The sequence below is a fragment of the Podarcis raffonei genome, chromosome 6 (assembly GCF_027172205.1).
Source record: "Podarcis raffonei isolate rPodRaf1 chromosome 6, rPodRaf1.pri, whole genome shotgun sequence".
Taxonomy (NCBI): Eukaryota; Metazoa; Chordata; class Lepidosauria; order Squamata; family Lacertidae; genus Podarcis; species Podarcis raffonei.
The window spans coordinates 52,029,944-52,158,546 of NC_070607.1; the positions used below are offsets into that span (position 1 = coordinate 52,029,944).

Genomic DNA, 128,603 nt, shown 5'->3' on the forward strand with positions numbered 1-128,603 from the left:
ACGTTGGTTCAGATCTCCTCACTCAGCCTTGATGACCCTTGCCTTGTTTTACCTTCTCTCCCACCATTCTATGCCACCGAGTTATTGTTTATTCACCTCTCAGATGAAGTTCTGGTGGCTTTTGAAAATCTCTGGATCTGACTACTAAAATCATTCCAACATAGTTATCAGTGGAAAAAGAAATTGTGCTTTCAGCTGAGTACAGACAGTTATTTATCTAGAAGAACAGGACCTATTCTTCCTTACCACTACTGCAGTACTAGCCCTAGTCCAGCATTGAAAACTCATGGAAGAGCTGCAGGATGCACCAGTCAGGGAACTAGACAATGAATTTACTGTCCCCCTTGGAACAAGAACATTCCTAGGAAACTCTTTACTCCACACAGAAGCAACTAAGCCCAGTGCCACCTAGTGGCTACCCTTTATAATGACACTATCCACATAACAACCATACAAATCTAAAGGGTGCATGGGAAATGCCTCTCTGCAAGTCGAAAAGACACCTGAAGTGGTTAAACTAGACTGCTGCAATCAATTTCTAGTGTAGTCAGTTTCACATCTAAGAAAAATCTGTATTTTTTCTTCTTTCCAATGAGGATACTCAACTCCCATTCAAAAACAAACCCTTCAATCTTTAAATTTCCCAAATGCTCTGGACATGGAAAAAGAAAGGATGTGTTATTTATCATGGATTCTACTCACTAAGCATCCCTATCAGTCGCACATCTATCTACTGCATCTATCTAATACTAACATTTTTGCGGGTTGCTGACCTCTCTGTAAGCCAGCTTTGGAGTAAGCGCACTACTACTCAGCAACCTACTAAACTAGTTTGAGCAGGGACTATGATGGGACACAGATTAATGGGTGGCATCCAAATAAATTGTAAGTGTCACAGAACCTCCTCTCTCCTTCCACAGATTTGCTTGGTGGGTCCTCTAAACCAGGGGTCAGCAAACTTTTTCAGCAGGGGGCTGGTCTACTGTCCCTCAGACCTTGTGAAAGGCCGGACTATATTTGGAAGAAAAAAGAAAAAGAATGAATTCCTATGCCCCACAAATAACCCAGAGATGCATTTTTAAAAGAAGCACACATTCTATGCATGTAAAAACATGCTGATTCCCAGACCGCGGGCTGGATTTAGAAGGCCTTAGTTTGCTCACCCATGCTCTAAACCAGCGGGTCTCAACCCATGGGACCCCAGATGTTGTTGGACTACAACTCCCATCATCCCTGAGCTCTGGCCTTGCTAGCTAGGGGTGATGGGAGTTGTAGTTCAACAACATCTGGGGGCCCACAGGTTGAGAAAGGCTGCAAACCCTCTGGAGTAGATTAGGGGATGGTGTAGCAGGCATGTGGTGGAAGATGAGGGAGAGGGAGTTCTGTTCCACACACATAATGACTTAGCTGGATTCAACCAAATACCGTATTTTTTGCTCTATAAGACTCACTTTTTCCCTCTTAAAAAGTAAGGGGGAATGTGTGTGTGTCATATGGAGCAAATGCAGGCTGCACAGCTATCCCAGAAGCTAGAACAGCAAGAGGGATTGCTACTTTCACTGCGCAGCGATCCCTCTTGCTGTTTTGGCTTCTGAGATTCAGAATATTTTTTTTCTTGTTTTCCTCCTCCAAAAACTAGGTGCGTCTTGTGGTCTGGTGTGTCTTATAGAGCGAAAAATACGGTATATATAACAAACAATTGCATCCCTACAATATGAATTGCGGGTCTTTATTACCTATTGTCTGCACAGTCTTAGAAAGGCAGAAATCATCCATCAAAGAGATATGAAATGTTGGGATGTGCATATGTTCTCTTATGTTAATATCACAACCTTTCTTCTGTCATGGAACCCAAGGCAGTAAATGCATGGTGCCTTCCAGGCAATGCCCAGACCTACACCTTCAGACCATGTCATATGTTAGTGTAATGTACACAGTGCCACCTGCGGTTGGTGCAGAAGAAATGAGGGCTCCCAAAAACCTTTCATGCAGCTGATAGCCAGCATAGCAATAAATAATCAACGAGATAACAGTATTTTATGAACCGGGCTGCAAAAGAGATCAAAGTAGAAACAGAAGGCAAGGACAAAGAAAACCAGCCCAAAGTCAGCTCTCCCTCAGAGCAAACTCTCTCGACACTTTATTAGAACCATACTAACAATTGTCAGGAAAGGAGAAAAACATGCAACATACCGCCACTAGAAGAGGAAATGATTGAGAGAACTGGGAGACCATGCCCAGGGCTGTTGGTCTCTACTCCACATGGTGGCATTTTCAGGACAGGACAGAGTATATTTTTGGCATACCCCTCATGGAGCATCACTAACCACACCACTTTTCACACTGAGCTCTTGTACAGATTCCACACCTGCTCTTTTCTCACCCCTACTCAAAACAAATGTGTGGGGGAATCGTAGGCCACAAAATGCAAAGCTAGTACAAGCCGAGACTGACCCTTCCTCTTCTTCCAATTACAAGTTCTGCTGGTCCCCAGTCATCTGCTTGAAGTCTGTTTTGTGGGGGCTCCATCACAGAGGAGGGATGTGTCATGTCTAATATGCAGCTAGGAGTCTGAGAGAGTTAGTCATACAGGATAACTGTGGTTTCAATGCATCGGGTGTATCCAAAAAAAGTAGAAAACCCACAAGGGTGTGAAATATCCTGCACCTGCTGTCTGTTCAGCTGCTCCCAACAGCCCTCTCCTGTGCTGTGCCAAATGTAGTGCTACGAGGCTACCCTATATATTATCTCTCTTATACATAGATTTATAGATAAATACAGAGAGAAACAAACTCACAGGAACTTGGGCCATGTGGAAAGTGATTTGCATGATCAATGGTATACAATTACCATTTCTTTTCCTGGAACTATTACTGAGGCCTTTATTCCTGCTTCTAGTATCCATCTACATAGAATATTTCCCATGTCTGAAGCAGCATTCTTTAGGCTTTGCCCACGGCTTAGACACAAAGGTCAGGTCTTCAGCTGCACTGGCACCACACACTCAATTTATACTGGCTGAGGACCTTGGACAAATCTTTAAATAATTAGAAAATAGCCCTATAAGACACAAATGTGATACAAGATACACGTATCCCAGCTTGGGGAGATATGGAGGGTTGATCTGTTTGTACACTCAAGGGCTACAGTGACTGATTCTAGGACTTGCTGTAATGGTCAGTTATGGAAAACACTACCATGCCAGAAGCTGAATCCTAAGCCTACTATTATGGAGTAGTAGCTTGTGGCCAGAAACATGGTGTGAATGGTGATGTTCGGTGAGTGGTTTTTAAAAAAGAATCACTGGGAAAAGTCCTCCTAAAAGACAGTTGGACTGAAAACTGGAGAAAAACCGCCCTCCTACTAGCTAGTCAGCTTTCTTTTTGTATTGTACCAGCCCTTATGTTGCAAGAAAATCTGGACACTGCAACACAAGGGATGATTGTATGCTTCAGTCTTTGTGGCTTGACTGCAGACATGCCAGAGGATTCCATAAAGGCTGCTGTTCTGTAATGCTGGGGCAATGGCAATAATTAAACTAGGGAAGAAGAAAATTACAAAATGTACAAAGAGGGTCTTCTTAGCGTAGAGGTCCCACACCTCATGAAGCACCATTAATATTTTTCCTTCTGGAGGAGAGAATTCCTCTCTCTCAGCACAAGGAGGAGAAAGAGAATAAGGAAATAAGAGAAAGTCAAAGACCTAACAAGGTCTGATATGAAAGATTTAATCAGCATAGAAGAACTCACCCTGCAACCTGCTACACCCCAACCTCCCAAAAAACTAGTTTTCCCCATCTAATATTAGACACATGGAAGCACAGGGATTTAAAGATTCGGGGTGCTTCTTTTCTATTTACTCATATAAGTTTTAGAAAATAGGCAACTAGTAGAGTTTGGAGTAAATGGCAGGCCAGGCTCCAGTCCCTTGTTTATGTCAACAGCATGATCAAAAGAGGGAAGAAAATATGACAGCTCTCTTCACCTGAAAGTATCCGCTGCATATACACAATAACAAAGAGTTTCTATGATTTAAAAATGTCAGATTTAATACTGTCCTAAACTGGTGGTCCCATCATTTGCTAGAGGGACATCCAGGGATACTGGAACCTTCCTTAAAGATTCTCATCTTCACTTGGAGGCCTGGGATGCCTCAAGCCTCCATCAGAAATCTACAAGCAGCTGCCTACTGCCACACTGGAGTTAAAAGGGGCGTTGGCCCGAGATAGTGGCATACATGAATTCATTGACAAACAATCCACACCACAAACTTGACAGCTCATCTGTTCCTGTTACCAGTGTTCAGAGGCCAGAACTAAGGCCATTAACCACAAATATTCTCAACAAAACAACAAGTTGTACAGAATTCCACCCTTCCCCTGCATCTTTGTCAACCAGAAACGAATGCCCCAAGCCTCTTGGGCCCAAGTTTTCTATCAAACTATCCTAGAAGCTGAGAAAAATTCATTTAGGTTTTCATATTTAAAAGTTTGCATTTTAAAAATAGAACAGGACCTCAGAAGACACTGAAACAGGTGTCCAGTGTTTACATCCTCTGTTTGCCTCCACTATACACAAAAAACACAGGGAAATGGAGGCCAAAAGCTGCCAGTCAGCTCATGCTGGTGGGAGTCAGCACTTGTGGCTCAATATGGACATAGTATACATCTGTGCATGACCTGAGAGGAAAAAAATTAAGGCACCAAAACTTTGCTGCTCAAGAGTGAACAACCCATCTGTGGGCAAACGGCAGTTCCAGCTTTCATCCAAATGAATTTAAGAGAAGCAGAGAGATATTTAGCACATTCATACCCCATTTGCAACAGAGAGAAACGCAACACACTCCTTCCTTCAATTGTATGAAAGTAAAAATATTCCCTTTGTATTTCTCCTTTATTTTGCTGCTAAGCCAGGTGGCATATTGCCGCTTCTGCTTCTATTATGGCTGCAGAGTCGAAGGTGTACTTACTCTCAAAGGTGCTTAGATGTCCCAGGTTCTGTAGCACTAATGCCTTGGTTATCTCTATGCTGTTATCCAAATCTACCTGCATTTCTCATTACAAAGTGGTCAGAAGCAGATGGGAAGGAACAATGCCACACACCCTAGGACTGGTAGTAGCCAATGTTACAATGCACAATAATACATGTTTGTAAAAAAAAATATCTGAAGGCAGAAGAGTTTGGTTTTTTTTGTAACCATGTACAGTCTGTGTATCTAGGACCACAAGAGGACCCCCTGATTTCAGCCAGAGGAAGGCATTCCAGAATAGTCAGGAGACAGAGATGCCAGTATGACTATTGGACAGCAGCAACAATTGGCAGAGAAGGCGTATTTCCTGCCCTGCTGTGAAATGGGATGAGCATATACGTGGGACAAGGCACTGTTCCTGGTGGGGGAAGAGGAGGCTTCAGAAGTGAAGGAGGAGAGCTTCCTTATTGCTTATCAACAGCTCCTTGTTCAGCAGAGCTTTCCTTGTTGGTGGTCTGAGCATGCCAAGGGGTCTCTTTAAAAACAAACCAGCAGTTTCCAGCCCACAGTATAAAGTTGACAAAACCAAACAGCTGAGAAAGAAAGAGAGAAGTGCAGAGTTAATGTAGAAGCACTTGTGGCCGAGCTATCTGAGCAGACTGTATGTTGTAGAGGAGTGCAACCACTCTGGGCTGGAGCCAAATAATGAGGCAAATTGGGTTGATATGGAGCTCTTTTAACCCTTTCGGAATCAAACTGCGATAGCAATAAAATGCCCTAAGCTGGATCAGTGTGTTACAAAACCTCATGTTGCTCTGTTTTTCAGTGCCCTATATGCCTATGTTTGTCTATGTTTCTCTACTCTAGGTCCTTGGGCTTTGCAAGAAGTGAGTTTGTCTAAATGCTGACCTTGGAGCACTGAAGAGCTGTGGATGTTTTTGGTGGTTTTGTTGTTGTTAAAGCAGAACAGTGGATTTTTTAAAAGTAAGTTAGACTCCATTTCACACACACGTCTGCTGCTCTGTTTGTGGCGGGGGGGGGGGGAGTAATCTGGAGCTCCTCAGCACTCTGCAGGAAGTATTAAGGACAGCCTCACCTTCTACCTCCTATTGGAGGACATAACATCCTAACACAAACAAGCACTGGGAAAGCTAAGCTGGCCAGTGTGAAGATGCTAATATTTTCATCAATGTACAAGCAAGAATATACACCATTTGGCCACCTTTTCATTATTTTAAGGTATGAAAGAACAAGAGACAAAATCACCTCCCACCCCCAAAAGATAACTAGATTTTGGTGTTTTAGCCTTATAAAAGCATTGCCCTAGTATGGCTTATGCAGGAAAGTGAAACCCTTTTACTTTCCCTATAAAGGCTCCTGGGCCTGCAGTTTGGTAGACTTAATCCACTCTGGAGGGGGTCCTGTGCTTTCATCTGCTTCTGCCAAAAGGGGGGGGGGAGTTTATAGCCATTTTTAGATTTCCCATAAGAGTGAATGGGGAACACAGAGCTCCATTTTATACAGAGCAGCATAAAACCCGAATCACGCTTTGAAGTGGATAAAAGGTAAAGGTACCCCTGCCCATACGGGCCAGTCTTGACAGACTCTAGGGTTGTGCGCCCATCTCACTTAAGAGGCCGGGGGCCAGCGCTGTCCGGAGACACTTCCGGGTCACGTGGCCAGCGTGACGAAGCTGCTCTGGCGAGCCAGAGCCGCACACGGAAACGCCGTTTACCTTCCCTAGTAAGCACACGGAAACGCCGTTTACCTTCGCTAGTAAGCGGTTCCTATTTATCTACTTGCACCCGGGGGTGCTTTCGAACTGCTAGGTTGGCAGGCGCTGGGACCGAGCAATGGGAGCACACCCCGCCGCGGGGATTCGAACCGCCGACCTTTCGATCGGCAAGCCCTAGGCACTGAGGCTTTTACCCACAGCGCCACCCACGTCCCCTTTTGAAGTGGATAGAGAGAATCAAAAACAGAGCCTAATTGTTTTTATAAGCAGATACAAAGCAAATCTTAAGGCCCATGCAAAACCTTAGTATGCTCACGTGTTCTTCCTTAATGTCCTTTAATTTTCTTTTGTCTACTTCATCACTTTGATCAACAAAGATTAAAAAGTCAAATTTTCACTAGTTTTCAGTAAGTGTTTGTGAACAGTGGTGACTGGTGATTCTCATCCACATTTGTGAAGGCAAGGACCAAATGAGGTCAATAGTTATTTTAGAATCAATTAATCCATTAAAAAATGGCCTTGAACAGATGCCCTGTCTGTTTGTCTGCTCTTCAGGGGCTGAAATCTGTAGTTAGGTCATCACTAAGTTGCATATATTTTAGGCACTGCTGTACGCCATCACATATGCAATTTAAACCATCAACTGCTGTACTAGTACTTATTTAAGTACAGATTTGAAAAGACTGTTGCCAGTGCTGTAGAAAACTGTGAAATGCCCATAATTAAAAAAGAATCAGGAGCTTTATATTCAGTACATGCAGACAGGCTGTTCTTCATTGGTGTGCACATCAAGAAGAGCAAGACTTCTGAAAAATGTACTTGGGAAATAAATATACCAACTGCATTTTTTTTTAAAAAAAAGGTTAAGATCCATTAGTTAGTAGCTGTTTGTTGTGTCATTATACATTACGAACAGAATGGAAGCTGAAAACTGCACCTACATCACTATTTGTAGCTTTAAGTTACTCAAAGGGTATGAATGTATGAAGTTATGAATGTGTATGAAACTAACCGAGCTCTATTAAAATCAGTGGAGCTACACTCTATAGGTTCCAATGCAGCTGAAGCTCTGCCATTCCCAGCCCCCCACAACCACACAAATATGGCTCCCCAGACAACTCTTACCACAGAGATATTGGCCAGGCCCATAGAAGGTGTGGCCCCAGCATTGCATACAGCAGTTTTGAGTTGACACACTGACATGGCAGCAATAAGACTGGAAGGCCGCGTAGCTCCTTTCACATCTGACAGACCTTTGCCCCAAGCTGAAAATGCCACTAGCCAGAAAAAGGTAAATGAGACGGTCACACAGAAATCCTGGGGGAGGAAAAAACAGAGAAGACCACAATGGCTCCATCTCATAGAACAGACTGCCCTCCCTATTCCACCCAAAAGACGCAAGCATTGAGGGCCCTCGATGTTGGGCCATTGCCCCATTCCATCTCTCAGGCCCTTCACATGGTGGGTCTACATGTGCCAAAATAGCCACATCCAATTTTTCCACAGCCACCTAAGACACTCTGAAAGGATCTGCAAGCGATATGGGGTCATCACAATTCAAGTGGCTCCATGCAACCCCAAGGGGAAGGAGTTTAATGACAGCATTAGATAGTTTTTAACTAGTCTTTGTGCCACTTAGAGGGGCGGGAATGCTGTTCCAACTAAAGAAGGCCAAAGATTCCACCCTAAAATGAGGGGTGACCAAGGTAAAGGTTCCTGTACATTAAATAGTTGGGTAGAAGCAGGAATTCCAGAAGGCGCAGCTTGTCATGCTACAGTACTGCAGGAAAATACTTGTACAGTGGTACCTCGGGTTACATACGCTTCAGGTTACAGACTCCGCTAACCCAGAAATAGTACCTTGGGTTAAGAACTTTGCTTCAGGATGAGAACAGAAATCATGCTCTGGTGGTGCGGCAGCAGCAGCAGGAGGCCCCATTAGCTAAAGTGGTGCTTCAGGTTAAGCACAGTTTCAGGTTAAGAACAGACCTCCGGGACAAATTAACCCGAGGTACCACTGTATATCAGGCACTGTCCAGATCTACTCAATGCATAATATGGTTGTGTGAGCTGCTCCTCTGGATTGTCCCAAGGATAAACTGAATTAGAGAGTTTAGGGAAGCACATCCTATTTGGATAGAGAGAAGTGTCTCTTATCCAAGGAGCGTTTTAGACACTGGTTCTCCAGGGTTTAGGTCCTGCAGGTCAAAGAGCAGAGGACCAAAGTGAAATCTTACCGCAAAAGGAAGCTTCTTATTTTCTTTGTAGAGTGAGTGAAACCGTAGATAGACTGCCAGAGCTGCCATGGTATACAGGAAAGAAAAAACACCCAAGGTCACAAAGAACTCAGCAGGTGCTGAAAAGTCTCCCAAGAGATGCAGCGTCCTTTTAGCAGTAGATCCTTCAATACAGTCTGGCATATCAAATGGAACCTTGTACAACCTGGTCAGGATGAAAAGGAGAGAGAAAGAAACATGTTTGGTACAACTTAGCACATCTGGTACAGAGCTACCTCTGACAAACAGGGGTGAGGGTTGAGACAGATGATAGCTTTTAAGTGAGTTAAAAGTAGTTGAGATTTATTTTGCCCCACTCTCACTTCAGGTCAAATAGATTGTGCAAGGTTTTTGAAGCAGAGCAAAACCCTGCATCACCTGTTTATCAAAGTGAGATGAATGCACACACCAAACAGCAAACAAACCCCTTTCCAAAGTTCCTGTAGCTCTCTGGGGAAAAACACCTCAAACCAACAACCACAGCCTAGCTCCAGCCTTTCCAGGATAGAATCATGTTACTCTTCTCATTGGGGAATAAAACCATACCTGCATCTTTGCTTATCCTAATCAGAACACACTTGTCGTAAGGCCTGATGACAGGTGGTGCCTTCTCTATATGGCTTGCTGCGATAGTACATTTCACCCTTACTCTGAAGGAGCAAACCTCTTGGGTACTGATACAGCTTTCAAAAAGATACATGTGTGGTAGAGATGCTTTGACGTGACTTGAACAAGACATTTCCTTGAAAGAAAGAAAAGTAGCACCTCTCTGTTTTTAATTACATACTTGAGCTTTGGGGTACACTCTGTAGGTTTCCTCTAACAGTATTAAACCAACTTCCTACCAAAACAGATATAAGGTAGAAACATCTATGAAAGACACCTCCTGCCTTCAAACTTACTGGGACTGTTCTGGCAGCTACCACTTTGCAGGAACAGGGTTTTTTTCCCACTTTCTGCTTTCCAAAGACTCAGCTTTCCAAAGCAGTGACTTGGCTGATGCACAGAATTGCAATCTTCATTTCACGGAGAAAATTGGTTGGGCCAGGACTTAGTACAAGTGTAGTACAAATATACATACCCCATCTTCAAAGAGACCAAATATATCAAGCGCATGGAGCGCATATTGGTTGTTTGGATATAATTTTTGGTCACTAAGAAGAGCTATTACAGTTCTCCATCTAGCTGGAGAAGATAAATGACTCTTTAGAGGAACTAAAAAAGCAAGGTGCAGAAACTAAAGTACAAGTTGCTGAAACAAATAAGAAAATTGAAGAAATCTCTGGGAAGATTGATTCAAACACAAAAAGTATAACTGACCTTGGGAACAAAGTGAACTCAAATGCAGAAGCAATTGGGAAATTATTGGAAGAATCATCTACAACAAGAAAGATAGCTGAGGAAGCTAAAGAAATTGCAACTGCTGCTGAGGGAAAGTTTCCACCAGTGTTCAAGAAACTAGATGAGTATGAACTGGCACTTTCTATGCAGGATATGCAACGTAAGGAGAGGAACCTAAGGATCAGACTTGTGCCGGAAAAGGAAGGAGACAACCTGGTGGATTACCTGACAAAAGAATTCTCCGACTTTTGGAAGCAGGAGCTGGACAAAGAAGAATTTAAGATAGAAAGTGCATTTAGACTGGGAGCAAGGCAGAGGAAGAACAGACCCAGAGACTGTCTAATAACCCTAAGATCAAAGGAGGAACGGGACAAAATATTGAACCTGCATTACCAAACAACCCTTCGAATTGAAGATTTTCACATTGAGATCTTTAAAGACATCCCCAAAAGTATCCTGGACGCAAGAGGACACTACAAGGACCTGGTGATATTGCTGAAAAGGAACTACATACAATTCAGGTGGGAGTTTCCCCAAGGCTTGTCTTTTAAATACAAGGGGAAGAAAAGAAGAATAAAGACAGTGAGTGATAAAGACAAGTTCTTGGGAGAACACGAAGAAGACCTACAGAAAGAGACGTTTCCAGGGCAAGGGCATCCTTCATTAGATACGGATACGGAACCACCGACAAACGAGGAACAAAAATTGGGAGCTGTAGGAGGAAAGAGTGAATAACCCCATCATGGCTCTGCAACTTCTAACCTGGAATTGTAACGGTTTGAACATCCCCAGAAAAAGGAAAAATATATTTCATGCTTTAAAGAAAGACCAATTGGACTTGATTTGTTTACAAGAGACCCATGTGACAAGAGCACATAGAAAATTATTAATAAATAAAAGACTGGGACAAGAATTTATATCTTCAGACAGAGTAAAAAAGAGAGGAGTAGTGATTTATGCAAAGGAAAAGCTGCAACCGAAACAAATCTTTAAAGACGACCAAGGAAGATATTTGGCAATTGAAATCCAATTTCAAGGAGAAAAGTACCTGATAGTGGGAATCTATGCACCAAATGAAGGGAAAGCTGAATTTTTTAAGAAGTTGCATGAGACTTTGATGGACTATATGGACTATAATCTAATCATGATGGGAGACATGAATGGAGTAGTTTCAACAAATATGGACAAAGCACAAAGACAGGTAGTAACAAAAGATGGAAGACTACCAAAGACCTTTTTTGAAATGACTGACAATATGGGCTTGATTGACATTTGGAGAACAAAACACCCACTAGAAAGAGAGGGAACCTTCTTTTCTGAAGCCAAAATGACATGGACACGGATTGACCAAATTTGGGTCACTAGCAGTATGGCGCAGAACATAAAGAGAGTGGAAATCTGCCCAAAAACTTTCTCCGACCATAATGCAGTAAAGATGGTGATGAGACAAACAACAACTGGCTCCTTCAGATGGAGAATGAATGACATCTTACTTAGAGATGAGGAGATTTGCAAGAAGGCCCAAAAAACTTTGAAAGACTATTTTGAAATTAACCTAAGGACTAAAGTAGAAAAAAGAATAGTATGGGACGCAAGTAAAGCCGTGATGAGAGGGTTTCTGATACAACAAAATACATTAAAGAAAAGAAAACAAAATGAGAGGAAGGAAAAAATTCTGGAAAAGATAAAAGAAGGGGAAAAGAAACTAAGATCGAAGCCAAAATCACAAGAGATTTTAAGAGAAATCAAACTTTATCAAACACAATATATGGAACTGACGAATCAAGAATTAGAGTGGAAAATTAAGCAAATGAGACAAAAGACTTTTGAATCTGCTGATAAATGTGGCAAGTTATTGGCTTGGCAAATAAAGAAGAGACAAAAACTTAACACGGTAACAAATATAGAAGTGGAAGGAAAGAACATAAGTAACCCAGCGGAAATTAGGAACTGTTTTCAGAACTACTTTAGACAACTTTACACACAAGGGCCGCAGAAGGAAATGGATATACAACAATTCCTCGAGGAAAATGGGCTGAAAAAGGTCTCGCGGGAAAGTAAGACGATTTTGAACCAGGAGATATCAGCACAAGAAATAGAAGATGCCATTCAAGGTATGACATTGGGCAAATCCCCAGGACCGGATGGACTGACTTCCAAATACTACAAAGTTCTGAAGGAAGGGTTGATACAACCTTTGAAGGAAGTCTGTAATGAGATTATGGGGGGGAAAAGGGCACCCGACACGTGGAGAGAGGCCTATATTACACTTATACCAAAGACAGAGACTGAAAAGACCCAACTTAAAAACTACCGACCCATCTCGTTATTGAATGTGGACTATAAAATCTTTGCTGATATTTTAGCAAAGAGACTGAAAAGAGTTTTGATGGAGGAGATTCATGGGGACCAAGCAGGCTTTCTCCCGAAAAGGCATTTGTCGGATAACGTAAGGAATATAATTGACATTTTGGAAAAGTTGGAAGTGAATATAAACACTAAGGCTGTTTTGATATTTGTGGACGCCGAGAAAGCCTTTGACAACATTTCTTGGAGTTTTATGTTGAAGAACCTCCGGGGGATGGGGGTAGGCCAAGGGTTTGAGAATGGTATAGGTGCAATATATTCTGAACAGAAAGCAAAATTAATTGTAAATAATGTAGTTACAGAAGAGTTCAAGATTGAAAAAGGGACACGACAGGGGTGCCCTATCTCCCCATTACTTTTTATATCGGTCCTTGAGGTTTTGCTTAATATGATTAGGAGGGACCAGTTGGTTAAAGGGATTCAGGTCGGAGCTAAACAATACAAATTGAGAGCATTTGCAGATGACCTAGTACTTACATTGCAAGAGCCAGAAGCTAGTACGAAAAGAGTTTTGGAAATAATCCAAGAGTTTGGTCAATTGGCAGGATTTAAATTGAATAAGTTAAAGACAAAGGTATTGGAGAAAAACTTAACACAGGTTGAAAAAGAAAGGTTTCAGAATGAGACAGGGTTGACTGTGGTTAAAAAAGTGAAATATTTGGGTATAAATATGACAGCTAAGAATGTGAATCTATTTAAAGATAATTATGAAAAAACTTGGACAGAAGTGAAAAAAGATTTGGAGATTTGGTCAAACTTAAAGCTTTCCTTGTTAGGTCGAATTGCAGTTATAAAAATGAATGTATTGCCAAGAATGTTGTTTTTGTTCCAAGCATTGCAAATAATGGATAAAATGGACTGTTTCAAGAAGTGGCAAAAAGATATATCTAAATTTGTCTGGCAGGGCAAAAAGCCCAGAATTAAATTTAAGATATTAACGGACTCAAAGGAAAGAGGGGGGTTTGCCCTGCCAGACTTTAAACTGTATTATGAAGCGGCAGCTTTCTGCTGGCTGAAAGAATGGCTGCTTCTTGAAAACACAGACATTTTGGATTTAGAAGGTTTTAATAACATTTTTGGGTGGCATGCATATTTGTGGTATGACAAGGTTAAAGCACACAAAAGTTTCAAAAACCATATTGTCAGAAAAGCACTATTAAATGTCTGGGTCAGATATAAAGATTTGCTGGAAAACAAAACCCCAAGGTGGTTGTCGCCAATGGAAGCTAAGGCAGTTAAAAAGTTAAATATGGAGTCGAAGTGGCCAAGATATTGGGAAATTCTGGAAAAGGAAGGGGACAAACTGAGATTGCAGAGTTTTGAGAAATTAAAAGACAAGGTGAGAGACTGGTTGCACTATCACCAAATAAATGAAGTGTTTAAATTGGACAGTAAAATTGGCTTCCAGGTGGAAAAATCAAAATTGGAGACTGAATTGTTAGAATCCAGTACTAAGAATCTGTCAAAAATGTACAATTTGCTGCTGAAATGGAATACACAAGATGAAACGGTTAAATCAACTATGATTAAATGGGCTCAGGACATTGGTCATAATATTTTGTTTGCTGACTGGGAAAAGTTGTGGACCACCGGGATGAAATTCACGGCATGTAATGCCTTAAGAGAAAATATTATGAAAATGATTTATAGGTGGTACATAACCCCAGTCAAGCTTGCAAAGATTTACCATTTGCCTGATAATAAATGTTGGAAATGTAAAGAAAAGGAAGGTACATTTTTTCACCTTTGGTGGACGTGCCCGAAGATTAAGGCATTCTGGGAAATGATCTATAATGAACTTAAAAAGGTATTTAAATATACCTTCACTAAGAAACCAGAGGCCTTTCTCTTGGGCATTGTCGGCCAAGGGGTGTTAAAGACGGATATAACTTTCTTTATGTATGCTACAACAGCAGCTAGAATACTCATTGCAAAGTACTGGAAGACACAAGATCTACCCACACTGGAAGAATGGCAGATGAAGGTGATCAACTACATGGGCTTGGCAGAAATGACGAGCAGAATCCGAAACCAGGGAAGAGAAGCAGCGCAAGAAGAATGGAAAAAGTTCAAGGACTATTTAAAGAAATATTACAAAATTAACGAAAGTTAGAATGATGTTGGACTGGAAAGTAAATGGTTACTATTAGTAATGGTTAAGACAAGGAGAATAAGGAAGATTAGCTTAAATCTCAATTAAAATAAGGGAAGATTTGCTGAGTAACTGATAAGAACTTGGAATACAGAAAAGGGAGGCATGAGGAAGTCGGGGAAGAAAGGTATAAGAAACTAAGATACGAAATGGTACATGTTTTTTGTTTTGTTTTTGTTTTTTGTTTGTATATGTATTTGTTATATGTTTGTGTTGTTATAAAAATTTGCAATAAAAAATAAATTAAAAAACAACAACAAACTTACTGGGACTGTTCTGGCAGCTACCACTTTGCAGGAACAGGGTTTTTCCCCCACTTTCTGCTTTCCAAAGACTCAGCTTTCCAAAGCAGTGACTTGGCTGATGCACAGAATTGCAATCTTCATTTCACGGAGAAAATTGGTTGGGCCAGGACTTAGTACAAGTGTAGTACAAATATACATACCCCATCTTCAAAGAGACCAAATATATCAAGCGCATGGAGCGCATATTGGTTGTTTGGATATAATTTTTGGTCACTAAGAAGAGCTATTACAGTTCTCCATCTAGCTGCTATCGGGTGGTATAACACCAGCAGCTCTCTACATTATATAAATAGCCTCTAGCCTTTTCCCACATGTGCCATTTGAACCAGGCTGGCACTGAAGTCAGAAGTTCTGTAGCTTGAGCCCTCAGCAACAGCTTCCAACATAAAACTGTGTTTACCGACATTAAAATCAGGAGGTTTCCACATTGCAGACAAGAACTATAAAGCCAATCTGCTTATCTGCAGCAGATCAAATGGTTTGCAGGTTATGTGAAGCTATTCTGCTTATTTTAATAAGCAAGAGCCCACAGAAATCATCTGATAATTTAGAGGGTAGAAAAAGGCAGCTATGATTCCAATGAAAAATGCAAACTTACCGTGGGGCTTAAACAGAGAAAAATTAATGTTTCCAAGTCTGTCTAATCGCTAGCTTTTTATGTTTAACATACCTCTTAGAAAAGACATGTTTAAGCTCACAGGCTGCAGTTTAAGAAGGATCTAAGGACTTGTCCAGATAGTAATTTAACCATCAACACCTAAGTATATAGGGCTCCCTGCAATGGAGGCTTGGCCATGACAGAACAGGTGTGAATTCCACCCCCACCCCCAACCAAAAGGTAGCAGGGTTCTGTGGTATACTAAAACACAAATAGTAATCTAGAACTCAAGCAGCAAGAAGAGCTCAGAGAATGAGAGCAAAAGCCTCCTTCATCTAAAGGGCTTCTCAACTCATACACAACACAATTCATTATTCCAAGAGACTATTCACCAGATACTTTGTTCTGTGTTTTCTCTGTTAGAACCACTACCACTCCTCCCAATTTGTTCTTCTTGTCAAAGGCATCTCAATAGACTTCACAGACTTGCCTCTATTTATAGCTATCAGATGTTGGCAGGGAAGCAAAGTTGCAGAGATAGAACCATGCTCATATCCTACATACACTGAGTGTAAGATTGATTTCATTCTAACTTTGGCCATGTCTGTACTCATCTGACAAGTCTTGCGGTAGATCCCTAACATACAAATCATTTAATATTGCTATTACTTTCCAAGAAAGGTAATCTCCTGATTTGGCATGGCAAAAGGACCTATGAATGCCCCCCACAATCTGATCCAGTCTCTTGTTTTTTGCAGTGGCATTGAACCCCAACACCACCTCGACTAGGACTTAGCAGAACATAGATAGTGGAAGGAAAAGAGGAGAGCAAGCAGCGAAAAGGGAGGGAGGGGTTATTGGTTTGTGTGCATTACTGTCTTGTCGTTATTATGCCTTTTGTGCTTTTATCCTGTATTTTCATGCTGCGAACCGCCCTCAGATCTACAACTGAAGGGCAGTACACAAATTTAATAAATAAAATAATTTTAAAAACATATTTCACATGCTTATATGTCTCTCAACAGATGACAGATGCATCAAGCCAGTTGCAGCTTTTAAGTTTGCTATTAAGGGCATAACCCTCCTTCCCAAAACAAATCACAGAGCACTGAGAATTTACAAGTACAGTGCTGTCCAGACAGCTTTTCCTATGCACAATTAGGTCCTCCAGCAGTGATTTTGAAGGGCTGTGTGTGTAAATGACAGTCAGTGTGGGGTTTTTGCTTTGGATTAGTTCAGAAGACAAATTCCTGCTAGACTCTGATCTGCTATTCCTCTGTCTAGCAGTTATTAGCACAGAGATTTTATTGTGTCAGGTGCACCCATTCATTTAACATTTATTAAACTATCCAATGGTAATGCCCTTAGAAAGTGCCTTCCTTATCATTTCAGCCCTGAAATCAGTGGAAATACAATATAATGCATTAAACCCACACACACAAAAAAGGAAGAAGGGAGAACTCAAAACACAGTTGGAACAACACTGGCTAGAGCTCCTCCTGAAACAGAAGTCCAAGGCCAATGTAATCCTCCAAGAAGTGTTGGGATGTTGGGAGGAAAGCATCCTCATCTCCTCCTTGGTGGCATTGCAGCAACAAAATTGCCTGCAACCAGGGAGTCTCAGGAACCTGTCCATTTTAAATAGCTATGCTTGGACAAGCTGGAAAAGGTGATACTTGCCTTAAAGGGCACCTAATGAGGGAAAACAGGGGGGCTGGTTGCGCTGTGGTTTAAACCATCAAGCCTCTTGAGCTTGCCAATCATAAGGTTGGCAGTTTGAATCTGCACGATGGGGTGAGCTCCCATTGCTTTGAGCAAGCTCTTGCCAACCTAGCAGTTTGAAAGCATACCAGCACAAGCAGATGGAGAGGTACTACTGTGGCAGGAAGGTAAATGCCGTTTTTGTGTGCTCTGGCACTCATCAGTGTGTTCTGTGCACCAGAAGCGGTTTAGTCATGTTGGCCACATGACCTGGAAAAGCTGTCTGTGGACAAACGCCGGCTCCCTCAGGCTGAAAAGCGGAGATGAGTGCTGCACCCCATAGTTTAATTCAACTGGAGTTAACCGTCCAGGGATCCTTTACCTCTACCTTTTTACCTGAGGGAAAATGCCCGGGACAGATGGACTCCTCTGATATGTTCTGGTGTCCTGGGGAAATGGGGCTGCCCACATTCAAAACACAACAAGGAATTAGGGGAAATTAGGATATGCCCAACAGGGAATTATGGGAAATATTAAACTGATGACCCAATTCTACAAACTCACTGCTTAGAAGCAAAAACATCCCAATTAGCAGTGTTCACTCATGAGGTTCTCTGCAGATCACCAAAAATGGCACATTAACACATTTTCTAACTTATCTTGCAATGTGACAAGAATTTCTCTTCATTGCTAACATGGCTGACAACTGATTTTGTCAAAAGCCTATGTCCAAAAAGGGAACATAAAATAGGTAGGCGTATGGCAGTCTCTTACAAGTGGATAGAAGCTGAACCCTATGTACCTAAGGGTGCCTTCTCCCTTACATTCCCATTAACAGAACTATGTTCTACAGTATCTTCTTGATGGCAATGTCTGTTTACCTTATGATGCTCACATAGACAAACATGTCAGAAAAACTAACAGTGTCTTTCTCTGGTTCTCTTAAACAGTATATTTAAAAACAAAAAAGTCACATTTGAACTTGCAAGGAACGGGTCTGATGCATTCTGTAACTACTTTCTTTTGCTAGCTTCCAAACAATGGGTGAGTTATAGTCCATATTAAAGCAAATATATATTCTATTTCATTGCTGATGCTTTTACTGTATTTGTTATTTGCTGTTACTAAATGTGTTGCTTTAATTAATCTGCATTTTAGTATTTGTAAGAGTTGTGTGTAAATGCTTTGATTGGTAAAATAAATATGTTACTTCGTGTTAGCAGAACTATTCTTCTGTGAGCACATTCCTACAACATTGGGGGTTTCTTAATTTAGAAAAAAGGCCGGGGAGCAGGACACACAATAGAGATGTATAAAATTAAGCACGGTGTAGAAAAAGCAGAGAGAGAGAGAGATTTCTCTCCCTCTCTCAGAATACCAGAACCCAAGAGTGGCTTGCCTGGTGGGGCAGAGGCAGAGCAGTGCTGCTATGTAATGGCAGGGGTGAGAAGGCAGCAAGGTCATGGCTTGTGGACAAACCAGAAGAAGCAATTCAGGGCTCCTACTGGTATGTCCTCACAACCCCAACCTCACCACCTCATTCCTACCAGTAAGTGGCAGCGACACCACTGCCAGCAGGCTTCTGCAATAAAGAAGATCTAGAACAAACAAAGATCTAGTGGGAGATCTAGTACAAAGTAGCCCTTCCAACTCTGAGTCACCAACTTAGATAGCTTTGAAAGAGGGTTAGGCAAATGCACGGAGGATAAGGCTACCAGTTGCTTCTAGTAGCAATGTCTATATGCTACTTCCAATATCAGAGGCAATATGCCTCTAATTACCAGGTAATGGGGGTAATGAGTAAACAAGGGCAATTATGTGTGTGTCCTGCTTGGGGACTGAGTGAACAGAATTGCCTGATGAGATGGTCATTTGGTTTGATCTAGTAGAGTTCCCCTTACGTTGGAAGGACCCAAAGAACCATAAAACTAGTTGCATACACCCCAAGGGGGACTTTGTGTTTGTGTTTCCATATTGGTGCCCCTGTATGCTGCAGAGCAAACCAGTTCTGAAATCAAAACAATTTACAAAATTGGTTTGAGGTGTTGCGTTGGGGGCGGTTGTTCAAGGTAAATTAGGGGAAAATCCTATTAAGCCCTTGGCATGCCTAACCCCAATAAACCACACAATTCTCTCTACCCCCCCCCCCCAAATATGTTTTGAGTCATTTCCTAAAAACCCAGAATTTTAGAGTTGGGATACTCTGGAGGTTATCCAGTACAAGCTGAAATTTTGCAACTAAGTTTCATTTTTTCAGGATGCCTTTCCAAACACAGGCAATATGAGGTGCTAGAAACAGAATCATAAGGACCATGATGTATTTAGCTACAATGTCCAGCTCCACATAGTATCTCCCAAGTTAACACTCAGTAAGACTCCCATTTACCTGAAAGGATATCCAAACTGCACAGTGATAGCAGTTGTCTCTTTAGGACTCTCATTGCATTTCACAGTAGCCCCTGTTTCTGCACTGAAAGAACCACAGGCTCCAAAGGCAAATATGGCAAAGAGCTGGAGGAAAAAGCAAAGGAGTTTAGAACTAAATGTGTCCTAGTTGGTAGCAAACAGTGGCACAGGCTCTAGCATCATGCAGGACAACAGATCTGGCATCAACTACTATGAACTATCCAAGACCTAAAAAATCACAATCATCCGTGCTTGTCTTGCAAAACATTAAGATAGGCTCACATGCAAGCCACAATGATAAATGCCACAATCCATGTGCAATCCATGTGCAAAGCTAGCCAATTAATTGGGGGGGGGAGAGAGAAGCAGACAACATATTACTTTTCATTGCACTATTCATCTTTAATATAATACAACCCAAGATAGTTAAATATGGTTTTTTCTTTTAAAAAAATACGCTTCTCATCTGGGTGTGTTATCAGTAACCTCCACAGTACTAAGTACCTCTCCACTACAATGACAGTAACAAATAAATGTCAAGCTGGATTATGCAGAAAACCAGGTTGTGCTAAGGTTCTTAGGTAGAACTTACTGGTTTAAAGAAAATGAATCTTGGGAGTTTATTACCGGTAATTTCTACAATTATCTGGTTCAACAACTGAAAGAGGTCAATTTTTATAAAAATTAAAAAGTAATTTGGTCCAAGTTCACCACCAAGCTATATACCAAAGAACAGTTGTTCTCTACATGTTAATAGTTTTTTATTATCAGTACCATTAACCCAGAGTTAAATACAATCAGCTCAAAAGCAAATGCCAATGCATTACAAAGCAGAAGTCTGAAACTTAAAATCTCTCTAACTAAGGGTTATTCCAGTTTAGCATATCATGCCAACCAAGAATATACATGCACCGAAATCAGTATTTTGTTTTCCTATTAGGCCCAAGTATGTCTACATACTGACACAGGCCCATACAAAACTAGATTAGGCTTTTTAAGATGCTTCAGCATTACAACAACAGCAAAAAGAGTCAGCACTTGCCCCTGTTTTGGTGTATCAGTGCTGCATTATGACACCTAGGTTTTACCAGTGGACAACAGGCCCAGCAACAGCTCAGTTGATAGGATCAAAGCTGCTAAAATCATTGCATATAGCATTCTTGAGAATTAAATGCTCAAACATGAAAGGAACTTGCAGGCAAGGGATATAGCTTTAGCGCTAGTCACTCGTTGCACCACTACAGCTGAAGAACTTCAAAACTCGGCCGTCCAAATACAAGTGCAGGGAAAATGAAACCTATGTGAAATCTGCAAACAAATGAGGTGGGGGCCAGGGCTGCAGCTGTTCATATTTCGGACTATGATGGAAGCATAAATAAAAAACAATAATAAATTAATAATGCATTATTATTCCACAAGGGAGCAACTATTTTCCATGACCTCTGTTTCTACACTTGTTCCTGCCTTCTGAGAAGCCAAGAGGCCTGGTCTAGTGAGTTTGGGCCAGACACTCTTACAGGAAGTGAAGCGTCAAGCTAAAAACGTCATCGTACAGCAGGGGTAGGCAACTTAAGGCCCAGGGGCCGGATGCAGCCCAATTGCCTTCTCAATCTGGCCCATGGATGGTCCAGGAATCAGCGTGTTTTTACATGAATAGAATGTATCCTTTTATTTAAAATGCATCTTTGGGTTATTTGAGGGGCCTGCCTGGTGTTTTTACATTAGTAGAATGTGTGCTTTTATTTAAAATGCATCTCTGGGTTATTTGTGGAGCATAGGAATTTTTTCATTTTTTTTTAAAAAAGTAGTCCGGCCCACCACCTGGTTTGAGGGACGGCGGACCGGCCAATGGCTGAAAAAGGTTGCTGACCCCTGTCCTACAGTCTGTTCACTAGCCAGTCACATCAACTGACTCCTCCCTCCAGAACTATATAATCCTATCTAAGATCTACATTCATTCAGCAGTTCATGACAGCACCATAATACTCATCAAAGTACTGTATCCAATATTTCCAGGGGTGGAGGGAGAGCTAAGACCAAGCTGCAAGCATAATTGACTGAACTTAACAAAGTAAGCAGCAACAGTCCAAATGCTGAACTGGTGTAGATTTGAACTGCACCCAATTTGGGCCAAATATGTGGAAGAAGTGTAGAAGGAAATAGGGACTGAACTGAAAACAAAGGCATTGAGGGATATGGGCCCTGTTTCTACTGAGATCCTGCCCTTTGTTTTCCAGGTCTATAAATTGGCAGGACACATAAGGAAAAGATTTTATATAGGATGAATAATGCTGCAATAGAGCAAAACACCATCTTCATTGTACCATCACCACAACAGATGGCCTGATCAAGCCATGCACAAATGCTTCCACACTCCTTGGGGGTGGGGGGAGGACATGCACAAAGAGATCCTAACTCAGCACAGGAGAACTACTTATTTAATTATACCATGCTCCTTCAGGAACTATTTGTATTATTATCCAAGCCGCATAATTGGATGCTACTAAGGCTATTTATTCCATTCAAAGAATCCAAAACCCATTTTAAGATCTCAAGTCTAGTGCTTCCCTTACTCTTTTTTTTTTTTTTTTAGGGGGCGGGGAGCCATCAATGGATGCCTCTTTCTTTTTAAGTCACATACGTTTTTGGCCTATGCCCCAAAATGAAAACCTCTTAAGACTGATTTATACCACCATTTCCCCCCCACGAAGAGGTAGGTAGGCTATAGAGACTTAGTGAGCTATAGAGTTGGCCAGACAACATAATGGAATGTGAAATGTAATCTGTTGCTTATAGGGAGAAGAGCCATATTCACAAAAATTGAGGTGCACACAGAAAATAACCAAGTAGGCAAATACTGCACATCGGAGAAGGCATGAACACTAATACTGCTTCACAGAAAGCAAGTCATTGTGTTGTCATTAGTCTTTGATGCTGCATTGTTCCCATGATCCACTGCTTTAATCGGCCAATTTTTTCATGAGGTCCCCACTGATGCAGGTATGGGAAGCTACCAGGTATCACTGGACACCTGCTCCCACCAGTCCCAACCCACTCGGCCAGTTGTCAGAGATGATGGGAGTTGTAGTCCAATGACACCTGGGGACAGTCTGGAGAAACAGGAAATGTTGCCTTTGCCCTGCCTGCCCTTGGCACTGCCATACCTGCTGGAACTGGTGTTGCTTCTCTGCCTGCCCTCCTACTGGTGTGGAAGCGGCGCCAGCACTGGCACCAATTTTGGGTGAGATCTCGCCAAAATCGCACAAGATCTTGCGCACTCTGTAAGATCTCTTGCAATTTCAGCCAATACCGGGATCGCATCTGGTGCCTTGGTGGCTCCTGCCAGCTGAGGCAGGTGCCTCAGTCTGCCTAATAGCAGAGCCTGCTCTGTTTGGAGGGTAACATATCCCCCATCCCTGTCCTATAGCAACACCTGTAGAGTCAGAACTGTGCTGGTTGGAGCTGATGGGACTTGAAGTCCAAAGTAGATGGAGGACACCAGATTGGAAAAGGTTCTCTTATGCTCTTCAGTATTTGTGATGTGTCCACACTGACCTTCAACCTATCCAAGACTGCACTTTCTTACGAAATGGATGCCAGCTCAGTTGTTTTGTTACTATCAACCCTCTGCCTTTCATTTAAGTATTGTCACCAGGTAGCCATTGAGTGGGGACGTGGGTGGTGCTGTGGGTTAAACCACAGAGCCCAGGACTTGCTGATTAGAAGGTCGGCGGTTTGAATCCCCGCGACGGGGTGAGCTCCCGTTGCTCGGTCCCTGCTCCTGCCAACCTAGCAGTTCGAAAGCATGTCAAAGTGCAAGTAGATAAAGGTAAATGGTGTTTCCATGCGCTGCTCTGGTTTACCAGAAGCGGCTTCGTCATGCTGGCCACATGACCCGGAAGCTGTACAATGGCTCCCTCGGCCAATAAAGCGAGATGAGCGCCGCAACCTCAGAGTCAGTCATACCATCTCCTTTTGGCCAAAAGGGGGGGGGGGGATCCACTTGAAAGACCTGTCATGTTGTGCCAACATGTGCATTTAGTGAAAGTAAATCTAGGTTCCATGTGTTACAACTGTATTGTGGAGCTACTTAGGAAAAAGTACATATCTTAAAGTTTTTCTTTTCTTGTAGGTGAGAACAAGGGCTCTTCCCTTTTCAATAAGACATTTAGCTCTAAATAAGGCTCATTCATTTCTCATTCTTGCAGCGACAGAAATTTGGGCATTTTCCTGGCCACCCATTAATCCTAGGGAAATACCCCGAGCCCCTCCAACCCTTGGGCTCCAAACTGGGGACTAAATAAGACCAGGGCTTCTAAGCTCCCCTTGGGAAGCCTGAGAAGAGAGCGAATCCGTGAGCTCAGGGACAAGTTAAGGCGCGGTATGTGCAGGATCAGAACTCCAGAAAGGTTAAACCCGCCCGAGTGAAATGTGAGCGCTGCTAACGCCAGCTCCCATGCATACCCCAGTCCACGAATCCAGACTCCTTGCACATAGAAGGGCTGCCTTAGAGGGCAGGCACTCGGGCGTCTCCCTCCCGCCCGCCCTCCCTCCCAAGTCTGCCCCTGCACGCCGCCTCCGGCTCGCAGCCAAAAAGTCGGCTCGCAGGGTCCCACCGCCGGAGAAGGGACGCCCCCTTTCTTCAAGTCCCCCTGATCTCCAAGGGCCTGGTCTCTCAGTGCGTTTGCTGGACGGCAGCGTCCCCTTCCTCTCTCTCGCACCCCCACCCCCCAAAAAAAAAAGTTGCACGGGAGGCTGAACTTACCCACTCCAGCACCTTAATGAATCCCAGGGGCTCCTCCAAGCGCCCCCAACGCAGCCCCAAGAGCAGCTGGGCCTGGCGAGGGAAGCAAAAAAAGGGGGGAGGGAAGGAGGGAGAAACAAGGGCAGGGAGTTCAGGTCAGCCAGGAGGGAAAGCCCAAAGAAGAGGAGGAGGGGAAGGGGCGTCGGAAAGAGGAGAGAGAACAATGCGGGGAAGGGCGCGGGGGAGGGAGAGAACAGAAGAGCGACGGGGAGAGAAAGTAGCCAAGAAAGGGCGCCCTACCACCGGGCTCTGGGACTCCTTGTCCGCCGCCGCCGCCGCCCCCCTCTGGGCTCTGGGCTCCGACATTCTCGGCGAGGAGCTGCTGCTGCTGGTCGTCTGCACGGCAGTGGCTGCGGGGAGCGCGGCTTCCTTGCTTCTCCGCCGCGCGGACGGAGGAGTGGTCCAGGCGAGGGGAGCCGGGGCTGACGACGGCCGGAGCTGCAGAGGCGCCTGCTGCTGCTGCTGCTCCCTCCTCCGCGGAGCTGCGGGGAAAAAAGCCCCGTCGAAAGTCCTGTCAAACTCGCAAGTGGAGGCGCGGGTGGGGAGGGGGAGAGGGAGCGCGTCACGCGGCGGCGGGCGCACATGGAGCTTGGCGCCCCCCCCCCGCGGGCTGTGGGCGGAGCCTCTTGCCTGGCGGCTCCGCCTTCTCCCTCGAAGGGACGGGCGGCGAAGGCGATCCGGATCTGCTCTGGAGTCTTTCTTAAGCGGCGTCACTCGTCTCGAGAGTTGGGACATGCTGGTGGGGCTTCTTGACTGACAGCGCAATCCTAGCCATATTTGTTCAGGTGTAAGCCCTGCATTGTTATGGGGGTTGGACTAGATGGCCCTAAGGACCCTTCCAGCTCTAGTAAAATCAATCAGTGTGGAATCAGTGCTTTAGGTAATCAGTGCTTTAGGTAACGTGGGGTTAGGATCTCAGCCTCAGTGCGGGCACAGAAAGACCACCAAACCCTGATGAAGCTTTGAAAGCCTGGTTGTTTCAGTTGAGCTGTAGCACTTATATATATATATATAAAAGGTGGCTAATATCTACTAAACTAAACTAAACTAAAAGCATGTTAAACTCCAAGCAGCAGACCTTTAAACAAACGTGTTGTACTGCTGCTGTTTGCTTAACAAAATTCAGTAAGAAATTTTGTTTTCAAAACACACAACTGTTTGATGGGGAGGAAACCATGTAGGTGACTCGCTCCCACCCTTGGCTTCCTGTTGTCTGTCTTGTTCACTTTTATGCAAACCAAGAGTGCCAGCCAGCGCTCCTTGCTGCTTATCAGATATAAATATTTAGTTGGATTGTGTTCCTGTGCCCCCAGAGCAATAAGATTCAAATGGAAGAAGGCTGGACTTGGGGGTGTTTGATATTCTTGCACAGCTCTCTACCAGAATGTACATTCCTCATCCCCAGTGGATTCATTCTACTCCCTTCTTCCTTTATTGTTATTTATAAAGGCTGGTGGTGTGGGACTGACTACAGTCATCATAGCAACAAACGTGCCTAACTAGAGGAAGTATTTCATATTCACCAGGAACAAAAATGCTAGGAAAATGGGTTGCATCCAAGTAAGTGTTACTTGGAGTAGACCGACTAAAATTACTGTACCTAAGTTCATCATGTCCATTAATTACAGTGGTTCTGCTCATGAGTATGGCTAACATTCAATACAATCCTCTGCAATACAGAATTTCCAGTACAGTAGACATGTTTGTCTGTTGCAGGAAAAACAACACGCCTTACTCCAGCTTATGCAAGGGAAATTACTTTCCTTCTCCTCCCTCTTCATGCCCCTCATACCCCTCAAATCTGCTCTGGGTTTCCCCCAACCCTCTGGAGCAGATATGGGGAAGTGTGGGGACAGATGGGAGGAGGAGAGAGAGGGGAAGTTTTGTTGTAAGAGCCAGTCTTTCCACTTGTGCAATGACTTTGTTGGATTCAACCCCATCTTGTTTTTCCAGCAACCCTGGAGAAGTGACTGGTGCCCCATCTAGGAGGCTTCTCACTTGTAGGTAGTATCTTCCATGGCAAGCTTTTGTGTTGCCTTGAACTCCTCAACATGGAAGATGTTGCACAAAGCGGGTGGTTTTCTTTGTCCCACCACCTTGTGCTACATCTTCTGGAGAACTCAGAAGGATGCCATGTTTTTGTGCCTTTGGGGTTAGTCCTAATAAAAGGTATTAACCTAACTATGGACTTTGCAGTTTTAAAAAATCATGGTCACCTTTGCCTTTCATCTCCCAAGGGAGGCTCAAAGTGGCCCTGAATCCAGTGTCATTTCGGCATCAATCCTTTTATTTGCCCTGGTATTTTAGGTAATACGTTCTGCAATGTTTTACTTTGCTATTGTATCTCTGATGCTATTACTTTTTAATATTTTTTAAAATATTTTTAAAAAGGTCACTGTTGAAGTTTTTTTGCATTTATTGCAGTTGTGTTTTTAAGGTTATTCTTAGCCACTCTGGGCGGTTTTGCACCTGAAGCGTGAAGAAGAAGAGAATCTTTAACAGAAATAAAAATAAACATAATAACTTGAAGACAGATATTTGGGTCCTGCACAACAGATGGGAAACTAATACACATTTGTAGTTGTGATTAAGCTATGAGCACTGTGACATTAATAAGATGAATGGTAATGTGCTTCACTCACACCATACTGGAGAGTGCACATCTGGATGCACATCTGCATCCTCTCTGTGTGTTCAGCACTGCACATCTGGTTCCTTATCCAGCATCAGAAATCTGTTTACACAGATCCTGAGACAGCAGAGGGAACTGTGGGCCTGAAGCCTGCTTCCATGAATGGCTCTCCTTTACTTGTAGAAGGTGCCTGAGTTTTTCACAGCCACAACTTTAAACTAACCATCCCACACCCGGGATGATACTCCTAGCACAAATGAAAGGATAGTAATGCCAGCGAGAAGGTAAAGCTATTTAAATAAAAGTCCTAACACCTAGATCTTCACGTTTCTGATGTGTACAGAATTTGTACCTACTACCATTTGGCTGACATTATGTTATCTGCGTGCCTAAGGTTGCTATCTTTTTTCCTAGCAGCTCTCCTGAGCATTGACAGTGGTGCCTATATTGTGCAAATAAAATTAAATTCTGGAAATATTTGGGGAGTGAGATGTTGTATAATGTATGGCACCTAAAATGTCAACGTGTGTCTTCCAAGCATTTTGATGTTCTGATTCTGCACAGCAAGCTGCCAATTCACAACAGTGTTATGAATCTGTTCATTTAAAAATCAAATATGCCTATTTCCCAGCTCAAAGGTTTTCTGGGAGGCCTAAAAAAACATAAACTTAACATTCTAGTGTAGCAGATCCAAAGTTGAGCTTCTGAGCACCAACTCAGCTTATACAGCTTGGTATATTTTACAAAACCGTATATGACAGTTCAAAATATAGTATTTGAGAATAAAGCTACCAGAGGAGTCTTGCCATTTAGCAGGAGCCAACCAGCCTGCCAATCTGGTCTCTCTCCAAATGGAGTTAATTATTTTCTCCCTGGTATCAGCTCATGTCATTCTATTAATAAAACAGCAACTTCAGGCCAGGATTTGATTGGTCAGTTCATTTGGACTTTATTTTCAGAGGTACTAAGCTGGTGCTGGTAGGAGCTATGGTTTGTACTCCTGTAAAAATGAAACCTTAGTTTTCCAATTGCGCTCTGAAAAGATGGGGCATCCAGCCTGGCATTGCATAAAGCCACTATTTGGCATTCAGAATACCCAGGGTGCATTTGCTGATGGATACTTATTAGATTCAGAAAATTGTGACATTTAATCTTGTTAAGGCAAGTGAGAAACAGGCTGCTCACAGTTGCGGGCAAAGGACATCATAAAATATCATGGTTAGTGGAATCTAGTTCTTTCTATAGCTGGCTGTACATAAATGCATGAAACAGGAAGTTGCTCTTATTCTCATGGAATTTTGAAAATAGAGGACAGTTACCACTAATGAACGGGGCAGGCTTTTATACATAATTCTCATTTTGGCCTTGTTCCCACTGAAACCCCTCCATTCCCTATCATAACTGAAGGAGCAGCAGATGTGGTCAAGCTGAGACCATATTACTGTTTCAATCAAGCGCTCTCGAATCCACACATTCCCTGGTCTAAAGAGGGTCTATCTAGGGCAGTCACATTAGCAAGATCACTCCTGGTAAAAACACTGTTCCCTGACCAATGCACTCAGGTCTGTCTTGCTGCATGTGCTACTTACTATGGATTTCCCTGAGATACATCAATAGCATCCAACAGAAACTTAGATTGCATGTCACATTAAACCATGGCTAAAATAAACTAAAATTTAATGTGAATGTGCTAGTGCATGCTGCTATCACAGATGTTTCAGTCCTCGACTGCTCCTCTTGACTACTTATTTTCATTATCTTGTTTTTCCTACCATGGGCTCTCCATGCCATAGGGAAATTGCAAGACTGAGTCAGTGTGGTGTGAAGTGCATAAGACTTGGGTCAGAAAGACTTACCTTTAAATCCTTACTCATGAAACTCCCTAGGTGACCTTTGGATTGTCACCACTCCCAACTTAACCTAACTTCATAGGGTTGTTGTGAGGATGAAACCGGGGTCTGTGTGTGTGTGCCATGTGTGCTGCCCTGTGCTCCTTGGAGGGAGGACAATATAGAAATCTTATATAAAGAGAGGGACAATCAATCATCATTCCACTCCTGCCACCATTTCGCGCCAGGAGGACAATTGATTTCATGCCCTAGTAAAGAAGATTTGCACAGGTAATTTGCATATTGTACTGGTTAATATTTACCACAGTCAAGTGCAAATGCTACTGATGTCAGTCATGTAAAACACTAGCCTAGTATGCATACAGTTGGGCCATGGAAGAGAACAATGATAAAGTGATTGAGGCAGATTTGAGAATTACAGCACTTTCAGAATTCAGCTCAGTAGCCCAGCTAGCAGTTTAGTACAGTCACAGATATTATTCCCATTCCTACCCTAGCACCTGGACAGCGGACTCAGGTACACAAAAGCCACATGGTCAGTCTTACCCACTATGGTGAGTTGCACGGCATTTCTATTTAAATTATAGCAATCATTTCTAAACTTCCATCTACACATAATGTTATGAGTTTGGGAGTGCCAGACCACTATAATCCCCAGATCTAGCTAGTGTTAGAATTTAGTTAAGGCTTGGGGCTCTAAATTGTGTGCATTTTTAATCCCTGGCTACAGCAACTGTTAAAAGCTAGTTAAGCCACGCTAGTTTCCTGTGAAGTGATAGCCTGGGTGATGGGCCACTTAGAGAACAAAGCAGATAAAGGACTGTGTGCCAGACAGCCAAAGGATGAGGCCCCTCTCTCAAGAGATAAAGCCAGAGCTTAGAGTACAGAGGTAGAAGCAAAGTGAACTAGAAGCTCAAGAGTAGAGAGTTAGGCGTTGTATGACCAAGAAGCCAAGCAGCTGGCAGAGAACGATGTATTATTTCCATTTGAATCCAAAGCTGTTGTTATGGCAGAAACAAGACCCTCTTGGTGTGTTGATGCTGTGAACCCTTCCATCATAGGCTCACGTTGTATATATGTGTAAATAAACCATATATCACAGTCTCCACCGTGCCTCATTCCTATAAGGAAACACAGACCTGGGTGAACACCCTGGAATCTTGCACCGCTCGGAGACTGGCAGTGGTGTGCAAAAATCTAAATCGACGTTGTGCACATGTTATGCAAATTTGTGTCCTATTGTGCCCACCCTGCTTTATTCCCAGTTGTTGCACTTGCCAACAATTATGCACTCACATTTTGTCCTCTCTGTCTTAAGCTGCTCATTCTGAGAGGTTAAAGCAGCAGCCTCTGGTTCTGGCACTATCAAGGCACAACTGTCTCCTTGCGGGGATCCATGGGCTCTCACTGCTCTCCCGATTCCAGAAGGATACTCCATCTTCACAGCTAGGCAAGGACACACCACATCTAAGCAGGCTTTTCAGAGTTCAGCTCAATGTCATCTCTAGAAGCCAGGCCTACCCCCAGATTTTAGCCCAATGTCCTCATAAAGCCTGATTTAGGCCCAAAGCCTACACTATCATCTACTAGACACTGAACAGGCCTTCCTTAATGGGAGGAGTTTCTTTTGGGGTATTCCCCTTGCCATATATGGTGTGGTGTTTTCTACCACAATTCCTCCAGCATCAGAGGAGAATCAGTCAAATTATTATGACACTGATTATTAACAATAAGCAACCATGAGCATCCTTCTCAGCCCAGCCAGACACAGAGATGCCTGATCTTTCTACACCTGAACAGCAGCTTTATTCTCCCAAGAATGCGTGGCCAATTTGGATTGTCACTTTTTCTCCGGACGGGGCTCTGTTATCAAACTTCACTTTGTGCAGAAATCAACATGTTCTAGTTACTTTCATGTCCGTGCTGGGAAAGGCTGCTTGTGTTTAAATGGTGCCTGCCAATGTCAACAGATTTTCAGTAAGAAGAAACAGTTTTGTGTTAGGTCTTGCCTGTCTCCGTAGCAGAAGCTGGTGAAAAAATATTTTTCTCTGCTCCAGAACTGCTTTCCCCTCCAAAATACGACAATCAAAACCATATTTAACTGTGAAAGAGTTGCTAGTTTACAGTTCTTCTACATTACAATATCATCTACACACACTGGAAAATTTACCAATGCCTGTTTACCTGAAGGATCAGCAACATACATAGATAACTTGCTTTAAAAATTCTGTAGCTTTTTACCAGTAACCAGGAATAAAAAGCAAATACGTACACCATATTATTATTGTCAGTAATAATATTTTTTATGTCACAGCTGCCATCCTTGGCTCCTTCAGGAGGAAGGGCAGGATATAAATTGATTGATTGAATGTATGTATGTATGAATAAAAAGAATAAATAGCTGTTATGTGACCCTCATTGGTCAACTTTTATCCTTTCCTTTCAGAGAAGTTGAAGATGCCTGGAAGATGTGTCTTCAAAAACTCCTGACAGACGGGGCTCTAGCAAGTCTCCTTCAGACTGGTGTTTTATTGCTGGTATATTTGGCCTCATGGTCCTGATACAATCTTCTCTGGAGATCACTCATAGCCGAGTAAGATTGTCTTGCATGAAAACAGTCTTAACAGTGAGTCTATAAGTGACTGTGGAGGCCAGTTCTGGATTCACATGTCCTTCCACAGTAGGGACATAGGTTTCTGAGTGGGAGTTGATCACGGTGAGGGTTTGCCAAACGTGCCTTCCTCTTAGCTTGTTTCTCCTTTTCGCTCTGAGTTTGAGCATCTTCAAAGTCCATGACACCTTTGATAAAGGCTGTTCTCTAATTGGAGCGCTCGTAGGCCAGTGTTTCCCAGTTATCAGTGCTTATACTACATTTTTTTATATTTGCCTTGAGAGTGTCCACCGGTATTTCGCTTTCTATTCTTAAGTTGGGAATAGAGTAGCTGCTTTGGAAGACGATAATAATAGTGTATTAGTGGTGGATTTCGTCTCATTCAGTTTGTTCTGCAATGCTTTCTCAATGCTGAAGGGGCTACAGACAGACACTTTTGGCTACAAAAGTGTGGCCAAAAATAAAAATATTTGTGATATAAAAAGTTTGGGGATTTCAGCAAGAAGTTATAGGATACGCACTGAATGGAAATGAAGCAGCATGATCACTCTAAAACTGTTGCGAGAGCAAACTGTATTAAAAGCAGGATTGCATATGATTGGCCTGATAGCAGCATGAGCACAAATAATCATGAATGCAAAATAAAAAATGACATCTGGAAGGGAACTCAGTCCATGTGTACCCTCTAGCTAGTGTGGGGCTGAGACTAGTTTTCAGGTTTGTATATGTGAGGTAAAGAGAAAAGGTTACGGGGGCGATATAGCATAGTCATCGAAAGAAAAACAGATTTGGGCAATGCGGCTGAATGGAAGAAGGATCCTTAGAGAGGCACCAAGTGGATGTTATTTGATTCTGCTGGACTACAGTAGATGCTGGTCTACAGACTATATTTGATTTTGCTTCTTTGAAAGCCACTTAGGTCCATCTTTGATGGAGAATAGTGGGGTGTAAGTTGTTAAAATAAAAATAAAATTGTATGCTGAGCTGCCAGGCCAATACCTCCCTCACTGTTTGTATTGTTATGAATTTACAGCAGTGGTGATGGTGGGGACAAACTCCCCATAATCTCTTCATTGAGTGAAAGATCAGAATTTGAGCAAACTCATACATTCCTGAACTTAGCAAGGACTGAGAATAACAAGAGCTAACTTCCTCATGAGGCCAGCCTGGGATGGTGGGTTGAAACCACGGTGCTGATGGCCAGTCATTAGCTCCTCAATGGAAGTCATCAACCAGGCAGAAGCTCTACCAAGCACAGAGGCAGGTTGTCCAGATAACAAGGTTTGATGTCACTACTGGAAGAGTGGGTGTCCTTTTACAACAGAGGTTTGGAGAACAGGGGTTTCTGAGCAGCAGGAACTGAGCAGAACTCCATGCGGGGACTGAAGGGCAATAGACATATTGGTTGGCAGGAGCAGGCTGTTGCAGGGAAACACAGGGATGGTGCTTAGTATGCCTCTGAATCCAGTGCTGCACTGCTGGGAAGGACAAGCCTCTCTTGGGATGTACATGCTGTGAACTCTCCCTCTGTCAAACTCAGGTGTATTTCTAAGACACTGTAGACTCGATCAAGCCTTGATTTGCCAATGGAAATACAACCCTGGTTAAACCAGGGCCAAGACTGCTGGAATCTTGTTCAGCCACTCAGCCCTCAGTGGATTTTTCCCTTTTCCCTTGCCATGGTCACCACTGCTCTCTTCCTTTGGATCCAGTCTACACTGCTGTCTGGAAGGAGAAGGCAAGACTGTGGTTCCTTTCTTTTACACTTATCACTGCTTGAAGAGGAGGCAGAGACATCAAAGAGGAAAATGAACAAGGCCAGAGAGCTGGCAGCGGGCTCTCTGCTGATGTATGAGCCTCAGCAGGTGCCCATTCAAGCTGACCACTGATGCCAGCCCTGAACATAGTATCATAAAAAAATATAGTAACACCTAGAGTGCTCTCTCATTCAAAAGAAACTAAAACCTGTAAATGTTCTGAAATTTCTCACAGCTTAGGAAAGTGTTGTGTGTTTGTGTATAACACAGTAAAATCGTTTCATTGCAGAACATCTTAATAAATAGGCAATTGTGAGATTGAAACAACAGTATTTACATCCCTGTCACAACCACACTCCTAGGATGGCTGTGAACCACAAACCCTTTAAACTGAACAACTTGAATTTGTCAGCCTTAGATGATATGCTGAAGATCACAGGATCTAGATAGTGCACAGGCATTAAGAAAATTGGAATGCTGCACTCTTGGTATAGATTCTCAATATAGGAGCCAACTCCTAGGGGCCGGGGTCTCTTCCCCCCACTCCAATAAAATATATGAGGAGCTACCCCTTCCCCCCAGTTGATGAGCATTGCCATTCAAATGGTGTGCATGTGCTGGGCTTGTGTTGGATTAGTGGGATGGGTCTTACCTGCCCCATCCAATATTTTATTCAAGTTGGCGCCCCTGATTCTCAAATATTATTTAAAGGTCAGAAAAAGCGAATCCACGTACATCAGTGAGAGTCTCTTTCACTTGAGTAAATATTCTAGAGTACAGAATGTTAAGGAATCCTCCTGAAAAATAAATGTTTGAGGTTAGGTTGTGTAAAAAGGTTTCATTTTTAAAAGCACATTTGAGAATTGAGAAAGGTTTGCAGAACAGTAGCTGTGTTAAATTCATAGCAGCAAAACCTTAGGAGTCCTGCATTACCTTTATTTACTGTGGAATGAGAACAGGATAGCCATAGCATCACTTATAATGCCACCATTTTATTATTTCAATTTGCTCAATGGTCAGGACTGAACACTTACTTCTTGATTTCCCCCCCCCCCATGAGGCACAATGACAATTGCTTGCTTAATTGAACAGCAGCAACCCAAGAAGGAAATGAAAGTTGTTGCTGCTTCAAGTTAAAGCAGGTGCTTGCCAGCATATTTAGCAGAATATGCTAGGTTCTGTTCCCCACTGGGCTATTCCTGCTCTCTTATTTGTAAGACAAGGAAACCGTAACTTGAAAAATAATGAGGTGTGATTTATAGGGCAATCCTATCATGTCTCTATCCTGAAGCTCAATGAGACTTACGCTCAGGTACACATGTCAAGAATCACAGCCTCAAACTCACATCTTTCTGCGCTCAAACATTCTGTCTACAGAGAGAGTACAGTATATAGCTATTTCTGGGTCACTTGCTGCACTGTCTCAGAACTTGGTAGTAGGCTTAGATTGTTATTAATTTCCAGGAAATGTGGCAACCCTACCCTGACTTTACTCTAGGACTTAGTATAGGACACAGAAAGTCAGCGACATACCGGTACATCTATCACTCCCTTTCCTAGATCTTAACCTCTTTTTGCAAATGCAGCTGGTGTTCTAGGCATCTTCTTCATACAGTAAATTTAATGTTTGGCAGACACCCTGGACAGCACAGGGTTTTATTATAGGCTTGTATGTAATGCAACCTGAAACCCACATGTGAGCCTCCTTCTCTTGAATCGCTATTTAAGCCTTGGACTTTACACCTCCAGCATATTTCCTTATGTGATAGAACAGAGTCCTCCTTCTCTGCTCTACTTATGGCTGGCTCAGCATTCCTCCTATTTTTAGGGAACTTCGGCCATGAAATTAATGCTTGGCTTTAAAAATAGGATATTTTAACATTTTTTAAATGGTGGCTGGTCATTTTGAAATGTTCTTTGCAAAGACGAGCCAATTTTACTCAACAGAAGTGGTATAATATGCCTTGTTCTGGAAGGTATGCCTATCTTACCAGGGGGTCCTGTACTACAAGGAAGATCTGGATTCATTACCTGGATTCAGCTATGCGCTTGAAGATGTTGGTTTGATTTCAAGACAGTGTTATTAGCAGAAAGGGGGGTGGGTTTCAGAAAAGGTTTGTCTCTTGCTCTGTAACTTCAGGGAGAGAAAGGAAGGGAGTCTTTGACTGCAAACCTATACACACTTTTCAGGAGCAAGTCACATTGAACTACCAGGTTACCATGCACCACATCAGCCTACAAAGCAGTAATTTTCAAATGGTCACTTGGGATCGCATTATGGATCAGTGGCAGATTGCCAACTGGGCAGGTTGCCAGCAGCAGGAGTTAGAACACGATGGCACAAGAAACTCCGGGAGGAGTTCACGTTATGAGACTGAATAGATGGGTTCCACACAGAGGTAACATGCCATTTGTGAGTTCTCATGCATAGGTCACCACATACACATGGTGAAGTGTGTACACATTGGCAGCACGCTGGACTGGATGGACCTTTGGTCTGATTCAGCAGGGCTCTTCTTCCGTTCTTAACATGTAAGTCCTACTGTATTCAGCAGAGCTTATTTTTGCATGTATGTGTGCATTAAAAGAAAGTGGGTGGTGCATGAGGTACAGTACTAACAGAATAGGTATAGGAGAACTGGTATCAGGCACCGTGGGTTTTATAACCTGGACCACTAGCACCAGTTCCCTAATCCTAGCACCATTATCATAAAACGAAAGTGCAGGTACCAGTACCTTTGCAAGAAGCTTCATCTGGGGATTATTATTTTTTTTAAAATGTTGAATCAGGTGACCCACAGGCTCCAATGACATCCCTTTCACCCATATTTAACTTGATGGACCTCTCCTTTTTGAGCAAGCTGTTGTGAATATTTTATCTAGAATCTCTTTACTTAGTTCTAGAGCACTGCTGCAAAATGTAAGGCCATTGGGGGTCCATAGTGGGGGATCCCACAGCATCCTCCTTATACTATTTGTGAATTACTGAACTGTTATCCAGGCAAAAAAGCAACTTCCTTAGCAGGGGCAAGGGGCTGACATAACAATGGCTGTGTTACCACATGCCTCAACAACACCAGCCCGCCCGCCAAGGTATCTGAAATTGGTAGGTGAAGGTAAAGGACCCTTGGATGGTTAAGTCCAGTCAAATGTGACCACAGGGTTGCAACACCCATCTCCCTTTCAGGCCAAAGAAGCCGGTGTTTGTCCACAGACAACTTTCCGGGTCATGTGGCCAGCATGACTAAACCACTTTGGGCACAATGGAACACCATGAAGGAAACCAGAACGCATGGAAACAGTGTTTACCTTCCTGCCACAGTGGTACCTTTTCATCTACTTGCACTGGCGTGCTTTCGACCTGTTAGGTTGGCAGGAGCTGAGACAGAGCAACGGGAGCTCACTCCGTTGAAGGGATTCGAACCGCCGACCTCCTAACCAGCAAGCCCAAGAGGCTCAGTGGTTTAGACTACAGCGCCACCCGCCAAGGTATGTGGTATTGACCATTTGCCATTATCAGTGGAGAAGGGGACCTGAATCAATTGAACTTTAGGTGCTGCTGTTGTGGGAGCTGTTTTGGCATGTGTGGAGATTTTGTAAGGCAAAGAGTAAGGTACTTACTTGCTGGAGAGCAGCCAGAGCATCCTCAGGTTGGGTCAAAGGATGGATGCTGATGATTGAGTGCAGTTGTCTTGCAGATACAGGATTTAACAGTCATGGTGAGGGGCATTTTAAAGTCTCCGTCTACTGCTACCTTTGGCATTCTCTACCATACTCTTCAAACTCTGAGTTATTTCCGTGAACTATGCCTGTGGCCCTTGAATTCAACTTTCCCTGCTTCCCAACTGTGGATCCTTCAGCCTCACAGAGTCCTTGAATCAAGATGAATTTGAGTATGCTATTACAGCTGAGTAGATATGGGAGGGGGGATATCCAGGGCTGGCAGACTATCATAGCTCAGTGTGACACAGTACAGTACAGTACTGTATCTGAATAAGTAGAGCACATGGATAAAGTCCCAGTTTCACTCCTTGGCATCTTTAGCTTAAAATACATTAGGCAGCAAGGCTGGGAAACACCTCTGGCTGGGAATCTAGAGTTTTCTTTAACGCGATTTGTATGCTATCTTTGTTTTTTGTTTTTGTTTTACTTGTTGCAAGTCGCTTTTTCACTTTTCACTGTGAAAAGCGATGAATAAATTTATATCAAAATCAAAGTAAGACTGCCTTTGTCAGTCGGATGGATGAGTTTACTTTGCCAGTTCTGGGATGGGTGAGTTTATTGATGTCCCTCAGAATAAGCTTGTTCCTTATAAGCGTTGAGTAAAAATAGCATTTTCCTCGCGCACCACAGTTGCACCTTCCGATCCACCGCTGCTGCTGCTGCTTCTTGTTCTTCGGAGATTTCCTGTGGCTGATACACTACTGTAGAAGGAAGGGCGGGCCTGAGGTCCCTCCACAGACCATGGCAACCATCAGCCAACCAGGGCTCGGTACGAGTGTTTCTGAGACCAATAGCACGACGGCATCGCGAGAAGTTGATTGGCCGGCGAGCCGCAGCGCGTACGGCGTGACGTTCAACGCATGCGCGGGGCGACAGTGGCTTGTGAAACCGGGTGCTGTGCTGACAGGGCCGCAGCCATCCCCGGCCTAGCGTGGGGGCTCGAACTCGGACCTGCAACTTCCGTGCCCCGCGTGCGCTCAGTTCTTTTCCGGTGCAGCCGCCGCCGCCGCCGCCAACATGTTTCTCACTCGCTCGGAGTACGACAGGTGAGTGCGGGTAGGATGTGAGGGAGCGCGGCCTGCGCCTAGTCAGGGGCTGAGTCACTGCGGGGCGGCCTGCCTGCTTCAGCCTTCGGGTGCCGGCTAGAGGCGCCTTCCTTCCCTCCCTCCCTCAGGCGCCCCTCCCCCTGCGAGGGTCTATGGAGGGCGGGGATGCGGGTGGCCTTCGGAAGTCTCTGCTCCCCTCGAGAGACTGAAGCGCCTCGGGCTTGAGAACAGTCGCCTAACCCACCTCCTGCCAGAGAGGAGATCGCGGGAAGCGCCATCATCACGCTCGCTTGAAGGCAAGTCGCCTTGGAAGCGGCGTGGTCTTACATATGCATTCTCAGTGATAGGCAAGCATGAGTTGTGAAGGGGCTTGTGTCCCTTAAGTTGTATGCTGTTTAGAAAAACATAAACAAAGTTAACCTTGTACTTCAATGCTGGCAAAATTCTTGATTGTTCCAATCTATAACTGACAGAACTTGTGTTGTGCAACGGTAGCCTTGTATTATCTGAACTGTTGCAGAGGCAAGGCCTCAGCAAGTTTCCTTAGTCATAGTGATGGAGTCTTAAAGCTTTTGCTTTCAGTTGCACCGATTTGACAAAGGTTATGAATGATTCATCATGCTCAATAAACTGAAACTAAACAACACTTCTGTACTTATAAGACAGTGGGCAAATTAACTTATGCAGAACGTCTCAAATTAATTTGTTGAATCTTAGGTAACATCACACAAACAGCTAGCAAATGAACACTGCTCAGTTCCCTGTGATACTTGGGGATTTACAGTATCAGAATTTTCCTTGGGTGCACACTTTACAAAATAAATTTAGTTTTAGTTCGTACTTATTTCTGACTTCAGACTCTCAAGTGCCAAATTCTGGCTTAAATCTCCCCCCCCCCCCGAAAATTGGTTGCAGCTTGACAAACCTGCAAGATGCAGTTGAAAGGTACTTTAGGTACTTTTGGTTTTCCCCAGGTGAGGTTGGTGGCCTCTCATTTATGCAAGCTAACACAGAACATTTGTGGTTATAGAAATCACAACTCACTTTAAATGATTTATTCTGCCTTTAAAACCCATACTGGCCATTGGTAGATTTTGCTACAGATGCACAAGCATTGTTGTAGATTATTATTTTTTGTTCGAAAACTGGAACGCTCACTTCCGGGTTTCAGTCGTTCAGGAGCTGATTTGTTTGGGAGCCAATGCATTTGGCTTCCAATGTACGACTGTATCTAAACACTTACACACCTGCCCACTCACTGAAACAAGCATATCTAGTTATTGCTTCTTAGAGGATATAGCACCATTTACTTCTGTTTGTAAACTTCCTGACACTTCCAAGAGTCTGACTCATTTTTTCAGGTTGTGATAGTAGAAACACTTAATTTTGAGTTACCATGCATAGGATTATGTTCTGAGTTTACTTTTTTCTTTCAATTTCAGGGGTGTGAACACTTTTTCTCCAGAGGGAAGATTATTCCAGGTGGAATATGCCATTGAAGCTATAAAGGTACAATAAGCATTTGAGTCTCTTCTGTAAATACCACCTCTCAATTTGTTGGTGTAATGTGAACAATGGGTTAAATTATACAGTGCATGGTCTCATGTCTTGAGTAGCATACCCGGCCTGGATGTTTTGAGATAAGAGTGCCAGGTGCACTGGGTTACCATAGCAACACAAGCAAGCTTAAATGTATAACTTGCTGATTCATACCCTTTCCCATTGGTTCAGGAAATATGCCTACATGTAGAGATGGGTATAATAGTTTCTAGCGCATTGCTTTTATTATGGCCTTCTCCATGTCAATGTCTTGTCCTGTTACATGATTTGTTTCTATCACTGTCTGACTCAGAATCAGTGAGAGTCAAGGAAAGAGGCTGTGGGTTTTACACAGCAGTTTTACCTACCATGGTGATAGTGTTAATGGATCTCTCTGTACTCATGTATCTTGACTGCAGAGACCAGAAGAATGGTATACAGTAGATAATAGTGTTTAGCTTTGTCTTATGTCTGGTGACAATAAACACTTCGTTACTTTGAATCAATGTTAGGAACTCAGATATATAAGCTAATCATCAAATGACACCTTAAACCTAGGTTATGGACACCACCATTTCTATACCACTTCATATTTTAAAGAAAAAATCTCAAAGCGGTTTATAACACATTAAAGCATCAAGTAAAACTATCCAGAATAAAACAAATTCAAGCTTCAAGGAAAATATTTCAGATCCTTCTCTAAGAGACATTTTGCTTTCCCCATATTTATTTATTTACCTACTTAATTTTAATAGCTGCCCCATAGCAGAAGTACTCTAGGAAGTGGTTTAGAGTGTTGGACTAGGATTTGGGAAATCAGGGTTCATATCCCCAGTCGGTCATGAAGCCCACTGGGTTACCTTGGGCCAGGCACAGCCTCTTAACCTACCTCACAGGGTTATTGTAGGGATTAACTGCGGGGTGTGTGTAAATCATGTAGTCCTTCGGATATAAATGTAATAAATAAGCTCTTCTGCTTACCTGCTTAAGAAAGCTGGAGAGGCTAGCCAGCTGAAGATGTCAGTTGCCAACCTGGCATCCAGAGATCTCCACATGGTTGCACTTGGACCCGCACCAGTTGCAAAATGTGCCTGGCATCTGGCCAGTTTCTAACACTGCTCTGAACTGTGTGAGAGATGAGTTTTTCCCATAATCAGGGACTCTGGAAGAAGCTGTTCTGCTGAAGACTCTGCTGGGGCTCCCACATACTCTGCTGATAAATCATACTGATTGAAGTGTGGTGAACTACCAACTACTAGATGGGCGGGATATAAATAATAAATTATCATCATCATCATTATGACTTCTACAAGTCATCAACAAAGTGTATGGGTTGAAATGGGGAATCTCAAAGCCATAGCTTCAGAGTGAGGTGTACAATTTGAGCAACTTTATCCAAAGCTTGTGCTGCTTGTTCAGATCACAAAAGTTTAGATGGTACAGACTGCGAGCAGCTGTGCTTGCTTTGGTTTTGTTGTCTAACCTGGTGTTCTTTAATTGTATTAATCTGCATAAATTAGAATTTTTGTAAAATGTTAAACTCATTAAGACTACAATCCTATACATACTTCTCTAGAAGGGAGCAGGTCTCATTTAACTGAGTGGAACTTAATTCCAAGGAGACACTATTAAGCCAAGCAATAAAGTTGATGTCTGTATACCTTAGATGACGACTTCGGTGTACAGTACACTTAAATTAAATGGGTACTTCTTTCTATCATGCTCTGCATGCAACTAAATTTTAAGAAATCAGTAATTATTCTCCCTTCTAAGAACACACACAATCAGACTTACTTAATGTGAGCTTTATATGGTAACTAGCTATTCTGGATCCACTAGTCCTTGCAGTGATGGGCTATACTGGGCCTTGGAACCAGTACAATATATTTGTGCAGGCTTAGTAAAATCAGGACACAACAGTTGTGCATTCATCATTAAGTATCCCACATTTACTCTTAAATATGCTTCCATCATTAAGAAGAGAAGCATTAAAAGCTTATGGTAATGACAATTAGAGGCTTTGAGAGTCCAGCAGGGACTCCCTGTGGCCAGAGCAAGTCTTAGCTTTTGCAATCCACATGTCTTCAAACACTGTTCCCAGTTCATTTCTGCTCACTGCATTATCAATAATCCTTGAGTGCTTCTAACTGTGCTATTTTGCAGTTCAGACAGAGAAAATTTAACTTGTAACATCAGTAGAGAGCTTATCTTAGATAAGCCACTGTTTTCTAACTAAAATGTATTTTTATAAAATATTTGCATTGCTTTGCGTAATTAATTTTTTTTGCAGTAAGCTAAAGACCAGTTCACAACAATGCCCATGTTCTTTCTTTGTGTTAAGACACATTTATTCTCACTTTTTTCATACTTTGATTTCGTAATTTAACCCATGTGCAGCTGTACTTACTCTTTGTGCCTATTATAGAGTTGTTGTAATTGTTCCCTATTTTATTTATTTGTTTTGTATAAATGGAATAAAAAATCTTTATCAAAGGGTAAAAAGCACCTCTAGATGATTTAGGCCCCAAATACCTGAAAGACCGCCTCCTTCCCCACAGATTGTCTTAGGTGTGGTTATCCGTGGAGGGGGCACTCTTGTTTGTTCCACCATTTTCAGAAATTAGAGGGAGGGATCTGGGAGAGGACATTCTTTGCTTCAGTCTCTAAGTTGTGGAATTCCCTCTCCATAGAGGTGCACCAGGCACCTTAACCATTTATTTTCAATTGTGTGCTGAAGAGATACCATTTTACCCTGGCCTTTGACACTTGAGATACAGTGGTACCTCAGGTTAAGAACTTAATTCATTCCAGAGGTCCGTTCTTAACCTGAAACCGTTCTTAACCTGAAACACCACTTTAGCTAATGGGGCCTCCCGCTGCCGCAGCGTGATTTCTGTTCTCATCCTGAAGCAAAGTTCTTAACCCGAGGTACTATTTCTGGGTTAGCAGAGTCTGTAACCTGAAACATCTGTAACCTGAAGCGTCTGTAACCTGAGGTACCACTGTATATGTTTTAGGACCCCCTCTAGTTGTGCTTGTAATTTGTTTTATTTTTAATGCTTCATTTTATATTGTTGTAACCCGCCCTGGAACCTTATGGTGAAGGTACGATAATAAATTGAATAATAATACATATGTAGGTAAAACATGATTATAATTTTTTCTGATATTCTGAATCTGATTATCACCAATTATGTACATTAAGATGTGCATCTCTTAAGTATATAGATCAGATACACTAAATATCAAAGGTGGTTGGTAGTACTAATCTTTTCCTCTTCCTTTCAATTTTTTTAAAAAGCTTGGTTCCACAGCGATTGGAATTCAGACAGCAGAAGGGGTTTGCTTGGCTGTGGAGAAGAGGATCACCTCTCCACTTATGGAACCCAGCAGTATTGAGAAAATTGTAGAAATAGATGCTCATATAGGTAAGGGTCACAAAATCTCACTTATTTCTACAGTAAATCATGTAGTGTGTGATGCAGCATGTACGTGAATAAAACCCTTCCTCTGCAGGTCTCTTAGTGAGAAATTATCCTGTAATGCACACTACAAAGTTATGTGCAGACTTTATTTGGTGGGGAATTAATATTTAATGGTGGCAGTCACTGGTTTTCCAGGCTCCAGGCCAGCAGGACATAGTTGCAGAAGTAGGAAGCAGCAGCTGTAACTTGCTTCTGGTTGACCTCACTAGTGAAAGTGTGTCCCCAAAATTAGAACTTGGAGGGCAGGGAATTGCAATGTAAACGCTTGATCCTGAGCCAGCTTCTGTGCTGGAAGCTCACTGATTGGACCACTAATGTTAGCCTGTCCTCTACTCAAGACAGTTTCATGCATAGGCACGCACACACCACAGTAGAAAACTAGGGTGTATTCTTAAATACATTACATTTTTATACCTTCCTTTCCCTGTGTTTAATATTAATATCATCTCTTCAGTGTGGATTTTTCCCTAGTACACCATTAACTTTTTTACTGTTCACAGACAATTGTTTGTGTTTTTAATCAACTCTGAAGATGTAACACTGGTATTTTCATATTTCTAGTAGCACATGAAGGCAGTGTTAGTAACTGAGGTATGAAAGCTAGGCGCTAAATGTGCCCATAGTTATGGGCACAACTATGGAATGTCTAGGCACACTTTTTAAATAGCGAGAATACAAAGCTGAAATTGGATGAACTAAAGCTAAAATAATATGTTCATTTATTCCTTCCCCTGCCCATCCCCCCTAGCATTCTTAAGAGCAGTGCTTTTTTCTGGGGGTATGCAGGGGTGCACATACCCCTAAACATTTTGTGAATCTTTGTACTTTTCTCCATGTATTGTATTTATTTCCCCTGATTTGAACCATAAAATGGTGATTTTCTTGAGTCAAAATGAGAGTACTCCTAAACATGCTTTTAGAAAAAAGCACTGCTTAAGAGGGTCTCTTCTCTAGTCGTCAGATTTCAAAGCATGAAAAAAAAACATTTTTGATTGAAAATGGGAGTTGACAAAGCGTCTTTATTCAGGACAGACAAAAGAAAGTACTTCTTTACATGGTGTATAGTTAAACTATGGAGTTCATAGGAATTTTAAGTTTTTTGGGAAACTGAAACTTTTTTTACTTCTTGCAAATTGGATCCAAAGCTGACTAAAGTTTGTGTATCTCTTTACAGGTTGTGCAATGAGCGGTTTAATAGCTGATGCAAAGACATTAATTGACAAAGCAAGAGTTGAGACACAGGTAACATTTAAATGTTGATCCGTGTTGCACCTCTCCCCTCCTCCTTTTGTTAATGTCAGTCATTTATTAGCAGAACATGGTGATAGAGTTTAATATAGAGCAACTTGAATCTCTGTCTTTATCTAAGGAATAAACAAAATTGAAGGTTAACTTTCAATTCCTTTATCAATCTTCCTTTATCAATATATTATTTCCTGTTTACCCTGAATATTAAAAGAGTCTTAAGATGTAACAGGGTAACTTGTGTTTTTGGAAGAACCTTATTTAATATGTAGAAAATACATACACTCTGAAACAATCCAGCACTAGTCTTGCCCTCTTTGTTCTAGCCAATGAGCTCCATTATTTTGCTCAGGTGGTGGTATAAATCCTTTCTAGGTAGTTAAGAAAGATTGAGGGGCCTTAATTCCCCTAACTGCATAGAAGTCAACACTCTATGAGTGACTTCTCTGTGGCTGAGATGATGTTTAAATGGTCCAACCAGAGGATGCTGTGGTTGGATCTTTATAATCTCCCAACCTGTATAGGAACTGTTTATGAAAAACAGCTCCCAGTGGCTAGAGAGACATTTAAAAACATCCTAAGTAAGTATGTGTTGCAAATCTTAGAATAATAGAATTTGTAGAGTTGATGTACAGTATCTCACCTTCGTCAGATAGTTGGGCTATATGATACTTAGGTGTTCTAAGAGGAATGGCCAGCTGGTGGCCTATGAATCATGTTAATTCTTTCCCCAATTCCTTGTGACTCCCTAATGGCACCACAATGAAATTGGCATGTGAAACTTTTGTGTAATTCTTCCTGGTAAGCACACTCTCACTTTGTTCTGTTCGGAGATACACATGATTGTTACTTGAGGAACAGTGCTGCCTAGAACAAAAGCCAGTATTTTAGGACTCTAGTGCATAATGAGAGTAGATGCCCCCAGCATCCTGAGGTGTCTTCTCAGGATTGGGGTTAAGGACCATTTTAGGATTTTAGTTTCGGGGGAGGGGGGGACACGCTGAGCCCTTCTTAGCCAAGCTGCTTCCATAGAGTGGGGCCAATGACTAGCTAGCTCTCCAAGCAGAAGAAATTGGCCATTGCTCATTGTAACTGTAAGATCCTTTATTTGATTTGTTGTAACTTTGCTGTGTGTGTGTGTGTGTGTGTGTGTGTGTGTGTGTGTGTGTGTAGGAAAAACTCTCATGAAAAGTTACAGAGTTCAACCTGCTCTTTTGTCTTAGAATCACTGGTTTACATACAATGAAATCATGACTGTAGAGAGTGTGACACAGGCCGTGTCCAACTTAGCATTACAGTTTGGAGAAGAAGATGCTGATCCAGGTGCTATGGTGAGTAGGTTCATGTGCCAGTTATATTCTGCATGCACATCTTTGGCAATTGGCTTACCCAGTTACTCAGCCATTAAAGTCTTGATCCTTCTGTGATTATGTTCCAGTCAAGGCCATTTGGTGTGGCACTACTCTTTGGAGGAGTTGATGAAAAGGGACCACAGCTGTAAGTTGCCCGTTACTTCTTTCACTCTGTTTTCTTTGTATGTTCAAGTGCAGTGTGTCTACCTGTTGTGCAATTGGTAGGAAATGGGGTACCCTTTTGAAAAAAAGGGGGGTATTTGCCACCTTGTGAGATACTGTATCAGTAAATAAGTGGCAATACATTGGATTGATAATGCAAGATGATTCAGAATATTGCAGCAGCATCCTAGCCATATTATGCTAGCATCTGTCATAATCACTAAAGTTTGAATAGCAGTGAAAAGCTATTAGGCAGAATAGAAACGATAAATGGCAATATTATTGATGCAGGGTTGGAGACTATTACCCTGTAAGCTGCTTTAAATATATTTTTTCCGTCGGTGCAAACCAGCTACAATAGTGCAACCTAAATACGTCTGATGCAGTTCAGTAACTCCTTATGGTGCAATTGTGATGGACAGGCAGGATAACATGATGAATTTTGTCACAGTCAAATGTTGGCTCGGGCTACCATATGCCATTGTAGTTATGCCTTATCTATAAGATCGGGGTGCAAGGGAAGTCTACTCCGTTCCTGTTCTCAGAGTTGCCTAAGTGGCACATTGTTACACAGAATGTGACACTTGCATAAATCCCGAATGTTTGAACATGTAAACATTCAGAGTGAATAGGGGAGTATGCAAATAATCCTTTCTAAAGGACTAGCAGAGCTATTGGTAATATAATATCTGTAGTCTGCTATGACATTCCTTAGGTGGGGTTGGGAGAGCATTTGTAACCAGAAACTGTATACTTCAAAGCTGCAAGCTCTTTTTAAAGCAGCAAGCCTTCCTCAGTTTTGTTAGGAGAGAGAGCAGTATGAACAAGGGTTGAGAGTGTGATTAAAACAAAGGATTACGTGCACTAAAAGATAAGGGAGTTGCAATCTAAAATTGCAAAAAAAGTTTATTGAAACATTTTTCTTAATTAAATATATGGAACATGCATTCAAGATCATTTGCATATGCAAAACATTCGCAAATACTGCTAGCATTAACCTGAAATCAGAATAAATCTGCAAAATAATAATTGTCTGATTATCTTTCAGTAGTCATCTCAAGCAGACACCCCAATACCTTCTGTACTGTATTTTACTGTATCAGTCAGTTTGTCTCTTGATAATCTATTAGAATTGCAAGTAATATCTTAAATACATTCTCAGAATGGTTGCACATTTGATTCTGACTAAGACTTTAGTTTTTTGCACTCTTCTCTTCCCTTTCCCACCCATTGCCTCATTCCCCATTGTTAGCATTATTAACATTATCTTTATGCCACTTCTTTGCCATTTTTTTTTTTTAAAAAAAACAACTATTTAAAGACCATGAGTGGTTTAAAGTCCAGTCTGTTCTGTCTAATGTTATAACAGATTGAATTATTGCAGGAATATAAGTACAGTTGTCTGGAGTTTGACGTCACCTCCATGGAATTTTCATCTTCTTTCTCCCATTGAGTTGTATAACGTGAGAGACTCCATAGCCTCTTTGGAAATTTTGGTCCACACAACTGCTGTATCAGTTCTTGTTCTGCCACTTCATGTTCTGTCCATCATTTAATTTAACTTATTCGGGAACATACATAGAGATCCTTCAGGCAATTCCTTAAGCAGGCAATGACCTTTTAACATCTAATGAATCAAACTCCAGTCCTGTGATTTAGTTTGTGGTTTATTAGTTAAGTAAATAGTTGGTCTTTGTAACTCCTTAAAGAATAACATGGCCCTGAACCAGAATATGCCATTTGATGTGTGCATTTATTTATTTATTTATATGCGCATATGCATATGCGTGCGCATGCTCTTTTGGAGGGTTCCGTGACCAGGAAAGGCCAGTTTCTGTGCAGAACACCACACAATGCTCTATAGATCAAAATAATCCAACTTTCAAGATTTTAACACTTTGGCTGCCATGCACACCCATGACTGGTTTGCATGTAACTCTAAACTATGTGCTTCTGTGAGTCTGAGCAAAACCTTGGGCTTGAGGATTCCTCTCTCCTCCTCCTGTATGGCCAAGAGGAGAAAAAATGTAGAATTAAATTTCACTTTTCCTAATAGCTTTTTATGTTTAAATTAGGAAGCTTATATTAAAATTAATCCTGTAGTTTATTAAGCAAGCCTGCTTCATAAACCATGGTTTGACTATGGTTTATGTTGCAGTTGACTAGTTTTTTTCCAAGCCACAATTCCTACTTCATGCATAACAAGCCAGAAATTAAATCCTTTTTTCACCCCTCCTCCTTGGCCATGTGGGAGGAAAGAGTGCTTAAGCCTCTAGGTGCTGCTCAAGCTCAGAAGCTTGTGCATGTAGTACTGAATCACAATAGGTCAAGTTTATAGACACCTCTTAATCCTCAAAGTATCATGCTTTACTGTGTCTCTTCTAGAAAAGTTCCTTGTCCCATTAATTTTCTACTCATCCCCCATGGCCTCTTCTTGTGTAGGTTTCACATGGACCCTTCTGGGACGTTTGTACAGTGTGATGCAAGAGCAATTGGATCAGCTTCAGAAGGTGCACAAAGCTCTCTGCAAGAAGTTTACCACAAGGTAATAGGATGAGATCTGAAAAAAGCATATCTTGATTTTTTTGTCCCATAAAACACTCTTTACTGCAGTTCCCTGGTGGAAGAACAGAGGTAAAAGAGACAAGAATGACAGTTCTGCAATTGACACATGGTCCCTAATCTTTCTGTTATGAAGGTGTAGTAAAGCAGCTGGTGCCTCCTGATGTAAATGGAACGCTACATTTCTCAGTTATAAAGTTATTCTTATAATAGTAAGTTGTGGGCAAATATGGACAAAGATTTCTATTAATACTTCTCTAACAAAGGATTAATAGCTAATTCCATACCAGCTCTTCATTCTAAACCACTCTGTAGAGCAGTTATTCTATCCAGGCATTCATATACAATGTCATACCAAAAAGAACAGGAAAATTCTTGTGTGCCATTACAAACCTCTTTTAGCTTTTGCTAAAACAAGCAGATTGTTTGCTATATGGAGACAATCTTGGTATAGGGATTTAAAGTAGTCCTGTGTGCACCAGTGCTTAACTTTCATGACTTCTCTTTACAGTCAATGACACTGAAAGAAGCAATCAAGTCATCCCTTGTCATTTTAAAACAAGTTATGGAGGAGAAACTGAATGCAACTAACATTGAGGTATGTATTTTGCTCTTTTGATAAACGCAAGCATTTTCCACCTGTATCTACAGTATGGGAACAACAAGGCATTATATCCCTTAGCTAATAGCTGCTTCTTCATAGGGGATTCATGTCTTTGCATATGAACATAAGAAGAGCCTGCTGGATCAGGCCAATGGCTTGTCTAGTCTAGCATCCTGTTCTCACAGTACCCAAACAGATGCCTTTGAGATGCATCTTTAAAGATCTCATACTTATAACTGCAGCTTTGATAGTTCTGACACTCTTTAGCCTTGAAGTGAGAGTTCTTGCATCCTCTTGCCCAAATAATAGCAGCCCTAACTCCTTATCATCTTGGTGCCTTTTGAGAGGCTCTTTAACATTGGTCACTACCTTGGTGCTTCTCTCAATTTCTAGAACTGAATTTTATAGAAGCTAGAGACCATTCCTGTGGGAATGAATGCCCTGATTAAACTATTGTGGGATTCTGAAAATTCATTTCTTGGCAGGTTTTTTGAAAGTGAAAACAGAACTCAGAGTGTTGTTGTTGTTATATATTTTAATATCCTGCTTTTTCCCTTGAAGGGACCCAAGGCAGCTAGTTAAAATCTTCTGTGGTGAGGACTTCTAGAAAATGTTTTATACTATCTAGGGAACATGCCTGTTTGCCATCATGCACCTTCTTTAAGAAGGAAGTTTCCTTTGATCAGCAGTGCTTTCTTGGCACTCAAGTTTTAGATGGAATGAAAATTGTGTGACTTCCAAGGACTTTTTGTAATAGGATCTGGAGCAGTGTTGAATCTCTAGTGTGAGTTTTCAATACAAGTTCAGGGAGCAAGTTCTGTGTGCACTGAGAGAAAATCTTTGGGCTCAGAAGCAATGTACATTATTATGAGTTGCAAGATTCAGGAAAGCCTCTGTGCATAGAGATCTATGTGTGAGGGCTTCCCTTTTAGATGCTCATGCTAAGGTGTGGATGGTGGAAGCAGGGCTGTGGTGGGGAGGGGAGAAGCTATTCAACAACAGGGGGCGGGCTCAAAGGTACAATACCTTTTTACACACTTTGCCCCTTTATGTGAGTAATGGCGTGATGTGGGTCCTAAGTTTCTAGTATCATATGGGGGGGGAGTTGTTTAGCTACACTTTGCACTTCTCTTTAAATCTCTGGTGCCCTCCTTTCATAGTCTGCCCCTGCAATTAAAAAGCACGAAATGCTTTAAAGAATGTGCTTCTGATTACATCTAACATGGAGTGGAGGCGGGGAGACCTCTGTATTTTTAAATGTAGCTCTGTGGACTAGAAGGAGAATAGCTCAGTGGTAGAGCACCTGCTTTGTATGCAGAAAATCCCCAGCTTGATCCTGAAATTGCCAGGTAGGGCTGGAAATGTTTCCTAGCTGAAACCCTGGAGGACTGCTGCCAGTCAGCAGAGACGATACTGAGTTAGATGGACCAATGTTCTGACTCGGTAATAAGGCAGCTTTTTACATTCACATCCTAACCTGCCTTCACTGAAGAAGAGAAATAGAGTTGAGTGTCATCTTACTGTAAACTCTGGACATCACCCAGCAGTTTTCTTTAAAAAATTAAATGCTCGTGAACAGAATTGGGCCCTGAAGGACCCTATATCATGATTAAGAGGCTATCACTACCATATTCTGGAATATTCTGACCAACTAGGAGCAAAACCACCACAAAATCATTCTTTCAACTCACAGCTTGTTCAAGTGACTGAGAAGGATATCACAGTTGATAGTGTTGAAAGCAGCTGATTGTCTAGGAGTTTCAGCAGGGTCACACTCGCAGTCTCTGTTTTTCAGCATAGGTCATGTACCAGAGTGATCAAGGCAGTTTCTGTTCCAAAGCTGGGCTTCAAGCCAATTAATAATATTGGATAACAACAACAGATTGGTTTCATCCAGATGTATTTGGAGTTCCACCACTATCACCTGCCCTCAAGAAGGGTTGTTAGAGGGTTATTTCTGTAGTATGTAAACAACGTACTGTACTGTACAGAAGTAAAGAAAGTCACACCTTTTACAGTCATACAATTTTATAATTCATTCTAAAAATGAGCCTAACATGTTTTTTCATAGAGTTACTGAGATAATGTGCTTCAAAGTGCTTCGCATACAGTATTCATATTAGGCGGTGGTGGCATTATTCAATGTATCTTCATTGGCTGTCTTTGCCATCCAGCCTACCAGTATTTTGCCACTTTGGGTTGTATCTAACACTGTTGGTCTGATTCTGCAACAGACTTAAGCTTGTGCAATGGGACTTCCTCCTCCTCTTCTTTCCTGTAGCTCCCTGTGCACCACCAATATGCTGCAGAGGGTTGGGGGACCCTCTGGAGCAGATTTGAGGGACATGAAGTAGAGGTCCCATTCAGAACACAACTCCATGCAGACAGCATTGAATACAAACCTTTTGACAACATGGAAAACCATACTAAGAGCCTATCTGATTTGTATGCGTGTATATATATATTTAAAAAGAGCCAAGCTCCTTGAGCCATCTCTTGACTATGCTTCAGTTCATACATTTTGAAGGGTCTGCACCACCAAAAGAGTTCAAACAGTGATCTGTCTGCTGTGTCTTGTGCTATGTCTTCTTAATGTACATAAGCATATGTAACCTTTTCCCCCTGTCCTTGCAGCTTGCAACAGTGCAGCCTGGGAAGAAGTTCCACATGTACACAAAAGAAGAACTTGAAGATGTCATCAAAGATATTTGATGAGGGAGAGAACCTCTCCAAATGCCTCATTCCCTGATCACAGCAAACTGATTCTTCAGTTTTTTTCCAGTGCCCGTAACTTTATTTCAGCAGCAAGTATGCCTGCTCTTAAACAAAGGCTCAAAATATTTTTTACAGTTTCTGTACATATAAAAGATCTTCAGTAAGAGGAAACTAGAATAAATCATTTTGTTACTCTTATGTCAATTCTTCTATAATAAAAGTTCTGGGGTTGGAGGAATGGTTCAACTTGGTGCTGGACCAAACTGGAAACGTTGCAACAACAAGAGAGTGGAAGTACAATATCCCAATGAAAATTCAGGGCTTCCTTCTCTGGTGCCTGTTACTACAGTAGTATTTCAGAATGCGACTCTTAACTTCAGTTGACCGCTTATTCAGTTCATTAAAAACAACAACACTAAATCACCTCCCATCCTGACAACAGTGACAAACATCACTGATACAGTATGCTGTGGGGAAACATTTTAGACCCCCAAATCCCTTTTTCATATTGCAAGATTGCACCTGAGTAAGTAGCACAGTTAAAATACTAACTTTCTGGGCATTTATACCGTTCACTACAGTTAAGATTACAGTGGTGCCTCGCAAGACGAAAAACGCGCAAGACGAAAGGGTTTTTCGCTTTTTGCGTTGCTTCGCAGGACGATTTTCCCTATTGGCTTGCTTCGCTTTTTTCTTAAAGCCGCTTGAAGAGGCGCAGTTGCGACGGACCGTGCTTCGCAAGACGAAAAACATCGTAAGACGAAAAGATTCGCGGAACGAATTAATTTCGTTTTGCGAGGCACCACTGTACTGTATAGTACTTCACTTACGTGGGGCAATTTTCTGTTACCTTTCTAATCTAACATTACTGTGCTGAACTGTCTTCCTTTTCTGGAAGCATTCATAATCAAACTCCCGGACATGTAGCCTTCAAAATCCACTTCTGGAGCTCCATTTCTAGACATTCAAATGGCATAGCTCCCTCGTGTGGGAACACATGTTCTTAATGAGTCAACAGAATTTAGCCGCTAGTGAATTGATCTAGTCTTGGCACCTTGTATCTTCCTATGGGAGAGGATATGCTTCTATCCTAGATAAGAACTGAATTGTCAGACAAATAGGCCTGCTGATTTCATTTTTTAAAGTTTTCGTTTAATAAGCTATCTGGTCTGACTTGCTTTTAGATATTTGATACTGTGGCCAACTGGCTTTATTTTCACTTTAGAACAGGAGTGCGTGGTAACTTTGTGCCATGCCCTTGTTCATTTCTTTTTGTTCTAATGCATATCAGCAAGGCTAGAGTAATCTAAGCTGCTGTGAAAACAAACAATGCAATATCAAACAGGTTGGGTAAAATGGGAGATTGTAGGATTACTCATTCATGAAAGTTAAGAATTGTCTGTCTCATTTAACAGCTTGGCAGACAATATTTCCCTAACAGTCATTGGTACTTACAAAAATATTTTGCCAGTAATGAGAGCTGTAATTGCATCCTGAACACAGTATTGCAAAGATTAACACAGAAATGATTGTGTGTGCCCTTAGTGGCTATACTTTGGCTGAGCAGAAGTTAATGGTCTTAATGAGCAATAAGCAGAAAAAGGACAGGCCTATGCTGGGCTAGGTAATGACCTGCATAGCAGGTGGCTAGTCTGTTTGTGCCTTCTGCTTATCTATAAGAATGGATACATCACAGGATAAGCTTGAATGGGTGCATTTTAAAGCCTGTTTGGAATATAGAACTGTTGTTTTTCATCTAGCGTTTGCTCTGTGCAAAAAGGAAAACCTTCCCTGGCACTAAAGACAAAGGCTTTTTATATTCTGCTTTAGGCGCTGTTGCTGGTACCAGAGACCATGTGATTATACCATGATTTCTCTCAAACCAAAAAGCAAGACTTTGTTCTCATCGGTCTTTCTATGACCGGAAGTGATTCAATTTTTGCCTACTACAGTCAGATCTTGAAAAGTGTATCTCCTTAGCCCGTGAGAGGCTCTGAAAGTAAATAATCTGTAATGTAGCCTGCCTGCACATTTCAAATGCAAACTAACATGGGCAAATAAGGTATGAGGAGGCTCACTAATTTTTGAAACAATTATTTTGTCCTTGGTCCATGGTCAAATACTGGACTCTTTAACTGATCTAAATCACATTTTTAATGTGTACAAGATGCTGAACTTTTCCATGGTGCTTTCTTTCCTCATTTTCCTGGGTCAGCTATTGGTTGCCTACAGGATAACATGTACTACTTCCATATCTGCAGGATCTGTTTCACTATATGCTCCAATACACATGGAACATTCTATTTTCTTGAGGGTTTATTGTACCTGCTTTCTATTTTGACAATCTTTAGATACATCATATTAGGTGTCCATAGTTGATGCTGACCAAACCAAAACACCTGTGCCAAATTGTGTTTTCTATAGTGTATAGTTTAATTTGGTTGCTTGTACAGATGTATTTATTCTGTAGCCATAGGTTAAAGCAAATACATCTATTCGATTAGCAACATTATTGGATCATCAGCTGGTTTTTGCATCAGCTGTTGTCAAGAGGTACCAAAATACTTTGGATGTATTGAATATTGTGTGTGTGTGTGTGTATGGCAACTTCCAATTTTTCTCCCCTTGTGCCTCCACCATATGTATTACAAGGTAACGTTGCCAAAATTGCACATCTATAACCTTTATGACCTTAGATGCTAAGGATCCATGTTTCAAAGTGACTATCCTACAAAATATAAAGTATGAAAAGTGGCCATTCTAAATAGTGATCTGTGGATACATCCAGTCAACCCCAACTTGGTCCATTAAACTCTGTGGCTCACAATATATAGTAACTGGGATGCTCCATGTCTGGGTGCAACCAAGCAGTCTCTGAACTGTAATTTCATGCATTGTCGTCTTAGAAGGTTGACAGATATTTTAATACATTTTAATATACAGATAATTGTAATCTTTGTTCTTCATTCTTTTTCAGTCTTGTTTTTCTGGTGATACTGTTACAGGAACATTTTAAAATCCTCATTTTAAAAAAGCCATTTCCTGATTTCCTAACAGATTATTATTATTATTACTGGATTATTATTATTACTGCTGCTGCTGCTACATAGGTGGTATCTAGCTAAACAGTTCTGCTAGAGCAAGCACTTTTGGCTTCCTTCTCCCTCCATGGCCCCTAAATCTGTTCTAGGAGGTTGGCGGGGGTGACCCACAACAGAAGTGCTAGTGGAACTGTTTAGTAGGATATTGCCCTATGTAATTAATATTTCCTTTGCAACTCAAGGTTCTCCAAGGTGACTTTACTTAATGCAATAGAGTACAGTGGCATTCCAACTGTAGTTTCCCCTAACTTTTCCTTTCCCCCCCAAGACTACCTCCAGTGAGCTGTTGAGTAAAGGCAGTTTGTTCCTGGTTGTGTGCTTCTTTCTCCATCCACCTCCCCACCCTTAAGACTCCAGATGCAGCAGCTGTACTTACCTGGTACATTATATAATTGTGTATTTCTTTTCTGGGGCAAGTGATCAAAATCCTCAGAATATTACCATCCTATAGCGTGGCCACTTGCAACCCTGTTGGTTGGAAATTTGGTGGCAAAGTTCTGAATTGTCCAAATTATTTCTCTCTAGCGTTGACATTCAGAATATACAACTGTTTTCTTTGGTTAATTTCCACTCTTTTTGTCCATAATGCTTTGTAATACTTTATGTGAAATAACTATACACTATTTCAGCAACTTGTGGTTCTTGCATGTAGGTTTCAACTCTTCCCCCTCTCCCATGAATTCATGTTGCAATGCTTCTGTTATGTGATGGTTTCCTGTTCATACTCCAAAGCTTTTACTTTCTAGCTATATTATGACACTTGTTAACCCATTGCTTGCTAGGAGGGCTGCAGTGTTCCTGGGTCTTCAGTTGTGTAGAAGAAAGGAGGGTCAAAGTAGAGTCTGTAGATTCTTCATCTGGCTATCCAACTACTTAGCAGCACTCTACTTCCATTCCTGCAAACAAGAGTAGACCTAGAAGATGAAGGTTCAATGAAGGCATCTCATGGAGTCTGTGCCTTGGTTTCCTCTGTGACTTGGATTAAGCATACCTTACTGTCCAGCCCATTAAAAATAGTATTCGGGAATGCAAGGATTTATCATTTCTGATAACTATCATTAAGTGCTCAGTTTCTAACATCTTCGTTTGTATGTAACCTTAAAACTTCATTTTGCCTTTAGTTTGAATTATATATGGTGATACATGATCCAGCCAAAATAAGCTCTGTTCAGTTTGAAGGAAGATTTAATTAAGTACGTACTTTTCCATTGTTATTAATGGAGGTGGAATGTACTTAACTGTGTTTAACTGAGTGAGGTGTGTTGGCAGTTTACCAATACCATTGTCCTAAAGATCAGGCTTTAATTATGTGGAGTCACTACTTACGCTACATTTTGAACTTGGTTGCAGAAAATACATATATACTGCATCATCTGTGAAGGGCATCTGTGTCATGAACCATTGCTTTTCTTTAAAGTACTCATAACTAGGTGTCTGCCTGCCCTGATACTTTTGTGATGGCTATTTTGATGTATCTGCATTTTTGTTAGTAGGACACATTATACCTTCCTCTTCATAAGAAAAAAGCCTTCAGTACTGTGAGAGCAGTATAAGGAACATCATGTGCCTGTTTGTGTTGCTCGTTAGCAAAATGCCATAATTGCCGGCTCTGTGGCAATGAGGAGTGAAGAGAGAATAAATATTTAATGTATCCTTTGCTCTGTTCCAATACTAGGGCTTCACACATTTAGTCAAGCCATTTCTATCATTGAAAAAAGGAAAGTGAGGGAGAAAGGGTGTTCAAGGGTGTTCTGTGTGTGCTTTTTTGACTCTGGGATTATGCTTTAACCATACTGCTGAGACAATGAAGTAAAACAAGCATCATGGAGGAATAAAGAACTTGGATCCTGGATGCACCAAGATAGAATATACTAACTCTCAGAGCAGCAACCCATGTTAACCTACTGTGGAAAAAAATATACTCTAAAATGCTTGGGGCACTCTAAAAACTCTAAAGACACACTCTAAAAGCACAATCTATCCACTTCAGTCAATGGGATTTACTCCTCAGTAAATGGGTGTAGGTTTTAAGCCCATGTCTTGCAGTACTGTACATTTTAGGCATATTGGGAAGGATCTAAATACCATTTCTCTTGGTATGCTTTTGTTTTTCTTTGGAATATCCTTTAACACTCAAAAGGGTGGAAGAGAAAGTCATTCAAAAATGACAAAATCTAAGTGACAGACCTGACCTTTTCTTTTTTCTGTAATTTGACCCTTGCTTTTTTGCTTGCTGTTTTCACTTGAGTCTTCAACAGAAACCAAACGAGGACCCTGTGCTCGTTCAAAGCACATCTGAAAGAGAATGGCCATAAAAATTGCCTGACTCAGAGATCCAAACTGATAAGGCAGTAGGACTTTGTGCATATCTTTTAGGAAGGCCAGCAGGTGTCCAGAAGGCGAGGTGATTTAACTGCAGAAGAGGATTTCAAATCCAGAATGGCTCACAGCCTTGCCTCCCCCAATGAATCCTTCCCCAAAGGACTAGTTGCTTGCCCATATAAGTGAGCAAATGTAACAAATATCAGTATGTGAAAATTAGAAAAAAAAGTCTCCCTATCTTGGTCTCAATCTCCATCCCAAACGCTCCGAGCCACTCCAAGAATCCCTAGGACGAAAGCAGCATCGAATTTCCGCCAATTAAAAAAAAAGTCTAAGTGCCACCCTCTTCTAACCAATCGGAGCACAGCAGCGAGGAGGCTAAGATTACTCCTAGGAGCTGTAAGGGGAAACGCTGGTAGGCAGCTAGCCAATGGGCAAGGTGCTCTCCAAAGTGGGGTGATGCTGCCCAGCTAGAGAATTAGGAGGAGGAGGCTGGTGTTAGGAGGTAGCCAATGGCCACAGGGGGGTGGGGGCAGGGTTGGCTGCTGCGCCGCAATTGGCAGCCCTGTAAACCACTTAGAAAATAGAGGCTGGGGTCGCTGCGCGAATGGCAGAGGAGCTGTCAGAAGAGGCTGTCTGCTGTCTGAAAGGGAGATAAGAGTGCCACCTCCCGCAGCCAATGGCTTCGGCATACCTGAGCGGCGCAGCCCAATCAAGGCTTTGGTGGGCGGGGCGGCGGGGGTGAGCCGCCTCCGTGCTCTGAGGAGAGACTTCTGTGGTGGAGGTTGTTGTCGGCGGCGGCAGAGATGGAGCCGTCGGGCTGGATGCGCGCCGGGATCCTCCTGCTGTTGGCGGCCCCGCTCTACGTCCGCGAGCTCCGCTTCGGAGCGGGAGCGCCGCCGCGGGTCCGGCGGGCCGAATCCGAGGGAGCGTGTGGCCCGCGAGACGGCGGCTTTGATTTGGAGGTGCTGGGCAACAGCACCCACCAGGTGAGGAGAGAGGGAGCGGCGAAGGAGGCGAAGGCGGACGCGGGGGGGTCGCTCTGGCCGGTGAGGGGGGAGGCAGGTGAGGGACGCGGGATAGAGCTTGACGCAGGTGCGGGGAGGGAGACGCACCTGAGGCAGCGTCAGCCTTGGCCTCGCCTCGGCGCCCCAGAACTCTCACAGTCGGCGCCTCTGAACATGTGCAGAGTGCGTTTCGCTGACAGCCACGTAAGATACGGCAGCAGCAGGCAGCAGTTTTTCAGGGTGGGGCTGGGCTCCCAGGCCGGTTAACAACGTTGCCCAAAAGGAGGGTTGAGCCCAGCCACCTCTCTCTGAGGAAGCAGGCAGCATTAAGAAGCTGGAGGGTGCCTGTTTGTGTTGGAGTGGTGTGATGCAGCTCATATGTGGAGAGGAGGAGAGAGAGAGCCACACCTGTAGAAGTGAGAGTGCAGAATGGCCAGGTAGTTGTGTAAGGACGAGAGGGACTGGTGCATAGGTATAGTGAAGCAGGACAGATGGAGAAAGGATGCAAAAGGAATGGGTGGACTCTCCACTTTCCCCAAATCAAGTGAGCACCCTCAGGACTGCTTTGAGGCTCTAAAATGTGGCAGAAGCTGATCAATGGCCTCCTCTGCCTCATATGGTTTGGTCCTGAGAGCATTTCCCCCCACATTTGTGGGACCTTCATAGCTGAGAATCATTGACATTCACAGACTAAAGGCTAGTTTACAACACTGCACACAGCCACTGTGTTTTGTGTTAAATGCTGTGTTCAGTATACGGGGCTGACATTCATGTGACCAGCTGCAGTTGCATGGCAGGAAGTTTCTAGAGTTTGACACCAACCCATTTTCCCAAAGCTCACTGCTATACATGTGAACAAGCCCTAAATTGGTGTGTTTAGATGGTGGAACTTTTTCTGAAGGGGTTCAACTTCAGTTGGCTCTGCAGCAAATATTCATTGGCCGCCCTGCAAAAATCTGCCTCTTGTTAGTTTTGTAGTCTGCTGCACAAGGATTCCCTTCAGAATGAACAAGTTCTGCTTGATAGTCTGCATTTAGTGACTACATAAACCAGGGCATACTGGTGCATAAACAGTTCACCTGAATCTACCACGTATGGACTTGGCACACAATTTAACTAGTATTTGCTGTGCTAACTTAAAAGCTGCTGAAAGTGGATTTAGGGTTGACATGGCAAAATCCCTTTGAATTGTTAGTTGAGCTTATGCTGAAACACTCATACAACTGCTTCACTGAGTGATGAGTATTACATAACTCTTGTTGTAGCAATTGGCTTGTGAATTGCCCCTGACTAGGAGGAAGAATGATGTAGGAGATGGATGTTAACCAAATAATATGGCTTTGTTGCCTGACTCCTAAGTATGAGTAATATGGCTGGGGTTGTTCCCTGTTATATCAACCTGCCCAAATTGGACTCTGTAATATCTGGATGGAACAGAAATGTGTGCTCCCTTGTCATGTGTCTCAAAAAGGGAGTATTACTGTACTTTACTAATCCCTACCAGCCAGCTGCTCTCAGAGAAAGTTTATTGATGGTATGAGTGGCAATTAACTCAAACCAATTTCATCATTTTTAGCCAATCATTTCTTACTACAACAACCTTAGAATCTTCAAGTTAACTTTACAGCCTTTTTGTTAAGAAGGAAAGAAGTTACTGGTTATTCCTCCCCCTTGATCTCATTACTTTCTTAACTATGCATCACCATTTATTTTCCTTGGCTGACTACGCATTTCTTAAAACTGAATTCTGAAAAAAACAAGTTTCTGCTTCCTTTCTCTTTTTCCTGCTTTACATTTTCTTCTGCTTGGTAGGTCTACTATTTCTTATATCCCTCAAGCTTGTAATTTTGGTGTTGCATTGGAGTCTTAATTTCTCTCCCAGTACTCACTCAGCTGCTAAATTTCATGGTTTTTATCTTGGTTATATTTATAACATTCACAATTATCTCTGTCTTGATGCAGCCAATAATTTTGTGTTCACTCTTGTTATCTCTTTAATAAGTTGCAACACCTTTTGCTTAGGCCTCTTCTCTCAAATCTTTCTTTTGTTAAACTCACAATAATTTTATTGTTGTTGTGACCATGTTACTCATTTTATCTCCATTAATTTTGCTTTTTCTCTCTACTGCCGTGTTTTTTTCGCTTTTCTCTTGACCTCTGTTAAACCAAAATTATATTCTGTTAAACCAAAATTATATCCTCCCAGTTCCATGCATTCTCATTTGCTGCTCCCTGCCATTGGAACTTCTTTTTTAAAACTGGATGTTTGCCTAGGTCCTTCTGTTGGTGTGTTTAAAAACAAAATAAGTTGAGTATTTGCTGTGACATTTAACTAATCATGCACATCTTTCCTCTCCATTCCCCTTGCCTTACTTAAATGGTAAGCCTCTTGTTGTATAAACACTAAGTGATAAATAGTAGCACAATAGTAGTTTACATGCCTTATAGCCTCTTGTTTTTGTGCCCCATAATGTGTTTTGGAGCCAATAAATTCATTGCTTTAACAGGGTTCTCAAAGGGGGTGGGATAAACTTTTTATAAAATGTGAGGAAGTTTTTCCTAGGGTTGAACCTAAATATTATCCTCCTGTAAATTAAACCAATTAGATCTAGTCCTGCCGTCTGGGGAAGTAACAAACTCTTCCATGCCCTCTTCCATGTGACAGCCCTTCAGTGAGTCTGAAGGGTGCTGTCATGTCTTCTTTGTCTTCTCTTCTCTAAACTAAACATGCCTAGTTCTTTCGACTAGGGTTGCCATATTTAAAAAAGTAAAAACCAGGACACCCCCAAATTGTTGAGCTTGTTTTTAGGAAACCACCGAAATTGTGGTGTTTTTAGACAAACTTTTTTTGGACAAATGCCAAATTGTAATCTGGGACATTTCGGAAATTCCCCCCGGATGTCATTTCCAACTTTGAAATCCCAGAAATGTCTGGGAAAATCCGGTTGTAGGGCAGCCCTACTTCAACCTTAACTAACAGGACTTGGTTTTCTTTATTCTGCTCACCAACTTTGTTTCCCTGTTCTGAGTCCATTTTAGTTTGTTTACATTCTTCCTGAGGGGTGTTGCCCATGTTGTGGTCTCAAATTTCAGCAGCACCCTGTGCAAGACCAAAAATTGGTGCTCCCCCCCCCCGCCCTTTGCACTCCATTCTAAATCATAGTTGCAGCTTCCCCTGTGGCACCCCTGAAGCTCTATGCTCAGTGTGACTGAATTGGTCGTGCTCCCGTAAATCCGCCTCTGGTGTCCAGAACCATACACTGTGTTCAGAAGGAGGTCTGACTACCGCAGAATAAGGTGGAAGAGTACAAAGTGCCAAAGCCTCTCTCCCTTTCCACCCCACAATCTCCAGCAAACTTTTTTACTTCTCATGAAGCAAGTTTTAAGTCATTACATATGCCTTGAGTGTTCATCCCTCTTTCTTCAATTAACCTGCTTGGCTATAAACTGATGATTATGCTGATGATTGTAGTGAATTGTAATTCCTTCAGAGACTTTAATCTGGGTGGATCAGGAAGAACGCTCCAATCACAGAAAATAGGGAGAGTTTCATAAGCTCATCAGACAAGCAGGAGTTTTGTTGTAGTAATCTGCTGGGGGAGCTGGATAAGTTTTACCCCTCTTCTCATGTTCTGTTCCTGATCACAATGACAATGCACATTTCTTTCTCAGTGGATTTCTCATAGCTTAGCTTTTCAACTGAAATGTATTGCTCCTAAGAGGGGAAAGGGCCATATTTCCTTTCCCTGAGACATAGATAACAGCTGCTATGCTGTTTATATACTGTAGTTCTAAATAATATTGCATGAATGAGCTAAAACTCTGGTAGAAGCAGTAAACTACTACCAGTATATCACAGGGCAAATGTAATGATACCATGAAATAAAGATTAAGAGGATGCTGCTGGATTTGGTGAACCTGAAAATCTTATCTGCCCTGATCATTTCCTGTTAGCAATGTTTAAATCCCTGTTATAGTCTTCCCCACGTAGCAGTTTATGCTGTATTTCCCCTCAATAGTTGATACTGTTTGTAAAATGAAGATAAAAAATGTGTCCATTTGAGAAGAAGAGTGCCCAACACCAACTGTTCTCTGCTTTTCTAATATAATTGGGTGTTGTCATTTTGCTACTCCACCCTGCATCCCACCCCCACCTACCACACAGGACTGTCTTGCTTATGGTTTGTTATATTGCCATATTTGCATAGGTACATGTACAATTATCTTAACTCATCACAGGTCTGTCTAGTGCTACAGTTTGTCAGCATGAGAATCCTATAAGCAGGAAGACACTGATTAATTGAATGAATAAACAATTTAAACAACGCATAAAACCTAAAAGTACTGTTGATTATTTAAAACATAAAAGAAAATATGATTATTCCAACTCAGCACCCATTTACCAAGTGGAATGAGAGGAATGCCAATATATAGTTATTTTATAGATTTTTATGGTTACTTGCATGCATTTTTATTTATTTTGCATTCATCATCTGGCCATTTTACAGAGCAAAATGTTTCTAAGGTATTTGAAAATCATACTAATGCACATTATCAGAGCATTAAGGTCTATCTAAAACAGCTGGTCTATATATAATCCAAAATTGTAGAAATAATGTTCAGTTTTTCTCCAAGACACTTTCTGAGAGACACTATAGGTTCTCATTCTATGCACTCACAGCTGATTTGAAATAGGAAGAATTCAAAACAAACAAAACTTCTGTTTCATTCTTCTTCATGGCCAAGGCACCAAGAAGCCCTCACTGTTTATTTCTCTTTTTAAATAGAATGGAGAAGACAAGGAAGTGGGAATGGTACAAGCAGATGCTTATTTGTGCTGCATTAGATCTTGCCTGCTGAGAATGCATTCAAAATGCATTCTTTACAATGAGCTGGCTGTTTGTTTCCTGAACCTGCCATATACACAGAAAGATCCCAGGATTTATTTATTTAAATACACTTCTTGCCCTCTTGGGTACTTAGGTTTAGGATAGTTTACGTTTTAAAAATGTTTCTCAGTTGATACAAATTCTCCTGAAACCTCATGGTGCAATGTGAAATTCAGTAGCCAATAGTAGTTTTCACCTACTTCTGTTCCTTTCAGCCACTCTACCCCAAGATTAAACCTCCATTCTCCAGTTCTGTCTTCCCTAGCTCTCATATCTCTTGTGCCAAAATGTAACAAACAGGAATGAATTGAGTGTTCAATGTTAACTTAATGTCTTCTGTCTTCAGTAGAACTTTGCAAGGTGGAGACTAGTATTTGTTACCTAATGTACAAAAACTTGAAATTCTTGAATGTTGATTAAACCAATCTTTTTGAGACTCTTAGCTGAAGAAATAAGTTATACACTTCTAGTCCACAAAGCTTTTTTCCCTTGTAGTACAAAGCTTCTGTGAGGCTTGGTTCTATAATAAACAAGTGTCATAAGAATTTGGTGTCTCAGCACAAGAAATAATGTGTACTGTAATTGTTTTCTTTTGGTGTCTGTTTTGTCATCACTGTGATAGAATAGATGGTGCCTGTTGGAGACTAGAGAGCCATTCTTGGCTCTGATACTTTCCTTTTGGGCTTTTGCACATTTAAAAGGAGTGAATTGCAAAAGCTAATTTCATCTTCAGCCCTCTGGCTCCAGTTTTGGATCAAGTGTATTCTTCATATCTCTGGGGACCTTCACTCATACAGGTGCATACAGTTGAAACTCTCATTACCATAAGAACTTTTACGTACAGGAGAGATTCCATTATACTCCTCCTTTAGTGGCTTTAGCGCATTTATGTGGAGTTTTGGTTTTTTGATCCACCCACCCCCAAAAGCCTCTATTGATTGGGATCCGATTTAGTGTTTTATGTCACTTACATTCATTCACCAAATTTCAAAAACAATCTTATGAACTGGATAAATGGCTTTTCCAGTAGCCAAATATATTTGGACGGAAATATTTGACTAGGGGAAACATGCAAAAAAGTGCACTTAATGTGGCTTAAATGTTAAAGGTAAAGGGACCCCTGACCATTAGGTTCAGTCGTGACCGACTCTGGGGTTGTGGCACTCATCTCGCTTTATTGGCCGAGGGAGCCGGCGTACAGCTTCTGGGTCATGTGGCCAGCATGACTAAGCCGCTTCTGGTGAACCAGAGCAGTGCACGGAAACGCCGTTTACCTTCCCGCTGGAGCAGTACCTATTTATCTACTTGCACTTTGATGTGCTTTTGAACTGCTAGGTTGGCAGGAGCAGGGACTGAGCAATGGGAGCTCAGCCCGTCACGGGGATTCGAACCGCCGACCTTCTGATTGGCAAGTCCTAGGATCTGTGGTTTAACCCACAGCGCCACCCGTTATGTTCCATAAATTCAATATTTAGCTAGGAAATTACTTTTACAGCCATACCTCGGCTTACAAACGTTGCGGGTTGCGCGTTTTCGGGTTGCGGACCATGCCGAACCCGGAAGTACTGGAACAGGTTACTTCTGGGTTTCAATGCTCATGCATGCGCAGAAACACAAAATGATGTCACACGCATGCGCAGAAGCGCCAAATCGCATCACGCGCATGTGCAGATGTAGCACTGCAGGTTGTGAACGTGCCTCCTACACAGATCGCGTTTGCAACCCGAGGTATGACTGTATTTGAAATACTTGCAAGATAAGACAAAGCAATTCAATAACATACTTTTACCTTGTTTAAATTTTGTTTTTCATAACAGTTTTGACTGCTTTCATTGAACGTGCTATTATATTTATTTCCTTGGTATAAATGATCTAATTACATCTGTAAAAATCTATCTAGTTTGACTGGTATTGTATTAATTATTTTATGAAGCAGTTGCATTTTTAAATAAAAAAATTATATTGAAAAAATGTAGCAGTGGAAAATTTTGTACCCCGCATCACTCATATGAAGCAGAGGACTTTATATAGCGTAGTGTCTGTCCAAGAAGAGTGTTGAGTGTGCCAAATGCTGCTGTTCCTTCAAAGATATGCTTTCCCAGGTCAATGTTGTGATTATTCTTAAATCCTGTATTTCTACTTGGGTACAAACACATGCCTCTTTCTCAATAAAACTTCCTAGGTACTGACCTCCCCCCGCCCCATTGCAACATGTATACATGCACAGTAAAAAAAAAAAAAAGTCCAACTAAAGGTTAGGCCACTCTAATACCTAATCCTGCAAACCTTTGATGGCTGGTCTTATACAATAGCTCTTACAATGTTCTGCTTTCTGAAAGTTAACTTGAGAAAAGTTGCTTATCACATATATAGAAGGTCCTGTGATGTTTAGAGCACATGTTTGGCGCAGTAACTTAAGTCTAATTCTCACTGATATAATCTAGAATGAACCTTCTGGTATGCTTATCAGGAGAATCCCTGTTAATTCCCTTGTTGCAAGCAGCTCATTTTATTTTGCAATGTGGCGTGATTATTCAAATATGATTACAAGTCTCTACTCCTAATAATAATTTCACTTCGTTGTGAAAGCTATATGTGAAGATTGCTTATAACCTCAGGTGCTGACAGTGGGTGATATCCAACTAAGATATACTCAGAGGAGCCCCATTAAAATCAAGAGTTGGGGCTTATCCACACTTACCTTTTGTCCTGTTCTTTCCAGGAAGAGGTCTGTGCTTAAATGCTCTTATGTCTAAGCATCCCCACCCCCAGGCGAGCTTTCCATGCAAAAACCCGCTCTTTAAAGCTCAATTGGTGCAAGAATCAATTCAGGTTTTCCATGGATTAACATTAAAGAGCGAGTTTTCATGGGGAAAGCTCTAGAGCAAAAAAAGGGTGCTTGGACACAGAGCTTTAAATTGTGGACTGTGCCTGGAAAGAGCAGAGGGAAAGTAAGTGAGGAAAAGCTGGCTATCACCCAGTGTATTGTATGGGGACATACAAAAGAATCAGCTTTGATCTGTGGTAGGGAGCCAATTCCTTCAACATAAAATGTTTCCATTGGCTATTTTGCTGTGTGTTAGTAAAACCAACTACAATTTCATTTTTTACATAAGTGTTTTTCTGAATGATGTGAAGGATCCTTCAAGTGCATGTACTAAACTACTGTTAAGTCTTGTTGACAATAGTGGAGAAGAAATCAATTTTTCATGCTCATTCTTTGCTGGATTGGGATGTTGACATAATAGGGGGGTTCTATAGAAATATACCATTTTGTTACACAGTACGTGACCCTAAAGCTATTTTTAATAAAAGCCATAGTCAAACTTGAACAATTTACCTTTATTTTTAGATCCCTGATTAGTCACACCATACTATGAAGCTGAAGTTGGTTTAATAACTGAACGGAAAAGTAGAGTATAGATTCTAGTTAAGTTATACCAAAAGTTGTGCATTAATGTTTCCTATTTGTGTGACTTCACAGTGAACCAACCTCATGTTGCCACTTTAGTTGCCATTTTCAGTCATGTTGGGTTGCTGTTGTGCCCCATCTTGACTTTCTTTATATTACCTGTGCTTTTGTTTTTTTCATAATCCAAAAAGATGGTGGTATCTGGTCAGCATGTTCTCCACATAATTTTCTGTGGCTTTTGTGTTAAATAAGAGTATTCTTTTTGTGGGGAACGTATGAGTTTTGTTCCACTGCCACATATTGTTGTAAACGCAAAAAGATCAAAAGCAAAGTTGGGATTGTAATGCATAACTAATGGCTCTTCCAATGGAGTGGAATGGAAAAGATATTGACAAAAGCCAGTTGACATCCCTTTTAACCTCTGAGAGCCCATGTATTATAGACAGGGTTTGCATGTCACAGTAAGTTGTACTGTGGCTTCTTGAAATTACACGGACTCCTGGAGAGGAGCTCACAGCTGCTTTGATTCTCCCTGCTCCTTTTTACTGCAGCTCTGCACTTAGCTAAAACTCAGTACATAACGCTAGGGTTTTGTTTTGTTTAGTCTTAGCATGTTGCTAGAACTCTCTAGGTAACGATGAGCTCTCACCAAGGTTTGTTCTTGGCTTACTGTTTCACATGAAGCAGGCCATAACAAAGAAGCAGTAGTTGATCAACCTGCTTTTGCAGACAGTCTCAACAAAATACTGCTTAATTTTTGCTATTTGCCTAGTATATCTTCACCAGATTCTGTAGAGAGAGGTACTCCACTTGCTTTTTTTTTTTTTTTTAAAGAAGTGAGATGCAAAGCTCTTGGTGATTTGTGTAGACCTGTCCTGAAATACTCCCTGCTTCGCCAGTGGCAAATGACATTTCACAAATACAACTAGCAACACTTGCTGTATCATAGTATAGTGAACATCTGGTGCAGAGATGTTTTAGAACCTTGTAAGAACTACCGTTTATGGTCACTGATACAAAAGCTGCTTAGGACAGTGCTATGTGCCATGACTCCTGTGAAAAGTGCCAGTATTTCATGCAGCAAATGTAACCAGTGTGAAAGCAATACAGTGGATGCTCGGGTTGCGAACATGATCCATGCGGGAAGCACGTTTGCAGCCCCCTCAGTGTTTGCAACCCGCAGCGTCGTTTCTGCGCATGCATGGGTCGTTATTCGGCGCTTCTGCACATATGCAAAGCGCGATTTATTGTTTCTGCGCATGCGCAAGCGCCGAAACCCGGAGGTAACCCATTCCGGTACTTCCGGGTTCGGTGCGGTACGCAACCTGAAATCTCACAACCCGAAGCGCCTGTAACCCAAGGTATGACTGTGCATCCATAATGTACTCAGCGCAAGACATGCACGTTGTCAGTCACACATGTGCACATGCCTTGAAAGTCAGATTAAAACAGTCTTCCCAGGTGAATTTTCACCCCCATACTTAACAGCCTGGGACATTTATACTGTCAGATCACATAACATTTGTGTTAATGCTGCTGGCAAAAGTGTTTGGTTTTAAAACTGCATTATGTAAGAGTATCTAAAAGGAAATAACATTCCCCCCCCATCCAACGGGTTGCATATATATATATGCAGGGGCTTTCATTTTTTTCCTGTAAAATGGAATTGCACACATCATACTATGGACATTACTCTTGTTCATAGAAGAGAATAAGAAAATCATGTAGTTCATGCCATTCTGTGCATTATTGCATTAGACTCTAATGATTAGAGCAACATTCTTGTCCCATATTTGAAAAGCAAAACAATACATGGAAAACACAAGAAAAAGAGAAGTAGTCCATATGACAATGTGACATACGGGTATATCTAAGAGAGAGATACTTGGGAATGCTGTGTGCTTAAATATGTAAAGCAACCTTGGTTTTCCTAGAAATCGTTTTGCAATCATATCCAATCTAACCTTAGTTTCAAAACAAATGTAAGCCATGATGGCTTCACCTTTAATAAGATGGGCAGTGTCCATGGATTCTGGCTCAGTTTGTTGGACAGACCGGTTTTTCAGGGTTTGAACAAGTTTCTGGGAGTGCTGAACTTCCTTGTCCCATTATCAAGCAATTAAATAGCTATCCAATGTGCTGTAGAAGAAACAGGGCAGCAGTGTATGTTACCAAACACTTGGAGAAACACATATTTGCCAAGATCATTATAGTAAAATTGGGGGGTTCTTTTTCTCTCCCCACTCCACCCCCACCTCAGCCACCACGCTGGACTTACTTCTGGTCCTGGACTTGGCTGTAGCACAGAAACCAAGAGGAAGCATTGGGTGGGGAAGGTTTAAGCATTTCCCCCGTTTCCATGTTAACATTACAAGGCAAATGCAGGGTTGGGGATTCCATTATTGCCTCTCAAGGTGTAGTTATGCTCACAGTTGACTAAATGAAAAGATAGACTAGTTTTGTCTAAAATAATTTCATTTTCTTCTGCTGGTCTGGGGAAGAAACTATAGCTGAACATATCTTGGTCACTAAATATTTGCAGTAGAAGGAGAGAAGATTGTTCTCTGTGGTCTCTGTGGAGTCCCATGTATGGGTTCTGTGCTTATACCCAGCCAAAGTCTAGGACTTTATAGAGCAGGGCTGGGAACTTGTGGCCGTTCAGATGTTGTTGGACTGCAAATCGTTCCTGACCGTTGGCTAGGTTGGCTGGGCTGATGGGAGTTGGAGTCCAACATCATCTGGAGGGCTACAGGTTCCTCATCCTTGCTGTAGGGCTAGATGATTAATATTTTTGGTGGGAGGCCTGCACTCTGGGCATATTCTTAGGAGGACCATGACCCTTGCATTCCATTCAATTCCTCCTTGGCCGTAGCAGCAGTTGCATCAGTTGGAACTTTCTTCCCCCCCCCCCCAGGAGGAAAGTTAAAATCTAGATTCCTTTCTCTTTTCTCTTGTTCAGTCTACAGTGAGTTTCATTTTGTTTCTTTTGGTGATTTCCTGTGCTTGTTCATGTTTCCGTTAGTGTTGAAAGGAGTCTTATGATACAGTGATCTCTCTCTCAATGAATATTTTATTGATAGAATGCTCTATTTGTAGCATTAGTTCCTTCATTTGGACACTACTGCTGCCACCTTTGCTTTAGTGAGTGGCACATTGTGACACCTTCCCTCTTTGTCAAAAGTTCACAAGGCAGACACACAGACAGGTCTGTCCTGGCTTTCTATGACCATCTGGTAGCTGATTCTTGTGATGAATTCTGAGGCTCAAGTTATCAGGGCTCCACTGTGACATAACTCTGCTGCATCTCAATCCTTTCACTCTTGCTACTGACAGTGGGTGGTGCTGTGGGCTAAACCACAGAGCCTAGGACTTGCCGATCAGAAGGTTGGCGGTTCGAATCCCCGTGACGGGGTGAGCTCCCGTTGCTTGGTCCCAGCTCCTGCCAACCTAGCAGTTCGAAAGCACGTCCAAGTGCAAGTAGATAAATAGGTACCGCTCCGGCGGGAAGATAAACAGCGTTTCCGTGCACTGCTCTGGTTTGCCAGAAGTGGCTTAGTCATGCTGGCCACATGACCCGGAAGCTGTATGCCAGATCCCTCGGCCAATAAAGCGAGATGAGCGCCGCAACCCCAGAGTTGTCCATGACTGGACCTAATGGTCAGGGGTACCTTTACCTTTACTGACAGCTGATTCTGCCTTGGTGGACTGTTGCAAGTGCTGTGGTGGCTTCCTTTAGTGAAATTAAGACACTGTCCAGTGTGGCAGTTGGCACACCCTCTACAACAAGTGTGCCTCTGGTCTTACTTAGTGCTGACTGGTTTGGTATCAACATTTCTCCCAAACCTTGTTGTGGAGACAGTTGCTCTGATGCTTTGACTTGACTCATCAGGTGTGGAAGTCCAAGTGCATACCTTGGTACAGATATCGGCCTAGGAATTCACCTTGGAGGAACTTTCCACATTGCTGGACAAGTACATTGACACAAGTACATTGGTATGAACGGCCAATGATAAGTTGTCATATTTGTCACTGAAAGCATGACTAAAAAATAAAATAAAAGAAGAAGAAGGGCAAGAGAAGTACGGGATTATCTCAGAACCAACATCTCTAGAGATGGTTTCTACTCAGTCTTCTGCTGTGTTCAGGCTATTACTATCTCAGAACTTAAAGAAGCTCAAGTACATGTCTCCACTGAGGGTGAAGTTCAGGATTAAACCCTTCCTTAATGGAGGATTCACTCACTTTGACAGTTCCACCATCATTCCTGGTTCTGTGATTACTACTCTCTGCAGCATAGCTGTTCCCACAGGGTTTTTGTCCTCCCCCCAACTGAGGAAGTCCTCACATGCTTCCTGGTCTTGCTTCTAGTACAGATTGCTGCCACTTTGACCCCTGGTTGTCCCTGGGATCCTATTGTCAGGAAACATTCTCATTATTCGTACTGTGATCTCTGTTGTCCTTCAGTACCATAGAAATTTTTGGGAGCGATAGTGTACTATGGATTATGAACTATGCCATTACTTGTCCATTTTTAACTGGGGACTACTTTCCACATTGATCACATGACCTTCAAAGTTACTCTCACCTCATTTGAGGCATTGGGAGTGATGCTGGCAAACATTTGATATGAAGGGTTTGGGTGAAAGAATCTGGTCTAGGAGTTCTTGCTGATCTATTCTAACACTATTGGCCTTTTAGATGAAGGTTCTTTCCTATAGGAATAGGAACTTTACTAGTGCTTTTAGCACTTTACTAGTGCTATCTGTATTACCAAACAATGTTCTTGCCTTCCTCCATGTTATGGATGGGAGTGGGACTAACTGTTGGGAGGTTGCAGGGCTGAAAATTTAATTGTAAGAGTTCTGGGTATGAGTACTGGAGAACGTGGACACATCTAAAGAGGGAAAAAGGAATAAAAGTAAAACAGTTTAAATAACTGACCGGATAATAAAAATGTTCTGAGTAGATAAATATATTAGAAGCTGGTTTGTAGTGATGTTATAGGCACCATTTACTCCATCACTTTGCGTTAGTATCTTTACTGCAACTCCAGCAACCCTAATCTCTCCCCACTGCATGCAAGCAGTATAGGGTGCTTTGTTTCAGTAGAGCTGAAGAGGAATTCCTCCACTAGTCCTTGCTAGACGAGTACAGTGGTGCCTCACAAGGCGAAATTAATTCGTTCTGCGAGTTTTTTCGTCTTGCGAATTTTTCGTCTTGCGAAGCACGGAATTGCACCTCTTCAAGCAATGCGCCCGGTTTTAAGAAAAAGGAAACAAATTCGCAAGACGTTTTTGTCTTGCAAAGCAAGCCCATAGGGAAATTCGTTTTGCGAAGCAACTCTAAAAATGAAAAACTCTTTCGTCTTGCGAGTTTTTCGTCTTACGAGGCATTCGTCTTGCGAGGTACCACTGTATTATCTTTGCTGGGTCTAAAACAGGCTCCATGATTTTACAATATGCTCTAGTGTCCCTGAAACATTGTGAAGCTGAGCTGCTAATGGCCCTGTTTTGTGAATGTTGTGGTGATTGGCAAAATAAAGTGCTAAGTTGTGATTTTCCTTTCTCACTGAATGTTAACTGAGTTATCAGCAGTATGTGTAAAGAATCCAAGACAACAATATTCCTTAAATGTTTGTTTTGTTGTAGATCTTTCATTCTGTAGCTACTCTTCTAAAGATATTACTATTTTATTTTGGACATATTTCACAACATTTATATACTGTTTGAATGTAAACCTCAAAATGGTTTACATATAAACTTGCTGGGCTCTCTTGTATAGGTAATCCTTCACTGTGGTTGCAGTGATCTGGATGCAGTATTTATGTCTCTCAGCACCTATAATGTACCTTTTAGTGCAGTATCTGATTTGAATTTGTATTCAAACTTGTTAATAATGCAAGACTTCTGTTCTAATTTTTGGTTCCGTTGTTTTCGCTTGTGAATTACCACTTGATCATTGATCTTCATGTGGAAATGTGAGGAACTGAGACATTAGTCCTGCCTACAGTGGGAGAGAAATGAATCTTTCATAATTATGGAGCACAGTAGCATTACTGCTGTCACTCGACTGTTCAGCACACTATCTGTTCTTGTAAGTACCACAATGGGTGATGTGATTAAAATACAGCTTAATTCCCAGAGTATATAACCTCATAAATTAGTGTTGCTAAGGAGGGGCAATAATATTATAAAACCAGATGAGAGTATTGGCTTTATGCAATGGAATTAAAACAATTTCCCCACTGTATTCGTAGTTGCTGTTGTTATTTATTAAGTTTATATACTGCCCGATACCTGGAGGTCTCAGGGTGGTTTATTATTGAGAAGCAGCAGGCAGAATTAGCATAAGAGCAACAAAGCAAAGTTTTACTTAAATTCAATTTAATATATTCTAGTTCTGTCTTTTTTTAAACTTAAAAATGTTAAACTTCATAATAAGACCACACGTTCACAACCTGGGCAAATTAGCACTGAGCAAGTCAGTAATAGCTTTTAGATAAGGATTAGACAAGATCATGGCCACCCAGATACCTGTGAGGAAACCCACAAGCAGGAGACCCCCAAGGCCTGCAGAAAACTCTCCTACTAGATGCAGAGGTTTAGCATGCTCCATTGCTGATAAAGATTCAGATCCTGGATATGTGACTATTAGGTGCAAACATGGGGTTGTTAATAAATAGTTATCCTTTATTAGGCATAGCAAACCACACATTATCAAACAGACACCGTATACAAATTGTGCAAAATACGAGCTCAACATAACAAGGTTTGTCCCCGTCAATCTTTAACTCCAGAGAAAATCAATTTGCATAAATAATACAGTACAGCACTACCTCCCCTACTTTAAAGACATCTCCGCTCCTTAGGAATGTTGAGCAAAGAGCAACGATAAACACAACCCCAATTAACTCCATAGTAGAGGAAATTGAAGAAATAACAAACAGTATTCAAGATTTGATACGTGACCTGAACAAGCCTAGGGCAAACCCCCATGAACCTGCTAACGTGGGCAACAGGAATACAAACAATGATAGGTCTGGGAAAGAGGAGATACTGGCCTTTCTACAGGAGGAATCCCTGGTAAGAGACTCACCCAACCAAGAAAGGTGTTTGCAGACCAAGGGACTGGATCCAACTATACGCCGAATCAATATGTATGATACTATAGATAATCCATCTACACCTCTATCCATAGAACAGACTTTGCCCACAGTTATGGAGGAGGAGCAAGCATGATCAGAAACTACACAAATGTAGTTTGAACTCAATCAGAAGATGCACATTGGGAAGCTGGTCACTCCGAGCGCTGAGCTGCGATTGCCCCCAGACGAGGACCAACCAGAAACCTTCCCGATAGATAACATGGGGTTGTTTCAATACCTCATTTTCAAGTGATGGCATCCAGCATAATTCCCCTGATCTAATTACTCTTTTGTTTATATTCCTCCAAGAAAATATGTTGATAGAACTTCATTGGAAAACCAGATAGTGTAGTTCTATTTGTTCTGTTTGTTTGTGCCCTCACTGTTTGTTTGTGCTTCTTGGCTTCTTCAGTGGAGCAGCCAACATTGTTGAGCTTTTGTTCAAGTTTTAGAGGCAGGCTTTGGTTTGGAGGGCGATGGAACCTCAGTTTATTGAGTACTTTCAATGCTTTTCTATAATTTTTGCCCCCCTTGGCTACGTCCATGATCACACATCATTTAATTACAATAATAGGATACATACAATGGAAGACACTTTATTATAGAGATTATTTTCAGTATTTGAATATTGGGATGTTTACTATTTCCTTTCTTCTTACTGTACACACACAGAAATGCATATTTCCATAGTCTCTCCTTGCCTGTCTCTTGGTTGTGTGATGGAGAGCTGATTGCTCTCAAAGTGGTAGTGATTATTTACCCTGACAGCAAAGTAATATGTTGGAAGTTAGTTGGTGGTGGACTGGACAAAGTATTAAAACTTCCAGTACTGTTGGGAATCATCTTTGAGGGAAAATTAGTTCCTGTGTGGAATGCCTTTTAACCTTTTAATAAAATTTAAGGTGCATATTTGCACATCAACATACTCCACATTGTTATTTGTCAGTAACTGAAAAACAAATAGTTAAAAATAAAATTCAGTATGATTAATAATCAATTATTACCAATATATTCTATTATATATATGCTTTATAGAGGTTAGTTAAAGACATCTTCTAATCCAAATTAAATATGTTAAATAATAAAAAATATGTGGGCTTGATTATAAATAGAATAACTACTTGAATAAATGCAACCTATTCCCTTCTGTGGGATTTCTAATTCTTTCTTTAACATAGAGTTACCAAGTTCCAGCAGTATAACATCTGTAAACCTTTCACTAGCTTTAGTGCTTAAAGTTAATTTTATTATGCTTAATTGTTTCCCAAGTTTCATTAACAGACCCATCTTGCTAGGTCCCCAAGTGCTTTACATGGCTTTGCCTCTATGTGGAGTGTTTTCCTGAGTGTGGTGAGGCAACAGCACAATCTATACCGTGGGTATTCTCCAAGTCTTGATTGAAAATAGCCTTTGAGGCAGACAGTGAGATGTAAATTGTGCTTAATGTATTTTTCCATCCGTCTAACTTGCTGGCTTTCGGAAAAACATGGTCAGAAGCCTGCTGAATCTAGAACTGGAGACTCCTGGATCACTTAAGTATATGGAATTGCCAATACCACTAAACTGAAAGCTCTTTGGGATACAAATTGTAAAAAATAAATAAAGGTGCTGTGCTCTCAGCTGACACCCATCTTGCTTGGGAACATGTGGATTTGACAGCTCTTGAAAATATAATTGGGGAGACCTCACATGTCCTTAACTGCCCAGTTGATTTCTTGCGTATCAAACTTAGGTCAGATGCTTCCCTAATTTGTTTTTGAATGTTGCCAACAGGACTGACAGAACCATCTGCCTTCCATTTAATTAATTAATTAAATTTGTATACTGCCCTATACCTTTAGATCTCAGGGCGGCTCACAACATGAAATTGTTCATGGCACAACACTCCTGATAACATACCTGTAGGGTCAGATAATATCTGTTAGGAAAGTCAGCGAGTACTCTGAGATGTGATTGATCCACTGTTGCCCCTCTGTAATTACGTCTGGCAGGAGCTTGTTTTTCCAGATTTGTGGGGATAATTTGGCACTGGTCGCCTCCAGACTGTATTTTGTGGGTGATTCAGTCACATACCAGATTTGCTCAGTTAAAGTAGACTAAAGTGCATTAACACAACAAACCCACTTTAAAGAAAACTGAACTTTTTGTGATAAGGAGAGTGACAGAAAAAGGATAATGATCAATTAATGAGAAGTCATATTACCGCCGCACAAACAAATCAGGGTGAAGTCTCATCATATGCTGAATTCCATATAGCCTCCACACAAACAAATCAGAATGAATATCCAATAAGGTGCAGATACTATATAACAGGTATAGGCAAACTCCGGCCCTCCAGATGTTTGGGACTACAATTCCCATCATCCCTAGCTAACAGGACCAGTGGTCAGGGATGATGAGAATTGTAGTCCTAAACATCTGGAGGGCCAGAGTTTGCCTATGCCTGCTATATAACCTCTCTGTGCAAGTTTTGTGCAAACAAATCAGGATAAATTTTCAATAAACAGGTCATATGGAAATGACCATTGTTACCTATAAGTAATAGATTAGCATCCTAATTTATTATTGGAAATTTTTGATTGAAGCGTAGTGCAGAAATATTTTGAGTAAATAATACAAGAACTTAGTTATCTTGTACTGACATGTTTCATTTTTGAATTTATGAAGGGTAGATTAGTAAAAATATGGGAGGAAAAGAAACAGCCCTTTTAAATTGAAGTATTACATTCCAAGTGTTTAACTTGAATGTTTTGATAGACAAGCAATTCTCAGTTTGTCTGAAGGCAACTAGCCATTATAGCAAAGGCTAAGATCCCAGATTATTTGGACTGTAAAGTAGTGATGGACATTGAGTGTGAAAATATTGTTGAGTAACATGGGTATTGTTTCTGACATCACAGGAGACACACACTGCTAATGCTGCTTATGAATGTGTCTAAGTTATTGTGCAATTAATAAACATCCATTTTATCTTTATTCTTCTTTCTTGCTCCATTTCTTTCACCGAAAGCTCTTTCTTAGTTTGCCTGTGCTGCTGATTCTTAATTTTAACTCGGTCAGTAGTTTCACACTTCTCAGCATCGCTAAACATATCTCTGAACCAGATATGGTTTCGAATCATGGAAGTGCATTGACATTGCCCCTTCTGTTTCTTTATTGAAGGAGCAGTTTGTACACAAATAGTTCTTAGCAGCCTCTCCCTTCTTCAGACTAGTTACTAATTACAGCCATGTTTCCATAGCTAAGAAGGGTAATTTAACCCCCTAGCATCTAATGATCAGTTTCTCACTCAGTTCTGCTTTCATAGCTGATACAGTTTCTTTGCTTACCTCTTTCTTTTATTGCTGTTTGTGCGTAGCATATTACAGGATGCAGTTTTTGGTAACCTTGCTCTGTACCTTGAAAGTAAAATAATTTCAGTAATCCGCAAGGAAGTCTGGCACATATCTGGCCTTGGCCATACAAGCTGACTTTGATTCACATGCTTTGTTTTGGGAAGTTTCCAGCCTTGCTGAAACTTGTTTGTGCCTCTTCTACCTCACTGTGTGGAGAAAGTGATGGCTGAATTGCTGTCTGACCTAGAGATATGAAGACTTGGTGGAAAACAAGGGAGGAATGGTTTTCTCTGGCCCTCCACCATCAGGCCAGAAATAGGACTAATGTTGAAAACAACATTCTGAAAGAGATGCTGGTTGAAATAATTTGGAAATAAGTGGTTTGGAATTACGGGTTGTTTCCAAAGGTTTATTTCCTTCAGAGAGAGAATAAGCTGCAAATCTCCTTTGGGAGAAGGGGTAGGAAAGAAATTAAGGGTTGAACCCAACTTAAGTCATGCTCATAGTAGACCCATTGAAATAATTACACACGGCTAACTTAGGTCCATTGATTTTAATGGGTCTATTCTGAATTTGACATAGTTGGTTTCCACCACAAATAAATATAATATTTTTTTGGACCCAAAATTCAAAGATAGCAAATAACATTGCTACTGTGTGACCAAAGTAGAAAACATATGCTTTGTTAAATTAGTATACTGATACTTGCATATTGTGGTAAGCCATAGTCTGAAACAAACTAGGACTTACTATGAATGAGCAACGTGCTGGTACACATTGCTTAAGTCACACACCCTCGTCCCTCCTCCTTTCTTTACCAACCCAGAAAGAAAGAAACTGTGTTGCATGCGGATCATGTGATCGGCTTAGTGCTACATGTGAATCAGGACTGTTGGTTTGTTTCCACGCAAACCACAAGAGAAATTCAAGGCTTGTTTGTTTATTCTATGGCTTTCCATTATGGTTGAAAATGATCATTATCTCTCCAGCATCCCAGTTTGTCTGCAGAAAAATGGGGGTTAATATTGGATCTCCAGGGACATGCATCCAAGTGAAGTTGTTCCTTTGTCCTTGTCATAAAGGGGAAGTGTATGGTTAAACCTCATACTCAGTTGTCACTTCTCTTTGAAATAAAACACCGCAGCAACTCTATGAGCTGAGGTACTGCATCATGTTGTACTTCTCCAACATGCACATTAATATCTAAGTTGTAAAATACCATTTAGAAAATATTCTAGTATCTTTCCACTGACCTTTGATTTGGTACAGAAAAGAATAAACAGCACAAGCCTTGTAGATGTCAATTCTTATATTAAAATAATTGCTCGTGAAAGTAATGGTTCAGGTTTTTTTTGAAAAGTCTCAGTGTTGCTTGCCATCACACAGCCAATATATTCCACCAGTTTATCCATTGCCACTGTTCCAAGTCTTTAAACAGAATTCTCTCAATACTGAAGGATTAGGATCTTTCCAGTTCATAGTGATGGATAACTTAGCAGCTGCTATTAAATTCAAAACTAATGCTGTTCCTGAAGTTCAGAATATTTCAGATATCTCAATGTTTAACAGTTTGCAATGCAAGCTATTACTTGACTCCCAGTTTTATTTGTGTAAAACTTGAGCGTGTGACCCTAGGGAAAGCATTTTTGAAAACACACTGTGGTCTGCAGTAGTTATTGTCCTTTCTCTTTTCCCCTGGGAACCAACAATTGCAGCTGGATTCTTGAGCAGGATAGCTCATCTTGTTTGCTTTCTAATCAGTGTGACCTGGAAAAGCAGCATTTCTAGCACACATACTTTTTCATGATACGTTTTTGGCTGCTTTCACAGATCTGCACTGATATTGGAAGATTTTTAAGGTTAGCTCTAGTATATACTCCTAGTGATGCAGTTGGTAAGGCAGGGCTTGGTTGGCCAGCCTTCTATTTTCTAGTTTACAGTAGTGTCTGCAGCCTGGCTAGCTTTTCAGACACCTTTTAACTGAATAACTTTCTAAAGAAATGCCTGAAGCAGCTGATCTTATAGTGATATTCTGTTATATTTTACTCCAAGAAGACCCATTTATCTTAAATAGAACCCGATAAGGCAGACATGTATGTACAAAATATTTTTAATGTGATCCCATTGATATCCCAAGATGAAATTGTGCAGGTAGCTCTTAGAAATATTAAATAATCAATACAAATTATTGAAAAATTGTAATCATATAATTTTTTTAATCCCTTGAAAAAAATTAAATTTTGTAACTTAAAATTAAAATTTAGAGTAAGTCCATCATGTGGTATATTATATTAAAGTTCATGAAGTTCTGAAGAAATTGGTGTTTTTAGTTTTGATGCCTCTCAGTCATGGACTGAGCTGTTAAGGTTTTTGTGTAATCCGGCAAGGCCAAAATTGTCATATTTTTGAAATGTCAAACCCTCATAAATAAAAAAACGCAGTTCTGTGATTTCTTTCATCTGTGTCTAGTGGTGTTTTATATATACATATATAAGGCTGCACCTGAGTAGAAAAGTGAGATGCCTAACTACTGTTCAGTTCAAAATTGCCCACTCCAAACTGCTTTGCCCCCCAGAGGAGTGGGGAAGGGAAACTATGGGGACTATTTCCCTTTTTGTCCTCTGCCTGAAAAAAATAGTTCGGGAGAGGTGATTTCAAACTAAAAAAGGACAAGAGTGGGGAGTGTTAAGCAGCACACCTTTCATGTGCTGAGACTGGCAGGTTCCTTTAGTTTTAGAAGCAAACAAACCATGGAGGAAAGAATCTGAACTTGGCATACCATGTTGCTTGAGCCTTGGGTACATCATGACAGAATAATGCTGTTTGCTTTTGTACATGTGTCAAAAGTGCTTCATTAGTAAGTTCTGTTGAATCTTTCATCTATTCTCCATTGTTGTTGTTATTTTAAACTGGAGTAATTTTTTAATTGCTGTGAAGGAAGCCTTAATTTAAATGTGTCATTCACCTACATTTAAGCAAAATCAAAATTTTGCAAAGTCAAAGAATAATACATGTGTGAAAGAAATGACATTCTATTATAGGGTAACTTATGCCTAATTAATGCCCTTCCACCGCATGGATATTTATGATTTGCTGGAGGCTCTAGGTGTCCAACAGAACTATGAGATGGAAGAAGGGTGTTAAAGGTTTTAAATGGCCCCAGGGTCTTGTCCAGGAGCTGTCAAGACTCTTTGGTGTGGTGTGACTCTGAACTCAGGCTTCTGGTTTAGCGATGGCATACAGATAGCATAGAATAAATAATCATGCTAGGCACCTTGAGTACACTGAAAGGACAGTAAGCTTCTTGTAACAGATATGTTAGAAGTAACAGGTGTGCAGCTTGTTTTGCTTTTAGGACAATGAGCCATTATGTGTTTTATATATGTAAACCACCATGTGATCTTTGGATGAAGGGTAGTACAGAAATTTAATAAATAAAATAATAATAATAATAATAATAATAATAATAATAATAATAATAATAATAATACAGTGGTAACTCGGGTTACATATGCCTCAGGTTACAGACTCCGCTAATCCAGAAATAGTACCTCGGGTTAAGAACTTTGCTTCAGGATGAGAACAGAAATCATGCTCCGGTGGCACGGCGGCAGCGGGAGGCCCCATTAGCTAAAGTGGTGCTTCAGGTTAAGAACAGTTCCAGTTTCAGGTTAAGAATGGACCTCTGGAATGAATTAAGTACTTAACCCGAGGTACCACTGTAATAGAAGAGTAACCAAAGTGATCAAAAGCTCCTGGTGGTAACATACTCAGGGATTTCCAAGAATTACATGGACTGGTTTGAGGAAGTCTCTACAAAACCATGAGGCTAGTGCTGCTTCCAGTTTCTCTCCTACACTGATAGCTACACCTTCATGGGTTACAGAGACCAAAACTATATACAGTACTATATTCTGCACCTCTTCCTTATTGCTTGACATGTCAGCTTGAGGGATTTTATTATGAACAGGATTGTGGGAGGAGTCCCTGCATGAACTCTCTTCCCCAGTTCTATGGAGTCAGCAAAAATCCAGTGATATCCTGAGTAAAAGGACTGAAGATCCATATGGCAATATATTAAATGCCAGCAAGACACATCTAGGAGAGCTTATTTTGGGTCATTTCCTTGTGAGAATTTCATCCACTCAGACCCTTGCATAGGAAATTAAATCTAAACCATAGTAGTACAGAGATGCTGTTGGATCAGCTTCTGGGTTGCATGATGTGTTCCCCGAAACTCAGTAAGCTATTATTTTTCAAATAGGGCACATATGAGGCAATGTGATTATAAAGATCCTGAATTTGTGTCCAGGAACTGCTTGTTACCATGATTAGAGTGAAGGGGAAATTGGGAGAGGCTGTTTCCTTTCTGGCACTGGATGGAAGACTAGAGGACTGAATTATATTTCTAATTGCTTTTACAGCGTGTCTTCAATGATCTCAGTGGCTCAGTGACTCTATCCTGGATTGGTGACAGCACTGGGGTAAGTAATACAGATAGGTTGAATGGATTTTTAAATATTAATTTTGAAAGGAACAAAAGCACAACACGTGAAATAATAATTTCTCCAACTGCATGACTCAGTACTCTCAATAATGGATAGTTTTACTTTAATCTTCCCACATGGAAAAGTAGGGTCGTTCCTGTTTGATGGGTCATGAATAATGATCCTCTTCAGATGTAGGTGTTGCAAGCCATTTGGGTTCTTCTTTTAGCTATTACCTTCATACTCATGGCCAAGGAAGAAAGGACACAGTGTAGGTGTTGTGTATATTGGGTGACTCACTCTGGATTTGGTAAGAAGTGTCTAACTGCCCATCCAGACTTGAGGTGAGAATTGCTTCAATACTGAAGTTTTGCCGAGGAGGAGGAAGTACTCACTGCCTCTTTCTTCACATCCGGCACAGAGAAATGCATCTCTCTTTGAAAGTGTAAGCAACAACCAATGTTCCAGGCATACTGAAGAATTGCACTATATAGATTTTATTGCATTAGCCGTGTGGCCATAGCATGATATACATAGAAATAACAACATACAATGGGGGTGGGGAGGTAAAAGTAGATATCGTCCTGGGCAAATACTTACAGGGGAGAAAAAAAAAGAGATAACAGAAGCGACAAGGGATTTAAAACATCGAGTGACCGATAATACAAAAACAAAAAGACAAAAAAACTGCTGAGGGTGGAGGAGGATCGTTAAAGGGGTCCTTCAGCTCCTCGGATTTGTCCTAGCTCCATTGACCTTGTACAATAAAGCTACTTGGAACTTCGTTTGGTTGTGCAGCGTATCGACTGCAGCTGTGGTGTTAAAAAAGAAGTTAGTGCCGCTTTCCTCTTCATCACACTGAGCAATATATATATATATATTGTTGGTTTCTGCTTCCCATTTCTCCCTCTGCTGCATCCTGTTGCATGACTGATACCAGGTGTCAGTTGAGGGAGAAGGAAGCCTAATATAACTAATATCTCAGCTGAACTGCCAGAGTGGTCCAGCTGTCCATCTCTTAAGACTCACCCCTGCCTCCATTTTTTTTTTAAAGTAAACTATTTATCAGCAAACTTCCTCTTTTGGTTAGAGTTTAGCTGTTTCTGCTTCTTGCCTAATGGCTGACAGTGCAATGCCAGTCATGGCTACTCAGAAGTATTTCCTATTGAATTCATTGGGGCTTACTTCTAGGTAAGTGGGGTTAGGATGGCAGCCTTAGAGAAACACGATAAGAGCAGGATAAAATTGGATTTGGAACCCAATTTTATGACGTGTGATAATTCCAAAATGCAATATGATGTGCCCTAACTTACCAAGTTTACCAGGCTGCTGATATACAAAGGGATTATGGTACAATTTTGGGCTAAAGTATCATCTTTTATTTTATATTGTTCTGTAGAGATTAGCTATTTTATATTGTTCTGAGAGATTAGCTATTAACTAAGAAACCTGTGTCAGGCCAATTATGTATACCAGGGATTAAGCGAGTTTTTCTCTCTTAGGGAAAAAAACACCTTGACACTTCAAGCTAGGATGTCAAAGCACGGGTGACTTTGTTAAGAAGTAGCTTTTCTAAAATGTCATCAAACAGAATAAAAGAAGTTGCAAAGATAAGACATAGCATTAAAAAAAATAAATGCAAAATGAATTCTAGTGGATGTTGGTGTATTCAGCTGACCTTTATAAATCCTTCAACACAAGTTTATAATGTTTCTGAAACATTTTTTTAAAAATGTGTTGTGTATGCATGACAGCAACCCCACATGCCAAAATAAACCCAATTAAAATCATAAACTTGTGTTAGCTCAGCCATGTACCCCCAAATATGTGAATTTGTCCTTATTGGGATGTGATGGTTACCTGGCTTTTAGACAGTGTGCGTGCTGGCTGTTGTTCTCAGGCTATTGTTGCTAACAGGTTTCTCTCTTTCCAGGTTATTCTTGTGTTGACCACATTTCAGATACCTCTGGTGATCATGAGTTTCGGGCAGTCTAAGCTCTACAGAAGGTGAGAGCATTGTGTTGTGAATGTCTATGAACTGAAATGCACATTGTAATGAAGCCAAGAGCTTGCTGCCGATTCTTATATATGAGGATTTGTGAGCAGCCTCACATTGCCTATGTACAGTGGTTAGGGACAGAGCTTCTAAACTAGTGATAGGTCACCCTCTTTACAAAGCCAGTGATGAACAGCAGGTTGAATAAGTGGTCAGTGTTGCATCCTGAGGTCTATCCTGCCTTGGAGAGAGTCCAACTTTCTGACATGTAAAGAGGCACAAGCTTACCAAAAGCACAGGAGCAATCATGGAGGGATTTGCTGGTTTAATAATAAGTCATATACTAAGTGGTGTATTCTTTGTCAGAGGCAGTTATCTCTGCCATTTAAACAATGGATATGCTACTTTATTATCTAGCTTGCCTTAAGGGACTGTAAGTAAGCCATCCCCCTTCTGCCGGCCTGTTGGAAATCCTACAGGAGTAAGCTCCTTACTGACTGCTGCTACTGGTGTCAAGAAGCTTGAGAGGGTTTGAAAAGCTCACCTCTCTTATCTTTCCCCATGCTTCCTGTTGGGATAGAGCTTGTGTGAACCACAGTCCAAACTGCACTTTCTTTAGGTGTGGTTCCTTGCCAGACAGAAGCTAGACAGATTTTTCCTTCCTTGTTTCTTTGGTGCGGCTGAGCTTCTCTTTTTTAGCGGCTGGAGAAAATCAGTTGCACCACAGACAGCAAGTCTTAAGAGCAATTCCCTTTGGCCAGGAGTAGCATCTGCTAAGAGTGGTATGCAGTGGTGGCACCCTTTTTCCCAGGCGCATTGGGAAACGTAAAGGGCAGCTGAGAAGTTCAGGCACTCACCAAATTTTGCTGCCCATTTCGACAGCTGGAATAGGCTTACAAGTGACCCTGCTTAAGAATGGCTCACATATGCAAAGTGTGACAAATTTAAAATGCCAGGTATCCTGAGAAAGAGAACTGGGAAAAACTCTAGCCTTTGTTATTAGTTTAGAAAAAGTTTAGGCACTCTTTGCCATGTGCAGGTCTCTAACTTGAGGCTTCTGAAAGTGTAGGGATAGCATGGCTGGGTAGAGTTAGTCTTGCAAGAAGCCAAGACTTCTTATGGGAGTTTTGGCTGGTTACATGTGGAACTCGTAGGGTTCGTTTGTACATTACGGCTACTATATAGAGCAAGGAGCTTCACACTGAACAAGTCCCTCCCTTGGAATATTTACCTGGCCCTGCCTTTGTTTTCTTGGAGATGCCAGGCGAAGTCCATCCTGTCCTCTTGGGTGTTCCCCAGCACATGGTTACTTTCACTAGTGTTTCCTCCTTTTAGACTGAATGCTGTTTTGTGGACTTTTAGTAACTGGCTGTCGATAAACAAGCAACTTTCTCTGCTGAGGGGCTTCCCTTTAATAAATGATCACCCTTGCACCTCCATTGATTCCCGGGCTTTGAAGCTGGAAGTGCTTTACGTCACTACCTCAGACGTGTTCCTGTTTAACTCTCTTACAAGTTGCCAGAGAGCTGTAAGCATGGGCAGCTGGCCCTGGGGAGATGGTCTACAAACCAAAGTTCAAGGAGGAAGTGCAGGTGTCCATTTTGAGGAGTTGTATTAAAACATTCAATATAAAGTGAGTAGGGAAAGTAATAGGTTACCTTAAAAAAATAAAGCATAAGCAGCAATGTTCTAATTAAAGACTGTATACCTTTTTCCATCTTCAGCTAGTACGCTAGGTATGGCTGTTCTGGGACAGGGATAACTTGGCCACAGTGGTGCATGATTTGGTTACCTCTGGACTGCACTATTGCAGTGCACTGCATGTGGGCCTACCCCAGAGGTTGGTTTGGAAATTGCAGCTAATGCAGCCCAGCTTTTGGGGAGAACCGCTCTGCACCAGCATATTACAACAGTGCTGAAAGCCCTGTCCTAGCCACCAGTACATTTTTCAGCTAGGTACAAGATACTGTTTTTTAGTGTACATAGCCTTAAATGGCCTAGTACCAGATTACTTTAAGAACTGCCTTGTACACCAGCCAGATCAATATGATCATCTGAAGAAGCTGTCCTGCCTGTTTCACCAGGTATCCTGTATTAGTTTTTACATGTTCAGATGTTGCTACTATGGTAGGATTGCCATACATCTGGAATATCCCAGACATACCTGGAACACTGCAGGCGGAAGCAGGGTCCAGGCAGAAAATCCGGGGTATGGCAACCCATATCAGCATTGTTGTTTTTGCGATTTCCCCGAAGCTCAACAATTTTTGTGCCTAGATTTTTACTTTATGAAATATGGCAAGCCCACAGTATGGTACTATGGTCCTGGTGTTTGGGTGAAAAATTCTTTAAAAATCTCAACAACTTTGCAAGTGTCAGAAACTTTACTACAAACATAGGCTCACCACATTATTGAAACAAAGGTTACAAGGGCTGTTAAGTGACCTCCACAGGGTGACCATAAAATGGTTTGGTTCCTTCTATCATTTTTTTGGTGTGTTCTATTGTTTTAAGAGGCCTCCAGACACAAATGGCTGCATCTGCAAAACTATCCTGTACTGAGGAGCTTTTACACTTACAATGTCTTTTTTTTTTTTTTGCACTGTAGTGAAGACTATGGGAAAACTTTCGTAGACATTACGGATCTCATTAACAACACTTTCATCCGGACAGAATTTGGAATGGCCATTGGACCAGAAAATTCAGGGAAGGTAGGATGTGGGCTTTGTTCCTATTTCTCCAGCTGCTTAACAAGTTTACAGTGTTGCACAATATAGCCTAGTTGTCCATATCATATCATATCTATGGAATACAGATTTCTGCCACAAAATCTCTACCTACCTACCTATCCACCCTACTCTCCACTGACTTGCTATATGACCTTGAGAAATAGCATCCTGCTTGATGCTTCCTGGTTGCATGTTGGAGCCATTACCTGCTTTTTCCAGTTTACCTGATTGTAGATTAAATCAAACTGTTACAGTGCCTATGCAATCACACAGTGTTCTAGGCATGGCTGCGTGATTTTCACAAAGTCTCGTCCTCAGAGCAGCTCAGTTTCCTTGGCAGAACATTCTGTAGTGTGCTGTACAAAGTTTGATCCTAAAGCAGGTTGCATAAGACATATTTCTAATAGTCAAAAGATTGATGGTGGTTTATAGGGTTTCTACTACTTTTTCTGGACTCGTTAGTTTGCTGCCGAAACAGAAATAATGTTTACACCAACATTATTGGTTTTATTCAGGTCATCACTGTTTCCTTTGGTCTTTATGGGTTTGGTTTATTCCCACATGACTTCCAGATGGATGTGAGAAAAAATGTTACATCCTTTTAGATTGTATTAAAAAAATTAATGGAGTTCAGCTAAGCACTCATATCCTAGTGAAGCAGTCCCTTTGCACTAATTTGCACAGCAAATTTGCACAAGGAGCATAAGCACAAGAAACACTAAGGGTTAGTGAGGAATTCTGTTCTCCCACACAGTTGGGATTTTTATTCTGGTTTCTGCCAACTTCAAAACTGCAATGTTTCAAATAGCTTCAGGTGACTTCTTTATTTGTGATAAACTAGAAGCACAGATATGTTGAGAAGGGACACTGATCTTTATTTTTCTGACTAGGTGATACTGACGGGGGACAGACCTAGACCATACCATACAGGAAGAATATTTCGATCATCTGATTTTGCTAAGAACTTCCAGTTGACAGATATTCCTTTCCATCCTTCAACTCAAATAATTTATCACCCTCAGAATTCTGATCTGTTGTTGGCCCTCAGTATTGAGGTAAGGATTTGGGAAGAATAGAGCTGTTGGTTCACTTATTCACTGGTAATTTAGGCATTGAATCTAGGCTCCAAGAAGCCATTTAGGGCTCCTCCAGACATCCTTTTTATTATGCATTCATGATGATTTGGACTTACGATGGTATTGGGGCTGTTATCCCTGATCCCACTTTCAATACTGTTTAAACCTGAAAAAGTTCTAGAGTGGGTACACTGCTTCATTTTCAGCTTATCCCATAATGTCCTGTTGAAATCCTTGTAACCTTTTATACCACAAATGTTTTGCTTTAGTTTTTGTCCTGCTTTTATGATACTGTAGTGCAAGAGTACTGCTCCAAACAGCAATAATAGTGTAATACTGGGGAAGCATTGCAGAACAACTAATAAAGTGGAATGATGGATGGCCCAGTATCAATCCACCACAATTATTGCATCAGTGACATGTTGCAGAATTCACCCACAAAAAAGCTCCAGTCTGGAGAGGCTCTTAATGTATATTTGAGTGGGTGGGCAGGAGGGCTTGGCTCTTGTGTGACCCCTTGTGGTAATAATTGGCAGCGTCATAGTTTCTGTCTCATCAATACAGCAGTTGTACGGTTATACTTACTGCTTTGCCCTAAGTGCTGTGTTACATAATGAAAGTGTGGGGTATATTTTAAATGAAACTCATTGCATTGGCTGCATGAAGCTCTTTTCTAACAGGACTATGAGATTCTGTATATAGGTGAATCAAGCTTATTTAAGAGATACAGTCTGACTCAGTGGCAGAACTGAAGTACGGAAGCCTCAGCTGGTCAAGAAACTGTGTCCAGTTTGTTACTGCCTTCTGTTGTGTTTCTGGCCCCAATTCAAAGTGTTGATAATGAACTTTAAAGTCCTAAATGATTTGACACTAGGATGTTTAAAAGATTGTCCTCTCCCATATGAGCTTTCATGTCCTTAAAATCTTTTATGGAAGTTCTCTTCCATGTCTCACCAACATCTGAGTTGTTCTTGGCTGTACACAACTGAGCCTTCTCTGTGGGCTCACCAACACTTCAGTTACTCTCTCAATGGGAGTCACATCTTGACCCTTCTCTGATGGTGTTCCACTGCTGTGCAAAGATGTATTTTCCAGCAAAAAATTGGTCTACCAAATTGCTAATCTTATTCTCTGTGATATGTTAGATATGTTTTCTCTGCTGCCTCTTTTCTCTGCCTTACTGATTATTTTGCATTTTATTTTTTAATATGTTGGTTGGATTGTAAACCACCTTGAGCATTTTCAATGGAAATCTGGGCTAAAATATTTTTAATGAATATTTTTAGCTCAGACTTGAAAATGCTAAGCAGATGATGAATAATCCTTTCTTAATGTTTTCAGGGCAGTCTGTGGGTATCTAAGACCTTTGGTGAGAAATGGAAAGAAATACACAAAGATGTTTGCCTGGCCAAATGGTGAGCAGCTGAAAAACAAACATGTTCCCCAGGGAGAGTTAGTAGTTTAATGTTCTCTTGATTACACTAGAGCTGGCTGCTTGCAAAAACAGAAAGATAACTCTCTTTGGGATGAAATTCTCTTGGTCCCTAATAGCCCTTCTTGTGGTCATGTTTGTATTGTGTGCTTTTTGGGAAAAGTTGCTGTAATGCCTTCTGCATACACTGATGTTTGCAGTACTTGAACACTTTGCATATGCAGGAAGAGCTCTATATAAAGGGGCAACTTGGTAGCTGTGTGTTAAATTTTCCAGCTTTGGATCATTTTCACCTTCAGGGTACCAGGGCTGTTTGGAGAGTAGATCCAATAGCTTGGCAGTAGAGCACCTGCCTTCTGTATAGAGGGTCCCAGATTTCATCCCTGACTTTTCCAGTTAAGTGGCTCTCTGTTGCCAGTTGTTGAATTAGCTAGCTTCTTTGCTCTCAGGATTTTGTTCTCAGTGTTCTTCCCCTTGACTTTTCCCAGGGGCTCTGGCATGACCATTTTCTTCACCACATTCCTGAATGGCTCTTGTAGTAAGTATTCCCAAGTACAACAAGTAATAATGATACATGTTAGTTTTTAACAACTCACCTGTGGACAGTCCATTTCTGAAGATGGCTTCAAGTGCTGGTTCTCACCCTTTTTAAGCAGTTTGGGAACACAATGTGTAACAGACACCTTCTCTCACTGAGCATGCTTAAATAACACAATCTTCACCAGAGGCCCTAATCTAAGCTGGATGGCTTTAATCAGTTATTTTTACTGATTCTTCTGATGGTGTTGCTCAAATTTTGGTTTATGTTGGGTTATGTTGAGTTTTATTTTGTATTTTGATACTGTGCTTTATTATTATTATGAGCCATCCTTGGAGTTCTGCTAAACCGAAGAGCAGCATACCTATGTGTTAAACAAGATCAGCACTGTGCAGGCTAGCCAGCACCTCAAATGGACCTAGCATGGCCCTGCTTTAAAGAATAAGGCCTTTGAAGCTGTTTTTTTCATTTGCTCTACAGCACCTTTCACGCATTACTCACATGAAAAGGGCACCACATTTTGAAGCAGCTGCAAAGTCCAGCCCCTAAGGCCTACTCCCTGCATGTTTGACCACGGATGCCTGCAAAAGAGTAGCCTATGCAATTAGACTTTTTTTTTGCAATTTTCCAGGCTCATTGACATTTCAGGGAAATTGGGGGGGGGGTTAGGGATGGGAAACTACAGGCTCATGGGACAGTGGTGTGGCCTTGCAACCCTTTCAATGGATGAAGTCTCTTTGCTGTGTGTATTTCATGAAGAGGGCTTCTCTCTCTCTCTCTAATCGGGACAATGTTCATATACTTCCTCTTTCACAAGAAGCTGATCTTGGGTTACTTGAGCTGAAAAGGACCAAAGACTTTGGGAAGACATTCAAGACTATAGGAAGCAAAATCTACTCCTTTGGTCTTGGAGGACGCTTCCTCTTTGCATCTGTGATGACAGAAAAGGTAGGAAATTCACTGTTCTCTTTTTCTATTTCCATAGGCCCCAGGAGTTTAGTTTACAGTGGGTTCCCCACTCCCAGGTGTTTGAAGAATGTTGATGTATATTAGTTCATTTTTAATGCAAGTGGCTTTTCCTAGTCTGAGGGCCATTTTCTTTCTTGGCCAACCCTCCAGCTGTAGAAGTGGCCAGAAGTGGCTCACTGATCAGGCATCCAGGCCAAGGTTTAGCACCACTGATTTTTCAGTTAAAAAATTTGGGCAAGGTTCATGTAATCAGCCCTGTCAGCAGAAACCCTGTGCAAGAACTTCTACTTGCGCAACGGAGCTTCACTCCCTCCACTCCTGTGCCCCCCAAAATTTGCTTGGTGGGATGTCAGGATAAATCGTCAAACAGTGCAGAAATGGCAACCTGGAATGCCTGTACAGATGGAACGACTGGAAGAGCTTGATGTAAAATTCCACTCAGTGATTTCACTCCTTAATAAAGATAACAGTTCACTATGCAGTGAAGAAGTGCCCCTACAGCTCCCATCCCAGTATATAGTATCAGGTCGATAAATAAGGGAGTTATTGCAGGGGATTACTTATTTAGAATACTATCAAGACTATGTAGTGTGAATTTCTGGTATCTGTCATGGAATAACCTCCTATAGAAACACCAATAGTATCTAGGATGTGGTAGTACTTAAACAACACTATCATTGCCTTCACTAGGGCAATACAAGACGAATCCATGTGTCACTGGATCATGGAGAAACCTGGAACATGGCACAACTTCCTTCAGTTGGACAAGAGCAGTTTTACTCTATCTTGGCAGCTAATGACGACATGGTGTTCATGCATGTAGATGAGCCTGGAGGTGAGAGAAGGGAGTTTGGTGTGGTGTGTACTTAAAAATCTTTAAAAGATCTGGATTTCAACATGCATTTGATGTGGGTTGCAAAACTTTGTATGGTTCATGAAGAGAACCAGCTCTTAAAATGTGAAGATGAACAGTATAGCATATAGGCACCTAAGGTTAATCCTTGAAATAACATATATGCGCTCATAATGATAAAGCATTTGAATCATACACTTGGTGAAGAGACTGCCAGATCACCCCTTAGGGAAGGACAGTTGTAGTTGCGTCCACACACTTGAGATCCTGGGGTCTCCCTGCTGTTCTCACTCTTGTTCTGTCAAGAACCCTGTGGCCCTGTTCATTTGTTTCATATAGTCCTCATTTATTTCCCAATCCAGTTTATTGTAATAGTTTGAAATTGACATAAACATAGGTCTACCAGCTTTCTAGGCCTGGTAATCTCAAATTAATGGTAATGTTGATAATACTGAGATGAGAGCCCCGTTCCTTAGGGACTCTTTGGAAGGACCCCCTCCCTGCAACCTGTTGTTTTTCTTGCAGATACTGGGTATGGGACAATTTACACCTCTGATGACCAAGGCATCATATATTCGAAGTCCCTAGAAAGGCATCTCTATACCACCACAGGGGGAGAGACGGACTTCACCAATGTGACCTCCTTGCGAGGCATCTACATCACTAGTGTGCTCTCAGAGGGTAAGTACTCACTTTCTGCATGGCGTCATGGGGACTGATGGATTCTAGTTTGACTGTAATTGAAGTGAGGAATCTGTTAGGAAAGTAGCTGAAACTTTTCAGTGAGATGGAATGGAGGCATTTCTGGGAGATCCATTTGGGACAGCCACAATGCTTATGTTTGTTAATTTGTTTGAAATAGCTTGTTTTGAAGCTAGGTTTTCTCATAGGTGTTTTGACTAAAGGAAACAATCATGTTACTGTCTTAGTTTGTCGAGGACAAGTTCACTTGTCTTGCAGTACTGGTCTCAGTTCTGCTTTTACGAAGTTAATGGGAATAATCAACATTGATCTGTTCCTGTGCTTACTATGTCTGTTAATACCGCATCCTGTAAAGCAGGGATGGGGGACCTGTGCCTCTTCGTACAGTCAGTTCTTATCATTCCCAGCAAGCATGGTCAAGAGACAGGGATGATGGGAGTTGTAGCCCAGCAACATCTGGAGAGCCACATGTTTCCCATGTGTACCAGAGAGTTACTTAGTTTCAGCCCAGGTTGAATCTCTTTAGACAGTCTGAGTGAAGTAAGGAAGCCAAACTCATATGTTAAACTGTGTTGTAAGGCTGACAGTTCCTATAGATGGGAATCGGGAGTGTCTTATTTGAAGCAGAAAGATGACACATCTGCACAGGGGCTGGAGCTTTAATATCAAACTGTGAATACTGGAAAGGTTGTCCCTGAAATAATGGCTGATGACCTGACATTGAACTCAGCCGGTGTGCTGCAGGAGCCAACCCAATGAGTCTCAACAGCGCAGTGTGGTTTGCAGTCTTACTCTATTTTCAAAGTGTTTGGTCCTCTTTTGCAAGATGTCTTGTCTTTTTGGATGCTTGGAATGTTGCTACATGACATGGGAGTTAAAGCATCCACTTTTTAATTATAGCAGGTGGCATTTAACCTTTGCATCCCATTAATGAAAACATTTCTACTTGTGCCACAGGGCTCTCCCCCCCCCCACCTTCAGCACTTACTCCACACCCTCCCCAAATATAATCCAGAGGGTTGAGGAAACCCATGGAACAGATTTAGGGGGCATATAGGAGGAGGAGAGGGAGATAATGTTCCATTTCACAATAAAATCCTTCACTGATGGAATGCGAGACTTAGCACTGCATTGGGTTTTACTCAGAGAGTAAGTATGTTGTATAGAATTTATTGCACAAATACTTACATTTTCTCCTCTCAATCAGATAATTCCATCCAATCGGTGATTACCTTTGATCAAGGAGGGGAGTGGGTGCACTTGAGGAAACCTGAAAATGCCAAATGTGACTCAACCGCCAAAAATAAGGAAAAGGTTTGTATGTTTATATATTGGATGTAGGATGATATTGTCAGACCAAGTTATAGTTCTAAGTTACTTGTTTGGAAGTTGGTTCTACTGAAAACTATGCTTCCTAGTAAATTGAGTGTATGACTCAAGTGCAAGATTAGGGTGTGGTGGTACAGGGTGTGCAAAATCATAGTTAGAGACCAAATTTATAGGTCTTGAAATAGCATTAAACGTACTAAAGTTGCTGTAGCCTTTGTAAATATTCATTAGGAAATTGGCTTACCAATAGTTGTATTATCTCATGTTGCGTGGTTAGTGCATCTAACTTGCAATAAAATTAAAAGTAAAGCATATTTTTAGGGATGTTTTGCAAGAGGAGTGGAACGCTCAACAAACTTTGTGCAGTGAGCTGGGCCCAAACTATGCAACAGAAAACAGTTTGTAATTCAGCCTGATTTAAAACAACAGCAACAGAAGGGAACAGGCTTACATGTGGAAAAAGCTGCCTTGGGCCATGTGTTACTCAAAACACAGTTTGTCAGCTAATAAACTTGGAAGCTTGGGTTCAGTTTGCCTTGGATTTGCACCAGTAAAGGTTCTCCTTTGTGGCAATTCTGTTGAAATTCAAGCACTTTTGGTTGTTTTGCTTTTAATAAGACCAAATATGTTAATGCTTCACCATTTTGCCTCCTTTTCTTATTGGGGTTGTCTTACATTTACAGTGCAGCCTTCACATCCATGCATCTTACAGCATCTCCCAGAAGCTGAATGTACCAATGGCTCCTCTGTCTGAGCCCAATGCTGTTGGAATTGTCATTGCTCACGGTAATGAATTATCCTTATGCACGTATAATACGATGTAAGATAATTGGCAAAGGATGAGGCTTTACTTGGGATTGTCTACTGGTTTCTGTATTTTACAGATCTGTTTTTTTCCTTCTTCCGCCAGTAAGGGTGGGTGAACTTAGGAATGAATACAAGTGGTGAACCTTCATGAGAGAACTGTAGTGTACTCATATCCATTGTATTGGCAATGGCCTTGTGTTGCAGGAAGTGTTGGGGATGCCATTTCAATAATAAACCCAGATGTTTACATTTCGGATGATGGCGGCTACACCTGGGCACGGATGCTTGAAGGACCCCATCACTATGCCATCCTGGATTCTGGGGGCATCATTGTGGCTGTTGAGCAAACGGATCATCCTATCAATGTGATTAAGTATGCAGGAACTTAATTTTGTTAATACTTCTGTGGTGGGAGGACATGAGAAGTTCAGTGCCCACTTCCTCACTGTTACGTCACCTGGAACTATCCCTATAGAACAGTGTTACTCAAACTTGGGGGCCCAGCTGTTTGTTGGACTACAACTCCCATCATCCCTAGCTAGTAGGACCAGTGGCCAGGGATGCTGAGAGTTGTAGTCCAACAACAGCTGGGGACCCAAGTCTATGAAACACTGCTGTAGAATGATGTAAAGGAAGAAACTGGGTTGCTCTCAATTTAGAATGTTTGAAAGGAATGAGGCTATCCTAACCATGAAGCTGTTGCTTGAGAGGAGTGATTTCAGAAGAACCACTAATTTCTATCCCTATTTACATTTTTAAAACAAGCTGTCATCCAGAACAGGCAGACATAAATATGTTTGGAATTCCAGCTAGGATAAAAGAAGAGGGATTATGTACTCCTTGCCCCTGTCCACTTCTCCATTGCAAATCACTTTTTCCTGGCACTCATTTGCAACGAAGTCAGAGTCGTATAATTGTAGACTTGGAAGGCACACCAAAGGTCATCTAGTCCAACCCCATACAATGCAGGAATCACAGTTAAATCATCTCTGACAGATGACCCTCCAGCCTCTGTTTTGAAACCTCCAATGAAGGAGTGTCCACCATTTTCCAAGGGAATCATAGCTCTTAACAGCAGGCATTTCTTCCTAAAGTTTAGTCAGAATCTTCTTTCTTGTAATTTGAATCCATTGGTTCAGGTCCTAAGGCCCTCTGAAGCAGGAGAAAAAAAAGCTTGTTCCCTCTTCCATGTGACAGCCCTTCAGATATTCAAACATGGCTATCATGCCACCTCTCAGTCTCCTCTTTTCCAAGGTAAACACACCCAACTCCCTAAGCCATTCCTCATGAGATTTGGTTTCCAGACCCTTGATCATCTTGGTCTCCCTCTGAACACATTCCAGCTTGTCAATATCCTTCTTAAATTGTGGTGCCCAGAAACGGACACAGTACAGCGGAACCCAAGGTTCTGATATGCAAAGTGGCAAGTAAGCATGTAGTTTAGTCTAATATTCCTGTCACCTGTCTTGCATCTCCAGTATTTGAGAGTGGCTGCCTTAAGCTTCATTAGGATTTCTGTCAGTCTAAATTAACCACAGTGATAATGCCAAACCTCCATTCCTAATCTTATCTGTTTCAGGTTCTCCACAGACGAAGGGCAGTGTTGGCACAACTATGTTTTCAGTAAGGATCCTATGACGTTTACTGGCCTGGCATCAGAGCCAGGAGCAAAATCGATGAATGTTAGCATCTGGGGATTTACAGAGAGCTTCCTGTCTCGTCAGTGGATCTCGTATACTATTGACTTTAATGATCTTCTAAACAGGGAGTGTGAGTAATCTCTTCCTTTATAACAAATAAGAATGTTAGCCAGCTGCTTGTCTTCAAATTGTCTTGACTGTATCTGTGAATTTAAAAAATGCGATGCAACTAGAGCAGGGGTCAGCAAACTTTTTCAGCAGGGGCTGGTCCTCAATACTGTGGTTGAGGATGCACAGGTCAAGTCTTTTAGCTGCCTCTTCATGTGTAATCCCTACAAAAAAGTTAGTTCCTCCAGAGATGAGGAAGCTTGTCTCAGAATAATTTGGAAATTACTCAAGTTCTTTGTGGGCGGGGGGAACAAAACTTTTCTCCAAGAATAATTTGGAATACCCCCCTCCAGCTAATGTAAAGGCTCAGAAATATTGCACGCTCATCTTCTCTGTTCCTTCTCCCTCTCTGAAAAAAGCCATTTACGCCAGGCCACACTCCTCTCTCTTCCTTTTCCTTACCTTTAATTGGCAGCAGAGGAAGGAGAGAGGTTTCCTCCCTCCCCCCTCTTTTTGTTCTGCTGCAGTGGGTAACAGCGTGGTGGGGCATGGGGAGCCATGTGATATGTCCTGTCCCCCACAAAGGCTGCCGCACTTGAGAAAGCTACAGAGCAGCTCCCCTTAATTCCAGAGAGTACCCGCCCGAGTTCTGTGGCTGATTGCACCACAAAATTCTACAGAAAAGCCCACAGAATTTTAGTAGTTTTTGGCTATCTCAAGAATCTGGTCATTATTCCCTGCTTAGGTATGGAGAAGGACTACACCAAGTGGTTGGCTCACTCCAGCAATCCCAATGACCCTGCAGATGGCTGCATATTGGGCTACAAGGAGGAATACCTACGCCTTCGCAAGTCATCTTTCTGTCAGAATGGCCGAGACTACGTTGTGACCAAGCAACCATCTGTCTGCACTTGCACATTAGGTGACTTCCTCTGGTATGTTTGGAGAGTTCCTCCCATAATCTATTCGCATGGCTGTGTTTTTTTCTGTTCTGAAATGGCCTGGGAAGTGACCATACTCCCACCCTGCCAACCCTTTGAGCTTCACTGAAATATTAAACCAGACTCTGCAGTTCATTTTCTGAAATAGTGAGATGGGGAACCTGTGGCCCTCCACATGTTGGACTGCAGCTCTAATCAGCCAACCAGAATGATTAGTGGGATCTGCAGCCTAGCAACATCTGGAGGTCCACAGGTTCCCCTTTCCTGATGTATGTAGAATTGTGGTTTTATAACTCTATAAGTGTGAGGTTTTTCAAGGAGGCAGTCAAGTGATTAAACATTGATTAAATATGGTGAAATTTGGGGGTTCTCAGAAGAAATGCCACATTTTGCAACCCAGATTCCATTATCAGTATAACAAGATGTGCAGGTTAATGCTGGTCTATTTTCTGTGGCTGAAGGAGTATGCAAGCTTTTAAGCAGGCAGATCTTTCACAAGCAGATAATGGGTCATGCAGATGCACATACCTACGCCATTTATTTGAGACAAAAGTGGCAGAAATCCTCTTCACTAAAAGAAATCATGCAAACTCGTTGTTTGTTCAGATCCAAAATCTGGCTTTGGCAGGATCTGAAGTTCTCGGACAGGAACTGGGGTGTTGGGAGAGGGGCAGCATTAGGGACAATAAACATATCCCACACTTGGGCTGTGTACACACCATACATTTAAAGCACATGACTTCCCCCTGAGAATCCTTGGTGACTGTGATTTACCCTTCACAGAGCTGCAGTTTCCAGCACCCATAACAAACTACAACTCCCAGGATTTTTTAGGGGAAGTCATGTCCTTTAAATGTATGGTGTGCACACAGCTTTAGACCATTAGAAGTTCTTACTGAGACTTCCTGTGGTTCAGGGTCTTAAGCAGATGCTGCTTGCTTGTTCATTCTTTTCCTTGTAGTCTCAGGCTGGGAACTTGATCATGAAAATAAGCTGCATCTCAATGGCTTCTCATTTAAGCCGCTAGGTTTTGCAGTAAATAGTCATGTCTGATGTTCAGCTTTGCTTGTGTGTGCTGCTTTTAAAAGGCCCTCATGATAACTTCTGTGGGCAGCATTCAGCTGTGGAAAAATGAACAACGAAAAGGGTGGAGTGTAATTTAAGAAGACGGAAAATAGTGCAGACATTAGGGAGCAGAACTGTGTTGCTGGTAGCTTGTTCTACTGGACTCTAGCATGTACTGGCTCATTCTGATGACCTGTTTAACTGAGCATTCATCCTGATTTGTTTGCACAGATATAATGCTGCACAACATCAGCATCTCACACTTTCCAGTGCATTTCCCCATCCCTTTCATTACCAGAAAAATCCCAGGGTGTTTTGGCAAGGTGGGGGGGATTGTAAGCAGGTTTATTGTGCAAGAGTGCCAAATTCACTTTAACTGCACAAACTGAATTTGCTGGTATATGATTAATTCATACCTGAAAATAACGAGAATGAACATGGCCTTTGCATCCCTTAAACTTGCAGAGCCATAGTCCAGAGTACACAAATTACTGCAATAAATGTGTGTCTTGAACAGTGCTGGATTAAACCTGAATGGCTTCTTTTTTAAACCACTCAAGGGGGCGGTGTATGTGTGAACTGAGCATGCCTTCAAAAAGAGCAAGGTGGGAATAAGCAGATATTTCCACTACCACAACCTTATGAGATGGCTAAAGCACCTTGCTTTTCTCTTGAAATGTTGTGTAAACAAAAGCACCACACCCACAGCAACATGGACCTCATTTTGGTTTCCAGCTTGGCAGGACTTCCTGGAACACCCAAGCTTTAAGAAGCTGTTTTTAAAAGCTGAAATTTTGTGCACACTTGCAGCCATGGAAAGCTTTCTGTATGCTGGCTTACATCCCAGCAGTACTTCCTGGTATACCCATATGGCTGCTGACATCACATAGTTATGTGGGTGTTCCAGGATGTTTTGTTGAAATGGAAGCCAGTGTAAGTTCTAAACTACTTCAAGTGAGCTCAGTGAGGAAAAAGAGGGTTCCTTAGCCACCTCATATGGTTGAATAAGACAAGCAGTGCACACACACACACACAAATTTATACAAATGTAGCAGTGATGAAAGGTGCAGAAAACAGCTCCCCAGTTTGCAAAGGGGCAAATGACCTTGTGCAAAATTGGAGGACAAATTTTAGCCTAGCACTCGTTTTTGAGTGCTGGGGAAATGGAGAGATCAATTTGGATTTCTCACAATAGATTTTGAGGCTGTACAAAACCAGTAATAACACTGATGTCAGTCTGGTTGTGGAGTTGTTTTAGAGAGCCTTAGAAGGAATCAGTACCCAATATTTCTATCATCATCTCCTACCTGCTGTTGCTTTTTGAATATTTAAAAAACATTTTCATTCACAGCCAGTTTATCAAGCAGCACTGAAATGGGTTTCTGTTCTAATTTTTCAGTTTGCATGGGTTCACTGTTGACACTGAATCTGGTTTCCATTCAGGGCCACATTCATTGCCATGGATACATGTGCTGCATATTAGCAAATTAGATTGCTAATGCTTGGTAGGAAATAATTCAGGGTTGGCGAACCTGTGGCCTGCCATTTTTGGTGACCCACAACCCTCTTTTTTTCTTCTGGCACCTCTTTTTATTTTTTTTGAAAAGCTCCACATCTTCCTCTGGTGCAGTGCCTTTGTTAGGAGCTCCTACAGGAAGGAAACAGAAAAGTCTTCTAAAACCTTTTCTCTTTCTTCTAATCTCTTCTAACATGGGAACTATTTATCCCTATGGTGCAGTGTCATTCAGAGCTAAGACCTTGAAGACATTTTTCTTTTCCTTGCTATTACAGCACTAGGGTAGAAGGAAAGCCCTCAAGCTAGCAATGGAAAGAAAAAACACAGGGAATTCTCTTCTCTGCAGTCCCAACTTAACCAGCATTTGTCGTCTTGTCTGTTTGGTGTGTGTGTGTGTGTGTGTGTGTGTGTGTGTGTGTGTGTGTTAGCTGTACTCACTTCAACCACACTCACTGCTGGCATGTGGCTCTTGGCAGTATGACTAACCCTCAATGCATCCATTGGGCTGAAATGTATTTGCCACCCCTGAAGAAACTGGATGCTTCATCATAGGGTAGTTTCTCCTCCTGATTGTTCTGTCCGTATAATGGGCCAGTGATACAACTAGGCATGTGAAGTATTATCACCAAATTCCCAAATAACCATAAAAAATGTATAATTCTAGCTTGAGCAACCACATACTAGGTCTTTAGTTGCAGCAATAATGAAGTGATGCATGAGTCGATACTCATACTGTGTGTGGGTTGTTAACGTCTGTCTTCCTACTCTTGGGATTTGCTATGCAGTGATTTTGGCTACTACCGCCCAGAAAACCATTCCAAGTGTGTGGAGCAGCCAGAGCTGAAGGGGCACGACCTAGAATTTTGTCTATATGGGAAGCGAGAGCGGCTAAAGACCAGCGGGTAATTTTCTATGATTATAATAGTCAGTATTATTGATGGATGGCTTGGTCCTGTGTGCATTTGTTTTTATAAAACAAGTATGTGTAGGCTACTGGGAAGAGGACTATCTTCTGATGCCCTGCAAATACGCTTCCTCTCTCTGAACACGCTGTGTTTCTGGAACAGTAAGAATCTCTCTTAGAATCAAAATATGCCCCTTGCTGTTGTGACCATGGCACTATATCTCCCAGTGGAAGATGTAGTATAGCCATCTGTAATACATTTAAGGTGATTCATTCTCTATTCTGTATTGGGTGGGGAGATAGTTCTCTAGATAGAACTATCTTGGCTTATAAATTCTGTGGACCAGAAGCAGCTGAAATAATTTAGCATGACGTGTGCATTTATTGTTTGAGGATTCTGGACTTTCATGTCATGTGACTTCCATGTTTTCTTGGAGGCCACTGCAGCCCTATACACCCGACATGCATACCCCTCTAGGTGCACAGGCCTGAAAGAATCATGGCTTTGGGGAATGTCGGACAGGTGATTTGAGGATACCCAGCCTGGCAATGGTGAAACCATATTCTCAACTTCTCACTGATGCTTGGACATGAAGGGGTTAGCTAATTTTAGGTGACTTGGAGAGCTGTCACTAATAAAAGAAGCCTCGCAATAATAGATTATTGAGACTCTTGTTGAATTTCAGATATCGGAAGATCCCAGGAGACAAATGTGTTGGCGGGGAAAATCCCATCCGTGAAGAGACTGATCTGAAGAAAAAATGCACTAGCAACTACTTGAACTCAAGCCAGCTGGTAAGTTTTTAAAAATGCAGAAATAACTGTAGTGGGGCAAAGAGATAGAGGAAGGGTGGGCAACCTTTTTCTCCTGTCAAGGGCCATATTTCCTTGGGTTATTCTGTGTGAGGCCACATGCTTGCAGGGGAAAGCCATTGGTGAGTGGAATCATCCCTTTTTTCTCTCTGAAACCCCTTCTTTTTTTCCTCCCCAGTGTGCTAGAATGACAGATCACTCTTGTCAGAGGCCTGCAGTGATGGCATGCAGGGAGTCAATTGAAATTGGGCTGGGGGCTGCATATAGTTCAAAGGCGGCCAGCTGCCCATATATATGAGAGGGAGAAAGAGAGTTACATTGGTTACATCTAACCAATGTAAAAAGAGTGCTTGAAAAACAGCCCATTTGTAGTTAATATTTGAGAAGCAGATTTTCTAAAAATGCTTTGCCAATATTAACCTTGACTCTGTTCAAGCAGTAAAATGAATGAGCTTTCCAAATTGGCTGTTGAAGCTGCGGTTTGGCATTCTGAACTAAGTAGTCAAATTTCACCCTTTCCAAAATCAGCTGTTTCATTCTCTCTCCCCAAATCTTTATAATCCTCCTGTGATCCATGCAGGACAAGAGAGTAAGTTATTGAGGTAGGGAGAATATGCTAGGAGAATCATTATAGTAATGACTCAGTAATCGAAGTGATCTAATAATTTGTCATAAAATCTTAATGCATCTCTCTCTTTTCTTTCTACAGTCTACTTCCTCCAACTCCACTCCAGTCATCCTGGCTGTAATAGGCTTGATGCTTATGACTGCTGTAGCTGGAGTAGTCATCATTAAGAAATACGTTTGTGGAGGAAGGTGAGCCTTGGGAAGGGATTGGCAAGATCATTCTTACTTTTAACCATTATTCAGTTATTTTTATGCTGCCTTTCAGTGCCAGAGACTCTGCCACCACAGGTCAGAATTAAGAGCATGAAACCAATTCAAAACAGAAAAACAGTAGCTATGTAACATAACACATACATATAAAACAGCAGGGGTTGTAACTATAAAATCACCAACCTTATTCAGTTTAAGGCAGATTGGTATAGTGAAGTCAGTAAGGCCCATTTAAAACAAGCCAGAGAGGCTTCTGTGGGAAGGAGTTCCACAGGGACAGGGCCATCACTGAAAGGTGCTCTCATGTTTGTCGGCCTGATAGATCTTAGTGGTAAGCCTGTAAGGAGGGTATTTGTGGCTGGTCTTAGAGCCCAAACAGAAGTGTAAGCAATTGTTCAAATTATCAGATCCCAAATGGTTTAGGACTTTAAAACTAACAACCAGTGCTTTAGATTGGACCTGAAAACACATTGGCAACCACTGTAGTTAGTACAGATAAGGCTTTATATCAGACTACAGCTGTTTATGGGGGCCAAGCAGTCTGCACCAGCTGGCACTTCTAAATTGTCTTTAAAAGCAGACCCACGTACAGCACATTATAACCCAATCTGATGTAACCAGGGCATGAATTACCATAGTCGGGTCCACTTTCTTCACAAAGGAATCCCACTGGCAAATTGACCAGAGCCCATAAGGAGTGCCTGACAACTGATGTCATGGGTACCTCCATAAACTGCTCTGAGTCCAGGAGAACCCCTAAACTGCAAACGTGATCATGGCAATACTGGTCACACATTCCTAGATCAGCAGGCTTGCCTGCCCACAGTACCTCTGTCTTGCCCGATTTTGAGCTTCGCATAGACATCTAGTTGGCTGCTGTGAGAAGAGGATGCTGAACTAGATGGGCCATTGGCCTGATACAGCAGGCTCTTATATTCTTGCCTTCATCCCTCATCCATCCCAATACCTGTTCCACAACTTCTCCAGGAGAGATAAAACTACATGCCAGCTGCAGACCCATGACACTTTAGCCCAAAATGACAGATGGATTCATGTAGCATTGTTGCATTACCAGTTTTTTTTAAAAATCCTATATAGGCTCTAAAGATACCCAGTGTTTATTGGCTTAGACCAGATAAAACAGCCAGAGAAATGGTGTCTCAGCAGCAACCCATATAAAGTTCTTCCAGAAGTCTCTGGACGTTATATTCACTTCTGTTCAAAGAATGTTGATGCTACCGCCATAGGGCCAAGTTCATTTCATGTGTGTTTGTCATGCCCCTAGGTTTCTGGTTCACCGATACTCTGTCCTGCAGCAGCATGCGGAAGCGAACGGCTTTGATGGCGTTGACACACCAGATGCCAATAAAACGGGCTACCATGATGATTCTGATGAGGCAAGTGATTGTAACTGATGTGTATGTGTGCACACCATGCATCTTTCTGAGCAGTACATGTTGGGTTATAAAGATAAATTTGAACCCCAAGCATGTGATTTTGGCTTATGTCACTTTGAAAAAGAAACAGCTGTATATCTCTGGGGGGCTAAGTGGGTTGTATTTGCCACAGCAAAACTGCAAAGAATCATGATCATCAAATGTTAACAAGAAGTATTATCTTCCCCTCTTTTCTTCCCAGGACCTTCTGGAATAGTGATATTGCAGATCTAACTAGAATTGGATTCACATGGATTTAGATGCTGCTACAGAAGGGCACGAATGCAGACGGTTCATTTTACTTCTAATTTGAATGCCTTTTCTGTATCCAAGGGATTCTGTGTTCCTACTGCTTCCATCAAACTGTCTAAAACCAAGAAGGCTGCAAGAACTGCTTTGGGTGGGTGGGTGTAGAAGGGGGAGATACTTCAGCTCTGAATAAGGAAGAAGGGAAACCTTTTTTTAAAAAAAAATGTAACTTTGTTTTAATCAGATTTCTTTTTCCAACTCTTAAAGGAAAACTAAATAGGAATGTGAAAGCAACATTTCATTAAATATTAGCATTACTAGGTACAACATACCTTGCTACTAGGAGAAGGCTCCAAATCCCTGGGTGGGGGACATGTTCCACTCCAACACTGTGATGACACTGCTTTGAAGCTGTTGCAGTGTGAGCAGCACTTCTCCTAGCAAGCAGGGCAATGAGATGCTATGGCAGGGACTGAGAAAGCTAACCTGCATCCCGGGGCTGTGTGCCAAAACAGGGTTGCTTTTCATTTTCACTGAAATGTAATCAACTGGGCAGATGTGTGCCGTGCAAAGCAGAGATTATTCCAAGGCTAGGAGCAACTCTGTAGCTCTCCGATTCCAAGGAACTAAACTGTGAAATCGGCATGTGTGTTGCCATAAATCTAAAAAGCAAAAGCATGGGGGGGGTTTAAATTTATCAACTGTAAGACTAAGTATACAGATATTTCAGAAATATGACTTGTTTAGAATGTTATGAAGGAACAGAAATTGTTTGCTTTAAATCGGGTTCTTGAAGGAACGTTTCTTTGCGCTACCAGCAGCACCATGATGTTATTAAGTGTTTCTAATTTTCATTATATTTTTAGATTATACGTAGATCAGTGGTTGCTACACATGCACCGCTTTGCTACTGTGTTTTTCCGACTTCTGTTCAACAACACAGTTTGACTGTTATGTGCCATGTGGAATCATAACTATTTCTCAATATTTTTTGGGTTCACAGAGGGTATTGTGACTTGAACCTCGAGAAGGTAGTAAATTAAGTTTCTTGAACTCAGTAGCTAAAAGTTGGCCTGTTGGGATGTGAATTGGCGACGGAGGCGTCCCACTCCAGTAGCTATTATAGTAAGATCCAAGGGATTCTTACTATAGGGGATCCATAGAAACACAAAGTATTGAGCCAGTGCATGGCATAGGTAATATTCGGCTTTGAAGGGACTGAGATGCTTGGAGAGACATGTTTGAACTTGAAAGACCTTCATAACATTCAGTAATGTATTTTCTTGAATTTTGGTCCCCAGTGGTACTTTTTACACTTATCTTAGGACTTTGTTCTATTCCAGCATAGGTGAGTGATTAGTCACAATTTGTCCACACTTCCCGCTGCATTTCCCCAGGGAAAACCACTCTTTTGTGCTTGATCGGAGCAAATGGCAATTTGGGTTGGGTTGCTAAAGAGCAGTTTTCCCTGGAGGAAAGCAGCAGGACAAGAGGAAATGTGGATAAGCCCCTAGACAAAATATGATTCCCCACTCACCTGTGTTGGGAGCGTGGCAGGGTCTGAATACCTTCCACATACCACCTGTACCCTTAATCTTGCTATGAACGCCTATACTGGAACTTGCCCCACTCTGCTTTCATTCCCCAAGTGTTCCTGCTGGTGAGGCAGCACTACCAGGAAGGTCTCACTGGAGGTTTCAGGCTGAGGCTGCCTTTGCTCCCTTGTGGTGCTAGGGCATGCATCCAGACACGAGGAGCCCTGGGACACATAGCATATTTTCCCCAGGGTCTCTGGTGTGTGTGGTGCTTAAGGACCACCTTCCCCTTACCCAGCCCCAGTACTTCCCTAAGATTATCAGAGGAAAACTTGCTGGTAATGCTGCAACCTGCTGAGTGTCATCCAGCGACAGTCTGGAAGTGGCCCTTCTCCATAGTGGCATCTACCCTCTGAATGCCATGCTCCGCAATTTTTCAGGAGGCACTGACTGTTGGGTATTTCCACCATTGATCAGTTTAGCTTGCCTTTCTTCAAAGAAGCAGGATTTGTTAGATATTCAGTGGCTACCAATTATGCCCTAGTGGTTAGGACATGTTGCTAAAGTCACAGAGCTTTCCACCCCTCTTTTTGGCAATAATGAGAGTCAGAAACATGAAATAAAGTGTCTGTCCTGGATTTGTTTTTCCCACAGTTACTTTGGCGTTACTGTGCTTTTTTATTGGGCCCTTACTTCCTCCCTTACATCACTGCATCATTTGATTATATCTCAGGGTGTCATTGTCTTCCTTGGTACAAAATTATTTTGTCCCTTGCAGAAGGTACCAACGAGGAACACGTGGCAAGGAGGAACGTTTGTCCCTGGAAGACACTTGTAGCTTATTCCACTTGTTGTTTATTCTCACTCCATTTGGTACAGAAGCACACTTGCATGTAAATAAAAGTGCTGTTTACAGTCAATGTTAAACTCACAGTAACTCAACCAGGAACTGAAGGGGGCTCAATAACCTTGCGTCTGACAGCTGCTCCAAAACCCCTGCTCTTAACATATTTGAACTTCTTGTGTATATCTGTTCTGTGCAGAGCCAGGTTCAAATCGCTTTACTATCCATGTGATGTGGCTGAAACTCTTTTAAGTGCTGGGCTGGGCTTGTGATGGAAAGCCTGTAATGTAGCTGGTGGTGACCTTTTCCATTTCACTGAGAACATAATCTGACTACTTACTCTTCCTATTATATGTCCTATTTTCTATGTTTATTAAAGCATCTCTGGAAGGGTGGTTAGGCAAGGGAGTTCATTACTGGGCATGACCTGTTCCATTGCTCCATTTCTGTTGGTTCCCCTCTCATAAGACACTCTACATTGTGGCACATTGGCTTATAAAGTGAGAGCATTCAAGGAACTAGAAACCTCAATAAACTAACCAGGTCCTTGTTACTGTCACACATTTGCTGCCCTACACAACAGTAGCCTTGTCCTCCATAGTGTTGAGTATGTAGGTAACACTGCATCTTAGTCACTGCTCTAAGGGTGCTGCCTAAGTGACAAAGCAGTCCTGGAAATGTTGCCATTGCATGAGCTTTGAAGTATCATTGTCTCCCTGATGTGTCTGTAAGGCAGACCAGACCAGGCCATGTGCATAATGGCTGTAAAATATAACATAACAAAAAGCCATAGCTAATACACTCCTCTACACATAATTTCTTAAGATGTACAGTCTGAGGCAAGGTGCAGAAGAAAAATAAAGGAGCCATGTATAGAGTTTGTAAATAAGCCTGGCTATATTATAAATTTGTACTGGTATTTTTCTGTATATTTGCAATATTTGGGTTAGAAATAAAGACAAAAATTGGGCTTTTATGTGGTCTGCCTTTACTCTTGTGAGTGTGAAACCTTGCTGAAACATGATCATAAGGAACAACATACATCATTTAGCCATTTTTTCAGGGCTGCTGCTCAGCACTGAGCAACTTAAGAGCCTGCTGGATCAGGCCAATGGCTCATCAAATCCAAAGTGGCCAACAAGATGACTCTGGGAAACTCTCAAGCAGAACCATAGTTTCCAGCAACGTTTTCAAAAGAATTTCTCCCTCTGACTGCAGGCAGAGCACAACCATCATGACTTGTAGCCGCTGATAGCCTTAACCTCCACGAGTTTTTCTGACTCTTTTAAAGACTTTCACTACCTCCTGTGGGGAGTGAGTTCCATAGGTTAATCTTATCCTGAGATAAACATAAGAAGTAAAGGTGTACTTTTGCCTCTAGGACTGGCCTGTTCATGTGGCAGACTAAAGTAGCTGCCTCGGGTGGCAGAATCCAAGGAGCGGCACTGCTGTGGGCATCCTACCTTCCCCCAAAGAAGTGGCTGCAGTGGGTTCTGGCAAGATCTCGGAAGAGCACTGCAGGTACCCCACCTACCCACCGCTGCTACTGCAGAATTGAGAAGTGGCAGGTTTGGGGTTCCAGTGAGATCTCACAAACAGCCCTGTGAAATCTTGCCGGAACATGTAAGTCACTGTGCAACCCCAGTAAGCAAGGCTGCAATGGGGTTGTGTGTGCAGGCTGGTCCTTCCCTTTTTCGTCTCTGACAATAAAATGGGATAGGCAACCCCTGTCTGTCTCTATGGTTTCTAGCACTGCCTTTCCTGCCCTGGATATGGATGGGAAAAGAAGAGGCAATGAGAAGACTGTCTTGCCACCTTATGCCTGGCTGTCCTTCACTCGCTCAGCTACCTTGTTGGAGGTGCTGCAGTTCTCTTTCCCATGTGAACAGCCTGCAGTGTTTCGTCTGCATTACAATTTCCCAGATAGTTCTAGAGGTTGGAAGGTGTGTGTGTTTGACCATTCAGCCCAGGGTATATCTCTAGGGTGTGCTTTTGAACCTTGCAGAGTTTCATTTTCCCTTACTCTACAACCTGTTTTAGTAAGATGATGTGCCGTGAAATTATTTCCTTGGACGTAAAGTAAAAGCTGCTGCTGACCATTTCAGTGGCAAAGCTTTGGAATCTGTAGACTCTTCCACAGTAAGGGCTGGCAACATTGGCTCAAAGCTTAGCTCCATGTTTTCCTACACAGATAGGAGGGCTAAGACACTGGTACTTTCTCCCCCCCCCCCAACACACACTTCTGACACCCAGCACAGGCACCTGTGAACTCCTGGCATCAGATGCACCTTAAGGGCATGGCATGCCCTTCATTTCAAGACCCTAACCTATTTCTGCAGTTGCTTGTATGTCCTGTGCTAAGAATGTATTTGCTGGTATATAGAGTATTAAGAATCAGAAAGTGGCAGATGAGGAACTGGGGACCTGGGCTGCTGCTTTTCAATGCAAAGAGAAGCAGTGGAGAAAGGGTGACACATCTTGAGGATATTGTTAAGCTCCGCCCCACCCCCAGTCAGGGTTCCTAGAGGTGTGCATGCCACAAATCAAGTTGGGGACTTCAGTACGTGGGGAAGATTTTTAATTCCTTCTGCAGCTGCTACTTTTTCTTTGCAAGTTAGGCCTCCCCAAGGATTCCAGACCCATATTTGCTGCTTAATGTCTTATCCCATTCTGAGGATCAAGCCACACAACCACTTTTTATGTGCTGTTTTTGTTTTATTCTTGGCTCTGATTTTTCTTATCTCTGTGGTGTTCTTCCACCCCCCCACCCCGTATCTTCATCTTGTGCTGTATGTACAAAATAGATATTTTGTGTGTGCCTGAAACTTAGACCTAATTTTTATTTATATTTGTATTTGCCTGCCTATTATCTGTCTAAACTTTCTCTATATAGCCCCCCCCCCCGGCCTGGATAGTTTGTTTGAAACAAACTTACACACTTCACTAGGAGAGTGAAGTTAGCATAACAAGTTTACCTTTGCTGAGAGCATGCCATGTGCACAGGGGAAAAGCAAAAGGTGTGAGCCTTGAAGACATCCACTCTGAAACAAAAACAGGCAGCGAGACCTTCATTAGCATCTCTCCAGTGGTTGGAACAGGCTGGGTCATGTCACGAGTTGCTTTCCACCTGCCAGCCCTCCAAGACATCTTTTGACTAATAATGTCAAAAACTGTGTGACTTGAAATATAATACAGAAATAGATCTACTTGAAAAATGGAAGAGTCATTTGAGAACGTCTCCTTTAAAATCCTGTGGCCCATGTGGGGTCAAGACTTGGGGACCCATCACAAGCATTCTCATAATCCTTTGACTGCACATACACTGTAAATGTTTGATAGGCAAACATTTAAACAGAATACAGCTGGCCAGTGCTACTTTTCTAGAAAAAGAGGTGCTGGAACTCACCGTGAACACCTCCCTTGTTCTCTTGTAATGGCAATGGGGTCCACCTGAGAGGTGACAGAACTGAGTTCTGGCAAGTTCTGGCTGAAAAAAAGCTACGCAACTGGTCCATATTAAGGGGAGGGGAAAGGACCAAGTGGCTTTTTGCAATGCCTCTTCCATCCTCTCACTCTTCTATTGCAACAGTGCAAGTTTGCTTCCTGCAATCTGCCTGTTGTTTTCCGTTTTAAAAGGATGCCCTTTTCAGAGTTTCTTTTTATTCTAAAGGACAGAATATGGCACCAAAAGAATGAATGGGAAATTGCTCATGTGTACTGCAATGGATATGAGTTACATCACACAGCCCTACCAATGACCTTCTTTTCCATGAGGAAAAATGAAGTACACCCCAAAGTATAGCACCTCTTTTTGGCACACACCTCCCTTTAAAAGTGGACATTGTTGAATTAAAAAATACCAGATCCCAACTATAAGGGTGAGCTCATTGGCTATATGGGATCAAGTGTGACTAAACTATTTGGGGGGCTCTAATCCCCAAACCCACATTGCCACTTGTTTTTCCAGTACTTGCTTGTATTGTGAGTTGTTCTCTGTAATCACTGCATTTCTGTACTATCCTGTACTAAGTTCCTGTGTACAAAGAACTAATGGCAGCTTACATGTGGTTATTCCATCAACTACATGTATGAAAAAATATACATACCTGAAGGTACTTTGCTCTGAATTTAATATTTTTTCCAGCTACTTCCCCCATTCATAGATGCCTTTAAATGCTTGGCGATGGTGCATGTCTGCTCAGCAGAAGCCCCTGAACCCTTGCCCTTTTATCAATCTGTTCCCAAAGGGATGGTCCCTAAACTAATTCTAATAGTAATAGTTCACTTTCAAGAAGTTAAGTTTTGCCAGCAGAGATGGAGGGGTAGAATGGCTCATTCCATCCTAGGTTGATTTCTGCTCTAATATGATGAGGCAAATGATTCTCTCTGACTGAGCTGGCTGCCTTTGGTGCTCAGATGAAAGAGTGCTGATAGGCAGGTCTTCTTTAGTGGCAGCATCAGTAAGAGAGCATCTGAACCACTTGGGTTGTGTGTGTTTGTGTACCTAAGTCAGTCTGCAGAGGTTCTGAAAAGAGACGGAAGACAAGGCAAAAGGAAAATGCTCCTGACTCCAGCATAATTTACACATCCATTTGCTTTGCTCTTTAAGTGGTATCCGGTTCAGACATCAGCAGTGAGGTATGATCCTTTGCTTCCACAGATCCTCTCATTGTTAAATCCTTAGTTTTAAAGTTACCCTTCCGGATTGTTGAACTTGTCCCTCCATCCTAAACATGTTAAACAGTAGAGATCTTAGAACAGAGTCTTGTTCAGATGTGTTGTTCACACTGGGACATTTCATATGTGTCCTACAGAGGATGCATTTCTTTGTGGGAAAGAAAGAAGATGATCTCAACATGCTATTGGTGGCACAGAAATGAATCTGATATTTTAAAAAAATCTGTTGAATTTGAAAATCTGTTGGACAGAGATTGGGTCCAGGTTCTTGCACTTTCAAAGTATGATGATGCAGGAGTCTGTTTTTGAAGGGGAGGGCAGTTATAATCTTCTGAGCATTTTATATATTTATTTTTCACATTACTATAGAATCCAATAATGAAAGTTCTTTGCACACTTTACAATAAATTACAAAGATCCCAGTGAAACCCCCTGTTCTGTATCTTACTATGTGGATCAAAATTCAAGTAAAGACTGTTTGTATGGAGGCTCTGTTGTGAAACTAAAGTCTGTTCTGAGAACTAGCCTTACAAGCTTCAGGCATAGCAAATAGCTCCTCTGTCCCCAGAATACACAATCCTGGTATGTTTTGTTGAACCTGTATCTAGACTTCTCATTCTTTCCTGCAAGACCCACATGATTCTTAATTTCACTTTTCATGTAAATTCTTTATGGGTGTATTTCCGTGGAGGAAAACACTTATACTGGGTCACTGCTAGCAATGCAGGTGTCTGGTGATCTAAAAGAGACTTGAGTAAGAGCTCATTTATCCATGTGTGTTATTCTGGCCCCTAAGTCAGACCTTGGGGTGTGAATCCTAGTGCACTTTTCACTGCAGGCTATACATGGAAGTAGACGTGCACCATAGTCCTCCTAGGACACTGTCCTTTTCACAATCATAAACTCTGGGTTGTAGTTAAAGCTGCTGTTTTACTTGGGCAATGGAAATAGCATCTTTCTGTACACACACAAAGTACGTAATACAAAACAACCCTGAGACAACAACAACAACCCAAGAAAACCAATTAAATTTTACATGGGGGTGCTTTTTTGTCCTAGCCAATGTAACAGGATGGAGTAAAACATTTCCAGCAAAAACTGATCCACTGAAGTGGGCATATGTGCTGAGACAGAATTTTCTGATTGAAAACAAATAAAAAAGCCTATGGAAAAATAAACACCATGCAATCTATTGATTTATTTTGGTCACAGTGGTACTTTTTTGGTTTCTTTGTCCCATCTAATGTTAATGTATTGAGATTAAAAATGCTCTGTGCCTTGTTCAAGCACAAAGGAAGCAGACTTAAATGCCCCTCTGACAAAGAGAAACCCCGGGAGAAGCCCATTTGCTTGGGTGTGTGTGTGCTGTGGTCAGCTGTGCATGCTGCATGGCTTGTATATTGCAGTGAATGCCTCCCTATGTGTCAAAGATACACAATACACATAACTTTGGAGGAGACAGACTGGAAGTGTGTGTGTGTGTGTGTGTGTGTGTGTGTGTGTGTGTGTGTATCCCTTTGGTCAAGTACAGTTGACAAGCAAGACTCCCACCATAAATTTGAACTCTGCTGAGCACTTTAAATAAGGAACACTGGGCAGAGACGAAGTACAAATGGAAAGACTCTGTTGGCACACACTGACATTCAAATAATTCATGCAGACTTTCTTCCTTCTTCCTGTGCAAGCCGTAAGTAGAAAGTCAGGTTTCTCCTATCACCTTCCTTGCCCCTTCCTCATTCTTAAGAGTGCAGATTGCTTTGAACAAGACTATCATTTCCATGATTGTCCCAAATGCTGCATTTCAGAGTGCATTGAAAGTCATATCTTTGTTTCCAGGGAACAGAAGAAAGACTGGCAGACAGCTAGAAAATTCTATGGCACAGACTAAATAATTAACTGATGCAACATGGACTCCAATTCCAGTGCAGGGAATGTCACCAGCTCTGGCTTGAGCGACCTTTTCCTCCTTTATAGCAAGAACGTGTTTGCTGTCCTCTATGTCCTCTTCTTCCTCCTGGGCATGCCTGGAAACGGCTTGCTGCTCTGGATCCTTTTCCGAGGTCTCCAAAGAAAGAGTGGCAGCCACATCTCACGCCTGACGGAGCCTCTCTTCCTCAACATCGTGATCCTGGACCTCCTCTTCCTCCTCTACAATGCCCCTGTGATGTTTGGCAACATCCTTTTCAGGGACTGGCGCCTGGGCCGCCTGCTGTGCGTCACCACCCACAGCTTCTCCATGTGGGTCTCCTTTGCTGCCTTCTACAGCATGCTGGCCATCGCGCTACTTCGCTATACGGCGATCCTCCACCCCATGAGAGTGATGCCCATCTCCCAAAAGCAGATAGCTATCGCTTGCGGGCTCATCTGGGTGACCTGCCTTATATTCTCCACTCCGCTCTGGATTAATTATGAGATCATTCACGTGGAGGGGCAGATGTATTGCGTGAACCAAATGGCAAGGAAGGAAGTTAACCTTTACCTGCAGCTCCTGGGAGGGGTGGGCTTCCTGCCTCCCACATTGCTGATGGTTTTCTGCTACTTGAGGATCATCTGTACCCTCAAGGTTAGGAGAGGGCTCTCTATGCACACAGCCTCCAGCCTGCAAGTGAACTGGCGAGCTTCAGTGATGGCTTTGGTCACCATGGTGACCCTGGTGGTCATGTGGCTCCCCTATTGGCTGGTGATTTTCTTTATCAAGTACGACCAGTTGCTAACCACAGCCCCTATGTACTTGGCTTATCACCTGACATCTCTCCTGGCCTTTGCCAACCGCTGCATTAACCCCATGATCTGCTTCTGCCTTTCTTTCCAGTTCCAGGCCAGGCTGAGGAACCTCTTTAGGAGGGTAGGAAAGGGAATTCGCCAAGTAGGTCCTATCCATTTGGGTAAGATAGAAGTGTTAGGTAGCACGTGACTAAGGTGTACAATAAGCTTTGCTAAAGTTGTGTGGAACAAGAATTTATTATTTCCTGTCCTGTAGCCTGCCTGAGGGATCCCTTATGTCAGCGCTGGAGGGCCACCGATTCCCTGTCCCTGCTTTATGTGACATACACAGAGCCCATAAGGAGAAAATCATATGTGGGAACTTAATTAGTTGCACTCGTTTAAAATATTTGAATCTACTTCTAGAAAAAAAATGGTAACCCCAGGAGAACTTTAGTTTATGTTAAATCCTGTCTAGGGTAGGGGCTTCATTTCCTAAAATGCCTTATGAAGGCATTTTTGATGTTGCATTATTGATTCACATTATTGATCAGTTCCTTTCTGCCAATAACATATTGTAACTATAACTTGAAGCTGATACTCAGCTCGTATCCATGCAGAGAAGGGCTGCCTTCTGTTTGGACTACCAAACGACACCTTTGAATTGGTGATTTCTGACTTGTTTGTGCCATTAATTGGACACAGATTCATTCCCAAGGAATACTGCATGTTCGTTTACCTGAAATGGTTCTAGTAGCAGCAACAGACAGGGGTCACTGGAGAGAACATTAATTGTGCTGAAGCTTCCGGGCTGGGAATTAAGAGTCCCTGAAATAACCTTTAATATTTGAGCTGAGAAATCTATTGACTTGTAGAATAGGCTAATGAGGTCTCGGTGAGAAACAAGAGTGTGGTTCATTTTTCCTCTACCATTAACAGCCAAATTATCCTATACAGCATAATTACCTGAAGCTCCCTAATGTGAAGAAGATATAGCTCTTTTTCTTCCCACACCAAGCTTCTCTTAAAACTTATCATTATTCTTTTTTCCATTGCCTTTATATCCCACCTTTTTCTTCGCAGAGAACAAGGTGGCATACATGGTTGTCCCCAGGGCTTTTTTCAGCCAAAACTCACTGGAACTCAGTTCCGAGACCCCTCAGGTGGGTGCCATTGCCATTATACAAAGGAGGCATTTATGGTGAGTTCTGGCACCTCTTTTTCTAGAAAAAAAACACCACTGGTCCTCTCAAACCTCATTGAATCCTTACAACAACCCTGTGAGGTACGTTAGGCTCAGAGACTGTAACTGGCCCAAGGTCAACCAGTGAGTTTCATGGCTGAGTGGGGATTAGAACCCTGGTCTCCAAGGTCCTAGTCCAACACTCTAACAACCACACCACACCACATTGTCTCTCTTCTGCACTATATGCCAGAATATGGCATATCCTATGACAATTCAACAATGATTGTCTTCTTGGTGTTACAGAGAAATTAAAAATGCCAGTACCCTATTCAATACAATACAAAGTAAAAAGGTAAAGGTACCCCTGCCCGTACGGCCCAGTCTTGACAGACTCTAGGGTTGTGCGCTCATCTCACTCTATAGGCTGGGAGCCAGCGCTGTCCGCAGACACTTCTGGGTCACGTGGCCAGCGTGACAAGCTGCACCTGGCGAGCCAGCACAGCACACGGAACGCCGTTTACCTTCCCGCTGGTAAGCAGTCCCTATTTATCTACTTGCACCCGGGGGTGCTTTCGAACTGCTAGGTTGGCAGGCGCTGGGACTGAACGATGGGAGCGCACCCCACCGCAGGGATTCAAACCGCCGGCCATGCGATCGGCAAGTCCTAGGCGCTGAGGTTTTACCCACAGCGCCACCCGCGTCCCTTACAATACAAAGTATCAAATGGTTATACCTTCTATCCAAGCCTTCCTCAACCTGGTGCCCTCCAGATTTTGTTGGACTACAGTTCCCATCATCTCTAACCATTGGACATGATGGGTGGAGCTGTAGTTCAACAATATCTGGAGGGCACCAGTTTGGGGAAGGCTGTTCTATGCTGTAATGGATTTCATGTATAGGCAGAGCTTGGAAAGAAATTGCTTGTGTGTGGGTAGACTACAATTTTGCATTTCAAACCTGCCATTGCTTCTAGCTATGAACTCTGGGTACCTTGATTCTGTAAGGGCATAACAAGCATTTAAGGAAGATGATCGGCATCCTCACAAAGCAACAATCTGCACAATTATTTTTACAATTCTTCTGTTAAAAATTCCAGACAAATGCAATAGTAAATACATCAATGAGAACTAACTAATCAGACTCTGAACTAACACAAAATCCTACAAAGGTTGCTAACAAATTCTATATTTCTCACAAAAAAATGGGGGAAAGGGAATCATGTTTTTAAAACATATTTCTGCTTGCTGTCTCTTAGGCAGACATGTTTCGATTGCATTCTTATACACATTTAACCAGGGAGTAATCCCCACTGAACTCGGTGAGACTTACTTTTGAGAAGACTGCCATAGAAGTTCTTCAGCTTGGAGCATAGAGCTGGTGTGGGCAGGAGCCAAACTCAACACAATTGAAATTGCTGTTCATGGGACAAGTGAATAGCCATTTCTTTTCAGTGAGCTTCCCTGGAGAGAGGAATAACCCCTCTTCGTAAGATTTCATGCTGAAGTTTGTGGAAGAAGAGACCTCCCGGAATTATCTCAGAAGAGTATTGGGAGTTGTTAGGAAACCCCTCAAAGGACTACATTTCCCAGCACCCTTAACTTCTTAAGTTCCCAGGATTCTTTGGGAGAAGCCGTGACTGCTAACGTGGTATAAGAGTTCTTTTAATATATGGTGTGTGTTGCAACCAAAAACTCTCTGATCATCACTTGACCCAAAAATTGTGCCTACAGAGGAGTAGTACAAGGGGCTGTCAAACCCATTAAAGATATTTATATCTGATTATCTGCCTAGCTCTGTGCAATTATTTATCCAATGATGTATCATGTTCACATATCACAACATTGAATAAAAATGCTCTTTTGGAAGAGTCTTCAATGGAATCAACAGTTTCTGTGAAGTATGAGGACTTTGAAAATCAAAGGCTGCAATCAAAGGAAGGGATAAGTTAACGTTTTCAGTTGCTTCCTGAAGCAAGGCAGCACTCCCACACTCTTTTGGTTTGCAAATTTAGCTAGTGGTTACTGCAACAAGTGAAATAGTCACTGCTGTAGTCTCCCAGTCAGTCTCTGAGTCCTCCTACCCAGGACCAGCTCATGACATTTTGCTGCCTGAAGCACAGGACAGTATTTATTTATTTTTATATCTCACCTTCCCTGTTTTAGCTTCACTACAACCCTGCAAGGCTGGTTAGGGTAAGAGATACTGACTTGCCCAAGGTCACCCAAGTGATATTCCTGGTTAAGTGGGCCCTTGAAACCTGGTTTCCCAGCTCCTAGTCCGAAACTCTCTAACCACTACACCTGGCACTTCTCCCAATCCCATGTACAACAGCTACCCAGATCACCAGGTTTTTGTGTTTTTTACTTCAAAACTAGTAACAGGAAAGCATCCTCCATTGCATCTGAGGGCAGAAGGCTAGGTTAGGGGACACAAAGCAGCCTGCATGGTACACACAGATCGGTCTGTTACCTCCTTCTGCCTAATGGTAGGGCCGGCCTTGCTTACCTAACATTGACAAAGCTGAGAGATGTGTATGCCTCTTTCACAGTGTAAGTACAAGATCATGAAGCACTCTTCCACATGCCTGGGATGTGGCTTCCACATTCCTTTATTTGAGCACTGTATTATTATTCAAGATCTCCTTAAAGCAGGTTCAGTTCCTAGGTAACTTGTTTAGAGAGTACTCAGGTTAATTGCTATGATTAACTCACAATGTAAAAAATTGTGTCTCTGGGCGTTAGGGATGCCCTATTGTCAAGTGCTCTACTCTTAGGGTTTGGGGGGGGGGGAGAAACCCTGAGGGAACAAGAGTGCCCACAGGTGACATGTTAGTAACCCTTGTGTCCTCTAGATGTTATTGGACTGCAACTCCCATCATTCCTGACCATTGGCCATGTAGGCTGGGGCTGATGGAAGTTGTAGTGCAACACCATGTGGCGAACATTGACTACACTAGGGTCTACTTACACCATTTCCACCACCCAGGAAGACCAGGGATAGTCACGGAACATGCAAACATATACTGTGGGTAAAGAGAAGTACAGGAGACCTACGCTTATCTCCTGAATGTGGGTTTGTCTTGGCTGTAGCTTTAATATCCACCTCCCTTGCAGACCATACCGGAGAGATATCTAAGGACCATGCATCTTCATGGGGAATAGATTTCTGTGTATTGTCGGAGAGCTTAAAATATCTTATTTGTTTCCCTCTCTCTTTACCCATAGATCACCCACATGCTGCGACATGTGAATATTGTGTCTCTGTTCTGCAAGCCCCGCCTCCTTCTCCACAATGACTACAAGGGAGGGGGAGAGAGAACACATCTTATCCCCACAAGCCAGGCAAAGTAATATAAGTCACCATCTGCTGGGAACAGATATGGGGAATTGCAGAACTGATCTCTATCTCAACCCAGCTGCAATGATTTACAAGTGAATTGGTGCCCTCTCTGATGTCTGTCCATAAAACACAATGGCCTGGTAAGCTTTCACCCTTTAGCAATTGCTGCTGAATACTGTACCTAGAGCCTTGTTAAATGAACTGGGAGGAACATTTTACTCAAGGGGAAAGCTGTTTCCTTTTGCTTTGTGGTGGTAGTGGGGAGGGATTGATCTTTTGGTTCGGCAGTGACTGGTGTCAAAGCTAACCTTCTGCTGTCCCTTTGCAGTCCAAACCACGGGTTAAGCTGGTGAGTGGAGACATGTGGTGACCCTTATGATCACAATGGATTGTAGGAGATGTGCCCTTATGCTGGCTCATGTTTGGAAGGAAGTCTCTACCTTGTGCACACTCCCAATGCTTCTTCTGAGATGCTCAGATTCAGCGGAGTATGGGGATGCTGACCCATTCAGGGGCATGAATGGAAAGCAGTGCTTGAACAGAGACTCATGGACTTGTAAGGGCACTTCATCTCATGCAACTGCCTGCTCAGTGCAGAATCTAAAACATACATCTGAAATCCTATCATTTTTGTTATTATTGCTGTGATTTGTGTTTAATGCATTAATATGGCAAATTTTAATATACATATACCCATTACTCAGGGGCCAGGACAATGATATGTTGTCGTTGTTGTTGTAGATTCATATTTTCTCAGTTTCATCCTCACACTGGAATAATGGAGCTCACAACAACCAGCGAAGATTTCTTTCATGCTTCCAACAAGACTTTCAACGCCTCTTCTCATGGGACAGACGACAGCTTTGGTGGCCTGACAGTGACACAGCTGAGATACATCTTTGCTTCTTTCTGTGGCCTCATCTTGTTGGTTGGCTTTGCTGGCAACCTCTTCATGCTCTTGGTCCTGATTGAGGGCTTCAGGAGCAGCAGGAGCACCAACTCCATCTCTGCCATGACCAACACTCTCATGGTCAACATCACCATCTCTGACCTGATCTTCCTCCTCTACAATGTCACTGTGCTGCTGCTCACATTTGTCTATGAGGACTGGGAGATGGGCTTGGCTGTGTGTGTCAGCAGCCAGAGCTTTTCCATGTGGACCATGTTCTGCAGCTTCTACAGCATGGTGGTCACCTCCATCCTGAGATACCTGGCGGTTGTTCATCCCACCTGCTCCTTCCCAGCAAATTCACTCCAGAGGTTTCTTCTCTGCATGGTCATGTGGCTCATGGGCTTCACGGTGTCTGTCCCCAACTGGATACACCAAGGAGTCGTCGTGCTTGAAGATGCTCGATACTGTACGCTTTTGATGACGCCGAGGCAAACATACCTGTATTTTGTTCTCTTTGGTGGGGTTGCCTTCTTCCCCTTTGTGCTTCTCTTGGTCCTGTGCTATTCCAGAATCGTCCATTCCCTCTGGTTCAGGAAGATGGTGGTGGTCCACTCATCCTCAAGCATTCGGCTCAACAGGAAAGCAACTGTCATGATCCTGACCGTATTGGCGGTTTTCATTCTGATGTGGATACCATGCTCAGTGGTGATATACCTCTCAGCCACCCACAGCCTCCCACAAACTCCTGCAGGATTTGTAGCCTCTGGCTTATCTAGCATTCTGGCTTATTCGAACTGCTCCGTAAGCCCCCTCATTTGCTTTTCCCTTTCAGATCAGTTTCAGGCTAGCCTGAAAAAGTTGCTTTGCCGACGAGGTCCCAGGCAACCCCAGGACCACGGGCAGAGTTGATTGGACCCAAATAACTATGTCAACGGTCTCTAAGAGGGAGCTAGAGGCAAACTTAGGCTACTCAATCAGACCAAGCACTTTGTCATTTAAAAACAAAACAAAACACCAATGTGGACTCACTGTGCTTTGAAGAACAGTACTGATGACATGCATTATATGCTACTCTGTAGAACAGGTATAAGAACGCTAATTGCAAATCATAGAATTGCAGAGTTGGAAGGGACCCAAAGGCTTATCTAGCGCAACCCCTTGCAATGCAGGAATCACAGCTCCGGAATCCATGACTGATGGCCATCCAACCTCTGCTTAAAAACCTCCAAGGAAGAGGTTGTCTTTTCCACTGCTGAACAGCTCTTGCCATCAGAAAGTGCTTCCTAATGTTTAGTCAGAATCTCCCGTATAATCTTGCTTAGCTTTATCATCCATTATAATAGATCTGTAAAAACAACCAATAACAAACAAATAGCATAACGTTTCATTATTACAGGAGAGCCATACCGTTTGGTCCCTTAATAGGAATCGGCAGCAATTCATTGAGTCACCTGTTCGTGAGTCTCTACTGAAAGACCCACAGGGCTTTTGTGTACTATCAGGGGTTCTCCCTGGGGCTGAAAAACATGGTGCTGAGTCAGTCTCTGTCAAGTAGATGTCGCTGTTGCATTTTTAAAATTCCTTCGCGAGCTCATTGCTGTAAATGGAAAACAGTTCTGGAAATGCAGAGGAAGTCCAAGCACAAAGCAGCACTTTCACTGTAGATTTATTTTATTTTATCGCACCTCTTTCCAGTAGCTTTTCATCTTTTCCTGCTTTTAAATGGGCACAGGGCTGCTAGCATTTAAATATATAAATCCCCAGCCATGTTTTCCTTCCTTTCCGAAGCAGTGCTTTTTGCAACCTGCCCCAGGGGCTGCCTCAATACTCCTAATCACCAAGAGAATCTAATAATCAAACAATAACTACAAAGCAATTTCTCCAGCAAGTTGAATTGTTCTGATCCAATCCCCATTGTTCGGCGTGAATAATAAATCAGAACGCCACAAAGCAGAGCAGCAGAGGGGCCATTTTTAAGAAACGCTGCAGGAATCTGCTTGACGTAAGCAAGCGGCATGCCAACATGATTTTGATTGACTTTTCATCATTTCCCATCTCGCTTCGGAAGGAAAGGAAAGGCACATTTGCGCATTCAGTGATGCTTCTTGCACCACTCAGAACATAAGAGCCAAAGAGCTGTGACAATACTCTGATGATATCATTTACTACCAGATTTAGCAAGATCAGAGTGGGTGGTGGCAGTGGTTGGATTGCTGTACCTCCAACATTTCCCAGTTGAAAATAGCGATGTTTCTCACGCCCTGCAACTGACCCTCCTCAACCCCCAATTTTTGGTCCTCCCCTCCTGCAGAACATTTCCTATCAGAAGAAGGGTGAGTGCCGCCACCAATAGGTCTCAGCACACATGCCCTCCACTGTCCTGAGAAAACCCCTTAATCCTTATTTGATTTTATTCTTTGGCAGATTTATAAAAAGAAAAGCACACATCAGTATTTTTTTATACATATAGAAAGGGTCAAGATTAGATGCGGATGCACAAAGCATTAAAAAAAAGGACTGGGTGAACCTGCATTCTGGAAGTGCGTGTGGCCAGTCTCAAAAATAAGCATATTGGTGAGGGAGAAGGTGTGGCCTGGGGAAAGTGTTGTGAGGGGCGGGGCAGAGATTGAGACATTGGATGGGACAGATTTGACCCATGGGCTGTAATCTCCCCATCCCTGTCTCTAAACCTGTGCCCCTGCATTGGGCTTTCCAGTAGACAGCATCCTGGATACTTATTAGGTGGTTCAGTTACCACTTGTGCATCTGAGCCTGGCATCATCATGGTCCTTGTCTAGCTTGGTGTCTCCTTCCACTGTCAGACTGCCAAGACTGCTGCCTGTTCTTCAGATGTGTCTTGGGCAGCCTGCATGTTCCCCTCTTCAGCTGGCAGACGGAGGCTGAGGTCAGAAAAATGTGACCCATCCTAGCATGTCCAGAGATTTAATCTCTTTACATTAGATTTCTATGAAATAAGGACCCACCTTGTTCTGGAATTCTAAATAATAATAATAATAATAATAATAATAATAATAATAATAATAAATACTGTTTTTTAGCATTGTTTATAATGGTTGGGACGTCCCTTGGGACCTCAGGATGAAGGGATAGCTGCTGCTGCTGCTGCTGCTTCTTCTTCTTCTTCTTCTTCTTCTTCTTCTTCTTCTTCTTCTTCTTCACCATGACATTATGGTCTCTAGAAAGTTGTCTAAAGCCTGCTGCACCACTGTTGCGTCTTCCATGCTCAGGGAAGAGATATCTGTTTCCTGGGACTTGGAGGACATCCAGTTGAAGAGAAGAGTTTCTCCAAGCTACAATTCCTAATCAGCTCTCTTGGTTGTGGGCTCCTCTGTTAAGGACCACCATGTGGGTCGACTTTTAAAAAATCATCATCATCATTACTATCATATTAATCTTTACACCTTTGAAAGCTGAGGATGGAACCAGCTTTATATAATCACAGTTGGTGAGATTAAGGCTGCAAACCTACACACACTTTACTTGGGAGCCTGCCTCGCTGAAGTCAGTGGGGTTTGCTTTCAGCCACACATCCACTTCACCTTGATTTTAAATGTTTCTGTTTATAGTGAAAGGCTTCAGCTCTGCCAGCCTTCTGTTGACCTACAATTTCAATGGGAACCAAACCTGGAAGAAGATGCCTGCAATATGTTGCTTAAGGCAAGGAAATCCTCGTTCTGTGAATCCACTCTAATTGGTCCTTCACTACTAAGGGACAATTATTTTCCTGGCACTTGGTTAAAGGCTGGGCTCTACTGAAATCTCTGATTTAGTTTTCTTCTGCAAGAGCTACTTACACAGCACTCCCTGAATTTTGGAGAAGTGGACTGCTTTTCTGGTGACGCACAGATGCACTAAGCTCCCCATGGAACCCCGTGGATTGGGACCAATTAAAGGGTCATGATGTTTCCAGCAGATCATACTTGATCTGGCACATAATGACATTATGCTGTGGTTGGAAGCAATCCTTGATCTTTCTGAATGCTCATTAAATAAATCATGCAAGACCTGAAATATTAAGCCCCTATTAGTATGTGTTTAGGAATCCCCAGCTCTCTACTCGGAGAAGAACAGTGGATGGTATTTTGAATGCCAAGAAAAGGACTTTGTTTCAGATATTAGCTGACAATGATTGCCCTTATCGATTGTTTCCTATCCTTTCCATGCTCCCATGGGCTGCAGGAGCTCAGCATCTTCCCTCCCAGTACTATAATGGGGTGTACACTTCTTATGGCATGAATTAGCATTCTGCAAAGACAGAACAGAGAGAAAAATAGATGACTTTTTATGCACGACAAGGAACAGTATTTGGAACACAACACTTTGCCAGCAGCCACAGGCCTTTTGAATGTTAATTACACATTTGCCTGTGTGAATTCAATATAGTGTCAGTTGTCTTAGGCATGCCACACTAATCACAAAAACCACCGATGGCTTTCAGTTTCATAGTGAAAGACCCCAAAGCATTTAAATGCTTAGCTACAGTGTACAAACAAATTTGGTGCATCGATTTTTAAAGGCTCCACCATGTTAACTTTGCTTGGGGGTGGATGCCCAAAGCATTTCTATCGCCTCACCCTTTTCAGTTTATGAACCACTCTAAGTACCCATACTAGGATGAAGGGCAGGATTCCTCTCCACATATTTGCAGGTTATATTCCCACTGTTTGCCTGCATATGAAAAAGAATTCACCTATTGGTCAATTTTTGAAAATCAGTATGCTTATCACGAATAAGCATATATGAGCTGGAACAACTGACTAGCCTCACAACAGACATTTGGATTGTCTTCTGATGAATGAAGGAATCAAGTTTTAAAATTATTTTGAGCACTTATGTGGCAACTTCTGTTTTCAGTTTGATAATTAGCACACTAAGGAGCTGTGGTATTGTTGCATGTCATCCATGGGCATAGCCAGGATTTTTGTTGGGGGTTGGGCAGAACCTCAGTTTGCTATGTATTTTTAGTGTTTTTTATTGATTGGGGCGGTAGCTGCCCCTCCCTGCCCCCCCCTGGCTACACCCATGACACCACCTCAATCTCTGATCTGTTCGAGTTTCCAAGGGCCCTAGGCACTTACCCAGGGTTCAGGTTTCCTCTGGAATAAGGGAGCGGTGATATCTTTATGATACATGATTTATTTGCACATACAACCTGAGCCTATGATGGAGCATGAAGGTCTTGCTTCCCCCGTAGCCACAGCTTTGGATTCCAGCAGAAATCAGGCATGGCTGTCTTCCTCTGCTTTCCCAGCTTCCTGATTCTAGCTTCTAGCTTCCAGCTCAATTCTCCCCTCTCAACTCTGGCTTTTTTTCTTTTTAAACTAACTACCAGTGAGTCAAGGGAGGGGACGCCATCCATTTGGTATCTGGCACAGAGCCACCTCCTTTGTTCCCTCAATGGTCTAGGCTATCGCCTCACTAGGAAGCAAGCCTAGCTATTCCAGGAATTTGAATCCTTGTTTAAAATTTGGCACTTTCCGGACCCAGAACGTAGAAGGGTCTCAGCATACAACCTACTTCCCTCCCCAAACTCATAACAGTATTATGCAATTAAAAGGAGATGAGGACTTGAAAGGGTTTTTATTGTACTTTGCACACTTGGACTGACATGTGTACAATTTCACAGGCTGTTTCTGTAGTGAATGATAACAGAATCTGAAGTTTTTGTGACGATCAGATTTTTATAGCAAAGCTTCTCCCCCGTTTTTGTGTGTTCTATCTTCTCCACATTTTCTTTAGTCTTGAGAATTCTGCCAAAAGCAAGTTCTTGTAGGAAATTACTTTGGAATTCAATGAATTTGAAATTTAGATACCAAGGCTGCAATCCTAAACACACAATCCTAAGTCCCAGTAGGATCTATTTCTGAGTAGACCTTCATAGGATGTTCATACTCAATGAAATCTGAGTAGGAAGGAGCTGGGACTGCCACATCTGTCTAAATAACGCCAGTCGTCCCTACCCCTTCCTGTGGTTCTTGTAAAAATGCTGCTAAGGGTTTTTTGATTTTAGGATTTTGATTCAAGATCTGCTTGTATGCACTTCTGTAATGATGTAGCCTGTACTTGCTTTTTGTAACCTTTATGTAGCTTAGTGCGTTTAATGAGTGCATGTATTTTGTAGCAATTACTGCTAAGTTACAAGTTGTGTGGGTATATATATATATAAATTATACAACCCAGTCACTCACATAGGGAAAGAGAATACAATCTTTCATCGGTAAAGATTTTGTTTCTAAAAATTTCCATTACTTTATTCCTTTTTCAGCATATATGTAACAACATTACAGTCTACATTTCTCCGTCCTGAGAGTGATTTAATTTTTTTTCTAGGTTGTCCTCCTAATTTGGGGACATCTGATAATATCCTGAATAAATCATTTGTGCCGCGAGATAAAAGCTCACACAGTGCTTTAATAAAAGGAATCATTTATTTCAGTTTAAGGCAGTCCAATAGGAACTATATTACATCAGACATTCAACGCAGGAAACGGTAGCATAAAAGAGAGAAAGGCCATTGCCATGCAAATAAAAAACAGTCATGAAGGGAGGAGGGGAAATGGAACATGCTGGGTGGCTGTAAGAAACTCCAGAAGCCAGAGAAAATTTGGATTTGGGAGTAGACTGTACATACAACAGGCTTCCTTTGAGGCTTCAAACTAGGTCACCTGGAGAATTCCTGCTGTTTCCACCACCTAAAACCTAGTCAATGGGCCTGGGATTCAACAGGTATGCCCAACCCACTACCTGATCTTCAAATGTGTTTGTGCCCAAGATGTCCGCCAGCCCCTTCCATCTGTAGGCACACATTTGCATGATGTATATACATCATGCTGATCCACTCATATAAACTTGGGAACAGGGCAGTTTCAGTGCCATGCTTCACCCAACGGGTGGGCAGAGATATGGCATACAAAACCATAGCTTATGTAGCACTTCCCCAGTCACTCTTGGGATGATGTGACAATTTACAGACAGGTGGGGTACAAATTAGCACAGGCAAACACTGCTCAGTGGTACCTCTGCTCCTGCAGAACTAGACAGCATATTAGATGTGCCTCCCACTGTCTCCTGTATGGAGGCTTCCGCTTCTGGGGTAAATGTATTAATACTGCTAAGACAAAAGAGGCAGAGAAACAGTATTCTCACTCACTTACTTCTTTTGGAAATTGGAAGACAATACGCTCTTCGAGGTTGAAGTTTTAGAGTATAATCCACATCCCAAAGCAAAGCTCCCATTGATCATCGCCAGTTCAGGATTGCCCCGAGTCTGTGCTATTCATCATGTGGGAAAAGTAATTTAATACAGCAACGCCATCCCCAAAACTGATCATTTCTGGTTGAGTTATAGGTGATGCTGACCCTGCATTAGCACAGGATCTGTCCCAGAGAGGGAGACTAAGTGTCACTTACTATCAACTGGCAAACTGAAGTTCCTCAAAGACCAACAGAAATCCACCACTGAGCTCTGGTGAGTATTATAAAACTTGCTGGCTGACTAGCTCTGTAACAGTTTACGAGCCAAGCCAGCCAACCAAGACTTCATCTCAAAAGTAGCTATAAGTGGCCACTTAGACAGAATCCAATGTAGCTAAAGTGGTGAGGAAGAAGATGACAACTTTGTAGGGGTTGTATTCAGCTAAGTTTTACTCAGGCTAAACTTGCTGAGGTCAATGGACCTAAGTTTGTCATGTTCATTAATTTCAATGGACCCACTATGCATAGGACTATCGTTGAGCACAACCCTAAGCCCCATGAAGTGCTTAGGGTGCCCTGAAGGTAAACAATGAATCATTCTTTGCTCTCATATATAAATTTATCCTTCCATACCAGTCAAACTGACCTGGATCTTGTCCCAGTTTTGTCTGATAGTTACAAAGGTGGGTTAGAGAGCCACTTGGAGGAAATACTATACTATACTATACAGCACCTTGGTTTTTAAAAGCGTACTGCAGGGTCCCATTGGTGTGTCCGTTTAGAGTGGAAATTTCCCCCTTATTTCACGTGGAATATTTTCAACATATGAGCCTAGGTTTGGCAAGCAGTCATTGACCAGCTGTCCAGAGTCTTGTTGACTTATATTGTGTAGTCAGCTGTTAGTCTAGGACAGGGGAAGGTGATAGGGAATATAAAATCTACGGATCTCAAATAAGCAATGTGCTTCCTTTCACATCATGCTACCGCCAGCATTTATCTATTCTCAATAAGAAGAATAATTTGGAAAGTGCTTAGCAAGTGCCTAGTGTGCTCCCCAACAACTTCTTAAGTAGGGAGGGGAGAGTACTAGCTAGGCTACTTCAAAGTGCATCTTTCATCATTATTCCAGTTAGCAAAAGAGCTGTTCAGCCCCAGAGCAGATCCGATCCCTAATAGCTAAGAAAGGTTTGGGGATCTGGCTCCCTGTGAGTTAAGACATCCCTGGAACACCTCAAGCAACCAGCTAAAGGGGGGGGAAGGAGGGAAAGCAGTTTGGGATTTTACAAATGCATGAAACCCATGGTTAAAAACCTTGCCAAATGAAACTTGAAAATGGAAGCTGGAGCATATTTTTGTTGGCCTACGTAAAAAAAGCCCTTCGAATCCTTAAGAGCTTCAACTTAATAAACAAGAACAGCTCAGTCAGTAGAGCACGAGGCTCTTAATCTCAGGTTTGTGGGTTTGAGCCCCACATTGGGCAAAATATTCCTGCACTGCAGGGGGTTGGACTAGATGACCCTTGGGGTCCCTTTGAAGTCTACAGTTCTATGATTCAGCAGTTAGCCTTGGAAGCAGGATCTCACTGGCCATCAATCTTCTTCCCCAGCACCTTTCTTTATCCAGAGGCAGGGAACCAGGGGGCCTCTAAATGGCCGGTGGTGAAGCACGATGGTAGTTGTAGTCTAACAACATCTGGAGGGCCACAGGTTCCCCATTTTTGCCCTGGAGATTTGTGAATAGCTTCCAGGAGCTCCTTACCTATCATCACATAGGGGTGGCAGCTGCCCGACGTACCCTTGGGAATCAGTGCTGCTCTAGAAGGTGGATATGCAAGAGAGAACGAAATACCCTGGTAGTACGGTTGGTTAGTGATTGGGGTAAGGGAACTGGATCTGGAATACTGAGAGACAATACAGGTGAAGGGGTGGTGGAATAAGGAGGAAGTGGCAAAGGGCAATATGCCAGCAATATGCTGATGACACATAGCTCTACTTCTCTTTGACATATGCAGGTGGGGCAGTTGATGGGCAGGACTAATGTCTTGCCTTCGTGTGCCTCTTCCACGTGTGGCAACACAAGAACCAGCCTTCTCTGCAGTGGCTCCCCGTCTATGGAATACTCTCCCCAGGGAGGTTCTCCTGGCACCTTCATTATATACTTTAGGGCACCAGGAAAAAGCATTTATCTTCAACCAGACCTTTGGCTGATTAGTTTTCTACAGCTTTCTAAATGTGTCTGTGGGAAGGGAGGGCGCGCGTTATTTTGTTTTTGTTTTAATTATTTACTTGTATTTTTATTCTGCGACCTGCCCTGAGATCTTGTGGTGAAGGGAGGGAGGGAGGTAAATGAATGAATGAATGAATGAATGAATGAATGAATTGAAATGAAATGAATGAATGAATGAATGAATGGGTGAGGGCTTCATCATGAGTGAATCAGAAAAGGCCACTTGTCTAGAATTTCTGGTTTTAAAAGGGATACGATTGAAAGATCTGCTTGGCTTAATGAGAGGTACGGTACTTTTAAATTCAGCTGAGTTGCCCTGAGTTGAGGACGGGGTATAAACTGAAATAAATATGTACATAAACAATTTTTTTAACACACACACAAACCCCCACTAACCTTTCCAGGGGAGAGTT

General features: G+C 42.1%; 4 protein-coding genes across 6 annotated transcripts; 3 read left to right on the plus strand and 1 right to left on the minus strand.

The window, feature by feature from the left end:
• Positions 1-3,711: 3,711 nt before the first annotated feature.
• SYPL2 (synaptophysin like 2) lies at positions 3,712-25,403 on the minus strand. Of its 2 annotated transcripts, XM_053392851.1 has the most exons (6): positions 24,894-25,403; positions 24,615-24,686; positions 19,830-19,954; positions 8,941-9,145; positions 7,829-8,020; positions 3,712-5,561 (listed from the first exon to the last, which is right to left on the minus strand). In XM_053392851.1, exons 1-6 carry the CDS (start codon positions 25,386-25,388, stop codon positions 5,433-5,435), a joined length of 1,218 nt encoding a protein of 405 aa, XP_053248826.1. In that variant the 5' UTR covers positions 25,389-25,403; the 3' UTR covers positions 3,712-5,432. The 2 variants fall into 2 exon arrangements, with proteins under 2 accessions (XP_053248826.1, XP_053248827.1); XM_053392852.1 differs by lacking the exon at positions 24,615-24,686.
• Positions 25,404-38,085: 12,682 nt separating this feature from the next.
• On the plus strand, positions 38,086-52,134 carry PSMA5 (proteasome 20S subunit alpha 5). The gene is made up of 9 exons (XM_053392853.1): positions 38,086-38,272; positions 39,715-39,781; positions 43,113-43,239; positions 44,471-44,538; positions 45,765-45,872; positions 45,980-46,038; positions 48,498-48,600; positions 49,129-49,215; positions 51,856-52,134. Exons 1-9 carry the CDS (start codon positions 38,244-38,246, stop codon positions 51,931-51,933), a joined length of 726 nt encoding a protein of 241 aa, XP_053248828.1. The 5' UTR covers positions 38,086-38,243; the 3' UTR covers positions 51,934-52,134.
• Positions 52,135-58,045: 5,911 nt separating this feature from the next.
• On the plus strand, positions 58,046-106,928 carry SORT1 (sortilin 1). Of its 2 annotated transcripts, none has more exons than XM_053392855.1 (20): positions 58,046-58,348; positions 81,571-81,630; positions 83,567-83,640; positions 86,238-86,340; positions 87,249-87,413; positions 88,776-88,849; positions 89,355-89,404; positions 90,222-90,352; positions 91,064-91,208; positions 91,752-91,907; positions 93,136-93,242; positions 93,941-94,043; positions 94,269-94,437; positions 95,644-95,834; positions 96,558-96,747; positions 100,120-100,236; positions 100,925-101,033; positions 101,761-101,867; positions 103,174-103,285; positions 103,527-106,928. In XM_053392855.1, exons 1-20 carry the CDS (start codon positions 58,166-58,168, stop codon positions 103,539-103,541), a joined length of 2,361 nt encoding a protein of 786 aa, XP_053248830.1. In that variant the 5' UTR covers positions 58,046-58,165; the 3' UTR covers positions 103,542-106,928. The 2 variants fall into 2 exon arrangements, with proteins under 2 accessions (XP_053248830.1, XP_053248831.1); XM_053392856.1 differs by having other exon boundaries at positions 90,225-90,352.
• A 5,607-nt stretch (positions 106,929-112,535) lies between these two features.
• On the plus strand, positions 112,536-113,684 carry LOC128415958 (galanin receptor type 3-like). The gene has a single exon (XM_053392859.1). The coding sequence runs from the start codon at positions 112,536-112,538 to the stop codon at positions 113,541-113,543; it is 1,008 nt and encodes a 335-aa protein (XP_053248834.1). The 3' UTR covers positions 113,544-113,684.
• The last annotated feature ends 14,919 nt before the right edge of the window (positions 113,685-128,603 follow it).

What these genes read in the sequence shown, in the direction of transcription:
- SYPL2 (XM_053392851.1), bottom strand. Translation starts at nt 25,388, where the DNA reads ATGTCCCAACTCTCGAGACGAGTGACGCCGCTTAAGAAAGACTCCAGA. An exon ending in ATAAGAAGCTTCCTTTTGCG is followed by an intron (nt 8,021 to 8,940) that starts GTAAGATTTCAC and finishes TTCCTCCCCCAG; the next exon opens with GATTTCTGTGTGACCGTCTC. An exon ending in GCCTGGCCAATATCTCTGTG is followed by an intron (nt 5,562 to 7,828) that starts GTAAGAGTTGTC and finishes TTTCTTTCTCAG; the next exon opens with CTGTTTGGTTTTGTCAACTT.
- PSMA5 (XM_053392853.1), top strand. Translation starts at nt 38,244, where the DNA reads ATGTTTCTCACTCGCTCGGAGTACGACAG. An exon ending in ATGCCATTGAAGCTATAAAG is followed by an intron (nt 39,782 to 43,112) that starts GTACAATAAGCA and finishes TTTTTTAAAAAG; the next exon opens with CTTGGTTCCACAGCGATTGG. An exon ending in GATGAAAAGGGACCACAGCT is followed by an intron (nt 46,039 to 48,497) that starts GTAAGTTGCCCG and finishes CTTCTTGTGTAG; the next exon opens with GTTTCACATGGACCCTTCTG.
- SORT1 (XM_053392855.1), top strand. Translation starts at nt 58,166, where the DNA reads ATGGAGCCGTCGGGCTGGATGCGCGCCGGGATCCTCCTGCTGTTGGCG. An exon ending in GACCAGAAAATTCAGGGAAG is followed by an intron (nt 86,341 to 87,248) that starts GTAGGATGTGGG and finishes TTTTCTGACTAG; the next exon opens with GTGATACTGACGGGGGACAG. An exon ending in ACATTAGGTGACTTCCTCTG is followed by an intron (nt 96,748 to 100,119) that starts GTATGTTTGGAG and finishes TTTGCTATGCAG; the next exon opens with TGATTTTGGCTACTACCGCC.
- LOC128415958 (XM_053392859.1), top strand. Translation starts at nt 112,536, where the DNA reads ATGGACTCCAATTCCAGTGCAGGGAATGTCACCAGCTCTGGCTTGAGC.